The 123,704-nt window shown below is 34.9% G+C and overlaps 1 protein-coding gene and 2 long non-coding RNA genes across 4 annotated transcripts; 1 reads left to right on the top strand and 2 right to left on the bottom strand.

The window, feature by feature from the left end:
- Positions 1–4,933: 4,933 nt before the first annotated feature.
- On the bottom strand, positions 4,934–5,677 carry LOC136981431 (uncharacterized). Of its 2 annotated transcripts, none has more exons than XR_010881706.1 (3): positions 5,647–5,677; positions 5,403–5,474; positions 4,934–5,092 (listed from the first exon to the last, which is right to left on the bottom strand). It is a non-coding gene; the product is annotated as an uncharacterized lncRNA (long non-coding RNA). The 2 variants fall into 2 exon arrangements; XR_010881705.1 differs by lacking the exon at positions 5,647–5,677 and adding an exon at positions 5,583–5,645.
- Positions 5,678–6,025: 348 nt separating this feature from the next.
- LOC136981372 (uncharacterized) lies at positions 6,026–6,424 on the top strand. The gene is made up of 2 exons (XR_010881695.1): positions 6,026–6,130; positions 6,270–6,424. It is a non-coding gene; the product is annotated as an uncharacterized lncRNA (long non-coding RNA).
- An 11,392-nt stretch (positions 6,425–17,816) lies between these two features.
- On the bottom strand, positions 17,817–119,787 carry LOC136981413 (uncharacterized). Its single transcript, XM_067277731.1, has 9 exons — positions 119,612–119,787; positions 99,593–100,744; positions 78,414–78,593; positions 58,745–58,886; positions 56,508–56,712; positions 53,363–53,469; positions 35,300–35,374; positions 26,584–26,802; positions 17,817–17,942 (listed from the first exon to the last, which is right to left on the bottom strand). Exons 2-9 carry the CDS (start codon positions 100,708–100,710, stop codon positions 17,886–17,888), a joined length of 2,103 nt encoding a protein of 700 aa, XP_067133832.1. The 5' UTR covers positions 100,711–100,744; positions 119,612–119,787; the 3' UTR covers positions 17,817–17,885.
- Between the last annotated feature and the right edge of the window lie 3,917 nt (positions 119,788–123,704).

A 123,704-nucleotide genomic window follows, 5' to 3' on the forward strand; every position in this document is an offset into this window, starting at 1 on the left:
GTTTAGAATTATTATTCAAGTATTTTAATGGTTAAAATAAAATTAAAAGGCAATCAATTAGATGAACAATATTTATTCAAACATAGTGTACTTAATTATAAAAAACGGTATTGGTTAGAAGTGACAAACACTTGTACAAAACTATAAAATAAAAATAAGCTAATCAGTACTTATCAGTTTGTTTTTTTTTTTTTATTAAGTTATGCACTTTTAAAATTCGGTTAATAATTTGGTTGGTAATAATTATGGTAATTTATTAGAATAGGTTAGGTTAGGTTAGAACACACGTCCCCACTGTTCCCTGCCTTCTGATTGCTGGAATCGGAGACGAGCTGCCACCTTCGATATCTAGGGTAACATTAACCCCGTTTTTTATAATTAAGTAGACTATGTTTGAATAAATATTGTCCATCTAATTGATTGCCTTTTAATTTTATTTTAACCATTAATATACTTGAATAATAATTCTAAACTAGTTTGGCCTGACACGCTTACGCCAAACTAGTTTGGCGTAAAATCGTGTTTTGACGGTAACATATATATATATTAGAGAAACAATTTTATATATATACTAGCTTGTTACAACTCGGCATTATTAATCGTAAATTTAATAAAAACGAGCAATTATTTATTGTGACATGGTCACAATGCCCGGCTACAATTTTTAATGTATTTAATTTAAAATGTGTTCTCCACCTCAAATTAGTAGTGGCTTGCCTCTGTATGTCATACTTTTCCTTTAATTAACAATCAAGTCGTAACAGTCATCTAACACTTTTTGGAGAAAATTTTAAAATTAAAATAATGACTTCTGGTTTGCATCGGAAGTTGTTAAATAGTTAATCGGGGACTCCTGTCCCTATGATTTCCATACCTAATTTCGCTTTTCATCTATCTAACTTTGTTCTCGAGATTAAGGAAAGACGGACGGACGGACAGAAGACAGTGAGAATTTATAAATCTACGATGTTTTCAAATTGCAGGCCAAAAAACGTACGTGGTAAAAGCTATTTTAAGAACATTATCAGAAGTCCTGTGAATTACAGAGTACGTGAGAACATTGTCCTGGTAAATAGCGAGTTTTTTAAAAAAATTATTAGAATTAAGAAAATATTATTCAGAAATGAAAATACCCTAGTTGTTGGATGTAGAAAATCAAATACATGTATAGTTTCACAGTGTAACACTTTCGACTGGGATACACTTGAGTGCTATGTGCTACTCATCCCAATAACGATGTTGCTGGCCTATTTGACACTATATCATTGTCGCAGTAATTAAGTCAATAAAATATTTGTTTTCTTTTTAATTATAAATTTCTTATATGGGTTACATACAACGAGCTAGAATATACAATATAGAGTGGCTGAAGCGACGCCATGTTTGAAGAAAATTGAATACATACCCCCCATTTTCCTTTTGGTCTAGCGGAGCGTGGCATTTGTGTTGTGTGAAGACAACGAGCTAGAATATTCCAACTCGTCAAATAGTACCCCTAGTTGCCACCAAGAACGATGTAACCATAGTCACAGCCACTCTATGTAGTATAGAGTCCGAGCGCAAGTTACTCGCGCGCCGCCCTGGTGGCAAATATTTACATAACATATAGGAGTTCGCTAAAGAATGCATATGCGTTATATCTGAGACATTTCGAAAACCGTACCTAGTTCAGTAAATCGCTTATTGTTTTTTAATTTGTATTTGAGTTATAATATTAAAAATGGGTAAATCAAATGTAAATTGTTGTGTTTGGACGTTCTAATACACTAGCGAACACGCAACATGTAACGCCGAAAGTTTCATTTTATTGTTTTCTGGCAGGTCTACACTTTAAACAGAAGCGCCAAATTTGGATAAATTTTGCTAAAAGACAAAAGGAAGAAATACAAAATTTATTGTTAATTTTTAAAAAATTGACACGAATAATTTTATAAAATTATCCTTGTAAATTTAGAAAAAACGGATCACAGTGGCTACCCTCTAAATCAGCACAGATATGCAGTATGCATTTTATAGGTGGGGAAAAAAGTGAAGATCCAAGATGTCCAAATTATAATCCAACAATCTATCCTGGAAAAAGAAGCAATGAAGAAAATTGTCGACACGAACAGTCAATGAAGAGATATAAACACCTAATGAACAGAAGGAATATTTTATTTGAAGAAGCAGGAAGACACCTTTGATGTAGCAATTGAAAACAATTTTTTAGACCCTAAACAAAAACAAAAACGTGATTTTGGAACTCAAACAGAGGTTACAAACGAACGGTTTGGAGACTTAAAATTTTTTATTTGCATGACTAGTAACAATGTTTCTGAAACTCAAGTTTCCCATATTAAGATGATTTCAAAAGAATGTGGAGAAAATCATAGGTCATGTCATTTTAGTGGTGTAGCAAATTTTCATGATGATCAATCTTTAAAAGATCTAATATCAGTAGGATTCGATGTTTTCAATTTACTTTTAGACATGCTTCCAAACAGTCCTGTTAGAATTTATGAATTGTCTTGGGAAAATAAATTAATAATTTTTCTAATGAAGTTAAAGTTGGGTTTGTGCTATTCAGCATTAGGTGCATTGTTTGGAATTCATAGAACCACCATTAAAACATAGTTTTTACAAATTTTAGAAATTATTTTTGTTGCAACAGAAGATTGGATTATTTGGCCAACAAAATTATCTATTAAGGCTACATTACCTCAATCATTTAAAGAAAATTATCCTGAAACAAGAGTAATCATCGATTGTACAGAAATTAAAACTGAGAAGCCATCATCAGTTCAACATCAAATTCAGTTTTATTCCTACTATAAATCTGCTTATACTGTAAAATATTTAATTGGAATTGCCCCATCAGGACATAACTTTTCTTTCTAGTGGGTATGGAGGAAGAAGTACAGATTCGTTTATAACAAATGATTGTGATATTCTACAAAAACTGGAGGAGGGAGATATTGTTATAGCTGATAGAGGGTTTCCTCAAATTAAATTGGGTGTTGAAAATAAAAATTTTATTTTAATTATGCCTTCTTTTTCAAAACCAAATCAAAATCAGTTTAGTGTTAATGAAATGGACGAAACATACAAAATTGCTCGTGTAAGAATTCACGTTGAGAGAACCATTGGTAGAATTAAAATTTTTGAAATATTGAACTGTAGATTACCCATTTCACTTCTTCCATATGTAGATAAAATAATGTTTGTTTGTGCAGTATTAGTAAATCTGCAGCCACCAATTATAAATGAGTGAAATTTTTTTATTGTGAAAACACTGAAACTTAATACTATTTACAATTGCAGGTAAATAATAATTAAAGTAGAACATTTGCATCTTCTCTAATAGTGAATAAATGAACGTCTCATTTTTTCCACTTTAAGTATTACATTTTGTACAGTACATCATTATGGATAAATAAATAAGAAAATTGAATATTTGTTACATATAAAGCTAATTGGATTTGTGTATAATATATGCTATTTTCTTTTAAATAAAGTTTAGAACTTTTAAACTCTAAATATTTTACAAATATCTCATTTGTCTCGAAATCAACAATTTTTTTAAAAATCTTTACACGTGTAAGGGCGTTTAATTTCGAGTAAGCTAAACTAAAACTAAAAGCTAAATTAAAAAACAATAAGCGATTTACTGAACTAGGTACGGTTTTCGAAATGTCTCAGATATAACGCATATGCACTCTTTAGCGAACTCCTATGTGTTATGTAAATATTTGCCACCAGGGCGGCGCGCGAGTAACTTGCGCACGGACTCTATATTCTAGCTCTTTGGAATTATATTTAGTTTATTTTTTTAATTTTTATTCAATAGATGGCGCTACATGTAAAGGTAGCGCGTCTGACGTAAACAGAAATTAATTGACATAGAAATTCATTCACTAATTTGGGATGGTATTACGATATTATCTGTTAGAAGTATGTTGATCTAACTGCCGAGTTTGTTAACAATTGATCGAACGGCTTAGGAGTGCATAGCCAACAAATACTCTCATTTATAAATGTATATAAAACTTCATTCATATAAAGATATAACATCGTCATTTATATACTTAAATAAATGAAGATATTTTTATTTTTCATCCATAAAAAAATATCGTAAAAATGAAGACGCTGCTGATATTTTTGATCAACAAAATAGCTCAGATGACAATATTTCATTTTAAAAAACGTCTTCGTTTAACTGATATTAATATTAACACATAATACAGTACTTTTAATTGTGATCGTTAGTTAATTATTGATTGCTTTAATAAACATATGTCTTAGTAACGAAAAAGAATAGTATACTTTTATCAACTTTTAAAATTTAATCCTATGGTTTGCATTGTCCTTTCTTCCGTATAGTATGAATTCGCATAACACGGTACTTTTTCGGATGTGTATATATTATTGAGGGGGTGTGTATATATTATTGCACTAATAGAACTTTTCAGCTAAGCATGTTTACAGGGTTCACATGGTATACTTCCACAACAGTGTAATACCGTGGTTCTCAATCTTTTTGAAGTCGGGGAACACTAAACTTTGACATTTTCTTACGCGGAACACTTAAAATACATAAGCTTTAAAGCAGAGGTGGCAGACCTTTTTGAAATCAAGAGCGCACTCGGTCTAGTATATGACGTCATTGACATTTGCTGATTACTTTCCCATACAAAAATTATTTTACATTGTATTGATTTTTCTTTTGCAACAATTTTTAATTGTACATTTGATTTATTCACGGAACACTTGAAGTGCCTGCACGGAGCACCCGTGTTCTGCTGATCACGGATTGAGAACCACGTGTGTATTATTTTGAGGTGTGCTTCCCTAGCCTTTGCAGAGGTCCACAGCCTAGTCAGCCTCTTGAAAATGCAACCCTCATCGAAAGGGAAGTTATTGCAAACAATAAACAATAACAATGACACAATGATAATTATATAATAATACTATATTTATTTTGTTTTATCATTTTCATTAGATACATTCGCAGATATCCTGATTGCAGTGTCCAAAATATTTTCCTTTTTCAAGACATTCTCTATCACACTCCCGAGAATCGCAGTAGCTTCCACTGTCATTTCGGAAACGAAAGCTTTAAAAAATTAGAATATAGTAATTTAACGATTTTGAATGATAAATAATTCATTATTTTGATAGGTTAAATTATTTAATGCAGAAATCGACGTGAATAAGATCGCCCCGTTTTACGATTAATCCGACGTAAAACAAGTCGATCTATATCATACATTTCCTAAAATAAGGCTTTATTATATAATACTACACAGAAATAAAAGGGCATTTAAATACACGTTTTAGTTTTAATTCTAATTCTTTCCATTAACCTATACATAAATCACCTATACATAAATACATCAATCATTTAAATAATTGAATCATCTTACTATTAATCACAGTCGTTGCAAGAAGATTAGAACAATTCTAGCGGAGATTATGGCAATTCGATTTCTAGTTAACTATAATAAAATAATTATATAAAAATGTAAATATATGTAAAAATAAACAACACATACAGAAACGCATAGAGAAACACAAACAAATCTACACAAAACAATGTAGCCTACTTTGAAAAATTATTTCATTATATAAATCTTAAGGTATAATACAAATGCAAGATACAGTACTTACCGTTACCGATTGATGTAAGAGTCGTTGTGATCAGTTTAACGCTTCTATATAAATGATTCAAAGCAATAAAATTGTCAAATCAGCGTATTAAATAAATATAAAATGAGTATCTGGATAGCAAATGTCTGGTTTACATCTGATTACAAATTATTAGACTTGTAGGAAAATTATTGGTGGAAGAATCATAAATGTATATGTTTTGTAATTGTTCCCATTATTTTAATATACAATAATGGGGGTATGAATTTAAAATGCATAAAATGCCTTCAACGTTAAATGATTATTTTAAACTAGTATTTTAAATGTATAATTTACTTAATTCTTTTTTATTCTTTCCGCCCTTGAGAACTATAAGAGGACCATTTTTTACTATACGCATCATATTACTGTATAGATCAGGGGTGACCAAACTACGGCCCGCGGGCCGGATCTGGCCCATAAAGTCAGTTCATCCGGCCCTTCACCGCACTGTGCCACAAATGAGGTAAAATGTAATTATTTATATGGAAATATCATAGAGTGTAGATAAACTCACTATGTAGAAAAAATTAAAATAAGTGTAAGTAAAAATGCCAGAAGTGGTCCAGTCTGATTTTTGCATCTGACAGTAATATAATTTTTAGGGAAAATCAGTGAAATGAATATTCAATTCGGCGACTTTGGATATGCTTTGGAGCGCTTTTTGTATACCTGCACTGAAGTTTCTAAGAAAAGATATTGCGACCTTGCTGTAGCGATCGTGTTTGTGTATTGGTAAATAAAAATGTTGTTGTCTTTATTTTTTGTGTAATCACTGTACTGTATTGAACAAAATGATTATGCGGCTCGCGCTCGTCATTTTTTCAGTTATCTGGCCCGCTGTGAAAAAAAAGTTTAGTGACCCCTGACATAAATAGAAAGAAAGACTCTCCCCAGTTTAAGTTTTACTCTCCCGGCTGTTATATGTAATAGAGAAAGTATAACGAACGGTCAAGAAATGACTCTCAACACTTTTATATTTTTGGACTCAGAGGACCTTAAAACCTTCGAGAAATTTAACAAATTTGGGTTTTTTTTCGTATATTGTATGTGTGAGAGGGAACGATTTTGTTCTCACAATTTTGAAGCTTAATAACTTCTGTGCCTTTTGTCGAAAATTTCTGAAATTGTACAGGGAGGTTTGCGTATTGGGGATTGATGATATTAAATTTTGGTGGTTAAAAGTTGAGGGAGTGGGGAGATAGAGAGGCCACGTGTTATATCTTAAATGGAGTCGAACTTAATGGAGATTTCACTCGTTATTAGAATTTACAAATTTTTACATACTTCATCTCTACCCTCAAAATTAAGCTGTTTGCCATTTTAAAATAATTTATAATATAAAAAGATTTTTAATAAAATATAATAACGGATGACGCCGTACACAATATTAAACTTTGTTTTTCAGAAACAATGTAGTGACAGTTTTCAAACAATAGGCAGATTATTCATCCTTTATTCAGTTGGATAACCAGTTGGACCAACTGAATAAAGGATGAATAATCTGTCTAGTGTTTGAAAACTGTCACTACATTGTGTCTGTGAAAAACAAAGAAATATAAAACATGGTTTCATTGGAATAAAAACAATATTAAACTCTTTTGCCGGGACAGTTACCCAATAAGCAAGAGCAAAGTAATGAAGAAGCAAGAGTATTATTTTCACGGTATATATATATATATATATATATATATATATATATGTATGTTAAGCTCAAAGACCGAAATCGCTTATTGAGCGAAAAAACGACCACAAAGCGAAATTCGCGTCGTGGCCGTTTTTTCGCTCAATGAGCGATTTCGGTCTTTGAGCCTAACACACACACACACACACATATATATATATATATATATATATATATGTGTGTGTGTGTGTGTGTAACAGAAGGAAAACATAGCAATGGGTCAGAAAATAAGCCGCCAAAATTGTTTTTTGGACTCGGGACCTTGAAACGTCGAGAAATGCAAAAAATTCCTGTATGTATTCCTGGCTGTGTATTTGGGAGAGGTTTAGTTCGATTTTGTTCATCCACTTTGAAGCTTGATAACTCTTGCAGTTTGTCGAAAGTTTTTGAAATTTTGCGGGGTGATTTGAATAATAGGAGAACTAATTCAATCAATTTTGTTAGTTGAAGATAGAGGGGGTGGAACTTATTGAAAATTTTACTCGTATAATTTTTTATAAAACACATCTGTACCCTAAAAATTAAATTTTTTTGTCATTTTATAATAATTAATAATATAAAATGGTTTTAAATAAAATATAGTAACAGATGGCGCCACACAATTTTGAAATATTTTGTCGGGAATGTTACGCAACTCGTTGCTGAATAATTTTAAATTTTCTTATTACTAAATATAGTCAATCATTCATAATATAATAATAATATTAATGTAATACACTTTCAATAACACATTTAAAAATGTATTTGTAACATTTTATGACAAGGAAAATTGTACGTGAATAAAGGAATTTTGGGGCACTACCAAGGGAATTATGGTATGCTCTGGTTGGCAACATTCCAAGACATATTTGGGGACCGGAGGAAGAAGACAGGAGGTAAAACAAAGGAGAGAGACGAAAGAAGGAAGAGTGACAATTTGTTGCCCAGTTGTGAGAAAAATAAAAAGAAAAGGTCAGTTTTTTCATATTTAATCTTGTTAATGTGTGTGATTGATTTCGAATACGAACGAGAGAATAACACAATACAATGACAGTGCAACACATATAGCACGTGCTATATGTGCTGCACGTGGTCTTCGAGTTCCAGTTGAATTTTCTCCCTTTTCTTCTTTCTTTATTTACTTATTTTTAAGAGGATACTAAAGGAAAAGAAAAACAAAACCTGGTGATATGCTTCCAACCATTCTTTTCTTACTTGTTTTTGTAATTTCAAAAATTGGTAATGTAGTTTACGTTTGTAAAATAAAAATACGTGTTTTTAGTAATATTTAGGTAGTCTATCAATTATTGGTTCTTTTAAAATCGTTCCTTTCTTTTTTAATCTATATTCTATATTTTTACTATTTCATAAATGTCTTGAACGATACGATCTTCGAAAATTGGTGTTCTTTCTTTGCGCTCATGTATACAGTAACGCTATTTCTTTCTTTTGCGCGAGCCGAATAGACCCCGAGCGAGCTTTAGTTCTAAATTATGCCGCTGCGGCAAACAGCGCGAATAGTCGGCATTCGATTTGTGGTATATTCTGGTCATAATTGCGTTTTTCGATCGAATTATAAAAAAAAACATTTCCGGTATTCTACGAGTATCTTACCTTTAGAAAGAAGACAAAATGAAGAAGTTAAACTTATAATTTTAGTTTTTCATTTAATGCTGACAGTTTCACCGTTTTAGAATAAAAACGTGTTCATTTTTTATGTGCTCTCTAGAGAGGGGTGTATAACCTAAGTTAAACGGGCATGACGGTTTTTACCACACGAAAATATTTGATTTTATGGTGTCCCTGGATAGACGAACATCCCGGACAAATTTCGAAAATACAGTAGCACTTTAGTGTCATACCCAGTACAATAAAGAAAGAACACGAATTTTCATATATGGAATACTAAAAATATAGATAAGGACGCTTTTAAAAAGGACCTAATAATTGATAGACCGCCTAAATATTATTAAAAACGCATTTTTATTTTACGAACGTAAACTAGGACATTGGTAAGTATAAAATTTTTGAGTAATCTATAAGTTTGTTTTTAGGGCCCTAATGTAGGGCTGACCATAACATTTACAATCCAACCAGGGGCATATTTCAGAATCCGTTAAAATGGGATGTAAAACTGACTGAATTTCGGTTATTGTTTTAAAATTTATTTATTTATTCGTTGATCTATAAATTGATGCTGTTATATTGGCGTGTTAAGGAAGTTGCTCTATTCAAAAGTTGATTTACAAATAAATATTAAAAACAGACAAAACCGCAGAAGTTTGGCCGTTCTATCTAATAGGAATAGGGTAAAATTATAGTTATTTACCATTACAGATTTTCTTATTTTTGTTTTAACAGACTCATACTCGATGTAAATTTCCAAAACACGTAGAATTATTGGGGATACTATAGATTACCACCTATGGAATTTCGGGTCTTTGAGTATATATCTGAACTCAAAAGACCGAGACGAGTTCAATAATAACCTACTTTTCGACCGGAGACGAAAAATAAAGTTATCATACTTTTTTCCAGCGATCACGCGATGATAGGGAGTCGCGTCGCTTTCTCCGCTAAGTCGGCCTCGCTATCGCGATCGGGAGTCGCGTCGCTTGCCTTTAAAATTGCCTTTAGTAGACGTTTTCCCCTTTTTTTACTTTGTTCAAGAACTACCGTGAATCAATAACTAGTGACGTTTAGCACGTGGCGGCTCCCCTCCGGGGGTCAGTCGGGAGCACGAACAGTGGGAACGGCCGCCATGTTCGCTGCCATAACTTACATTAACCGAAATGACGATCGCGCGATGATCGGAAGTCACGTCGCTCTCTCCGCTCTCGTATCGCGTGTTTAACCCTACTGGAAATGACCGTAGTCCGACGTCATGGTTTACAGACTTTACCGCAAGATGGCAGTACTAGCAAGTATGGTGCCGTCTTCATGAGAGCATTAAAAAAAGTATGGTAACTTTTTTATTTTTCGTCTCCGGTCCAAAAATAGGGTACCGTTGAACTCGTCTCGGTCCCCTGAGTTCAAATATGTAATCAAAGTCCTGAAATTCCATAGGTGGTAATCTATAGTACACCCGAATTATTTGGTGCCGACTCATATAAAAAGCTCTACAAAAACCGATAGGACGGGCGCGTTTTTTAATGCAGCGCTCGAGAAGTGCTTTACAGCTAATTCTCTGAAACCCGTTTCTAAATGGCCAACACTGCTCGTGACGTCATTTCGCTACACTTTCGCTGCATAAAGAAACGCGCTCGACTACTTACCGACTCTGCACCGTTCAGGCCACCATTGCTTAAGCGCGTTTTCGTCGTGGAGCAGCACGGCGGACGCGTACAAAGCGTATCACGTGACCCGAATTCGCACGTAACTACCTTAAGTTTAATTGTGTAGTAACTCAAAAATTATAATAATGTACAAATAATTTTGGTACTTTTATAATATGAAAGCTCCAAATAACATCATACAGAAAATTCACTTAGTAAGATAAAGCATGAAAAATGAAGTTCAGAATGAATAAAACGAACCTACACGTATACGACGGAGTTACGTTACGAGCCTTTTCCCGTGTTGTGTCAGTTGTGTACTGATTCAAAACATTTTAATTTAAGAAAATTACAATAATATATGCTTTACCGTCGGAAATGTTACGTGACGATGTTTCTAGGTAGTCACGTGACCAAATGACGTCGAGTCGGTCACGTGATACGCTTTGTACGTGTCTTCCGTGCTGCTCCACGACGAAAACAAGCTTAAGCGATGGCGGTGCACAGTCGGTAAGTAGTCCTATGTTTTTTTGTTTATAGCGTTTTTTAAATGAGTTTGCCATCATATATTCGATGTGTATCTTATTTCAAATAAAGTTAATATTACAACACTACCCTCAAACAAATTACAGCTAATTCCCTTTTACTGAAAAAAAAAGAAAACTATTCCATCGTGTCATATAAGGTCTCCATCTTTGAAAACTGTACAGGACTACCAGGTGAGAGGGAAGGTAATGAGAAGATGAACTTTAACCCATAAAGGCCGGTTCATAGTAAAATGTTACGCTCATCTCAAGCAATACGTGTGCTCACGCTTATTACTCGTATTACTATTATTAAAAAATTATTATATTACACTGTATGTACAGTATTTTATAAATATATTAAGACAGAAAACAGTAAAATTTTTAAATTGCAATGTATTATGAATTGCATGCAATTTATTTTTAAAATGCATATCCTCTGTTTTCTTAACACTCAACACTGTAACATATCCTTGTTTTCTTCTGTTTACGAATAAATGGTTACATGATAAAATATCTACATTAATATTTATTTTCGAGTAATAATTGCTTCGTAAAATAATTTTCATAACCATAATAAATTTTTCACTATATAATTAATCATAATTTATTTTATGCAGAATTTCGAGTGTTGGCGAAAGAATCGAAGATAAAAATTCCAATTTTGTTCCGTTAATAAATCACACAAGCGAATCATGTTCTTCACTCGAATCTTCTTGTGTTTAATTCTTCAAATCGTCCTCTTCGAGGTAACGGCCAGAAGAGCGAAAACACCCGAAAACTCGGAAGCCATTCCACTTAACCGCCTGAACGCCATGGTCAAACAATACAACGCAAAAGTACACAAAGAAGGTTCTTGCTCGAAACCCGTGGCCAAATTGATTCCGGTGGGTACTTCTCCGGAAAAAGTGTTCGTTCCTCACTGTGCCATACTGCACAGATGCTCAGAGGACACGGGGTGTTGTCACGGCAGCAGAAAGGTGTGCCAAGCCAAGAAAACGGAGAAGGTCAAGCTTCCGTTCAGAGTGTTCGAGTTACTTACTAATGGCACGTTCGATGGAGGTAAACCCATCCTCCTAAATTTTCTGAATCATACTAAATGCGCATGTAGAAAGAAGCGAGCGTTTGGATAGATTATGAATTAATTACGGAGCCGAGCAATCTTGAAGGTGCAACGTATTGATTTTGTCTAATGCTAACGTGTAAAACGTTTGTTTTCCTTTGTACAAACTGAAATTACGCCTAATATATTTTAGAAAATATATTTTTTGTATTTTTTAGTTGTTTTAAATAATACTTTGTAGTAGGTAAACAAAATTCTACATGTTATAGAGAATTATTTTATATTTATTTAAAGTGTCAATGTGGTAATCTCGTTTATGAATGTAAGATTTTCCTATTTTTAAATAAATAAAACCAAAATTTTCTATTTGTAAATTTCTCTTACTTGTAGGAAAAGCAGCAGTGGGCTTAAATAATTTTTTTTTTTCATTTATTGTAATATGTATTCAAATATTGCATATTCATTTTCGTTAAACTATAAAACTAACGTTTTAGTAATGATTTCTTCTGATAAAAATTAAACACTACGTATTACAATTTTCTACAGAAATAGCAACGATGTTAATTGCATATCACCTATAGTAGAATTTAAGAATTAAACGAGTAATATCAAATGTCTATGAAACATTTCAAGTCGCATAACGTTACTAAGAAAATGTGGATATAGGAAACATGCAAATTGCTTGGTACAACAATTTATAGCTTGTGTTAACTATTAACAAGTAGTGAAATTACCCAACTACGTCTTGGACGTCCTTCTTTCAATAAACTGCACAACAACAATTTCGACTAACGAAAAAAATTTGTTTAAAATTATAAAAATTTCTTATGAAGTTCTGATTCTCAAATTAAACTAAATAAAATCTAAGTTTTGTTTCATAACTTAACAGTTTACTCAATTTCTATCTGCTAAATTCATTTGGGATGTAGTGAAAATTCCGTAAGGTCGTGGAATTTCTCCTTACACATAGTACTAATCAGTCTCGTACATAATTTTATTTTTTGTCTATCTAGTTTTGTCATCGATCCAGTATTATGTACACGTGATACTATGTACAGCTGCAGTTATTTTCTGTTTTAGCAATGATTCATTAATACCAGGGCCGGATTTACATAAAGGCATTTGGGGCCTGTGCCCAGGGCCCCCACAAAACTAAAAAAAAATTATGTTTAAACATAAATTTTTTTTCTATTACCGCGACAGCCTAGTGTGGCCTAATCATGAGGGCAACAGGCAGAAAAAACCAAACCCGGGAAAAAACCTATGAAACATCGGAAAATTTCGGGAAAAAATTTCACATAGGTATTTTTCGGTTAAATTAAAATAATTCGTTTTACACAATAAAATATATGTATGTTTACAATAACCTCATTTTTAAATGAAATTTACAACTTCCTAGTTCAAATCTAATTGAAAGTACAGTATTTTGTGTAAATTTTCTAAATCATCAAATTTGCCCTCTTAAAGGGGGGACTCCCACCGAATTTGTGCCCAGGGCCCCTGGATTGGTAAACCCGGCCCTGATTAATACCTATTTGTTACTCATATATAAAATACTCGTTATGAAAATTTTTGACAATTCTACTTGTAAGTTGAACCGTAATCACAGCAACTTAAATGAGAAAAAAAAAAGAGTAAAATTAAGAAGAGTTGCGAAATATTTATTAAACCGGCTTAACGTTAAGTCAGTTCCGTTCATATTTCATACTAAGCGGGCTTAAAATATACAGTGTGAATAGGGTATAAAGTCCCCTTGTGAGTTTAGTTTTAGCATCGATTTTGGATCGATTCATCGACATGTTTCTTATTTTAGTTTTTGTTAAGAATTAATGAGTTTTCATGGTTTAATTGTGAAGTTTGAATGTTATTTAAATAGATAATGAAATAATAAAAAGTTATATAATAAATGTAAATCACAAAATAATAAAGCAATAATAAAAAAACATTTTACTCGTTATTAGCATTCATAATCTTATAATAAAATCGAGATGGGTTAATAATAATAATAATGCTATAATAATAATGATAAGCTCAGAGTTCAAAACCATTAAGAGTTGAAATTTGGTACACAGTTAGGATACATCATAAGAATGTACTGTACATACACTAAGAAGGAATTTTTTGAAATTCTTCTCGTGGGGGGAAGAGGGAGAGGGTTAAGGATTACCTCAAAAAACTCCGTTTCTACCATGCTATTTTACATGCGGTATTTTGCGTTTTTGTGGAAAATCGAACATACTTTTAGACCCATCTAAAAATTCTCTAATTAGTCTCGGAAGAGAGAGAACCTAATTCTTGTACCCAGTGAAAACAGGTAAAATCGGCTATAATCTAAATATCTTAATCTTCGTTATTGTTACTTTTTGCGTGAGCAACATCTGGCTCATCTGTTAGTTTTTTAAAATTTTTTAAATAAAACTCGTCTCTACCTTCAAAATTAAGCTTGAGTTCTAATATGAGAACAGATAGAAAAGGAAATCTTACAAAATTTGAAAATGATATTTATTATGCACTAGAAAAAATACATCACATTGACCACTCTTCAAGTTTAGATGTTAAAATGGCAATACTGCACTACCCAGACATTATCCAAAATACAACATTGTCACAGCATTGCACCAACCAAGTTTTGGTAGAGCATTTATTTTCCGCTCTTAAAATTATTAAATATAATTTAAGAACTTCAGTGAATGCTGAATTAATAGAAATTATTTTTTTTGTAAGGAGTAATTCAGTTTATAACAGAGACGAAAAATAATAAATTAATCAACATGACAAAATGAGAAACCTGTTTTTTACCAGTCTAAATGTTATATTTCTCATTCTTGACTTAGTTTAATGTATCTATATACTTATATATTATCCAATATACTCTTATATTATGTACTGTACAACATTTTTATTAAACTAATTTGTTTGTATAAGAATGTATTTACTATTTTTATTCATACATGCTTACCAAATACCAATGCCATCATCAAACAAGTCAATAAATGTAAACTTATATATTCAGTAGATGTGTCAAATTTTAATGTTTAATTAATTTTTTAAAATCATTTTATTTTGTATTTTTTAAAAATAATCAGAATTGTTGTCATTATTACTTTCCCGGCTGTTACACAGTGAGGCCTATAACAAAGGAAAAGAATGACAATCAATCAAAAAATGATTTTCTCAGATTTTTACGCTTTTGGACTCGGGAAGCCTTGAAACGTAGAGAAGTGCAAAAGCATTCGGCGTTTTTTCCGTATGCACAGATGTTAGAATGTGTACCAACTGATTTAGTTCAACCATTTTCAAGCTTAATGACTCCTGTGTTAAAACCATCCGACTCCGATTCAAAATCGTGCCTCCCATACAGCCTAACATTCGTACATACAGGAAAAAAAACGAATCTTTTGCAAATCTCGACATTTCGAGGTGCCCTGAGTCCAAAAATGCGAAAATTTGGGTAGGATCATTTTTTGAACTATCGCTACACTTTTCCTCTGTTATATATAGGCTTAACAGCACAGTAAAAATTATCATATTGACTCATTACTTAGAGGCATATTTTAGCTTTGGAATAAAAAAGTTTCTACGTTCTATCTTTATTAGAACTGTATTTATTAATGCTAATATTCTGAGGTCATGCGATGACGTCAGAATTTTCGGGCCTACTTTGTTAACAAGTCCGCCCTTGGTCAGAGTCGGAGTCGAATCGTAAGAAAAAGTCGGAATCAGAGTCGTGTAAAAATCTACCGACTCCACGGCCCTGGTTTTGATAAGCTTTAAAAATTATAATTTTCTATGACAAAGAATTATTAAAGAACTAGCTGACCCGGCCACACGTTGTTGTGGCTCAAAATGTATCTATTATAAATGTATAACACTTCCCCCGTGGGGGGAATTTCAAAAAATCCCTTCTTACAAGTTAGTGTACATTCTCTTGACGTACCCTATTAAAACGCAATCAAAAACGCATCTAAAATAGTATAATAAAAGCCGAGTTCTTCACAGTAAGCCTTAATCCCGTCACTTTTCCCGCTGGGGAATATCAAAAAATCCCTTTTTAGTGTATATTCTGTTGACGTAACCTATTAAAACGCAATTAAAAACGCAAAAAACCGCATGTAAAATAGTATAATAGAAGCCGAGTTCTTCACGGTAAGCCTTAATCCCGTCCATCTCCCCCACTGGGGGGAATTTCGACATGTATATTATATAAAAACACGTGCGTATTCGAATGCAACGTTGTGTCAAAATTTCAAAGGAATCGGTAGGAACAAACGAACGTTATATTTTATTTATATAGATAGATAGAAAATGATCCGCTTCAGTCCATTCTCACAGAAAAGCATAATGCCTCACAGAAAAGCAAACTTAGGTCGTCGGAAATTAGCGCCATCCGTTGGACATAAAAGCCTTAATCCATATATAAATATATTTTTGAAAGGGGGAAATGGTGTAGGGGTATGAAAAATAGATAGTAGCCGATTCTCAGACCTACTGAATATGCATATAAAATTTGGTAAAAATCGGTAAAGCCGTTTCGGAGGAGTACGGTAACAAAAATTGTGACACGAGAATTTTATATATAAGATATATTAAATTATGGAATTATTTCTAATTTAAATAATCAAAATATATACTGAATTTTAATAAAGCTTAAATAAAAGAACAAAATTAGTTTTTGTATTTTTGCTGGTAAAACGTTTCAAATTAAAAGTATAGGAAATTGAAATTTTATATTCTATTCCAAAACATTATTTTATAATGTAAATATTTCCACAACTAACTATTTGATTAATATATTTATTTAATAAACAGATATAAAATAATTTTATTGTTTTAGAAGAGTATTAATACAAAGATTGTATAAAATATTTTAATATATTTCATGTGCTATATTAGCAAATAGTATGCTAGAAAAATTTAAAATTTGTAAGAATTAACAATAATCACATCATTATTAAAAAACAAAAAAAAAAAAAAACAAGTACAGTAGTAAATTTGCACTTTCCCAAATTAGAATCATTTTGGACATCTGTTTTACCTGGTATACCTGGTACTTTGTTTCAAATTTAAATTCTTATCATAATTTTGTTATTTGGTTTACTCTGTTTTTATACTAATAACAGAAAAGTCCACTAACGAGCCATTGTCATGTATGGGAGATAGAAATTATTCACATAACACTAGCTTGCTTATTTCCAATTAAGTAATAAGCACTGAATAAGGTAGACTGAATAAAAATTGACAATTTTTGTACTCAGTAACTAAATCAATCATAATTTCCACACAATAATTTTTATATGTATCATAACAATAAATTAAACTTTCAGATTTAACAAAACTTTTACAAATTATAACTATTACGTAAAACTATATTGGTTTTTACACATCAGTTAATGAAATTTATAATTCAAAATGACATATTTCATTTGAATACATTAATTTAAATGATATACTATATTTTACGGACTATAAGACGCACCTTAATTTTTAAGCAATTTTTTTTAAAAAAATACCTATAAGACGCTACGGACTATAAGATGCACCTGAATTTTGGAGACAATTTTTCGAAGAAAAAAGTGCGTCTTATAGTTCGTAAAATACGGTACTTCATTTATATTTATTTATCAAATCAAAATATTTTCTTTCAAAGAAAGGGAAAAAATTAATCATATATAGAATGCATAATTGTTTAAAATTCTTTATATTTTGATGTAACCGCAGTTGTTATCCCACTTATACTGAAGTTCATTTTTTACCTGGGAAAAAAATTATCAATAGTATCAATTTTCATTTATATTTCATAATTATTATAAAAAATTTAAAACTTAGAACTAGAACTATGTACTAAATTTATATAATTCAAATTCTTATTATCAAATTCTTTTTAAAATACAAATCAGAAAGACAGATATTTTAATGACATAACAACTAAAATATTACTTGCATAGGATATAGTAAATCAAGATATTTAATTTTATTCAAATTTATAACAATTATTTTTATATTCAAAATATAAATACTTTGCAGTGGCATGTGGTGACATTTGATGATATCATGATTCTATGATACAATGATTCTATCTAGAGCCAGCTGTGCTGGCCCCAGATAGAATCATTGGAAGCATTATATGATATTTTGGTGTGTAACATCTACAAGCTAAACTGTGAGAGGTTGGTGCTCTGTAAATCGCATGCGCAAATGCATATAATCTGGTTGCTTTACACAATTCAAACATTTTTGCCGTGGAAGCTATCCTCTATTCAACAATAGAGCACTTTCATTGGGATTATGCATATATAAACTTATATTGGTAAGTTTGTATATGCATATTCCCCTGAAGTTGGTTCACCCTGTAAGACTGATAAGTGGCAGGCATTTGACCCATAGAACAATTACCTATTCACAGGTTTGCAGGAAATGACATTGAATATTTAACTACCATATACCCTCCACTGTTTTTATTATCCTAACTTGTTTTAATGAAGTAAGATTGAACTTTTCAATAAATACTTGAAATTAATATAGATTAATACAGTTAATTCATTAATACAAAATATAAGAAACAAAAATACAAAATTAAATTATTAAAACAAATGAAACTCATGAAGAAATCCTGTTTAAAAGGTTACAACATTTTGAACAAAATTAAACAGAAAATAATTTTAATATCAATGATAAAATTATTTTCTAAATTAAAACATCTAGGATAAAATATATTTAAAAATATTACAAATTGAAGACTAAATACAAATAAAAATTTGATATCTTCACACATTTTCACAATCACAGGAATACAATTAACATGAGAAGCTTTTTTAAAGAAATATTTTTACAAGAATCTGGTGCATAGGGATTTTTAATCAATTTACATATTCACAAGCAGAGAAGAGCCTCAAAGAAAAGGTCAACTCTGCTCATATTGTGTTCCTGTGGTTGTGAAGAATGTGTGAACACATCAAATGTTTATTTGTATTTAGTCTTCAATTTGTAATATTTTATATATATTTTCTGTTTAATTACTTTATTGTTACAATGTGAATCCGTCTCTGTAAACCAAATAATCTGGTAGACGTATCTCACAGCAAAATCTGGTTAGCAAATTGTTTTTATTTACGATAGACCTACATATGCATTTTGGGTTGGTATAATGTGATCGCAACCCCTCTTCAGTGAATTCACCTCTATGTAAACCACAAATATTATGTTTAAATTAGTGGCTGGGAGGGCAAACCTTCCTCATCCAAACCAGTATCTTTAATACCTTTTAACACATTAACCAGCAGATAATAATATTTACACACATTTAACACTTTTTTTTTTTTTGATGAGATGTACAGAGAACATAGACACAATGTGAGAGGTCGAAGTGAAGTGATGTGACTTCACTTCGACCTCTCACATTGTGTCGAAGGACATATCACCAATGCTAACTAGGTGATATGCCCTTCTTCATACTAGTAGACTCAAATGACTCTTAATTGTACAAAGTAGCTGAATTCTGAACATTGATAAAACAAGCATTCACATATTGTACTAATAAGAATTGAAAAACATAATAGATATAATCCAGCATCACTCAAACAATATCTAATTCAAAGATACATCGATAATGGTGAGCAACCCAACCTAATACCAATGTACAACAAAACATTCTAGCTAAATCTAGATGGGTGGTAGTGGACTTTGGCACAAGGTTTAAATCAGTATATGAAGAAATAGCAAAATAGGAGTCAAACTTGCATATCAACATAATAGCATGACTTACCAATCAACTTTTACACAATAGCAAGGACACACAATATTATCTAAAGCACCAGGCATATATCAAGTCCCAATTAAGGACAATAGATTTGATTGTGACCTGATTTACATTGGGGGTACAAATAGATAAATTTCTAGTAGAATAAATGAACACAGATATGATATTTAAAAAAAAAACAATCCACCACACTAGCCATATATGCCTCGTGGGTGAAGTTCAACTGGGGTGTATCTCACTGGGCTGATTTTGAGAAGCTAAAGAGAACATTGACCACTGCACCCATTTTGTCCCACCCCAACTATGATAAGGAATTTTACTTATTTACTGATGCAAGTGACAAATGTATAGGTGCTGTACTTAAGCAAAGGAATGACCATGATAATCTCTTACCAGTAGGATATTATAGCAAATGCCTGAGAGGGGCCCCTGTGAACTGTAGAAGCAACTGTAGAGAAAGAATGTATGGCTTTGGTGCTTCCACTAAGACACTTTCGCTATATGATACTAGGAAGACCTATTAGAATCTTCACAGATCACAAGCCATTAATGTTCTTAAAAAATATGGAGAATTGTAACCGTAGACTCATGAGGTGGGCAATAAAAGTGGCCGAATATAATTGCATTGTGGAACACATAAAAGGCAAAGATAATGTTATAGCTGACTTTCTATCACGAAATGGTAGCTCAAACCAGATGAACAATCATGTAGTGGATGGGAATATCAGGGATTGCATCATCAAATCACAGAAGGATGATCCAATATTTGGCCCGATAAAACGGGCAATCCAGAATAATACTCGTGACGGAGATAAAGTAACTCTACCAATAACTAACTTTGATATTATTGACAATTCGCTCTTTATAAAAGGAAAGGAGGACAACAGGAGAGATAATAAAAAGGAATGCATTGGTGATGCTGCAACTAGGACAATCATTAATTTGTTTCACGATAGTGATATGGCGGGCCACATGGAACTTGAAAAGACTGTAAATAACATCTCTAGGAAATACTACTTTCGCATGATGTGGAAGAAGGTAAGGGATTATATCCAGTCATGCAAAATGTGCCAAAAATATAACAGACACACGGGGAAAGCCCCCATTCAAGAGTTCAGTCATGCAAAGTATCCAATTCAGATGGTGTCTGTTGACCTAATAGGGCCTCTCCCCACTTCCAAACAAGGTAACAGATACATCCTTGTGTTTGTCGATCTCTTTACAAAGTATGCAGAGGCAGTACCAATCAAGAGGCAAACTTCTGAGATAATAGCAGATGCACTGTTTAATCATATTGTCTGCAGATTTGGGTGCCCAAAGGAGTTGATCTCAGATAGGGGACCTAATCTCACTTCTAATATTATGGAGGACACATGTAAAGTTTTGAATATTAAGCATAAGCTGACTACATCATATAGGCCGACATCAAACAGCTCAGTGGAACGGGTAAATCAATGTATCATCAATATAGTTAGTAAAATATCAGAAGGAGACAAGGAGAACTGGGACCAATATATATTTCCAGCAATGTTCGCATATCGAAATACTGTCAACTCCTCTACCCACGAATCCCCAAACTTTTTAATGTATGGTTTTGACCCAGTACTACCTGGTGAAATTGCCATTGAAGATGCAAGTGACATGGGATGCACCAATGAATATCGGTCTGAACTGATAAAAAGACTAAGGTTTGCCAGAGATGCGGCCCTGGAGATAAGTCAGATTGAACGTAGGAAATCCATTCAATATTAGAATAAGAACCGGAGAATGAGGAGCCTGGGCATTGGGCAGCGTGTCTGGCTCTTAAGACCACCTAATGACCCGAAAAAGAAAAAATTTTCCCCTCATTACAAAGGTCCATTCCAAATCATTGAGATTATTAATGAAGTAAATTATAAAATTTGCGGAATGCGAGACGGCTACATCCAAACTGTCCACGTTGATAGGCTAAAACCTTTCTTGGGCTCAGTACAGCCAAGAAGGATGTGTGTATATCAGAGGGTGGAGCAAAACCCTCCAAGTGAATTTAATCCTTGGGATTCCAAAGATGACTGTGATCAAGATCTGAGGTCAACTTTACGAACTGACCCTGGCAGGCATCGATGATGGTGTACTGTTAAAACACGCATGTGGTGATTTGTGATCTAACAAAGAGATGACAAGAAATACAATAAAAACGTTCTTTATTTCACCCGTGGTCTTTACAATAAGCAGGATTCTTATGGATTCCGATGCTCCTCGTGGTCCGTTCGTGCTCTTGTACAAACAATTAACACTAGACCCAGGCAGAATGGTTGACGTGATTCCCGCGACAATAAAATAAAAAAAAAAAAATGATCAATATAAATCTACCACGGTACAAAAAGGTCTTATATCTAAAGAACTAAAAACTACTTATGCTAACAAAAAAAGGGAAGAAGGAAAAGGATAGAGAATAGGACGAGTATATCGATAGAATAAGACAAGAAGGGTACCCAAAATTGGTGAACACTCTTGTGGTGGTGGTGGCCGAAATATTTCTTTCGTGAGGGTTGAGGAAAAACGACGTAAATATCTTCAATCAAAAACTTTCCTATAACTTTCCAGAATTCCTGAGATCAAAATATTCAGTCTTAGCTTGACTAGCATTCTCTCCAACTGAGGCTAAAACAGTCTGGAGAACTCTACACTGCGTCTTCTTCCTTCGACGTCCCAGCTAAAAGTGGCTTATCCTTTCTTACTTTTGCCCTCAGGGTTACCACCTTTCTTTTGTGTTCGAAGTAGGTGACTCACCACCCATACTAAGAAGTTTCTAGAAATTGAAAGACAAAAGAACCGAGAACAAAGAAGGAAGAAAGTATAGAAATATATACATATATATTAGATATATACAAATGAAAATATTGGTGTACTACCACAGTACCTAGCAACATGCAAACCCCAAAACATTGCCCACACAACTTACGTGGAAGAAGAATTGACTACCGAGCCATGGTTCAGGGAGGCAGGGAGTAATACATTATCACCTGCTATTATGTTATGTCTTAGAGGGGGAGATATGTGGCAGTAACCACCATGATGTATTTATTTTGTGAATGTCTATATGTGATGTTTCTCTTATGAATAATAATAATTTTAGTATGTTTATTATTAATGTGCTTGTCCGTGTAAATAATTGTGGTTGTTATAATTTTTCTCTATATTTTTGTTTTTCTAAATTGTGCATTTAAATGTAACACAAGGGGGCGCTACAGGTGATGTATATATAGGGGATGTAAAGGAGCATGGGATATCTTTTTCCTGTGTGAGAGGTGAAGAAAGGACCTGCTTGAGGAGGAGAGACCAAGTAAGAAAGGAAAGGATAGACCAGGTTTGAAATTCCTAAAACATTATCTCTACAAAGGCAAGAAGTTGGACTGGACACCACTAGTTATATGTATTGTGAATATCACCAATGCTCCCTTGCTGGCTGTATACCTAAGTTTTGTATAATTAAATGTTTTCTTTGTTCTTAGTGTTGACTGTTTCATTGTGCTCAAAACTCAACACTCCGCAATATTTTTCTGTAAATGATCAAAGTGAACTTTAAAAGGGACAATACAAGAATTTTAGAGATATTTGAAATTTATAAAACAACACTGAACAAGATCTGTTTAAATCATAAGGATTATGACTTATTATCAACCACATGGAAGTCATATTACAACTCCCAAACAAAATTAAAACCAAAACTAAACATAACAGAACAGCACTCATAACGTCTTCTCCCCATTTTTGTTTATATATAATAAATAATTATTTTAATGTGCATTTATTTGTGATTAAACATTAAAAAGAACAAAATTTAAATTCTTATGTTAATTCCAAAATTTAAAAATTATTCTAGACATATTTTGAATATTTTAATGTTCCAGAAATAGAACAAAAATACATTAATATATAGGTAGCCTGAAGTTGATCTGTAAAGCAGTTTGAAAAATTTGTCCAATCACTATATAATTGTGCTGGAAAGTGAAAAGGTTGTGTGCACACTATTTTTATAATTAAGTAGTAAATATAAAAACGACTGAAGTAGTAACGAAACTAAAATGAAATATCTTAACCAAATTATTATTGCATGAAATGTATTGTAAACATTTCATGCAAATAATAATTGCTGCAGAGTTACATCAAAACAAGTATATATATGACCAACCATTATTTATGTTCATGTTTTTTACTTTTTTATGACATTACAGTAAGACCCCGCTTAATGCGGAGGATGTGTTCCTAGACGACAAAGTGCTAAGCGAAACAGCGTTAAGCGAGACCATTTTAACTTAACATAGAGTAAATAGGGATAGGGGAACATGCAACCAAAAAACATAAGCAATTTTATTATCATTTTAAGTTATTTTTATATAAATTTTTGCATAATAATATATCTTAAATAACAAACATATGCACACAGAAATGTAAAGTTAATTTTTTGTGAAGAAGGTCCTGGCTCTTCTGAAATTCTTGTTTTTTGCGATGAAGTTGTGTAGTTTCATTGGTCACTTTCTTTTTCTTTCCTTAAGCAAATGTTGGTAGCAGAAGATTGATAGGATGCCAAAGCAAATGTTGGTAGCAGAGTTTTGATAGGATGCCAAAGCAAAATGAAGCATCCAAAATGCTTCATTTTGCTTTGGCATCCTATCAAAATCTGCATCATTCACTACAATTTGATCAACGATTTCTGTTGTAGTTGTACGCTATATATTTTTGTTGTAAATATAAATTTAAGTTTAGTTTAGTATCCTTTTTTTTCTATTCTTTGTCTCATCTCCTTCTAGAACTTTCTTGCTTTGTCTTTCTGGTTCATTATCCCTTGAGTGGGATTACCAATTCCAAGAAAGGTGTACGTAAACAAAAGGCGAGGCAAGGCCCTGGGGCCGAGGAACAAAGGAAAGAGACACTTTTGGTGGAAACTCTCAACGAGGACGGACGGAGAGAAGGAAGGCACCAGAAAGCTAGCACGACAATCGGAGACCACTAGGTTTCGAGAAAGAGACTTGGACTCGAATTCTGAAGAATAAGGGCGGAATTAGGGTAGCCACTCGATCGAATTTTTCACAATTGACGGCTACTTTCACCCCAAGGAAGCTAGTGAAAGAAATTGAAAGGAGTGTCGACAGATAACACTAGGAGCAACATTCACCCCAAGAAAAAGCATCAAACTAGTATCTCACCCAAGTCTTTGAAAAATACAGGAAAGTCCCAGGTATTTCTACTTTTTTTCTTCTTCTATTTTCCATCTTCTCTTCTTTCCTTAGTTATAATTAGCATAAGAATTAGTTTGTAAGTTTCGGCCCGCGTATAGTTGTCGCGCTCGTTGATCTTTTGTTTGTTAGGATAGATTGTAACACGTGTGTGTATAGAAATCACTTGTAGTTGTTGGGATCCAAAGAACCTGTTTAGAGCAAAAATAAATTACTTTGTTACGAGAATAAAATCTAGTTATTTATTGTACTTGTCGCCCTAAACTTCACACTGTTATCATTACCGAACGTTTACTAAGGAAAACTGTTGAGAAATTTTTTGGGTTCATCTTCAGAATCTCTATTTTCCAGTTCTACATGAATTCCTTGTTCTACCAGTTCTTGAAGTCATCGTTGGTAAGGCTCTTACCAGAAATCTGCAGTAACTCCCAAATATCCTGCTCGTCTACATCTCCTGTATCGAGTAAGTTGACAATTTTGTCAACCTAACAATACAGCAATAGGCTCTTCTCGATGAGAATTCTTGGATACCTCCAGCCATAACTTTTTCCACACTCCGTTCATGCATTTATCAGTTAATTCTTGCCAAGTGAAGTCGATATTTCCTAAGGCATCCATGATGTTATATTTTTTCCAAAATTGCACAAAACAAACATAGATTTAAGGGAAGTATAGCACTATGACAAATTGCCACCTTTTGCTGATTGGTTCGTGTTTGGGAATAATTGTATTATATATGAATCAATGAAATAATGCATTAATTTGAATCAGTGTAAATTTTGAGTGTTTTTTAGGCGTCAAGCAGACCGTGTTATATTGAATCAGCGTTAAGCGAGGCAGCATTAAGCGGGGTCTTACTGTACTTTGTATGAGTGCAGTAGTCTGATTTACAAATGAGGAACATAGTGAAATAGTTTTTATGTATGGAGAACGTCACTGCAATGCTTATGTGGCTACAAGATTGTATGCCCAAATTTCCAAATTGTAAAATCATATTAATGTTGAGAGACATCTGCATGAAACTAATAGTCATCTTATTTTCAGGCAATCTGATGTACTATCTGCTGTCCATGCAATCCTTGTGGTGTACATGTTTACATATCTGCTTAAACAGTACCCAATGACTGTCTCCAGAACCTACATGCATGCTAAGTAGAAGTTGCAGGTTTGGGTCTTGTTCCAAACTGATCTTTTCATCCAGAATACTCTAAATTTATTTATTTAATTCTAATGATTAAATTTAATACAAGACAGTAACTTAACCATCTACCTTTAGTCCAAATTACATAGCTTTTGTATATTTAATTAGCCAAAATGTAGCCTGATAATAAATCTGGCTTAATTATTTGATGGGCATAGATATATATTTGCATTCATATTTAATTAAAATACAAAAAATTTTTTAATGAAAGTTCTTACCAATACTCTGTCAGATGTTACTAGTTGATAAGGTAATTTTCCATCTTTAGTTTTCACTTCTAGCAATTCAGAACAATGAACAATCAAAAAAGTAATCAATTCCTTTTGACGTTCAATAGGCATATGGTTTTGTAATGCAGCTTCATGAAGTATAGTTTTCCCTCTATTGTCTTGTATTAATTTTGCAGTGCTGCTATCACATCCTTCAGTTAATAAAATCTAAAAAATGAACTTATTGTAAATACTTTATTTACTTTCAAATATCATTTATTTAATCTTCATTAAATAAAATAAAAAAAGAGATTTATATAAAACCTGTGCTTAAAAAAAACTCAAAGTAATACACAAGCAAGACACTATAAACTTCTTTTTATTTCTTTTGTTTAAAATTTTTTGAAGTATTGAATTATTTTATCTTTATTAAAACTTTACATTAATTTTAATATTAAATGAACATTTTTATAGCATAATTTTTTTTGTTGTTTCATTTACAGCAAAAATTTAGTTTCAGTTCAAATACATAATACCTTAAGAAAATATACCATGGCAACATTCTGGACACTTGTTAGAAGAGCATATTTGTATTGCAATAGTGTACTGTATATAAGACTGAAGGAATGTAGTAGAATTAAAGAAATGGCCAAAACCCTGGTATACAAAAGTAGCATGATAAAAGGACTGATTAGAAGCTATGAAAGAAGCAGACCAAACACCCAAAACAGTAGACTCAATACAGTTCAGTTATTTTATTTGTAACATACTAGAAGTACATACATAGCTGGTGCCGAAAAACATAACCAGGTTGTTACACAGACAGAGGAATAAAATACAGAACAATACAGATTACAATGATAGTTACATGGTATAATTTAGTCACAGTTTACATTTAACAAGAATGAACATTATGAAAGAAATGGCAAATCATAAAGGCTCTAAACTAATTTTCAAAAGAGTGCCAAATATTTACAGTATATTGAGGAATGAAAAAGATACATTAAAGAAAGAGAAGAAAGCAGGTGTGTGCAAAATACCTTATGAAAACATGCAGTTAGGAATACAGAAGAATTATATTGGTGTCACCAAAAGAAAATTAGGAGTTAGACTTAAAGAGCATAAATATAGTGTAAAAAAAGGGCCTTTACAATATAGTACTATCCCAGATGTCACAAACTGAAGGCAGAGATAGTTAAGGTAAGAGTATGGTAAAACGGGATGAGACAGAGGTAGTTAAGACCCCCCCCAAACATTGGCACTGAATGCTTAAAAAATTGAAATATATAGAATTAGGTTAGAAGATAAATGTATTAATACAAGAGATGCAGTTTATCATCAGCGAGAAAGTTTATTGTAAAAATGGAAGCTTCTTTAAAGAAACTCCTATTTACCACATTTGCTGTGATACACAGTCAAACTTCTATATAACAAAGTTGCTAAATCCTGAAAAAAATTTTGCTATAGGGAAAATTTGTTATACAGAAATCACACTTTTTGGTAAATAAAGTATTATAAAATGTGCTCTTTGTAATATGCTTCACACTTACTAAGAACATTAAAATGCTCATTTGCATTTTTATGCATATTTTCCTGTAGGTCTGCATCATTGGTTAATTTCATAATTGGTTTGTGATTTGTTATTATGGTTGATAAACTATTTTCAGGAATTCCACACTTTGCTCTTTTTTTGTGCCTTTATCAACTTCCTGCAACACATTAATTGTTTTAGTAATGCTTAAACACTATATTAACAATTCTTCAAATTCCAACTGGAAGACTTATTAAATAAAATAAAATTTCACTAACCTCAAAAATTAGTCCAGCAGTTGTCAGAATTATCACTTTTCTAACAATTTTGACATTAATTACTGTAAATTGTTTCTGTCAACAAGGACATTCAGACCTAATCTCCTTCCCTTCTTTACAACTGGTAGCCACATGGAGGCAGATTACATGATGATTTTAAAAGCTACAACCATTATTTCTCACATCTGGGCTGCAGTTTTATAAAGGGTTTACACATTGATATTTGAAATCGAACCTAAATTCAAACTCACCCAGATGGAATAATCAACTTTTAACAATCAATGGTTGTTATAAATTTTAAAAAATTTGATGTATAGAAATTTAACTTCATTATTTACAAGCAATTTTACATGTATTTTTGGCTTAAAGAGCAATGTATAAAACAAAACTTTGTTATACAGAGTTATTTGGTATATAGAAGTTTGTAATTGGTATGTATGGTCGTCGGAATTAGATTAAGAAGGATGGAAACGGATTCTTGTGAACAAGTAACAAGCACGTCTTTATTGAACAAGAAGCGGTACAGAACTGATTGTGGTGAGCAGGCGCGCTACCAACATAACATATAAGAATTGCCAGAGATGGCACTGCAATACATAGCATCATTCCCTCCTAAAGAGAATTACAAACAAACATAGTCTTGTAAGTAAGTAAGGGTTTTACGATGTCTACGACTTGATTCTTGAGTATTAGAAGAGTCTGAAGCTAAGGCAGAATCTGAAGAGGAATTTTTCATGTTATCTTTCTGAGGAATGTTATTGGATTATTTTCTTCTTTTTCTTCCCACCACAGCTGAAGAGGAACGAGTGAAGCACCTTGAGATTTGAGGGATGCGGATGATCGAGATCTCAGTTGATCAATATGTCGTTTCCATATTGAACTGTTAGGAAGCTCAATGTTATATGTAACAGGTGAAAGTTTCTGAATAACTTTACCTGCAACCAAATATTCTTTAGAACAAAAGTCATGAGCAAAAATTGTGTCTCCTATCATAAATGAACGCTGTGGACGAACTACATTGTTATTCGATAAGGTTAAAGGACGCAACAAATCTAGTCTTGAGCGAAGTTTTCTGTTGAATAGCATCTCACTTGGTGTTTTACCAGTAGAACAGTGAGGAGTAGAACGATATGAAGTAAGAAATTGAAGGAGGGATGTCATTAAATCCTTTTCACGAATTAATTTTTTTAAAGAAGACTTAAACGTTTTGATAAATCCTTCAACTGCTCCATTAGTTGCAGGATGGTACGGCAGAGAGAATGTCTGACAAATTCCGTTCTGAGCTAAAAACATTCTGAATTCACGAGATGTGAATTGAAGGCCATTATCAGAATGAACATGTAATGGAAGGCCATGACGACTAAACCAAGATCTAAGTGCCAGAATAGTAGCGGAAGAATCTGTGGATTGCATTATTTGAATTTCAGGATATTTAGTTTTTGCATCAATACCTATTAGAAACATTTTTCCAAGGAATGGACCAGCAAAGTCAATGTGCAATCTACTCCAAGGCTCTTCAGGAATTGGCCATCTTAAAGTATTATTAGAGGGAGGATTTCGATGGTATGACTGACATAAAATACATTCTTTCACTGTTCGTTCTAGATCACTATCAATGCCTGGCCACCAAACAATTGATCTTGCTAACATTTTCGATTTAACGATACCTTGATGTCCAGAATGTAATTCAATGAGAACATTTCTGCAAAATTTTTCAGGAACAAATATTCTATAAATATTAAGTTGCCTTCTAGTGAAAGGGAATCCTCAAATTTAAGAAATGGCTTAACAGTTGTATTTATCTGATGCCAATTATTCTTGATACACTTACGCAAAACATTGAAAAGTTTATCTGTACAACATGCTTCTATAAAGGCACTATTGGTAAAAGGAAGGGAGTCAAACTGCAAATTAAATAATGAACTTGGAACTGAGTTACTAAAATCTTCTATGAATAAATCATTAGTAGTATTTCTGGAAAGGCCGTCAGCTATGATATTAGTTGCAGAGGAGATGTACTTGATTGTATAATTATAGTCATTCAGTATGATGCTCCATCTTTGTAGTCTAGCAGCTACAATCTCATTCTGTCCTCTTTTATCACCGAAAATTGCAAGTAAGGGCTTATGATCTGTTTCTAAGATGAAATGGCGACCAAGAAGATATTGTCGAAATTTCTTGATACCAAAAATAATGGATAATGCCTCTTTCTCTGTCTGAGAATATCGACATTGAGCAGGTGAAAGTAAAGCATTAGCAAACGTAATAGGACGTTTTACATTGTCGATAATATGGAAAAGAACAGCGCCGACACCAAATTGAGAAGCATCTGTAGCCAAGTATAATTCTTTGTTAGGATCATAGTGTATAAGAAGTGTAGCTTGTTTTAATGAGTTTTTTGCACTTTGAAAAGCAGATTCATGTTCTTTTGTCCAGGTCCAAGAACATCCTTTACATAAGAGTTTGTAGAGAGGGTGTAGATAAGTAGACAGTTTAGGTACAAATTTAGAATAATAGTTCAACATGCCTAGGAACGAACGTAGAGAATGGACATTACGAGGCTTATGAGCTTTTAATATAGGATCCAGTTTTGAGGGTAAAGGAGCAATTCCTTGTTTTGAAATCTCAAATCCTAAGAATTTTACAGAATCTTGTAAGAATTTGCACTTTCGTTTATTTAGTTTGATTCCTTCTGCTTCACAAATGGATAGGATTCCTTTCAATATTACTGAAATGGTCTGACTGATTTGTACCAGAAGTAACCAAGTCATCAAAATATGGTTGCGTTTTCGGAATTGTGGAGAATAATTTCTCCATAGCTCTTTGAAATAAAGCAGGGGCAGATGCAATACCATATAAGAGACGATTGCACTTATACAATCCAAGATGAGTATTGATAACCACTAAATTTTTACTTTCGTCATCCAATTGGAATTGGTTATAGGCATCACTTAAGTCAAAGGTAGAGAACTTCTCACCTCCAAGTAATTTCATGGAAATCTCTTCCAAACGAGGTATTGGATGGACATCTATTTGTAACATCTTATTCAGGGTTAGATTAAAAAGTCCAGCTATCTTAACACTACCATCATTTTTAACTACTGGAATTATAGGTGTAGCCCAAGCACTGTTGGATATCTTAGAAATTACTCCAGCCTTTTCTAACCTAGATAACTCTGCTTCAACTTTATCCCTGAGGGAAAAAGGAACTGTCCTTGGTTTCAGAAAAATAGGATGTGCATCTGGTTTTAAGGTTAAATGAAGGGATATTGATTTAGAACATCCAATACCATCAGAAAATACAGTAGAGTATTTGTCTAGTAGAGTAAGCAGATTAGAGTTTGTATGTGAAATCCTAGGAGTAATACTGTTGATTTTACATGAAAGCTTTAACTCTCGAATCCAATCTCTTCCAATGAGATTAGCATTACCATGACGAACCACATAAAGGCGAAGTTTATGGCGAGAACGATTGTAAAGAACTGGTACTGTGATAAATCCTAATACATTCAACTTGAAATTTCCATATGTGCAAAGAAAATGTTTAGACTCATGTAAAGAAAAGGATGATAAGTCTCTGTTGAAAGTGGATTCAGAAATGATGGAAAGTGGGGAGCCAGTATCAACTTCAAAACTAATGTTCTTCTTGTTAATGGATAGAGTGAGAATAATAGGTGGAACTGGTGTGGAGACATCTTGAATATTGAAAAGATTAAAATAAGTTGAATTATCTCTCTCTGAATAACCATTCGAATCTTTGTTGGTACGAGATAGTTGGTGTATGTTCACATGAGGATGCTTAGTTTTTCTACAAACCCTTGCAATATGACCAGGTATGCCACATTTATTACAGGTAAATGTTCTAAATCTACAATTCTCACGGGAGTGATCTTTGCTTCCACAAGATCTACAAATGTAAGTACTGGTTTTCTTTGTTTCGAACTTAGTTTTATCTCTAGAACTATTCTCACCAAACTCCTTCTTTCTGTTAGGGAACTTTGTGGAACGAATTTTAAAACAATCGTTTTCGAGTGGCAATTTATTGAAACGACCTGCATCAATCAGAGCTTGTTCCATAGCAATAGCATAATTGATCGCTTTCTGAAGGTCTAATTCCGATTCATTTTTAGCAAAAAGATTTGAATGAATTCTAGGGTCGTACAAGCCTGACACAAATTGATCTCTTAAACGTGTTGCAAGGGAGTCTCCAAAATCACACTTTTCGCTTAAAGATTTTAACCCAACTATGAAATCATTAATCGATTCTCCTTCTTTCTGTACCCGGCGAGTAAAGTTCGCTCTCTCGGAAATTATACTAACTGATTTATTTTTATGAGATCTCATTATACTTTTTAAGTCAGAAAATGTCTTCGAAGAGGGTTTATCAGGTTGACAAAGGTTTCTTAACAATTTATAAGCCACCGGTCCCATCTGACTAAGAAGAGTAGCCACCATTTTTCTATCGTCAGTGATATTAGACGCTATAAAGAATTCTTCCAATTGTTCCACATATTCATCCCAATCACTATTCACGTTATACGGATTAACGTTAATCGTTGCCATTTCCGAATAAAGGAAAGAAAATAATGATAATAAGCAATTCGGTAACTTACGGGTCGAAGGTTCAAAGTCTAGCTTGAAGGTAGCCACGTGTTGACTTCGTCGAGGAAAAAAAAATAAACATTAGTATTCTTGCTGAAACTTGAATAAAATTGAAGAAATAGACTATCTTTAATCCACCTCGTCGCCAGAATTGGTATGTATGGTTGTCGGAATTAGATTAAGAAGGATGGAGACGAATTCTTATGAACAAGTAACAAGCACATCTTTATTGAACAAGAAGCGGTATAGAACTGATTGTGGTGCGCAGGCGCCACCACAATCAGTAACATATAACATATAAGAACATAACATATAAGAATTGCCAGAGATGGCGCTGCAATACATAGCAGTAATATCGAAGTTTGACTATTTTTATATTTAAAATTTATAATTTTACTTCATTTTAATTATAACAACAACACACCTGAATTTTATTTGCCGAGTTTTTTCTCTTTATTCCAAATGTTTTCCGCCTATTTTTGATAGGCCTTCGTCAGCCTATCATTCATCGTTCCAAAATGGAACGTTTTGTTCGAATTCATCTCATTTGAATTTTTAAAAAAATATAGTCAACAAAATTTTTTGTATATTACATAAACAAATAAATAAAAATTACTAAACATGCTATTAACTTACATAATTAAATAACAAATTACATGAGTTTAATAATACAGTAGAGCATCAATTATCCGACCCCCGATTAACTGACTTATCGATTAACCGACCGCGTTCTAGTCGGCAAATTCAAATGTCTGCTAGTGATGTGGCACTACAATATTTGGTTATGTCTTGCTACTTTAATATTATTTTTGTTAAATTTTTGCATGTTTTAGCTGGCAGCACTGGCTCGACCATGAAAGAGAGGCTAGTATTTAAACCAGGCCTAATACACTATACTAATAATGTGTTTTTTCATACTTTTCAGTTATCCGACCAACCCAAGTCCCCAATTAAGTCGGATAATTGATGCTCTACTGTACTAATAAATTATATTATAACATATAAGTTTCAGTTCATTCCTTATGGATTAACTAAAACCCATACTTTTTTCAATCTTGTATTTCCATGCTGTTGGTAAAGCATTCACATCCTTTGCATTCAGACAGTGGTTCCACATTTTACTATTGTATATCTCTATTTTTTCATTTCCATCGCAATGAATGGCGAGTGTAACATTCTAATGATCTTCGCTTCATTCCATTTAACCACTGCTTCGTCTGACTGTGCCATGCTTGCCAGGATCGTGTTATTGAATCCTTTATTAACACTGTATTTGTGCTCCTTTACACATACTGCTAGGTATTTAATTTTACCAGAGTCAGAGTCGGAGTCAGCCTACTAAAATTATCAGGAGTCAGAGTCGAGTGTTTTTTTACCGACTCTGCAGCCCTGACAAAAACACATTAAACAGCAAAAGAAGCAGGTAATTCTGACAGAACAGACACACAAAGAACACTATCAAAGACAAAGTGTGGAAGTTCATTATGAAAAGTTTTTCATTTTGGATGACAAATCTTACTTTATCTTCTGGCACTCAACAATCAATAGTAATGGTGAATTTTATACTAGTGATATCTCCTCTATATCTGTCAATGTAAGATTTTCCACAAAAAAGAAATTTGAGAACAAAATATTGGTTTGGAATATTATAGGACTAAAAGGATTGAGTCTAGTCCTAATGAGAAAATCAAGTTTTGCTATCAATGTCAAGCAGTATTTAAATGAATGTGCATAATGTCACCTGTTTCCTTACATTAAAAAGAATTATTTTTGAGCAGAATATGTCTTCTGGCCAGACCAAACAAGTTCCCACTATGCCAAAACTGTACTGATTGCCTATGATAAGAAAACAGAGTATTCATTGAAAAGGAGGACAACCCTGCAAATGTGCCAGAAGTTAGGCCAATTGAGGATTTTTGAGAAATTTCCAAGGCAGCAGTTTAGAAGAAAGAATGGAAGGTAAAAAACATGGATTAGCTGATCAATCACATAATGTCTGAAAATTGTGAACCAAAGTTGTGTACTGAAACCTGCACTGCACAAAGTTGAATTAACTGCACTCAACAATAGGAACTTGTAAAATTACAAAAATAAATAAGATAATGTACAATTTTTTATCATTTTTTAAATGACTATTTAATTCATAGAGTTTTCTTTTTTCCAAGGCAAATCTATATTACACAAACTTGTGAAGATTTTTTATGGACATCCATTATAATAGAACATTAATCATTTTAGCAATTAAAATGGATTTTTCTACATCTTAGTTAATAATCTAAAATACTTTACATATTAATAATAAATTACAAAATACCTCCAGTATGTCAAATTTATCTGTTTTGGCACAATATTTAACAGCATAATGCAATACAGTCTTTCCTAATTTATCCTGGAAAAAAATTATTAAAGTTAATGTCAAATCTTATAAAGTAAATCAAATAAAGTAAAAAATATAGACAGAATTCAGATATTATATGTTAAATATTTATACTTGTATTCCAAATTCTGAATGTCATTTCAAAAATAACGTGACAATGGTAGGCTAAAATAACCAAACTCTTTACATGGTTTTTGTTTAGAATCTCACCTAAATGCAAAATTTCCAGCAACAAAACATCCAAATTCAATATTCGAACATTTTCAGCCACTCCTTTATCAGCCTTCCTCAGGAAATTTTGCATTTAGGTGAGATTCTATATATATCATTCTAATTTGCTTGTGCTGTTGTGGTTTTTATGGTTTTTGTTTTAATATTTGTTATATTATAATATTTGATTTATATAACTACAAAGATTATCTTACATGTGAGGCCCAGGATTAGTTCAAACAAAAAAGGATGTAAAACAAAAACTCAATTGTAAAAGAATTACTTAATGTGGAAAAACAGTTATTATGAGGTGTTGGATTTTCAGACAGCAAGACATTGATGCTTCCAAATGGAGCAGCCCTGGGACACGGCGAGTCAAAGTTTGTGGAAGAGGTGACACGTAATAACAGTCTGGACACTTCTTAGGGATGATGTACAAAGTTGGAACTCGGAGGAGGAAGCCAGAGGTGGAAGCTCTCTGTGTCCTCAATGACGGAGGTAATCTTTTTTCCTCCCCAATTCTTTTCTTATTGGTTGGCTTTCCCTTTTTTGCTCCCCTATTGGTCTCTCATCTCTTTTGAGGTGAAAATTGAGACCAGTTCGGGTCATGAGAAAGGTCTGCCCCATTTGGAAGTATGAAAATAAAAGAGACTCCAAGAAACTACTTGATGGGACATCGGAATTTTGGTCCTCGAAACCCAAATTAAGTAAGCATAATCAACGATAAATAAATGATTTTGTGAAACACTTGTCTTTTCCTGCATCTGCAAACTGCCACCCACATATGCAAGAGCCCTAGACTATCCTGATGGAAAAGGAATAAAATTCTCCCTCCCCTCTAATTGGTGTGCTTACATACATAAGGGTTTATCATACAAAGTGACCAATCCAACACATATAAAAAATTTTTTATTCCTATACTGTACACAATTTAAAGAATTTTTAAAATGTGTTAAATTGGGCACTTTGTGTGATAAACTCTTATGTAATATAACCTTTGTAAACATAAATCAAATACTATAATATAATATAATGTATCCAATTACTTTGAATTTTTTGTTCTATTCAAATTTATGTTCCATCTTCAAAACTTGATGATGGTCTTTGAACAAGGTTGAAAATGCTACTTCAACATTAAAATTTTTGTTCTCTACTGGATTAAGGTGAAGTTTGGTATTTTTATTCATAAATAATATTTTTGACAAGACTACGGTCTTGTTTATAAAATCGTACTGCGGCCTATGTTACCAGCTTAAAGATATGAAGGAGTACGTGTGAAGAGTTGATATTTAGCACAGAGTATTAGGTGCCCAAATCATTTGTGCATAAAAAAATCCAGACTTGTAGGTAGTCAGGGGACCAAGACCAAGTCAAAATACAATACAAAATGGCAACCCTCTTCTACAAACAGGCAAAACAGGCACCTCACCCCACCGAAGTCAGGTGGGAAGAGTACCACCCACAGTCATTCTAAGAAGTGAACTCTGACTTTAGGACTGAACACATAGTATCTTCTTTGTTAAATAAAATTTGTAATCTAATTTTGTAAATTTGGGAGTGCTTCAAATATGACGTTTAAACAGTTTTATGTTGTTATAAGTGGGTTTTTTAACATTATCTAGTATAGTAAAAATCGTGGGACTGATAAAAATTTGATGTGTAGGGCAGAGGGTGCCACCGTGTGACTTTTGCCCTCTGACCTCACTTTGTTCCCGAACTCTAACGAGGAGAGACGTCTTTTTACTTCGTGTTAGTTAACCTTTCAAGTCAACAGTGTGCCAATCTTGGATTTGTATTATATTGCGATACTATTGTAAATATTGCATAGCCGATCCAAATTAAGTAAATTATCAGTTTCTCGGTTAATTTTTACCGGCAGAACAAAAGACACAGAACATGTGGTTGACGTCAACAAACAAGGTAAGACACAACCCAGTATTGTTTGTGCAAAATAAAAAAATAATATCAGACAATACAATAGCCATGATTATTTTTTCAAAAACGGGAAATTTTCGTTAGGCATTGACAAAAATTTAACCCAGGCCAACATGCAACAGAAAGAAATATCTGCGTTGGATAGGTTAATTTCACCGAAAATGCATTGTGGACAACCTAGTGGTCATGGCCGGCGAAGTTTGAATGATCATGCTCAAAATGAGCGATACCAAAGAAGATTGGAGAATGAGAACAAAACCCACTTGAACATCATTCCGCTTAGTAGTGAGTCTCTGAGACATAGTGTTGTCCCAAATATGGCTTTGCTGTTTTACTTGTTATATATACAGTAGGGTTGGGACCTAGGCTTCGAGGTGTCAAGACCTATGCTACTCTGCTCTGCAAACTGTAAGTGTGTATTTTTTAGTCTATTTTTGGTGCTAGGCCTGATTTTAGGTTAAGCTTGTGGTGCCCTGTGCTTCAGTATTGAAAATTAGGGCTTTTTTAGTCCTAACGACTGTTTAGGCTTTGCGTTAGGCTTAGCAACGCAAAGCCTAACTTCTTGTGCTTTTTATTTCCCAAGTCTTGGGTTTTGGGTGCCAGCCATCTTGGCCTCCCCAGCTTGTTGTTGTCCTTCTTTTCTCTGGTAGCCATCTTTATCAGCTGTAGGGTTTCCTTTCTTCTTCTTCTTCTTTCTTCTTTTTTGTTAATATGGAGACTCTAGCCTGTTGGCTTTTTCTCCAAGGCGCACCGCTTACTTATTAGGTGAAGTGGTTAGATTGGTACACAAAACATTCCAAGGCCTCCATGTGTTGACGGGAAGGAAGGTCGGCTCGTGGCGAGTATATGGGAGTTAAGTTGCAAACGATGGACAGGTGCAAGGTCAAGGAACGACCCAATTCTTGGCAGGCTCCCTCGTACTGTGGGCAAACTAGCCAATAGTGAGAAGTTTCAGACAAGCCACAGTGCGGACAATCAGGCGAGACACGCAAACATTGAGAGTAAAGAAACCCATTCAATGGGGCTGTATCAGTGCGAAGATGGGCCAATAGAGTTTCAGTGTGACGTGACAATGCGTGATGATAGATCCAAGGGGAGAAAGGATGGAGATGGTCACCACCTTTACTCTGGAGAATAGTGGACCAGGTGTCAGTGTAAGTACGAATTATCGATTCCCACAAATTACGGATGAGGTCACGTGCCATGAGAGGCCTCCACCAGGAGCCGGTGGGAGTGTTATTGCTCGCTGCTTGGTCAGTGGCTTTGTTACTATGGATACTGACGTGACCCAGAGTCCATCCGATTTCAAGGGGTGTGGGATGTGTACTGATTGTGGCAGCAAGGTCAATAATGACCGCCGGCGAAAAAACTGACATTGGCGACAGCCTGGAGAATGGATTTACCGTCCGAAAGGATGGCCATCGGACTGTTAAGACGGGTGCTGATGTGGACAGCCCGTTGAATACCAAGAGCTTCCACGCCAAAGACGCTGCAGTTGGAGTGGAGTGACCATGTTTCCTTGATGGTGTGGGCTGAAACAACCACGCCGAATGCCGTCCGTAAGTGGAATTTTGAGGCATTAGCTCCAATGAGAGACCAACCCTGCCAGGTGGTTGCTTGTAATTCGGCGAACCGAGCACTCAAGGCTGCCAGAGGTTCGCTGGAAGAGTTCGGAAAGTCGTCTAGACATATGTGAGTAGCGACACTTACAGAGCTCGGGGGCACATGCCTCTGACAGTTGAGGTGAAAGATAGGAAGGCCCTCCTGATGGATCTGGGAGAGAACTCTGGAAGCATAAGGGCTCTGGAAAGGGCGCCAGTAGTAATAGTCTAGACTAGAGGCAGTGGAAGATCATGTGTAGAGGGCTGTAATGGCGTGATGGCGTGCGATATGGCCCTCTGGTACAGTCTGGACTGGAGTGGAATATAGCCAGACTCAGCGTATAATGAAAGAAGCAGTGTAGACTTGGGCACCCCCAAGGCAGTGCAAAGAGCTTTGTGAATGGGTTTTTTGATACGGCGGATAGTAGTTGGGGGAGTCCTGTCCAGAAGAGGAGCTCCGAATTCCACCATTGGACTCAAGACAGTATAGACTAAGCGGAGAAGGTCGGCCCCCCTGGCGCCGTTATGGCGAGAGGCAAAGAATTTAAGGAGGGAACCAGCACGTGTCACTTTCGTTCTCAAGAAAGTTTCGTGAGCGTGCCAAGTGAAAGAATGTGAAAAGTGAACACCGAGGATACGGAGAGAAGAACACTAAGAAATGTTTCCTGAGCGAAGGGACAAAGTTAGTGGTGGATGATGATGTTTAGAAGAAAAATCGACAGTGGCACTTTTAGCGGCTGAAAAAGATAAACTCCATGAGTCTGCCCAGTGTTTGAGGTGGTCAAGGGCTATTTGAGCATTGTGGGCAGCTTGAGAGGGCCTAGTGCTAGAAGTCAGAATGTAAAAGTCATCCGCATACAGAATGGCGGTGACGTTGAGGGGAGGACTGTCCAGAGGTCCGCCATATAGAATGTGAACAAGATGGGGGCGAGAACATTTCCCTGCGGGACACCTTGGATAGTGGCGTGGGGAGAGGACAGCATGCCACGCCAGCGGACTCGAAAGGAACGATGTAAAAGGAACAAATTAAGCCAGAACAAGAGTCTCCCTCCCATACCTAAATTCTCCAATTTCACTAAGAACCCCTCTTGATACACGGAGTCGTATGCGCCTTCTAAATCGAGTGCAACCAGATAAATCCAGTGCCTTCTAGCCCGAGCCACGGCAATATGATGATGTAACGTGATTAGGGCCTCTTCTACCACCCGATAGGGGAGAAAGCCAAAATGATGGTGGTGAAAGATGTTAGAGTGAGAGGCCAAATTATGAATGCGGTACAGGATCATACGTTCGAATAATTTAGCAACGTGTGATGTAAGAGAGATAGGCCTATACGAGGCACATATCGTCACTGGACGACCCGGTTTAATGATTGGGACAATTGTGGAGATTAACCAGTCGGGGCAGGACCCTGTGGGCCAGAGGTTGTTCAGGAGATCAAGGAGGACTGAGATGCCCACATTAGGGAGGGTCTGTAGAGCTAGAGCATTCACGCCGTCAGGGCCCAGAGTTGTGTTTCAAAGCCAGCACAAAGTGCAGCGGAGTTTGAGAAAGTGGAAGGGGGAATCGTTGCACATAGGAAACCCTGACCAGAGTTTGTTCAGAGGGGCAAAAGTGCCTCTTGGACGAGCACGCCCAAAGAAGGATGTAAAGGCTTCTGCCTGCTGTATAGGACTGAGGAGAGTGTCTGTCGTTTGGATTATATGTCTGTGATCGTCGAAGGTGACCTAAGCCGGCGGAAGATGCAGTAGAGCGTAGACTGAGAGGGGGAGAGGCATACAGATGACCCCACCATTCCCGGCAAGCCTGGTGGGTCTTCTGACGGAGTTTCATCTGTAATTGTTTATATTTGTCCCACCAGGAGTATGATGCACGCCTACAAGCAAGACGGAACGCACGACGTTTTTGCGCTCTTATGCGGCTGCATTCGAGAGTCCACCACGGCGGTGTACTCAAGGAAGGAATAGAGCGAATTGTCGTGTTAGCGTTAATAGTTTCATGGATGTTATCAACAAAGGAGTAGTAAGAGGTGGGATGTGAATCCATGAAGATCCAAAGCTGATCAAGATTATGGGAGTATTGACTCCAATTTGTGGTACGATGAAGACGTGGGGCAGTCGTCGGGCTAGGGGTGCCTGGGAGAGATAGAGTGATAGAGATCGGGGCGTGGTCACTAGTTAATGTATCAGCGCAAGGGCGCCACAAGGCGGAGCCCAATAAGTCCGGGGAGCAGAAGGTCAGATCAATGGCCGATGAGCTGTTAGGATGGAAGTAAGTCTGCTCCCCCGAATTCCAGCAGCATAAGTTTACTGATGGGAACCAATCGAATAGGATGCGGCCAGCACCGTCTAGGCGGTTGCACTCATTATCCCAATAGGGATAATGAGCGATCCAGTCCCCACACACAATATGAGGGGAGTGGTCATCCCGCAAGAGGGAGTCCAGAGGGGTAGTCAGCTGGAAGCCGTGTAGGGAATAAACGTTAACAAGAGATAGGGGGCCCGTGAAACGTAAATCAAGGGCTCTTGGGATTCGATACTTATGAGCTTTGCACCAGGAGGCAAAAGGTAGGGGGGCCACCGGGGAGCTACTGCTGTTAAGAGACCCTCACCCTGGGCAGTGGTATGGTCTTGGCAAAACAGAGTAAAGCCGAAAATGGTAAATACTACGTCCGGTGTTAACCACGTCTCCTGTATCAGGAGGACGTCTACATTATGGAGCCACGACGCCGCTAGAAGGGGGTTGCGTTTGGAGCAAAAACCTCTCACATTCCAGTGCATCAAACAGAAGTAGTGCAAGTTGCTAGAGAAATTAGACATTTTGGTTGGAGGTTGTGGACGGGCGGTGGCAAAGTTTAGCCTGCTCTGCTGGTGAGGCTGTGCAGGGGTCATCTAGTGAATTCATTCTTGTGGAGCACGTGAGATCCATATCCGAGGGCGGGCCGTCGGAGTCAGATGCCGCCGATGGTTCTTTCTTTTTTTTTTTTTAACTCTTTCCGCCCTGTGGGCACTAAGAGGGCCTCTTTTAGTAGGCTCATTATGGGTTCGGCCAGGCCCACGAGACGGCCGGGTGGTGAGGGACGGGAATCGACATATTCGAACGGACCACCCCCCGAAAAATTCCTGGGATTATTCGACCCGTTCGGATTCGATCCCGGGTCCCCCAGTGCGGTAGGCTGCCACCTTGACCGCTCGGCCATCCGGCCTACCCATCTGCCGATGGTTCGGCAGGGCGAAATTTAAGGCTTTTCTTTTTCTTTGGAAGTTGGGCTGAAGTCAGAGGACCGTTGAGTGGGAGGGACGTTTAGTTGTTGTGGGTGTGGCAGATTCCTTGTCTGGATTTAATTCACGTGTAGGCCGGTGGAAATCCTGGGATGAGTTAAGCGAGATTGACTGGGTAATCATGCAAAGCTGGCTTAGTTCCGAGCGTAATGCCTCAACCACAGATTCCAACTGGGAAATGCGTTTTGACAAGGTCGAAATATCAGCTGTTTGTCCAAGTGTGAAGGGAATGGATCACTTATCCCGCCGAGAGGGGTGGCTAGGGGTCATCTCTGGTGGGAGAGAACAAGGAATTGACATGACCTTAGCGTATGTCGTTGGGGTTTCGCGTCCCTGTGAACATTTCGCGTCTAGATATGAACAGCATTGGGTGATGCTAAGTTTCAGCAAGCATGCCCCTCGTTGATAGGTTGGGCAGCAGGGAGAATTTGCTGTGTGATCCCCTCCGCAATTCACACAGCCAGCTGCTGTAGCAGTGCATTCAGCCAGGTTGTGATCGGCCCCGCAAGTTATACATTTACGACTGCCACGGCACATCTTTGACGCGTGACCAAAGTTTAAACAGTGGTCACACTGACGCGGGCGAGGAATGAACCGCTCACAGCGGTAACGCTGGTAATAAATGGTGACAGACTCCAGTGGAGAGGCACTGGCCACCGAGAAATAAATGGTTGGACTAGGCACAACAATGTCTCCATCCCGTCGTGTAAATCGGTGTACCTCTGTGACCAGGAGAGAGGCGGCCGAGAGGTTATCGTAGATTTCCTGAACTGTAATAGAAGGGCCCACCCCACGTAGGAGATAAGCCGTAATGGCGTGGTCCGGGGCCAAACCATGAACTGGAATCCCGGCTATAGCGGGAATGTTGAAGGCTGCCTCTGCGGCCTGATGGTCCCGGGTTTTGATAATGAGAAAGCCACTTCGGGAGTAATGAACGTCTTGCACCCTGTCTGATTGGGGAAAATGCGGTTTCAGAGCCGCATGAAGATCGGCAGGCCAAAGGCAATGGAGTGGTTCTTGTCCTTCCAAGAAAACCGTGTAGAGCTGGTCTGAGGGGAGGGACGGACAAATGGAGTGATATTTCTCCAATTCAGACAAGGAAGAAATAAATTGTAATTCTTCGGTAGGCAAGCTCACCGCCAATGGCTGCCGCGCAAGGGCGATGCCATCTTAGGGCCCGGAGGAGAAACCACTCCAGGAGAAAAATCCAAAAAGTAAAACTACCTGGGCAAAGAAAGGACAGCAAAAAAGGCCGAAGACTATAAGGATAAAGGACTGTAGCACAGCCGACAGAAAAGCTGGAAAACAAGTGGAAAATCGCTGGAAATCAAGGAGCGAGGAAAAACACACCAATATGGCAGTCAAATTTCGCGCCCTCTCCAAGCTGTGGGGTTTCCAGCGGTCACCTCTGACCCCTTTCAGTGCAGGGTTACGTGTCACTGGTGTTTGTCTTTTCACCTACTTGGTGAGTCTAGTGCATAGGACAACATACATCTCCACTTGGGTTTCGCTTGTGCCTCACGGGTGGTACTTGTGCATCGGCATCTGGGTGTCTTGTGGGGACTTTTAGCTCCTTTTCTGGTTAGCCCCTCTCTGTCCACGTCCTTGCTTCTATGGGCTGGTGGGCGTGTCCCATTTGTTTTTTGTATCTTTATCTCTTTCGTCTGTTGTGTACCTAGTTTAATGGATCCTGTCGTTCAATTGTCACATATTGACGCTGTTCCTGAAGAACGGTGTGTCTCTCCTGTTGTTCCTGGTTCCTCCAGGTCTCTAGAGAAAACCATCTTTGAGGAGGCCACCTCTCAGCTGAGCAAGATTTTAAACCTTATTACGAAAACATACAGAACCAACCTCCAGACTCATGAAAGGAAAGAGATCAGAAGAAGAGCAACACAGTTACACTCGTGTGTTGCCTAGTTGTTCAGGATTCTTCGAAAACTCCATTTGTCACGTGAGCTGTCTATGCCCACTAGCTCTTCTGGGGAGAATAAACTATCCTATGCAGCAGCAGTTCAGAGCAACAACAGTATTTGCCCAAGCTACACTACTAAGGTTATAAACCAAACTCTTGGAAGGAAATTAAACCAAGAAAGGACAAGCAGCAGCCATGCTGTCCTAGTCTTCACTAAAAAGGAAAACGATTCCGAACAAGGCCCGGATATTAAAAAAATTAAATCGACACTTATGAAAACAATTAAGCCACAGCAGATTCAAGTTGGCATAAAGGTGGTTAGAGACATAAAAAATAAAGGTTTTTGTGTCCACATGGACACACAGGAAGAAGGCCAAAGCCTTATGAATGCTATAAACAGTATTGACAGTATAAAGGAAAAGATTAAATGCATGATATCATCAGGAAAGCAGCCAAGAGTCATACTCCTAAATGTCCCAAACTCAATCGAGGACAAGGAGCTCATTGCGCTGGCCTACGACCAGAATGGCCTACGACCATTATTTTTACAAGAAATAAATAAGGAGGATCTTTTGAAAAACAGTAGAATCAGCACAAGCCTGAGAAAAGGGAGAGTCAGAGAAAACTGCTGACACATTGTTATCTTAGTGCCGCCTTCCGTTAGAAACTTAATAGTGGCAAAGAAACACCTTTCCTTGGCCTGGGCAAACGTTAAAGCGGATGACTACATCCTTGTTGTTTGCTGCTATAACTGCTGCAGGTATAATCATCACGCCAGTGACTGCCCCAACGATCAAAGGTGCAGCCATTGTGCCAAGCAACACCAATATGCTGAGTGCCACCGTCTCGAAAAGGCCCCATGTTGCACGAACTGCAAGAAGGCTAACACTGATCAACCTACAGATCAGAAACTCAGAACTGACCATAATGCCTTCGATTCTATCTGTCCAATTACAATCAGAATGAAACACAACATGGTGAGCCGCACCAATTATGGCCAGTAACCTTCATTCTTTTAATACACAGTCCATCAACCACCTAAAGATCCTCCAAATCAACTTGCAAAGGGGAAAGGCTGCATCATTTCTTTTGATTAAAACAGCTGAAAATCACAACTCAGACATTATTGTCATCCAAGAACTGTATCTCTTCAAAGACAACCTCTCCCACTTCGGTGGTTGGACTGTCATCCCTCCTAAAAGTTTCAATGCAATGACCAAGACTGCAATCCTGATCAGGAACAACAACCTGATTGTTCAATTTTTGCCTCAGCTGTCCACCAATTACATCACTACTGGTTCTATCTATATCCAAAATACCGTCATCTTTATATCTTCAATCTACTTCTCTCCATTTGACCGCATCGAGCCAATGCTCGAAGACCTAGATAGGATTAACAACATCGTAGCAGACTGGCCATGGGCCATATGCGGGGATACTAAAGCTAAGTCCTTCCTCTGGCACAGCCCGATAGAAGATCCTCATGGCTATTTAATGCACGAACTGGTCACTGCTCTTCACCTCACTTCTTGTAACACTAGTCCCCTCCCAACCTACTTCTCACCAAGGGGCGAGAGTTGGGTGGATGTCACTCTGGCCAACGTCTCCATGGCCCCAATGATCAGTCACTGTTCAACCATCACCACTCCCAGTGCAAGTGACCACAGATACATTGAGATTCACATTGACATCAACGTGGATAACAGCAGGCCTCTCACTTCTGGCTGCCATACTCAGTGGCCTCTTTTCCAAGAATTGCTTAAGACAAACTGGACAATCGAGGCTCCTATCACAAACATGACTACAACTGACCTTGACAACCGTATCTCCAAACTCAGCAGAGCTATACTTCAAAGTCATCAAATGGCAAGCAAATGCACCAGTAATAAGAAGTCCATGGCTCCCTGGTGAGACAGCAAATTGGCCAGCCATTGCTTGGAAGTCCAAAGGCTTCGGAAACTCTATCAATGACAGACTGACCTCCATTTTAAGGAGGCCCACAAGGCATGCTATACCAAAAAATTTAATGCATACAAAACTCTGATTAACCAAAAGCGTCATCAGGCTTGGAGGAAATACTGTAGCCGCTTCAACACTCTCTAGTGTGAGCCCTATTACATAGCTTTTAAGAATAGGGGCAAGGCAAACACCCCTGCGGTGGTTGTGGCTGCTGATGGCACCTTCACAAATACTCTCCCAGACACCATGAGAGAGCTCTTTGCCTATCACTTCCCAGAAGACACTGAGGACATAGACAGTGATTTTCATTGTCTCATTCGCTCGGGCTCCAGGGAGCCTCCTGACAATCAGGATGATGTCCCTTTCATCTTTAACGAAGTCTCTCATGCTATTAAGCTTGTAAAAATCAAAAAGGCACTGGGAGTCAATCAAATTTCTGAGAAAATAATCAAGGAAGCCTTCATAGCAATTCCAACAACTTTTGTCACCATCTATAACCACTGCCTTTCACTGGGCCACTTCCCAAAAGATTGGAAAAATGCTTCCATTAAATTCATAAGCAAACGTCCCGATGACATGCCTACCCATCCGAAAGACTACAGGCCAATTAGCCTTCTTCCCGTAATGGGGAAGTCCTCAACAGACTGATGAGCAACAGGATTCTTCACCACCTACGGACAAACAACTATCTTAGCCCTCACCAACACAGTTTCATCCCAGGCAAATCAACCATCACTGCCTTATCTAATATTGTCGATCATATTCAGAAGGCAAAAGAAGAAGGAAAGCACACAATGCTCATCTCAATCGATTTCTAGGGTGCTTTCGATAATCTTTGGTGGCCCACTATTCTCAGGCAACTCTGGGCTTATCACTGTCCCCGGAATCTCTTTTCTGTCTGTAGCAGCTTCCTAAGGGACCAGCAAGCAGGCATGTACACTGCCACATACAGTTACACTCATCGTATCACTAAGGGTTGCCCTCAGCTCTCCATTGCGGGCCTGGTCTGTGGACAATAGTACATAACGATCTACTCACCTCCCTTAACAACCCGAGCGGTGCCCTTGTACAGGGCTACGCCGATGACACAGTCATCTTAATTTCTAACCAAAACAGCAACAATGTTCTTAGCAAAGTGGCAAACTGGAGCAAACAAGTTAAGCTCCCTATTAATTACAACAAATGCTCATACATTATCTTTTCTAAGAATACTCCTCTTCAGAAGAGTCCAAGAATCCTTATTGACGGGAATTACCACATTCAAAGGAAGACAGAATTTACCTATCTTAGAGTAGTCTTCAAGCATCAACTACAATGGACGAGGCACATCAATACGGTCAGCGCGAAAGTGGCCCGTGTCGCAAATGCACTCTTCAGTATTGCAAAGAACACCTGGGGAGTTGGCTTCAAGGCAGCTCGCCATATTTACACTGGTGCCATTGAACCAATCCTACTTTACGCCGCCCCTATCTGGGCTGCTTTCACCAAAAAGGTTTACATCAACGAAAGCTCCTCAAGGCCCAACATATCGCTGCCCTTCGTATCTGTAGGGCCTACCGCACAGTGCCTACCTCAGCCCTGCTGGTGATCGCTGGCCTCCTGTCTGCCCACATAAAGGCCAGGATGGTCATGTGGCTTTGGCATGTTACCAACCATTCAAAGGACTCGTGTAACAGTTGCAATGACTTTCTATCAATTCTCGATCCTCAGCTAAAGGAAGACCTCAACTGCTTCAAAGTAAAAAGTAAATCCTCCGATTTAAATAACTATCGTGAGTACCCATGGCTTGAGTACCGCATCTCCCAAAACCAGAAGACTGGCATATCCATCTATACCAACAGGTCTCTTCACAGTGACGGGGTTGGTGCAGCTTTTGTGCTCTTCAACCACAGAAACAACACCACGCGTAAGTCTGCTTTTAAGCTGGGACCCCACTGCTCGGTTCTTCAGGCCAAGATCCTCGCAATCGCTAAGGCCTTGGAACATGTGAATAAGGAGTGGTTCTCCCATCAACTTGATATCTGCATCTATACGGACTCCCAGACTGCGTTACACTCCATCCAAAGCCCTTTCAACATTCCCCTTTCATTATTTCCAAAATTCATCACCTCCTTTCCACAAATCTGCATCACCATACAATCTGCTTCAAGCGGATCCATGGTCACTCCGGCATCCCTGAAAATGAGGCTGCGGATTAGCTGGCAAAACTGGTTGCCAGCTCCAACCTCAACTACGCCTATTGCAAGATTCTCAGGTTGAAAATTAAACTCTGGGCCTTCAATAAAGCCATGACTCAGTGGCAGACTGAGTGGGACAACTGTACAACAGGAAGAACCACCTATGACTTTATTCCAAACATCAGTGACTGAATAAAGTGGACTCATCTCACCCCTAATTATCGGCTGACACAATTAATCACCGGACACGGCAGCTTTAATGCCTATTTGAAGAGATTTCAAATCAAGACCAACGACACCTGCCCATGTGATAATACTTCAACACAGGACACTAAACATTTACTGTGGGACTGCAAACTGTATGACCAACAAAAGGACAGACTGATGGGGAAGTCCTCAAGACAAACTTCAGCTGGCCTTGCCCTCTCAACAAGTTTCTTCAAGACCACAATGTTTACCATGCCTTAAACACCTTCTTAAAATCAACTGCAGCCCTCGACCCTCCTGGTGTTCAGCAAGCAAACGCCAACTGAAGTTCTCGCTCAAGGGTCTCTCAGGTAAGTTACCATTCTACTCCGGAAGCCTACTGTGTCTTTTTTGTGTAACCAGGTTCTACTGTTGTAATTCACTGTATGTGACCTCTCGCCATGCTCACATCGCACCAACATGTATATCCTGTAACTATTTTTATCTATGTATATCCCTTCTCTCATTCATTTATGCACCCATTACAATGTATTGTCTATGTACTGTACCTGTGGTTTTGTTTTGGCCATTATCTTTGTCACAGCATTGTGTTGTAATGTCTTTATCCTATTGTCCATCTCCGCTCATTCTAATGTTGTTCAACTAATATTCGGGCACTTACTTGTTCCATGGCACCATCGCCATGACCTTTGTTTCTCTTCTTGGCTTCGCCATTCACTCATGTAAAAATATGTATATTTTTTATTATGTAACCATCAATTCTGTATCTATTTGCCATTTTGTAGCCCCTCATTGTTACCTCAACATGTACAATCTGTAAATAGTGTATTGTATTGTTACTCACTCATGTAATTGCTTGTTAAATAAATTCACCGATGCAGCTCATGACTTCCCCCTTCCTCTTCTAACTTCTCTTTCCTACTTTCATCCCCTTTGGCCCCTGCCACAAACAAGTTTACCTCCACTCTATAGCCTTCTCACTTCATTTCATCCCCTAGAGGAAATACCTTTGAGTAATGCCTCCTAAACTCCTTCCATATAAAATGTTCCATATATATATACAGTAGAACAATGATCCATATAGGAAAATTTCTTTTTTTTCTGATGATTGTTGCAGCAATGCAAAAACATTTTTTTTATGATAAACTTATCTTTAATTGCCTTAAAAAAGCAATATTGTGTCACATTTTTACCTGATAATACTACTACAAATCAAGACAAAACCAGTGGAGATAGACTATTAACATTTAAGAAAACAGATATAAATCTTTGCATAAATCTTTGGAAATAAATAAAATCATTGCCAATTTCATAAAGCCAACTTTTTATTAAATAAAAGAAATGTTTTTATTCAAGATCTGACCATCCTCAGCTTAATATCTTAAATTTAACAATTTAGAATAATGTAGCAAAGAATATATAAATTAAAACAAATGCAATAAAATATGTAAAATTAAACAAAATAAAATAAATAAATATAGATTGCAGTAAATAAATAAGATGAATAAAATAAAATAAAAATTTTGTACAAATTTAAGGACAAACAAATATAATTACGCAAATTTTTCTATTAATCTCTCACAGAAAGAAGAGAAATTGATGGAATCCATCAACATCATCTAATGAGTAGATGGTATGACATTGAGGTCACTAATTTTGATTACTCTGTAAAATATAGTGCATCCCCAACAAGTGATATGTGCCAAGCAATAAGGTGCAACACTCAAAATTAAAGTTGAAAATTGCACAATTACTTAAAATCCTTAGAATACCTATTATTTATAGAGTGGTAGGTGGCTCAGTGGGGGGTGTGCCAGTTTCATAATCATGAGGTTGCTATTTTGAATCCTTTTGATATTAGTGTAATTTTTTTTCTTTTTATAAAACTATAATTTTTACTTTATTTTTGGTACTTTTAAATTTATTATATTTATTTAAAAATTATTTTCAAATATTCATGTATCATACATATGGGATTCATAAATAATATTTACTGTATTTATGATTCATTTGGGAAGATGATAAGATATAAACAAAATTATAGTTATTGAAGGCTAATTTCGTTAATAAAAAAAAACATTTTTATTAACATTATTCAATCTGTTTGCTCTTTGGGAGCAAACAGATTTGTGGATGATAATTGTTGCAGAATCATTGAAACAAACATTTCTTCAGTGTGTACAGTACATTGAATAAATGTAGCATTGCAAGGAATCAACTCTGACTTCTACTTTTGGAGCTTTTCTTTAGTTCTCATTATTATTTATTTTGTTACAGGACAAAACCTTCCACACCCAACTGAAAAAGAAAAATCTAAATTTGAAAAATAATAGTCTTATCATGACTGATACGTTACCGCCTATGTCACCAAGCTACTTTGGCATCTGAGTAATTTCCAAATAGGAATTAAAGAATGGTCTCTTAACCCCATCTGTGACCGATTCTAAAAATTAGAATTAAGTTTTTCTTGAAAAGATTGGTAAAGATAAATGTTTGAAAGATTCAAAGAAAAAAAGTACTTGTTAATGTATGTATGTAAATGAGTTTGAGTGGCACAGCTGTTTGTTACATCATACCAAAGATTATAAAAGACTAAAAGACCCAACAAGACTGAAGAAAGACAAAGTGAAGCTCTTGTAAGCAAGTTAGGTGAAGTTCATGAGCGAGTGCAATTGGCAGGCAAAGATTTTGAGATTAATTTTTCTTTTCGGCGTGATGGTTAGGCAAAGAGATCATAAGACTCTTTTGTGAATTTTGTAAATAGTCCATTTTTCATATTTGTCAGTTTTTGTAGAGATAAACTTAACTTATAATTAGCTTAGAATTAAGTTCCCAAGTGTCAGGAAAGTTTTTATACATACTTGTTTTTTTGTTTTGATTTAAGATATTATTGAATTTTATAACTTGTACAGTTCATTTCTTCTAACTTATTTTGTATTTGTTACTATTAACTATTGTGCATAGTCGGTCATAGAATAATAAATTTAATTCCTTTTTGAAGTATAGTCAAGTGTTTATTTTGACAAATTTTTGCTAACATTAATTGAGTTACATTTGAACAAATTCATTCATGTTTTTGCCTGTTTAGAAGTCTAGGCCTGGCACCAACTGACCCTTGATTTCTTTTTTCACTTATGTAATACTACATGTTAATGATTTTTGGGCTTTGAAAAAATTACGTTACAGCATTTTTTCAATAAGAAGATTTACATATGACACTGGAAATGCAAACTTGATTAATGTTTAAAAACACTTCTCTGTTATCAACTAACTTGGAAGAGAATCACACATACCATACCATATTTAAAAATATCGGAGTGCTTAAAATTCCGTTATTAATCCACAACCATAAATCTACAAGGCTTTAAAACAAGACAAAAAAACAATTACTTTTAATTATTCATTAACGAATTCTATATAATCCATGTACAAAAGTATATATTTATTAAATTTATCTCATAATAAATTTCCTGAAACTTTATAAAATATTAATAACTAAAAAAAAATCAGAAACTGTTTTCTTACACAATCAATATTATTAAATTGAAAAATGATAAATAATACCATTTAAATTATTTATCATTTTGTGTACTTTGTACATTTTTGGGAAAATTTTGGTTCCTGAAAATATTCTGCACCCTTTTTCATAAGTTGTACTGCACCACATTACTTCTTGCTGCCCTGCAGATGGCTACACTTAGTCAAGCATACTGTCGACAAAAAATCGACAAGGCAGTCAAGGAAGCAAATTCCGTGACTTTTTCTGAACACTAATGAAAATCCCTGATTTTCTATGACTTTCCAGGCATGTAGGAACCCTCTATATGATATACATTCACTTTTTATATCTTTTAATGTTCTTATATATAAACAATATCACCTGAAGATGGCCTATAAATTAAACTGAAAATGTTTGTGTGTCTTTAAATTAATATTTCTCAACAATCATAACACAGTTAGTGATAAATTTATATAAGAACTAGTTAATTAAAGTGCTAAATTTTTAAATGATATTTTAAATGTGACATATTGCATAAAAAAGTATGTATGATAATAATTAATGATAAATGTGAAACATGATGTCAGGATCATCTCCTCCCTTAAGATTTTACACATTATTAGCATTTACAATTTTTTCTTTTATAAAACTCATATCTACTCTCAACATTAAGCTTTCTATCATTTTATAATAATACTATAAAAAGTTTTTAAATGAAATATCATTACGATGGCAGTAGATATAATTTTAAATTTTTCTGCCAGGAAAGTTATTTTCCTGGCAGAAAAATTTGCAAAAAAATGCAACTTGCTGCAGGATTTTTTAAGAATTGTCTTCTGAGCAATCACACTTGCATTAAAATCAGTCTGATGAAAATCATACTCTTATGTGCTTTTTCTTATATAAGATTAATTTAATCATTACAATTAAATAAAAATAAATAATTATTATAATTTTATTTTTTAGCTTTATTCATTAATTTTATGTTTTTAAAAGGGTTATACTTCAAATTAATCTTTTGTATATAATCTTTGAGAATGAAAATCTGTTAAAACAAAACTCAATTTCTCTCTTAATAGTTTAGTTACTTAACCAATTCAAAATTTAGAATTCAAACAAATTTATTTGAATAACAGTTATTTATTGAATTTGTTCTTAAAATAGATCTAATTATATTAAAAATTTCAAAATTCAAAATAATATAAATAAATATTCTTACCTGACTGCTAACTTTATGTTTTTTCTTCAATAAAAACCTGATAAGTTCATTTCTTTCTGGATTGTCTACTTGTTTTTCATGCAATGCTGCATGCAGCACGGTTTGGCCTAATAAAACATTGAAATTTATGGTAAGCTTCTACATTCATGGAACACCAGGGATGTAAACCACACATACAGGAACCACTTACCGGTGTTGGAAACGAAAAACAAAAAAACGTCGTTAATGTTTTTGAACTTTGGAAGTTCTTCTTCAGATGATAAAAAAAAAAAAATGATGAATGCAGATCCAAAAAGAGAACAATTATTTTTAAACGAAATCGAATACTTCGTGTTACAGCCGGTTGATCAAACATGCGCATTCGGTGCGGGTAGATGACGATTAAAGATCCGTGTCGATGAGGGCCTGCCAGGCGACGAACAAATTGAGCCCTTCTTTATAGTTTATGCAGGTGGTGGCGCGGCTAGATTTGTAAATGGAGATAGCCTCCAACCACCTCAGGTGTTCAGGGTGAGGCGAGGTGATGATGAGCCTCGCTTGGTTGAGGGCTGCCTCGATGTCAGGATCGGCGACGTAAGTTGAGAGAGCCATAGAGTTCCTCCCATGTAGAATATCTACATTGTGCTCACGTATTCTGATTCCCAATGATCATTTGGTTGAACCGATACAAACAAGGTTTCTGTCACACCTGTGATCCTTAAGAGGTATAGAGTAAATGCCCGGAAGTCTGTTGGGATCGGGGGAATCCTTCCCATTACGGAGGATGTCCAAGATGGTGGGACATCTTCCGTACGTGATCTTAATACAGCATTTGTTGGCAACAGACTTCCGGGCGTGTACTCTATACCTCTTAAGGATCACAGGTGTGACAGAAACCTTGTTTGTATCGGTTCAACCAAATGATCATTGGGAATCAGAATACGTGAGCACAATGTAGATATTCTACATGGGAGGAACTCTATGGCTCTCTCAACTTACGTCGCCGATCCTGACATCGAGGCAGCCCTCAACCAAGCGAGGCTCATCATCACCTCGCCTCACCCTGAACACCTGAGGTGGTTGGAGGCTATCTCCATTTACAAATCTAGCCGCGCCACCACCTGCATAAACTATAAAGAAGGGCTCAATTTGTTCGTCGCCTGGCAGGCCCTCATCGACACGGATCTTTAATCGTCATCTACCCGCACCGAATGCGCATGTTTGATCAACCGGCTGTAACACGAAGTATTCGATTTCGTTTAAAAATAATTGTTCTCTTTTTGGATCTGCATTCATCATTTTTTTTTTTTTATCATCTGAAGAAGAACTTCCAAAGTTCAAAAACATTAACGACGTTTTTTTGTTTTTCGTTTCCAACACCGGTAAGTGGTTCCTGTACGTGTGATTGAATTTATTTTGATAATTTATCATCACCAAGTAAGGTTAAATGTACAGTTGTCCCTTGATAGTCTGTTTTGTAATCCGACATGCTCAAGTAGTCCGATGCACCTCCATCAAGGTCGCCATAGTCCCTGTCTTCAAAGTGTGAGCACAGTATGTACATATTTACATATGTACAGTACATAATTAATCTACCTATGTTGTGGCATTTAGTTATAATGTTTATAAATTACTGTACATACTGTATTATTTATGCCTACACATACTGTATGTACATTTATTGGCTTCCATATTTCTTTTAATAAACATGTTTTAGTTAACCGAAATGGGTGTTTCATTTCCATATTAACCTAGGCAGACATTTTACTCATAAAATGTAGGAATATTGTAGGTTACTGCTAGCAAAACAATGCCAAATATGTAATCACTTTCAGTAATCTGGACACTTTTGGTGATCCGACACCCCTTTGGTCCCATACCTGTCAGATTATCAAGGGACAACTGTATTAAAAAACAACAACTTTCAAATTGTTAAGAAATCAAATTTTTTAATTGAAACATTTTCAAAACTAACATCCCACTGTCAGTAACAAACATTCTAAATTCCAATCATTCTATTTCCATAAAAACCAAGCATTTAATATTAATATTTAAAACTTAACAACTTAAAAGTATATATAACTACTATTAATTTTACAAAAATAATCACTTTACATTGACACTTTTACATGCTTGAAATCCATAGAAATTCTTAAGTCACAGGCTGAACCCACAACTGACTTTGAATGTGTAAACATGGTAAAACATGCCTTTTTATTTCAGAAAAATAACTAATTAACTGTACTAATATTTATAACCATCATTTAATAGTCATCTTCAGGTCACATATCAAAAATATAGAATAAAAAAAAATTTTCAAAACATTAAAACAACCTTTTTTTTGGAACATGATTTTGCAGGGGGAACTGAATCATAATTTAAATTCTAGAATCTTATTCTACTTAGAACCATTATAATTTTTAAACAATATTCCAAATGCAAACAAACAAAACCAAAACTATAATACATCAATATTGTAACAAAATAAAAAATAATAATAAATAATACTACTAACAAATATGGTAAAACCATACTTATACACATGTAGATATTAAAGTCATTTTTCTGGAATAAAATGGTGTGTATATTATTTATAGAATTTATTTGTTCCAGTTTGTGGTTTATATACACCTGAATATGTTAATACAGTAGAGCTTCGATTATCTGACCCCCGATCAACTGTCACATCGGTTAACCGACCGCATCCTAGTCGGCAAATTCAAATGTCCACTGGTGATGTGACGCTACAATACATGGCTATGTCTTGGCTACTTTAATATTATTTTTGTTAAATTTTTGCGTGTTTTAGCTGAAAACACTGACTCGACCATGAAAGGGAGGCCAGTATTTCAACTAGGCTTAATTTTCTATTTTTTATTTATTTCTGTATTTATTTTGTGCAAAATAAAGAAATAATTTAATGATAATTATTATTTAAAAAAAAAATTTTTGTTAGGCTTAACATCGATGAAAATTCAACGTGAAGTAGGTTAATAGTGATATACTAATATGCTTATTACATGGGATATACTAATATACTAATACACTATACTAATGTATTTTTTCATACTTCTCGGTTATCCATTTTTTCAGTTATCCAACCAACCCCAGTCCCCAATTGAGTCGGATAATCGATGCTCTACTGTAATAGTAATAAAATACATACCATGTGCATTAGTTATATCAACATCATCATATGTTGGATGGCATAATAATCCCATTACAGTCAAAGCTTTATTGCCGTGCAAAGTAGCAATATGAAATGGTGTATTTTTCTGATTGTAGTCAGCAAGATATGAATCACCACCACACTCTCGAAGATATGCTGTCAAAATTTTATAATTATTTCTGACAGCATAAAATAATGGAGTCTAAAACAAATAAAATGAATTATAAAAATTAAAGTTATTCAAATGATCAAAGATAATCAGAAAAAATATTTTATCTGGATACTAATTCTGTACTTATTGCAGGTCATTTACAAATCTTGACCAAGAACTGCACAAATATGTGCAGTTCTTGGTCAAGATTTGTAAATAATAACTGTTTTCAAATATTTTAGAGCACCATTCAGGTGCTCTAAAATATATAAGTTATAAGTTCAGGTATCTATTAAATTCATATAACTATCTATCTATTAAATTCTATATCGATCTATTAAATCTATTAAATATCTATTAAATTCTATAACTTATCTATTAAATATCTATTAAGGATATCTATTATCTATTAAATTATCTATATCTAATATATCTATTAAATTCATATAACTTATATCTTCCATATATTAACATTGATACCTCCTTATCGTTATGCATCACAGCAGCTTGAGATTTATGAAATGTGTTGTACAGTATTCATTATATTGTTCAGTTGTTCAGTCACAGTTCTTCAACCATCATTACCATACCTCTTTCTATATGCATTTGCCTCATATTTAGACAACATAACCTTCAGCTGCCCCTTTCTCCGCTACCAAACTTGTGCAGACTCATCTGCAACGATCAGGATAAGTTCTCCCCTTTGAGAAATTGGGAGTTTATGCGGTACCATTGGAAAATCCTGTAACGGGGAGCAATACGAGATACATTGGGGCCACAGCAAGAATGCTTGCTACCCGTCTAGCCGAACACCAGGATGATGTGGCCAAAGAAAGGTGTACAACACAGCTCACAAGAAAGGTGCACAATCTGAATTACAATCCGTTGTGGACCCAATCTACAATACTCAGAGCCTGCAGCGACCAAAAATCTCCTCTTTATATGGGAATCTCTATACATAACAACCTCGGAAACACACAATGCACCCAGTCTGAACTGCCCAACATATGGATCGCCCTATATAAATGGTTGAACAGCAATTTACATCGTCTGTCACACAACTGACCTGGACCAGCACCATGCATGCGCCATATTACATCACACAAATAACATCGTACATATTTGAGATTTATAGCCGATTCACATTGAGTGTATTCCAAAAATCATTTTATTTAAAATTATATGCATTCCTTTTCTGTTTCAAACATTTATGTTTGATTTAAAAGTTTTTATTTCACCTGATGAAAATATATTCATTGAAAACACTCAAAAAGAAAACTATTAATAATGCCGTACACAGTGAACTCTACTTCCTACTCATTATAATTAAAATACAATAAATTTGGTGCAAATTAAAACTTGATTACAAAAATAAATAAACCAATTTTTCAATTGAAAATTAATAACTAATCATGGAATTGTCATTTGAGAATGAAGAAAATTTTGTATGAATTGAATATTTATGTAAAATTTTGATAAATAATTACATTTAGATATTCTGTTATTAATTAAACTGATTATCACAACATAATTTAATTAATTATAATTGTAATTTAGACTTATTTACAGCTAAAATTAATATACAATATAATGTGTATATCGCACCCCGGCAAGAAAGGTAACACAACTCAAAAATGCAGTATTTGAGAAAAATCTACTTAAAGAATACTATAAAACTTATAGTATAAGCTGCTTTTAAATTTCAGGTAAGTATTTATGGCAGTAAATTCTATTATATTCTATAGTATAGTAATTATGGATCTGTAGCTTGTACTTGCATTGAATGTGAGGTGTTATCAGTTAAATATATATGAGGTCTTTGAGTTATGTCACTTTTCTTGCTTTTCTAATAACTTTGTTATTTTGCGAGATAGAGATGTGATGCTTGTTGTGAATGTTGGGGCACTTCACACATATTTTTCAATGCCATAATCTCAAAATTGCCATTTTTTGAGTTGTGTCACTTTTCTTGCCAGGGTGTGATATATGTAATTTAATATTAATGAAAAATAATTTCTATTTCAATATTAAACAAATGCTTCAAACAAATTAAAGAGATACTTAAATATTATTATAAACTTACATATCCATCATTGTCTCTAATATTTATATAATCTTTTAACTTTCTGCCACATGATTTGTGTGATTTTATATTTGACTTTATTTGTTCAACAAGTAAATATGTTCTGTTAATGTCTTGATTCAAAACAAATCTGTGCAATATCCTAAAAAAACAAAAAATTATATATATAGGCACATTAATATATATTAGTAAAATAATAAAATTGATAAACACAAAAATAATTACATAAATATTAGTAATAACAACACTAGAATTTTGATGGGGCAGAGCATTGCTTTAGTGGAGCAAGTGTTATCTACTGATTTTATCATCTTGTTTGATAATAAGACTAATTTTCAAAAGCAATCAATTTTTAGCAATCAATTGTGAAGTTTAGGGCGACAGGTACAAATAAATGACTAGTTTTCTTAACGCGTTCAGCCCTTAGCCCGAGATATCTCGGGCAAGTTGTATAGCGTTACAAAAAATGGGGTCCTTTAGGACCCCTAAAAAAATTTTTTTTTTTTTGATTTTTCGGATGTTTTCTAAGTCTCCAAATTTTTTGAAAAATTTTTACCCGCGCGAAAAAATTTTATTGCGAGTTTAATTAACCTTTAATGACACGCAATTAACGCTTAATGGTTTTTTTATGGGATTTTTTTATAAAACTTTATTCATCTTTCTAAAGTTCTAGTGCGTCGATTTTACTTCGGTAAAGTTATTTAAAGCTATTTTCTGATGTCAAAAACAGCATCCAATAGTTTTTTAATTTTTTTAATTAATAGATTTTATTATATATACGTTTAATTAAGTCGGGGGGGTCGGAAATTTCAATTAAAATCGTAATTTTAAAAAAATATTTAGAAATATACCGCCATCTAGTATTCACCCTACTTTTTACCCTTCTCCTCCCGAGAGTTTCATGAGAATGTCCCGCGAAAGACGACACCAGCTGTTCTCAAGGTCATCCAGCTGTGTAAACAATGACACATCGGTGTCAAGTTTCGCGCTAAGGCGAGACAAAGGAAATTATACTTTGAAGCTTTTTCTTCAAAATTAACACATTTCTATAATTTTTTTTTCGTTTTTATGTTTAACTACATTAAAATTAAAAAGTATTTAATTCACCGGAGTCCCAAGGAGTTAATGTGACAAAGTAATTTATTATCGCTCTAAACAAGTTCGTTGGATCCCAACAACTACAAGTAATTGACTATACACACATACGCTACAATATATTCTAACGAACAAAAGATCAACGCACGCGACAACTATACGCGGGCCGAAACTTACAAACTAATACTTATACTAACTACAACTAAGGAAAGACGAGAAAATGGAAGATAGAAGACTGAGAAAAAAATAGAAACACCCGGGATTTTCCTGGTTTTAAAGACTTGGGTGAGACAAATCTGATTCTTTTCTTGGGGTTAATATTACACCTCGATGTTATGCGTCGGAGCTCTTCAATTCCTTTACTAGTTCCTTGGGGGTGAACGTAACTTTCGATCTTCTAAAAATTTGATCGGCTGGCTACCCAAATTCCGCCCTTACTCTTCAGGACTCGAGTACAAGTTTCCCTTTCGCAACTCAGTGGTCTCGGATTAGTGTGCTAGCTATATCGAGCCTTCCTTCTGTCCGTCTGTACTCGTTGAGTGTCCCGACCAAAGTGTCTCTACTCTTTGTTAATCGGCTCCAGGGCCTTGCCTCACCCTTTGTTTATGTACTCCTTTTCTCAGAATTGGCAATCCCACCCAAGGGGTAATGAACCAGAAAGACAAAGCAAGAAAGTTCTAGAAGGGGATGAGACAAAGGATAGGAAAAAGAAAGATATTAAACTAAACTTAAATCTATATTTACAATAAAAAGGTATAGCGTACAGCTACACAATTTTCAATAAGACATTTCAGGGTGGATTGGCAAGGAGATTTTAGTTCTATTCTAATGTCATCTATGATAACTATGTGTATAATATCAAGTATAGTATAGTAGAATGAACTATGGTAAAAAATGAGTGCAGGAGAAACAAATGGAAAATGTCAAAAGAAATCATATAAAAAAATTTTATAATAGTATGACTAAGAAGGGATTGAAAAATCCAGAATTCATATTGGAAAAATCAATGTAAGGAATATTACGAAGTTAATAAAAGAATTCATGTTCTAAGCCTGAGGTTGTGATTGGTTACATTTTAACAAGAAAAGTTCTAGTTGTCTGTACTACAGTGTGAAGACAAGTGTTGTCATGGAGAACAACTCCCAATGACAACATTTCTCTTCTCTTGTTTTGTATTGCTTATCATATTTGTCAAAGAGTCTTACAGTCCATGGCTGCAGTGATGATCACATACTATGATGGAACCCCCTCCACATGTTAAAATGAGAAATGTTTGATCATCTGTCATACAGCCCAGACTTAGCATCAAGTGATTTCCATCTGATCACTCACACAAAGTGGTTAGGGGTGCAGCAGTTCCAAACCAACAAGGAGTTGAAGGGAGAGTAAAAGTTTGGCTAAACAATCAGGTGGCAATCTTCTTTGATAAGGGTATTGAAAAGCTCATGCACATGATAAACACCTAAATTAAAATTATAGAAAAACAACTGCTATAAAACACCTGCTAAATTCCTCCTCTGTGTTCTCCCATATTATTAAGATATCATCGACATAGCGCAGATATAGTGACGAATAACTGATGGCAAGAGGGGAGTAGAAAACTCTACACTCGATTTCTCTCATACCAAGTTCAGCCAAGACTACAGATAGCGGGGAGCCCATAGGAACTCCTCGCTTCTGCAGGTAGACGTTCACCATTGTTTCCAGCATAAGTAGAGTGCATGAATGCTCCTATACTTTCTACAAATCGAATGTGGTGTTCTTATACCCATCTGTGCCTGTTTTCAAAGCTGTAATGCTTCCTTGATCATCAGAAAAGGTTTTAATATACAACAGGTGCTAGACATACGTGATGCCCTAACTTTCATCACTGAGCACAACTATTTCCTTTTCAACAAGAATGTCTACTACTACGGAACTGTTCCACAGCTACTACAGAAGCATGCAATGTTCCCACCCTCGATCTACCCGGGGTGAGGGTAGCATTGTATCGACGTTTAAACAACAAAATGCACCTAACATCATATCGCCATCACAGTGTTAATTCCCTGCATGTGCCGCTCGCATCGTAGATTTAAGAATTTGAGCATGTCAAAAACTATTTGCACGTTCTTAACAGAATTACCGAACGTCTGTTTTGAATTTTAAAATTTTGTTCTCCTTGGAACATTCTGCACATTCGTTTCATTAAAACTGTTCTTTTCACCTGAGGATGATGATTATAAACTCATTGAAAGTGCTTGTGGTAATACTAAAGGAACTATTTTAATGCCAAACTCAGCAAATTTTCTTCCAGAAGCTATTGGATTAAATAATATTACATGCTAACAATCTTATTCAATTTTTTTATAAAGTTGCTAAATATAACCATAGAGGCAGTCATATTGCTTCATCAGAGTTCACCATATCCACAACCTGATGAGTGCGATGTGCATTGGTTGCTGCACCAGTGAATACCGAAACACATTTTTGTACATTGCAATTCACTGTTTGATGCATACTGGAATGTACCCATTGTTTCTCTTGTCAACAATATGATGGATATGTCTCTGAAATATGTTGAACTAGCCAAGAAAAACACAGGCTTGTGAAAAAATTAAATAGTTACATTTTATTTCATGCTACTTTGTTGAAATGAAGGAAAAAAACTCTCCTCTAAAATCTAATGAAAATAAAGTTACAGTATTTACAAAGACATTTATTTCATTAAGTATAAAAACTGGCACCTTGTGACATCTGACAGTATGCAAGGCAAGTCATAAATTCTTCTTCAGCTTCATAAGATCTTTCCTGTATCTGTGCAGAATCATTGATCATGCACTCTAGTAATGCTGCAATATTTACAACTTCTGTTTAGAAAATGCTTTCTTTCATGTGACTTCCTTTAAAAAAAATTTATCATTATCCAAATCAGAGGAGTGGGTAAGCTGTGGAAAAGGATTTAAACGCTTGGAAATGTTGCATTCAACCATTTTCTAACTTAAATATTCTAATGAGCAAATGTTCCATTGAGTTGGTAGATTTAGCTTTTCAAGCAGTGGTCCCACATGCTCTACTAAAAGATCTAAATACTTTTGGGAGTTGAAAGTACTGTAAATAAAAAACAGGCGAAATACTTTTTGGTCAAGTAATCCAGCTCAAACTTTAACACTTTGGATCAGAGCCGTAACTAGGGTATGGCCAATGTGGCCCCCGCCATAGGCGCCGATTTAACAAAGGTGCCAACGAGAAGGCTTTCGGAAATATGTATTCGAGATTAATAACACACAAAAAACTTTTATATTTATATTTATATAGTATTTATGATCTGTAATTTCTACGAACATGTATTTGAAAAATTTTGCAGTCTATCAATACATTGTTTACAAACTGATTGACATGTAGAACAGCTTTACTTTATACCAGGTTTACTCGCATCTAAAGTTCGAAACAAAATTATAAATAATATAAAGACAGAAAAATATTTTAGCATAATAATTGATAGTACTCCCGATGTATCTCATAAAGAATAAGTATTCCAGATTATCAGATACGTAAAAATTGAAAATGAAATGGTAACTATCGAAGAGAGATTTGTTGATTTTGTACTGTCAAAATGTAAAACAAGACAAGACTCGCAATTGAAGTTTTGGATAAGATAAAAAATGATGGTTTAAATTTTTAAAATATAAGAGGACAAGGGTATGATAACGGAGCAAACATGGCCGGAATATATATATATAATGGCATGCAAGTGCAAATAGCACGATTAAACGATCTTGCCAAATTTGTTCCTGTGCCACACATTAGCTTAATTTAATTGGAGTGCACGCATCATGTATTACCTCGGAGATGGTTTCATTTTTTGGAATAATCCAGAAATTGTTTAAGTTTTTTGCTTCTTCTACCAGAAGATGGGAAAAAAATTACATTACTAAAGACAACACTAAAAGGACACAGCATCACGATATGGTGCTCTAAATCACGTTCAGTAAGTCATTTAAATACCAAATTAATGAAGTTATAGATGTCCTTAAAGAAATATCGAAAGATTTTTCATTTAGAGATTGTGTCGTTACAGCTAAAATTATTATTGGGCATATTAAATCATACAATTTTATTTTTATGTTAATTATGTGGGAAAATATTTTAGCCAAAATAAATGTAAATAACCAGTTACGGGATAAATCACAAGACATTTTTCACCTTTCTGAATTACTAAATGGACTAGTAACTTTTTTCAACATTTTAGAAATAATCGGTATGATATTATCCTGTTGAAATGCAAACAAAAATCTGAAGAGTTGGGAATTGATTCAATAGCCAAGATGAAGCGAAAACGCAGAAGAAAACTGTTACCTGGAGAAACAGAAGAAGGAGCTTTCAAGGCAGGATGAATTAAAACATTTCTTTTACGATGTTGTTGACAATATTATATCCCAACTAGGGGATCAATTTAAAAATATGTGTTCAATATCATCGATTTTTGATTTTTTAAATGGAAAAAATTTGGTTACCATGCCATTAGTACATTTAAAAAAAGCTGCAGCCCACTGTTGCATTGTATATAGTGAATTGGATGCAACGCAATTAGTAAACAAAGTAGAGTGTTTTCAAAGTCGAGCAAAAATAATATTTGAAAATTTGATTTCTTTACATCATTTACAAATATTAGTGGGAATGGTTGAGTGGGATCTCTGTGAGTTTTATCCCAACATCGGTATTGCATTAAGGATAGATAATGCTTACACTACCCGTGACTGTTGTTTCAGGTGAGAGACGTGTCGGTAAATTAAAAACCATTAAGAGGTATTTACGTTCTACAATGTCCCAAGACAGATCGAGTAGTTTAAGTTTATTATCTGTAGAAAATGATATTTTTAAGAAACCGATTTTGAGGACATTATAGATGAATTTGCAAATATGAAGACGAGAAAAGTTCATCTTGTTTAAGTTTATTTTCTGATTGTTATTCAAAAGGTAGTTAATATTGTGAACGTTCATCAATCTGATATGTTAAATATAAACTTTTATTTTTTATGTTATTACTAAGTAATTATTATTTTTGTTTTGTTACCAGTAACGTATCAATAAAGGGTTAAATATTTATTTAATTTTGACATTTAAAAGTGATATTATTGACTCCATAAGAATCTTTATAAGCAGCAGTATGTATGTTGGAGTCATTTGCCTGTGTAACAAACTGAAATCGGTGATAGTTGAAATTTAGTAAACGATTAGTGGAATTAATCGATGCGCAATTTCGAAATTAAAATGAATAATATTGTAGTTGTATAAAAGCACCGATTGAATTTGGGCAACCGTGGGACACTTTGTAGCATTGCTATACCTGTTTGTAAATTCACTAGTACATTAATAGTGTATTATTGTATATATTTGTTTCTTAACGTTGTTATAATGATACTCTTTACATCAAGTAACACTTTCAAATGCCAGAATTGATCGATTGTGAAATTGTTCAAATTTTATTAAATTTAAATTCATAGAAATAATGTGTTATATTTTGTTTAAAAAAACATAATAAAAGGTTATTTATAAAGATATATTTTATATTATTTATCGTTGAAAAATATATTAAATGTCATTAAATAATTTTTTTCTTAGAATAGCAATTTTTTAGAATAACGTTTTTTTTAATAAGAAAAATTAAAAAGGCGCCATTTTTGTTCTTGGCCATAGGCGTCCAAATTCCTAGTTACGGCTCTGCTTTGGATAATAAATTGAGTGTGCTTCACTTGTAGGTGATATGAATTCTTGTGTGTCCAACTGCACATCAGTGGAATTTGTCACAATAAAAGAACCCTTCACCCATGAAGCAGATTTCCTGGAAATGATAAAGTCAGTGTTTCCAAAATCCATAAAAACATCTGCAAAAGTTATCCTTGCATTGTGATCTTGAGGATAAAGCTCTTGATTACATTGTTACTTGTATGGATGATAAAAAAACTTGTGAGAATCATATATACAGAAATAAACCCAATTCCTGCTTCCAGAGCCACAAATCAAACAGAAGTAATTGGGTTTGCTGTGAATGTGGCTATGATGTCCATTACTATGTGATCTATCATCCAAGTTGTGGATCTCCCAGGTCTTTGTACATTATCAAAATCACATGGTATCCACACTGGAAGGGAGGGGGAGGGAAGGAGGGAGTTACAACAAGTTGGACAAAGTCAGACAAGGAGAGAGGAGGGTTGAGCATCAGTGGACATCTGTTTATTTCATTAAATTTTATACAGTTTATGCATTTTATTATATTTATTTCAAAATTTCTTGTATGTTTTGTTTCTACCTATGATATATATCATTCATAAAGTAATAAAGATTTTAAGGGGATTGCGTTTTGTTGGACATCTGAAGTGGGGAGGGGTTATGGAAAATTGGACAAACTGGGATAAGAGGAAGAGTAAAGATTTCAAGAGAAATGCAGACATAATTTATGCACAGCCCTTAGAGCAGTTGTTTGTTCATCTACAACAAATATTGCTCTAAGGGCTGTGCATAAATTATGTCTGCATTTTTACTAATCATGATGCAATGCATGGAATTGTGCCACAACATCCCTCGTGGTGTGACCCTGAAGATAAAGCTTATACCATCTCCAATTCTCTCTTTGTTAATCTTGTTTTGTCATACAATGACTGTACTGTACTCTGCTAGACCAACTTGAATACCTGTCTAGAATAACAATACTACTGCCTCAGAAAAAATTTAATTAATAAAAATCTATTTGCATAATTAATGTAAACTACAGATGTTTGTGATGTATGTCTTAATTAGTATTTATTTAAAACTGATATTATGGATTAAATCAACAATTTTTTAACCACTTTGCAACCATAAAATCTGAAAAACTGTCACAGAAGGGAGTTACATATGATAAAAGGTATGATCTGTGCTACATAATCAAATTACATTAAGAATAATTCAGTGATTACTAAAATTCAGCAAAGTAGTTTTGAATGAGCAATTATTTATTGTGACTAGGGATTGCAATTGCTGGATCCCTCATCCAGCAATCCAGCTGGATCCAACGCATTCTTCGGCCTGCTGGATCCGCAATACTCAATTAACTTTCTAAATAATGGCGCAAAAGTCTACGTTGTCGGCGTTTCCGCTTTGCTACATGCGCTATCGCTCGGCGGCGAGAGTGACATTGCTGTTCAATGCGGCACGTGCTACACCCCTCTCTACACCGCACTGTCCGCCCTTTTGCCTCTGCTGATCTAATTGCCAGTTGACTTTCCGCTCTCGCTAAATAAAGTGTCTTCTGACTAAATAAAATAAGTAACTCCTCTCCTAGTCCTGGTGCATAATTCTAATTTACGGTCAGTTGTGACGTCAATGAATCACGTGACGGAACGATTTATGATTATTTGATGACCCTGAAACCAACTAATGTAGAGGCAGAAAGGGCCTTCTCCGCAGCGGGATATATATACAGTTCATTAAGAAGTAGGTTGGGAGACAACACCATCAATACCATTTGTTTCTTGAAGATCCTACTTCCAGAAAAGTCAAAAAAATAACAGAAGTGATTGATTTAATTTTATTTAATCCTTTAAAATGCTTTATTCAAGACAAGACTAATATTTTATAACTTCTACTCTAATTCTATTAAGTTAGAGTTTTTAACTTTTATTCTATAAGTGGTTAGTGGGCTAGGTTAGGCAATTTTATTGTGAAAATTAGTGAGAAACTGAGACTACCTAATTAGTTAAATAGTTAATTAAATTAATGAGTATCAGTATCTTAGATATATAATGATATGAATGTATGTGATTCATGATTGTGATAATATTAACTAACTACTAGACTACTACTAATTACTTACTCACTACTTTACTAACACAAATAATTAAATTAGTTATAAATAACAACAAACTGATATGTAGAGCCTATATAAGAAAACTGGTAAGACTGATAGCCACTTAGCCACTAATTATCCGTCCTTACATTATTATAATATATTAATATAAATTAATTAGTAGAATTACCTTTGCTATTATTTAACTTAAAGATTACATTATAATTATAATCTAAGTAAACATTTAAAGTTAATTATCTCTATCTCAAGTGTTAAACCGAACCAAAGTTAAGTTTACTACCTAAATGTGTAAGAAGTTTTACTGATTTATAGTGACCAGTCTAAATAATAAAAGTTTCTTAAGTATTTTAAAAAATGTTTTATTTCTCTCTAAAAAAACCATAAATTACTGGATAGATAGATAGATAGATAGATAGATAGATAGATAACACTTTATTGCACCAAAAATACATCTGCACTGGATCCGCGCTGGATCCAGCTGGAATGATGTTGGTCCAGCAAAAATCCAGCTGGATTGAAAACACTGCTGGAATGCAATCCCTAATTGTGACATTGTCACAATGCTGGGCTGCAATTTTTAATCATATTTTAAATTTATTTAATTTAAAATATATGCTCTCCACCTCAAATTAGTACTGTAGTAAACCTCTGTACATCATACTTTTCCTGTTAGCAGTAGAGTCATGCTTGTCATCTATTAACTGCTTTCAGGAGAAAATTTTGAACTGAAATAACATGACTTCTGGTTTTCACTGGAAGTTCATATATAGTTAATTGGGGACTCCTACACCTAAGGTTTCCATATCTGGTCTTAAATTTCATCTATCTAATCCCATTCTTGAGATTAAGGAAAGACAGATGGATGAATGGATGACAGGGAAATTTATAGGTCTACAATTTTTTCAAATTGCAGCCAAACAAGAGACATTAAGATTACATAAAGTTATAACTCTGGCTGACCATAATCACCCACCTTTAAACGTATATAACAACATTCTGAAGCCCAATGTTGTTATATATATTGCCCAATTACTAACAGTGATCATTTCGCTTAAATTTACATTCTGAGCACCCAGACATAGCTCTACACATAAATATCATAGACACCACTAAGCAGTCATAGGCCCAAAAGTCACTTCATGACAGAAATGCCTATGACCTAGCTCAGGACTATGTTGATAAAACTGCATCAAATTACTCGCAGACTAAGGACTGTCTATTTGGAGAGACGGAGGTAAATGGTCACTATTCTAGATCAGGTTATAAACACTAAAAACTACAGAAAACACATTCTGAAGGATACACCATTCACAAATGATTCTTGCAGAAAATGCCACATTCTGCCAGAAAAAACACAACATATCACCTGTGGTTTAAAGGTCTTAGCACAGACTATTTATAATATGCATAATCAAATAGCAAATATAATATACCAAGAGTTTGCACACAAACACAGATTATTAAATGCCCAGGTACCATACTACAAATATACTCCAAAGGCAGTATTAGAAAATGACACACAAAATATACTATGATATACTATGACAGAGCAATAATCACAGACAAAACAATTCATCACAATAGACCTGACATCACTTTCACTGACAAATGCAGTAAGATCTGTTAAATAACAGATATCTCCATTCCAAACACTCATAACATGAAAAATGTTCACTCTAAAAATATCAACAAGTATACTCCACTCAAGTAATAAGACAGCTGTGGAGAATGGATAAGGTATTTATTGTACTGTACCTGTTGTTCAATTGTCTACTTGTATATTGTATAAGTTTCTAGATGATGACACATATACCAGTAACACAGAAACTTGATGTAACACTTGTTTGGGTAGCTATGTCTTGACTTTAGTTCAGTATAGCACTTGGCACCAGTATCAGCTGAGCACAACAATTGCAAATAATAATAATAATAATAAAACTGGAAGACACCTGGTATAGACAACATTCACAATTTCTGGTACAAAAAGTTTACATCACTGTACTAGAAACTAGCTAAACACCTAGCACACATCATCATCAATCCACAAGACATGCCAAAATTTCTTACCCAAGGCATCACCAACATGAAACCTAAAAATAATAATACCACAGATCCCATACAATACAGACCAATTACATGTTTTCCAACATACTGTAATACAGGATGTCAATAATTTGTAAACAAAATATACGAACATGTTTGTCATGGTGATATCATGTAAGGATCATGATTGATCGATTTGAACTGGTAACAAATGCCGCCAAGGAGAGTTTGTTGAAGAACACATTGGTTAGATTTTGAATTTTAGTGCATGCATCTCAAAGGAAAGATGGCTGGCGAAGGATCACGCCATGTAGTGAATCTAGAATAGATAGCTGCTGATTGATCAGCCAGCAGCTGTCGACGAATATATAAGATCAATGTCAAAGTGGACATCGACCTTGAGTTTCGATCAGAAGTTTGGATCTTCAAGTTGGATCATGAGTTTGGATCTGTCTCGCAGACTGTGTTTAACAGTAGCCAAAGAAAGTATTACTACTAGCCAACAGCTTGTCAGTGTCTTCTCTTGACAGACAAGTTCAGGAGATAAGAACTTTTTGAACTTTGCATAGTGTTATTGGCATACCAAAAAGTTGCCAATGTGAAACTGTTGTAAATTTTTCACTAGGTTGACGAACAGAACATTCTTATGGAGCAACAAAAAGTTTGCTGTAGAAATCACAGTTGGATTTAAAGAGCAGTTACTCATAAATTCAGTCATTCTACAGCAAGCACACAAACAACACAAAAACATACACATGGCATATATAGACTACAAAAAAGCATTTGACAGTGTTCCACACAGTTGGCTACTACATATCCTATACATATACAAAATACATCCATCACTCATTACATTCTTCCAAACACTATGCACACTGGAGAACAACACTACATCTCAAGGTTCATAACACTTCCATACAAACAAACTAAATATTAATTAGACACAGAATTTTTCAGGAGATTCATTGAGTCCTCTCTGGTTCTGCTTAGCCCTGAACCATTATCTAACATGTTAAACAACATGCAACATGATTACAATATCAGACATGAAAAAACAGCACAGTTTACATTGTTACATCTCATGTACATGGATGACATAAAACTTTATGCATCCACACAAAAACAACTTCAACAACTCCTACAAATCACACATTCATACTCCAAAGACATACAAATGGAGTTTGGCCTAGACAAATGCAAAAACACTTCACATAGAAAAAGGAGTCCCAAAAAACGAGATTTTACAGTTGGAAATGGAGATGTTATTGAATCCATAGAAGAGGGCAAGTTCTACAAGTATTTAGGATTCCAAGGCAAAGATTAATTAAAGAATACCAAAGTAGGTTAAATGCTATTCTCAGAACACTGTTAAATGCAAACATGCAGTTAAAGTAATAAACACACATGTCATCCCAGTACTCACTTATTCTTTTGGAGTTATACATTGGACTCACACAGATCTTGAGCAACTCCAAACAAAAACAAGAACAACACTTACTAATTATAAACAACTGTGGTGGGTAAAGCCCCCCCATGTAATTATGTATATATTATCATATTTTATAAGTTAACGGTTAGCATTGTTTCCACTAACCCTATCATTTATAATTTTTTACTCATTTTCTAAAATATTTTTCTCATGGCAAGTTTTGGGCGAGTGCGAGGTCACCCACCTCGTGTCAAAGGTGAGAAAGAGAATTTTTGGCATTCGAGGGAGGACTACGAGAGGAGGAACACGTGCAGAGAGGGAGAAAGTCACCGATAAAGAAAAGAACAAGAGAGAGATCCAGAGTTGTGTTCGAGGACTGGAGTGATCAAGAGATAAAGTAGTTTTTTTTTTTTTATTGGATGTTTCGTCCCACCGAAGGAGTTCCACGTGGTCAGGTTATGTCCTTTGTTAATCGTAATAGACTTTCTAACTCGCCAAACAAAGAAGAGGGGTTTTCTTATAACACAACTATCCTATACTTCCTTTTTTTTTTAATCTAACTAACATTAGTTTTAGTCTAATTTAAGTAGGTTTAATTAGTACTGTAACGCGATTAAAACTGATTGTGAGCCAACCGCTTTCGGGGCTTGAATGTTCAATCCGTACTACACACATTGTGGACAAAAGAAAAAATAATCAGCTTAGCCTTTGTAATTTACGTCGACAAATGAATAAAATTGTTATTACTATCGCTTATTTGTAATACGTGTGTATCCATAATATTATTCATATAACATGGTTTTCTTTAACCCGTCACACCACATAATTGGCGTCCGCGACAGGATACGAGTATCCTCGCACATATCAAATTTAAAAGTGTAATATAATTGATATTATTATTATAACTATTGTGTGTATTCGGACAATATGGAAGAACAAAGAACAATGGATGAACGACCCTCCAGCAGTCAGCAAGAAGCCCCGATTGTCTCTGGGTTTTTGGGAATGATTCCCTTCTTCTCTGCCGAGAGGGAGTCAATCAGCGTCGCCCAATTCTTCAACTGTTTTGAACAAGTCGCCAGTTTGGCAAAGTGGGACCAGATCACAAAACTTGTGACATTGAGAGCCAGACTGAAGGGTAGACCACTCGCATACCTTTTTGAAAGTGAGTCCTTCCATGGATCGGACTTTGAAAAAATAAAGGAGGACATAATTGAGCGCTTTTCCCCACAAATAAATATTACAAATGCCGCACTAGAAAGCTTCATTTGGATCGAACAGAGGAAAGGGGAACCGATCCGAAGTTACACTTTTAGACTGAAGACCGCAATGGAGACACTTGAAAAGAGTTCCCCCCTCTACAAAGACATAAAGGGGAACATGTTGAAAGACCAGTTTTTGCAAGGGCTAGCCCCCCACATTCAGAAGGATGTCATCCAAACTGATCCACAAACGTTGGGGGATGCCGTGGAGTTGGCTGAAAGGATAGCGAAGCAAAGAGAGAGATATTCGAAATGAAGCAAGGTTAACTCTTCGGGCATTGAGGAAGAGCCTGAAGAATGCAAAGTTAATAGTGTCAGTGGAGATAGAGGTGACCCTCATCAAGCAGAAATGAAACAAATGAGAGCAGACATCGAAAAACTGACAGCTACAATCGATGCTCTAAAAACTCAGATTGAGGCTAGTAACAGAGAGAGAAAGGCAGGACCTAGGTGTTATAGGTGTAACTCACTAGGCCATATAGCTAGAAACTGTAAATGGCAAAGAGATTTAAACTAGGAAACCCCAATGACGATGGCCAGGGTCAATGGGGTAAATACCAAGTAAAAATGGCTAACAGTTTAACACAAAGTCGTGGTGCACAGTGCACAGCGGAAATCAACAATCAAACCATGAATTTCCTCATCGACACAGGAGCTGAGCGGTCAGTAATAGATGAAGGATTGGTAAGCAGAATGAATGACACTGATGCACGAACCTACCACATTAACATCTTATTAAAGGGAATAAACAGTACGCCGACACTCTGCTCGACGGGAATTGAATTGACTATGGTTAACTCAGAAGGGAGGGAAGTGAACCATGATTTTATCGTTTACAGCATTGAACCCACGAGGGAATACCGTGGGGTATTGGGGATAGATTATTTTTCCAAAGATAGATCAATCATAAAGAAATTAGATGGAGTTGTACAAAACCACATGAGACATGCTCCCACCGTACAGACTATCGCCCTATCATGCAATGAAGTGGCAGATGACGGATTATTAGACAAAGTGGATCTCTCTGGTGTGCCTAGCCCATGGAAGGATGAAATAAGGAGCATAATTATAAAATACAGAGCATGCTTCTCGCTACACGTGAGTGACTTGAATGGGACTTCGAAATTCACTCACCGGTTTAAGATCACGGACAATAGACCTATACACACCCGTCAATATAGAATCCCTCACATCCTGCTACCAAAACTGAGACAAAAAATTGATGATTACAAGAAGGCTGACATAATTGAAAACAGCACCTCCCTCTGGAACTCCCCAATCCACCTGGTGCAGAAGGACGAGGAAGACATCCGATTAACTCTCGACCTACGGAAGGTCAACGAAGTCATAGTTGGCCAAGACTTCCCAATGGCCAGAGTGGATGATATTCTAACCCAGTTCCAAGGTAGTGTCATATTCTCTGTGTTAGATCTCAGCTCAGGATATTACCAAATTCCGATTGATGAGGAGTTGAGAGAGATATTCGCATTCACGACCCCCTCAGGCAAATACCAACTCTGCCATATGCCGCAAGGGGACAAGAACAGCGGGCGCTACTTCCAAAAGGTAATGAACACAATCTTGTTTGACATAATCGGAAATGGATGTTACGTCTTTCAGGACGACATCGTACTCTACTCGAAAGCGGAACAGGAACACCTCGAACTCTTAGACGACGTCATTCGCCGAATAAAAAAACACGAGCTAAAACTAAAACCCGAAAAGTGTCACCTGTTCATGAGGGAGATAAAATACCTCGGCCATCTAATTAATGCAGAAGGTATCTCACTGGACCCGAAGAATGTGGAAGCTATAAGGCAGATAAAGCCACCAACCAATGTGAGAGAAGTGAGGAGATTTATAGGGATGATAAACTATTATCGCCTGTTTATGAAGGGTCTGTCTGGGATAGTAAATAGAATAACAAACCTGACTAGGAAAGGTGTTAAGTTTATTTGGACCGATGAACATGAATCTGACTTTGAGAAAATAAAGGCCATAATTTCTGAGGCACCAACACTAGGTCATCCTGACTTTGATGCTGAGTTTCAGCTATATACAGATGCAAGTGACAACTGCATTGGTGCAACCTTACAACAAGAAGGTACCTTCGGACTTTCTTGTTGTAAGGAGGTAAGGCCAATTGGGTTCTACAGTCGGAGATTAAATGGAAGTGAGTTGAACTATTCAACAATAGAAAAAGAGTGTATGGCACTCGTCTTTGCACTGAGACACTTCCGCTACCTCATCCTCGGCAGGCCAATAAGGATCTTCTCTGACCACCGCCCATTAATGTTCTTGAAGAACATGCAAAACAACAATCGGCGCCTAATGAGGTGGGCCTTGGAGGTCTCAGAGTATGATTGCACAATCAGGACACGTTCGAGGAGCTGATAACGTCGTTGCTGACTACTTGTCAAGACCCGAGAGCAGAAGTGCAGACGTGGCAAGCAACGAGTGTGAGAACATACATAACATTATAGTGCTTTCTCAGGAAACGGACCTGCTCTTTGGGCCCATAAAACGCACAATACAAGGAAACAGGAAAGACTGCGACAACCCGCCTCTCTCTATTACCGACTTTGACATAATCGACGGCTCTCTCTTTTTCGTGGGAGGCAATGACAGTGACAGGTCCCGCTTTAGGGAGTGCGTAGGGGAGGATGCAATTGAAAAGGTCATTGGCCTTCACTACGATAGCCAGCTAGCAGGACATGGTGGAGTGTATAAAACTCACCAGCATGTGCAAAGGAGATACTATTTCAGGAAAATGTGGGACAGAGTTAAGGAGTATGTCAAGTCCTGTACTGTTTGCCAGAAATATAACAGGCATAAGGGGAAGGCGCCAGTGCAGGAATTTAATAAAATCTGTCGCCCAATGCAGGTGCTAGGGATGGATCTTATTGGCCCCTGCCTAAATCAGATCTTGGAAATAGGTACATCCTTGTGGTAATCGACCTCTTCTCGAGGTACGCAGAAGCCATCCCCATCCCACAACAAACATCCAAAATAATCGCAGAGGCCTTGTTCGACCATGTCATTTGCCGATTCGGTTGCCCGCAGACACTGATATCGAACAGAAGAGCAAATTTAACAAGCCAAGTTATGGAAGAACTATGCACCAACTTGAGAATAAGGAGGAAAGTCACAACATCGTATAGGCCCACATCAAATGGTGCAGTGGAGAGGGCCAATAAAACGATAGTAAGCATCATATCGAAGATATCAGATGGCGACAATCGAAACTGGGACAAGTACATACCCGCTGCAATGTTCGCCTATAGGAATAGTGTAAACTCCACGACACATGATACACCAAACTTCATCATGTATGGATTTGACCCAGCCTTTCTGCACGAAGTTAACATTGAAACACAATCGAGGGAAGGTGAGAGTATAGAATCATACCGCGAACAACTTGTGAAGAGAATGCGTATAGTATACGAATCTGCTAGGAGGGTTAGCAAGGAAAGAAAGCAAAAAGTGTGCGAATATTGGAATAAAAATAGGAACTTAAGGAAATTCGTAGTCAGTCAAAGAGTCTGGTTATTGAGGCCCCATAGCGACCCGAAGAGAAGAAAGTTCTCCCCAAAGTACATGGGCCCTTACCGCATACCGAAGTAGTTAATGATGTTAACGTCAGAATCAATGCAGGAAATAATAACAACGAACAAACCATCCACATAGACAGAATTAAACCTTACTTCAAACCACACCTTGATAGAAACCATAAAAGCCAGAGGAGAGCGAGCGGTATGCAAATGGACCACAGATTAACTACTATGGATGAGGAGGAGGGCGACGAATTTGATCCCCGCATCATCTCAACTACCAGAGGCAGTCGGGAATGCGATCAGAATTCGACAGGGTTGCAACACGAAGTAGGCAGAAGGCAACCGGAAAAGGATCAGCCGGGAGTGGTTCCTAAGCCGTATAACTTGAGAGGTCGGCGCATCAATTATCACCTGTTACACCATGGATACTAGTGGCTCGTCATTATATGTAATGTAACCAAAATACCTGTCGGTGGGGGATGATGTGGTGGGTAAAGCCCCCCATGTAATTATGTATATATTATCATATTTTATAAGTTAACGGTTAGCATTGTTTCCACTAACCCTATCGTTTATAATTTTTTACTCATTTTCTAAAATATTCTTCTCATGGCAAGTTTTGGGCGAGTGCGAGGTCACCCACCTCGTGTCAAAGGTGAGAAAGAGGATTTTCGGCATTCGAGGGAGGACTACGAGAGGAGGAACACGTGCAGAGAGGGAGAAAGTCACCGATAAAGAAAAGAACAAGAGAGGGAGATCCAGAGTTGTGTTCGAGGACTGGAGTGATCAAGAGATAAAGTAGTTTTTTTTTTTTATTGGATGTTTCGTCCCACCGAAGGAGTTCCACTTGGTCAGGTTATGTCCTTTGTTAATCATAATAGACTTTCTAACTCGCCAAACAAAGAAGAGGGGTTTTCTTATAACACAACTATCCTATACTTCCTTTTTTTTTTAATCTAACTAACATTAGTTTTAGTCTAATTTAAGTAGGTTTAATTAGTACTGTAACGCGATTAAAACAGATTGTGAGCCAACCGCTTTCGGGGCTTGAATGTTCAATCCGTACTACACACATTGTGGACAAAAGAAAAAATAATCGGCTTAGCCTTTGTAATTTACGTCGACAAATGAATAAAATTGTTATTACTATCGCTTATTTGTAATACGTGTGTATCCGTAATATTATTCATATAACATGGTTTTCTTTAACTCATCACACCACACAACATCATCCTAAATCTGCCATAGAAAGGTTAACCCTTCCATGTAAAGATGGCAGACGTGGCCTGATTGAAATAGTTAACCTTCACTACAAACAAATACAGTCACTGTGAGAGTTTTTCTACAAAAAGCAAGAAATATCACAGTTACATAAAGCAGTAATTCTAGCAGACTCAAATAACACACCACTAAATTTACACTCATAACATATGGACACGACACAACATATAAAAAGCATAGATACCGTTAAGCATTTGTGGGCTCAAAAAGCACTCCATAGCAGGCATTTCTATGACCTGGCCCAGGATTTTGTTGACAAAACTGCATCAAACAACTGGTTAGCTCAGGGATGCCTCTTTGGGGAGACAGAAGGATTCATGATTGCCATACAGGATCAGGTCATAAATACTAAAAACTACAGAAAACACATACTCAAAGACACAACAGTCACAAATGACATGCAGAAAATGTCACATCATGCCAGAAACTATACAACTCATTACTTCCGGTTGCAAGCTCCTGGCACAGACAGATTATTTACATAGACATAATCAAGTAGCAAATATAATACATCAAGAGCTTGCAAAGAAACACAAATTAGTAGACATCCACGAACCATACTACAAATACATTCCACAGACAGTATTGGAAAACAACATGCACAAAATGTACTATGACAGAGCCATAATCATAGATAAAATAATTTATCACAACAGACCAGACATCACACTCATTGACAAACACAATAAAATCACATACATTATACACAAATCTATTCCAAACACACACAATATACAAAACACATGCACTGAAAAAATCAGCAAGTACACAGAACTAACCCAGGAAATAAGGCATCTGTAGAAAATGGATAGGGTGCTTATTGTACCTGCCATCCTCTCCTCTATAGGTGTCATACCACACACACTACACAAAAGCCTGGGCACATTACAATTAAATAGAAACACATACATCACACACTACAGAAGGCCACTATATTGAATGTGTCATTTTGTTAGGAAATTCCTGAATACAGACACACACTGACACTATTTAATTTTTGTTTTTATTTTGGTTGCTATGCCTTGTCTCCATTCCAGCATAGTACACAACAACCAGTGACAACCAAGTATAACCCACTATACTCAACATAATAATTTTAACAATATCAATGGTTTCTGTAATTTTCAAATTATTTTAAGTTTTAGTTAATTTATAAAATTAGATTTCAATTTCTTACGTTTTTCCATCACTTTCAATTGGTTTTATTATTTCTTCAATGTCTCTTATGTTATTCATAAAGGTTTTCATAAAATCCTTTTTTTCACTTGATGGAATCTTAGAGCCTAAATATTCTTGAACTGTCCTATTATCAGAGGGCATCCTTGATTGTTTCTTTTTAGTATTCGTAATGATTGAGCTGCAATTAAAAATTGCAATTATTATTGTCTGTAAGTTGATAAAAGTAAATTTTTACAAATTAATTTTAAAAAGTACACAAACTAGTAATGTATTTCTCAATTAACTTTTAATAAATTTTTATTAATGTATTTATGTTCAAAATGCTCTCTTCAAACCAATTACAAATAGTAGTACATCTATCATAAATCTTATGACAATACTATAACAAGTCTATATTAAACAGTGCAACTATCTGATTTCTTCCTAGTTAAGAAAGAAGTCAGATAGGCTAAATGGGCTAAGTTAATAATTAGATACAAAGTAATTTGTCTAGATGTAGGTAGTTAAGCTTGTAATAATTTTAACAATTATAATAAATAATTTTTAATTTAGAATTCCTAGAAAAAACACAAAACAGCAATTAGTATCAATTAATTTCATACACCAAGCAATTTTATATCAAATCCAACAGTTATCCTTCTTCAAGGAGAGGCTTTCTGAAAGAAAGCCTCTCCTTGAAGAGGCTTTCTTTCAGAAAGGTAAATCAAAAAGGTAAATCAAGGAGAGGCTTTCTTTCAGAAAGCCTCTCCTTGATTTACCTTTTTGCAATTGTCTCTTTACACCTACTAGTATAACAATGTTACATGTACAGTATTTCTTTTATATATATGTTTTAGTAGTCCTGTGTTTTACATATTTCCTACTGTGAGAAATTCTAGTTCTGATAATTATGTAATCATAAGAAAATAAAGGATTTCCACTTTCTTTTTGACTTGTCCCAATGTTACTTTTAAAAATAAAAATATTCCTTTACTTCCAGAAGTGGATGTCATTTGATTTATGGCATCCTAAACAAAAAATTGTAAATGGTAAGCTAAACCTAAGTTTTCGTTTTTTCTGACTTGGAACATGAAGTAGTCAGCCTTAACTGAAGAAAATCTCCAAATAAACATAACTAAACAAAAATAAATTAAAACAAAATGAAGTGGGTTTTCTAACACACACTATTATCTTTTATTTTTTTTTAAAGAGATTAGATTTCTGGAGTAATCTCTCATTAAACTTTTTAGGTTTAAGTTCTTTTGGCTTTACTCCCTACTAGTACAAACTACAATTTATCTATTTATGAAAACATGTAGTCAAATGCGTAAATATATTTAGTCATAATTATTAGTTGTAGATACTTCTAGAACTTTCCTTGTCTTTCTCTTTTGCTCAATGGTTTAGTGCCTAAAAGGCAGTGGCGTGCTGTGACATTTGAGGTTAGGAAGCTGTGTTTCTGTAAGAAGCCGACTTCCAGGGCAATCAGTTAATTGCGTGTCAGTGATGATCTAGGGTTCATTTGTGTTCGTTTGTTTGATAAGCCTGTAAAAATCGTAGACTTCTCTAAATGTATTTTTAATAGATTATCTGACGTACTTAATAAATAAACAAGTTCAATATAATTACCTCTGTTATTAGATTCAATAGATTCCCTATGCCCTCTAAATGCCAATTCTTGCTTTGATAAAAAACATATATTGTATCTAAATTAATAGATGTTATATCTATTAGCCATAACTATCTCGTTATAATTTTCAATATTTATTTTATAACTAAGCAGACCCAGCCACACATTGCTGTTGGCTCAAAATGTATCTATTATAAATGTATAACACTTTCCCTACAGGGGAATTTCGAAAAATCCCTTCTTAGTGTACATTCTCTTGACATACCCTATTAAAATGCAATCAAAAATGCAAAAAACCACATTTAAAATAGTATAATAGAAGCCAAGTTCTTCACAGTAAGCCTTAATCCTATCCTCTCCACCAGTGGAAGGAATTTCGACATGTATATTATATAAAAACACGTGTGTATTCGAATGCAACGTTGTGTCAAAATTCAAAGAAATCGGTAGGAACAAATGAATATTACATTTTTACTTATATAGATAGATAGATGATGATCTGCTTTAGTTCATCCAAATAGTGCCTCATAGAAAAGCAAACTTAGGTTGTCATACTCGCAGAGTTAGTGCCATCTGTTGGACATAAAAGCCTTAATCCTGTCCATCTTCTCCCCGGGGGAATTTCGACATCTATATTATATAAAAACACACCCGTATTCGAATGCAACGTTGTGTGAAAATTTCAAAGAATCAGTGAAGAACTTTTGGAGATTAACTATTAGGAACAAACAAACATTACATTTTTATTTATATAGATTATTTACTAATGTTAAATTCTATTCTGCTTTAATTTCCAAATTAATTCAATTTTACGAAAGAATCAATGTGACATTTACGATTTTCATGTCTTTTGCCAGCTTTACTCAAATTATTTAAATCGTCAAAGCCATTCTTATTCCACACATTAATTTCATTTGAAAATAGTAGGCAAGGCCAACAAAACAATTTTTGCATTTTTATGCATCCACAAAGTCGTTTTGTCTTCATAAATTTTATCGTGAAAATGTTGAACAAATTTTTTTGTTGAAGTATTTATATTTAATTTAGGCATTAGTTAGGCTTTCTCTTTTAATAATGTTTTATTTTTCATTATATGGTCTTGAGCCAAAACTTTTTTTTAAATAAATTTTCAATATCACAATTACATTCTGAATCACTAGCCATGATATAAGGGCTAAAATTAAAAATAAAATTATAAAAACTTACTTGTATGGTGGATATACAAACCTGGTACAAAATATTCTTCAATTGTATGAATATACTTTTAAAGAAAATTATAATTAAATATAGCTTTGTAAAGAAACATACATAAAAATAACATAAAATCTTTACTTTTTAAACCTTAAAACAATCCACTTAGTCAAATAGCTCCGTACGAGTGGCTAATGGATAGAATCGGAGATGATCCTGGTAGGTATGGGTGCGTGCATGCACGCGAACGGCCAAATCCCAAGGCCGATACTGATCAATGTCAAATGCCTCTTTTGTCGCATCACTAGTATACCTCAAAGGACACAACAGGGTGGTTGTAAATTTTAAATGTTTCTCATCAATAGATTGTCCATCATTTGTTTTCTAACTAATTCATTTTAGGACCAAGTGTCCACAGAAATTTCCAAAATTTAGTCACTCTCATTGAACTGTAAAAATTTCTGTCTTTATTACATCTAATATTACAAAGAAATCAGTCCCCACCGTACTTGGAAGTACGGTGGGCTAGAGATTGTGTGGCTAAATGCCATTTGTGTAATATATAGTTATATTTTATTTTAACTTAGAATATATTTTTCCTTCTCTTTCCTATTCATATTATCTTTACTTCCTGGAACCCTTCCCTGACCAGTGCTTAACGGCTTAACAATAGGTGACCCCATTATGGACAATAGGACTGTACGCAGCCCTCAGGGGTAGAACTAAGACAAAGGAGTCACTTTTGAGTCAGAGCTGAAGGAGGAAAGACGAGAAAGAGAGAGCTCCCGAATACGTCTTCGAGACCACGTGGGTGAAGACAAAGAGAACTTTATGTGTAGTGAAAGTGTTGACTGTTTTTTTTCGTCATTAAGAAGAGATTCGTCATATACACCGTTATATGTACCGTTATGTGCACCTCATCGCATTAGCGCCAAAATAGTTGGGTACCTATTCCTTTTTTTTTTCTTTCCCTATCCGTTATTTTATTGTCCTAAATTCTTCTATCATTCTTCATTAGTTGTAATTAATTATAAGTTTAGAATTAAGTCTATATATGTTTGTAATCGCCCTTTGTAAAATAATTATCTATGTATCGGAATAGTCGTCACGAGACCTGAAGCTTATGTCATTATATTTTTGTCGGGTTCCGTACTAATATTACCTGTGTTGGAGATAGAGATATTATAGCTGGCATCCCACAACCCTTCCTGTATCTATATACGCGAATAAAAGATCCTGTTGTAAATATTTATTCCAGTTTCTTTGTGTACCACATTCGCGATCATCACAATGGCGTCCGCGACAGGATGCCAGTATTAATGGTCCAATTCGACTGTGAACTTATCTCTATCCTGACGGTGTTTATTCGGTCAGTAGCCCGATCCGTGACTTTGTATTATTTTTGCTATTGTAAAAAGGTCTGTGGTATTATGGCGACCAACTGTCCTGTTGAGACAACTACGTCAAACGATATGACTACATCCAATCCTCCTCTTGTGGTTACTGGATTTCTGGGGATGATCCCCACGTTCTTGAACTCCCAGAATGACTCCGTTAACATCCAACAATTCTTTCAGACAGTGGAAAACATATCACGTCTGGCCGAGTGGAACGACGACGTTAAGATAGCTGTCCTCCAGGCAAAACTGAAAGGGGAACCCCTAAATACATTTTTTTGCCTCCTCGAACAATACCCAGGTTCATTTAACGATATTAAACGCGATCTTGTAAAATGTTTCGAAAGGAAGGCCCCTAAAGAAAGGAATGTAATCGATCAAATTATGAGCATTAGACAAGGTGTTAACGAGTCAGTTACGAACTATGTAATTCACATTAAAACGTTGTTCTCCAGGACAATTAAAGTAAATAACAATATGACGACTTTGAGGGACAATGTTATCTTGGAAAGATTCGTGAAAGGACTGAGTAATCAAATCAAACCCAATGTTTTGAGGCGCAATCCTAAAACATTAGAGGAAGCGTTTGACTTCGCAGAAAACGAGGAGCAGATCGAGGCTGAGTGTAGTAATTCAGTTGACAAGAAAAACATCAACATCGCTTCCCAACATCCTCCTAACAATCAAGGTAGTGAAGAAGATATACCGGGAGAGGAAAAAGGGCACGAAATAGATCGTATAAGGAACCTGGAAGAGGAAGTTAAGTTGTTAGCTGATTCTGTAAACCGATTAATTCAAATGCAAAAAGGGAATACTAATCGTAGCGATAATTGACTACCCATAGTAGGGAATACTACCCATAATTGAGGGCTCCAGTCTCGGAAGGAAGATAAGGTTCCTAGTCGATACTGGTGCCGAAAATTCTTTATGCAATCTGACTATAGTTGAGGCCATTCCTAGAAGAATATTAGAGGGCCTGAGCATTGAGAGCGCTAATTTCGGGGTTAGGGGTATTAGCGGTGCGGTGAATAGTTGCGAATACCTCCTTCATACTAAAATAAAATTCTTGTGTAATACTTGCCCTATAGATATCGCTTATATAAGGTTCCTGAGAACTTGGAGTATGAAGGCATATTGGGGGTTGACATTATATCTAAACTCCCTGAATTACTGGAAAGGGTTAATGATGCTTTTAGGAAGGAGTCCTCCCAACGATTAAACACCTCTAGTAACTCACTGAACTGTTCCAACTCTGTATCTGTTAAATTACCAAATTTAGAAGGGCTTACCGAAGATGTTAGAACCAAAATTATTGACATATTTAAGAAATATCCCCAGTGCTTCGCTTCCAATATATCTGAGTTAAAAGGCACGAAAGATTTTGAACATCTACCCATTATCGAGACCCCAGTCCCCATAAACGTCCGTCAATATAGGATCCCAGAATGCTATTTAAAGGAGCTCAAAAGGTTAATATCCTCTTATGTCGAAGCAGGGATCATTGAGGAAAGCACTTCAGAATGGAACTCCCCAATCCATGTCGTGGAGAAAGATAACGGGGAATTGCGTATGACTCTAGATTTGAGACGTATCAATGAAGTAACTCACCCCCAGGAATTTCCCCTGTCCAGAGTGGATGAAATTCTTAGCAAGCTTCATGGCAACCAATACTTCTCTGTCCTCGACCTAAAATCTGGTTACTTTCAGATCCCCCTTCACCCCTCTGCGAGGCCTATATTTGCTTTTTCCACTCCCTGGGGAAAGTATCAAATGTGCCGTTTACCCCAGGGAGCAAAAAACAGCGGCCGGTATTTTCAGTATGTTATGTCTAAGCTCCTCGGCCAATTTATTGGAATAAACTGCTTTGTCTTTCAAGATGAAGTCGTCCTTTTTTCAAAAACTACTGAAGAACACCTTACCCTTATCGATAAGATATTAAGCATCTTGGACTGCGCTAATTTGAAATTACACCCCAGTAAAAGCAAATTCATATTGGAAGAGGTCTCTTACTTAGGTCACATAATTAGACGTGACGGCATCCTCCCTGACAAAAAAAAAAATGTAAGTGCCATTCTTAATGTCAACCCACCTGTAAATGTAAAGGGAGTTAGGAGTTTCCTGGGGATGGTTGGGTTTTTCCGCGCCTTCATTCCAAATTTCGCAGAGATCGCAACACCCCTTACCAATTTAACTAAGAAGGGTATAAAGTTCAAATGGGATGATCATTGTGACAATAGCTTTCAAAAATTCAAACTTTTATTAACTCAACCCCCTGTTCTTGTTCACCCTGATTTCTCTGAACCCTTCCATATATATACCGACGCCTCGGAGCTATGTGCTGGTGCTGTTCTGGGACAGATGAGAATAAAAAAATTTGCCCCGATCGGTTACTTCGGCAAAAAGTTTCATGGGGCAGAGCTCAGATATTCGACAATTGAAAAGGAGTGTCTGTCCATTATACTAGCCCTATGGCATTTTAAACCAATCATCCTAGGCCATGAAGTAAATATTTATTCCGACCACAAGCCGTTAACTTATATCAAAACGATGCAAAATCACAACAAGAGATTGATGTGTTGGTCAATCAAACTATCTGATTATAGTTATAATATATGTCATATCAAGGGAAAATTAAACCCCATTGCTGACTGGCTTTCGCGCCCTGAGATTCCCATTGGAGAGTTTGGATATACACAAAATTGTAATATGAGCGCTAAGGATCGTAGTTTCTGGGAGAGGGTCGTCGAGTCTCAGGATCAGGATAAGTTTTTCTCTAAAATGAAGGAGAACCTAAAAAAAATTTGTACACTCGAACCCGTGGATTCTTTTGATGGCATCCAACATGAATTTCAGTTAGAAGGCAACGTATTGGTTCATGTTAAGCCTGATCAATACAGGTTACGTCATTGGAGGCGACCTTGTGTCGGCCCTAATATGGTTAGCGAAGTTATTAAGGCTTTTCATAACTCGGATGTCGCAGGTCATTTTGGTGTAGAGCGAACTGCCAACCTAATTGATCGCCATTATTATATCCGTAATGTTCGCACTTTAGTCCGCCATTATATTCAAAAGTGTATAACATGTCAAAAATTTAATTTGCATCGGCATCGTGCCCCTTTTCAACAGACTGAAACGGCAGAGTTTCCCTTCCAAAAAGTAGCCATTGATATCGTTGGCCCACTTCGTGTGACTCCACAGGGGAATAGGTACCTCTTCACTATCATCGACATATTTACTAGGTACGCAGAGGTGGTCCCTATAAAGGATCAATCGGCCCAATCTGTTAGTGACGCTATATTCAATCACATTGTGTGCCGTTACGGTTGCCCAGAGGTCATCATATCCAATAGGGGCAGTAATTTCACTTCTAGGATTTTCCGTGAGACTTGTGAGCTTTTGCACACCAAGCATAACATGACGACTGCTTATCGTCCATGCTCAAATTCGGTGTGTGAGAGGTTCAACAAGTCCATTTGTAGCGTCATCTCCCGCATATCGGGCGGCAACAATAAGGATTGGGACTTATTCGTTAACCCTGCGACCTTTGCCTATAATAATACAACTCACGCTTCCACTAGAGAGGCTCTGTCCTTCCTCTTATATGGCTAAAACCCCCGGTTACCTTGGACCTTCCCTAGTAATGATACTATGATCAATGGGAATGAAAACCAGAAAAACAAATGGATTGACCGTTTGAATATTATACGTGACAACGCTTTCGCGTATGGCAAGCAAAAGAATTCCCTTAATAGAGAACGCATAAATTATAGCCGTAGTTATAGCACCTGGGCAGCAGGACAGAGGGTATGGTTGTTAAGAAAAAGCACTACAAAGAAACATGGAAAGTTCTCTCCCAAATACTTGGGACCTTTTAGAATTTCTCGTATTTTAGGACCCGTCACAGTTGAACTAGAGGGTAACGTGCGCCGTGAAAAGTTTGCTGTCCATTCGGACAGGTTGAAACCATGCTTTTTTCCTGTAAAGTCACATAATTTGAAAAGAAATGACAAGACAACCCCTCTTGTTAGTGACGTAGAGGATAGTGAGACAGAGGACTACGATGTTCCTTTGGCCTACCTCCGGTATACTCCAACCGCTCCAGTTCAAGATCACCAGCAAAAACAACAATCTGAAGATACAACTTTGGACGATTATCAACACCTTTGTAAGGGAGGTAGTGACAAGCCTGGCCCCACCCACAGTTACCATCTTCGTAACAAAAAAGTCGATTACCGGAGGTTACACTACGGTAACTGACTGTTTTGTGGGGGGCATATGTGGCTAAATGCCATTTGTGTAATATATAGTTATATTTTATTTTAACTTAGAATATATTTTTTCTTCTCTTTCCTATTCATATTATCTTTACTTCCTGGAACCCTTCCCTGACCAGTGCTTAACGGCTTAACAATAGGTGACCCCATTATGGACAATAGGACTGTACGCAGCCCTCAGGGGTAGAACTAAGACAAAGGAGTCACTTTTGAGTCAGAGCTGAAGGAGGAAAGACGAGAAAGAGAGAGCTCCCGAATACGTCTTCGAGACCACGTGGGTGAAGACAAAGAGAACTTTATGTGTAGTGAAAGTGTTGACTGTTTTTTTTCGTCATTAAGAAGAGATTCGTCATATACACCGTTATATGTACCGTTATGTGCACCTCATCGCATTAGCGCCAAAATAGTTGGGTACCTATTCCTTTTTTTTTTCTTCTCCTATCCGTTATTTTATTGTCCTAAATTCTATCATTCTTCATTAGTTGTAATTAATTATAAGTTTAGAATTAACCCTTTCCCGGCCAGGGTACCGATCTATCGTTACCCTATTCGTTTAGCAAAACGGCCAGGGTACCGATTGATCGTTACCCTGTTAACAATCGATTTTTATAAAATTTATCGACAACAGATGTCAGCACTTGACGGCATCGTCTTGTTTATCGTTCATTCTACATATTTTTGTCCAGGTGGTGTTTTGTCGACTTACAAAATTTTAATTATCGGTTATTTTTTCTTAATTTTTCATTTTCTGATAATTTTTTATTTTATTTTTAGCATATTCATGCAATAATATTACTATAATAAGTTGATTTATGCTATAATAAGTTTATTCAGCTATAATATGTTAATATATCGTAAATATTTAAGTTATGACCTTCAGTTCTGATATTTTATATATTTTTTTTAATTTTTAATTTTTAATTTTTTTTTAAATCTAAAATATTAGCAAATGTTACATCTATTGCTATTGGTAATCATATGTTTATTACAAAAATATATAGTCTTGTTTGATATGAAATGAATAAAGTATATTAGTTAATTATATTAGATGAAAGCAGAATAAAGTTCAGATTTCAAACAAATGTTTGATATAATGTGCTATAATTTCACAACGAATAAACGTACGTGCATAAATGTAATATCAAATTGTACAGAACAATATTCTACGTCATTCTGGCTCAGTGACAATAAGAATAAAGTAACCAGACAATGTTAATTTTGACAAAAAGTAACAAATTTTCAAGTTTGAATGTCAATTATCATATATTATTTTTTTTTCTCATAAATTTTTCAAACAAACTTTATTGAAAAATGTCGTATTTAAAACTAACTATATTGATAAATATATGTGATTTTTTTCATATGAATCAAATAATAATTTAATTTTTGGTGAATTTTTAAAATAATATTGCCTGATTTACCTATTTTGACCTTGGCTGTTTTACAAAATAAGGGGGCGTGGCAAACGGCAGGGAAAGGGTTAAGGTCTATATATGTTTGTAATCGCCCTTTGTAAAATAATTATCTATGTATCGGAATAGTCGTCACGAGACCTGAAGCTTATGTCATTATATTTTTGTCGGGTTCCGTACTAATATTACCTGTGTTGGGGATAGAGATATTATAGCTGGCATCCCACAACCCTTCCTGTATCTATATACGTGAATAAAAGATTCTGTTGTAAATATTTATTCCAGTTTCTTTGTGTACCACATTCGCGATCTTCACAATTGGTTCCATTAAGCTTTTAAGTAAAATTCTGGCTCTTTCAGCAGGGTTTTATTTATGTCCCTAATTCCCTAATCTCTTAATTATTTAACTACTTTTTAAGTAGAAATAAGTTGAAACTGGTTACTTTGTACTTTAATATTTGTAGTCTTGGGAAAGAAGTGGAAAGACAATTTTTTATGACAATGGATACATAAATTGTAAATTTAAGGAATATAAATTCTAGAGCTTTTTTTGTACCTCATGCATCTCATTCATTAAATTTAGTTGTAAATGATGCTGTCAAAGTAACATTTAATTTTTTAACATCGTACAAGAATTGTACATGTTTTTTTCTACATCTCCTTATAGATGGAACATACTAAATTGTAATATCACCAGTTTAACATTGAAATCTGTAAGTAATACAAGATGGGAGAGCAGAATGAAAGCAGAATAAATATATCAAATATTTTAATGGATATTTTTTAAACTCCTGTCAACTATACAGAACTGTCATAAAAACATACCAGTAAATTCCTATCAGTTGGGATGAGTTATAAATCTACTCATGATTCACATAATGGGGTGAGGGCAGCCAAATATCTAGCATGCAGGCGGCTAATAACCCAGAGCCAGTCCTGGATAGAATCAGTGGAAGCATTATATGATATTTTGGTGTGTAGCCACCAAAATATCATATAATGCTTCCAACAGCTAAACCACACTCTGTAAAGTGAATGCGCCAATGCCTATAATCTGGCTGCTTTACACCAGTGTTCCGCAACCTTTTTCTACTTGCGGCACACCCATGACTCAACATAACACAGCAAAATGTTATTCCCTCAAAAACATATGATATGATACTAATAACAGAATTATGTAATGCCACCAACCTATTATTATTATTATTACCATCATCATTATTCTTCTTATTATTATTAAACAGACATCAACACCTGTGAGAAAATTTATTTTACATTTAATTTCTTAGAATATGTAAAAATGCGTGGCTTGTAATAAAGAATAAACATCATCATCATCTTATTTATCAGTGCTGCGACAGAGAATGAAATACAAGCATAAGAAACACAGCAACTGTGATAAAAATATATAAATAAAACTTGACAATTAATAGATGTAAAAGTTTGCGTCACACCTTTCACATTGTGACGGCACACCAGTGTGCCACGGAACACTGCCTTACACCATTCAAATATTTTCGCTGTGGAAGCTGTCCCGTATTTGACAATAAGGTGCTTCCATTGGGAATATCCATATATGAATTTATATTCAAATATACAATAGCAATCCTTTCATTATTTTTCACATGTAGTATAGAAATTTGAATAAGATACGTTCAAATATAAATACATATTGTGCAATTATTTTCATATTTTAGAAAATACAAGGGAAGCAGCAATTTAAGGGAACGTTTAAGCAATTTGACATGGAGTGACCTGATCCATTAGGCACTGAACTACACAATCTCTTCAGCAATGACACTATAAAATGGCCTGAAATTACTCTGTTTGATTTGCATGACTACTTTGTGGACAAAACCTTCTATTATACAAAGCAATTATTTAAAAATTACAAATTGTTGGACTGTTATAATCATTTAGTAAGTAGAAAAGTGCACAAAATATTGTAGTGCCAAGGCACTATACGTTTATTATAATTGTTATTATTTTCGTGCTTTTAGCATTACACATGTCGTGTCAGGTTTTTTTGTTTTTTTGTGAAATTCCGTTTTGTGTGTTGGTATCAGTTTTTGGATGGGTGTTACCTGTCGTGGACATTGATTGGTCAGTGGCCTAGAGCACGTGTATTGTACGTCATGCCTAATGGCAGGTGTTATAAAAAGCAAGAGACTTTCGTAGATAGCACCTTTTTTTTGTCTGATTCCGTCTCCGGGGTGTTCGACTGCCAATCCAATCTAGGAATTCCGGACAACGAGGAAAGGACTATACGTGGGAGCTACTAAGGGATCATTAGAATCCGAATGCATCAAGTTCAAGAATTCATATTACGAAGTAAGCATTGACGAAAGTTAAAGAAGCAATAAGGAACTGATGTAAGACTTTATTACAAATGCCATACGTGTTAATCATTATGTCTCGAACACACATGTATAGTATGTATATTATTCGTCTGTAAGGTATTCGGGTTGTGTCCTCCAATGATTCTTTTTGTATTAAAAAATTAGTGTAATTGTCTATCATTAAATGTTTATTTTTTGAATATTGAAAAGTTTGTAAAGTCCTTATTCATTGTTGTGCATATCTTTACCCTCCAAGATCTCCTAGCAGACTCAGGTCTACTTTAGGTGTTACAATATAGTGTTATATAGTAAAACATGTGGCTTGCAAACTAAAAGGAAAAGTAAAGTCTGGACAAAATTTAAAACCATTTCATCATCATATAGATACAAGTGAACAAAGTTTCAGGCAATAGATATTAGGAGAGAGCAAATGGCGATGGCATTTCTTACTTTGCAGTTGCTAACATTGTCATTCAGTGACACAAAATTTTCATTTTCATTCGTGTGCAGAAAGAAAAGGATCAACAATAAAGTCTATTTCTATTTCAGTAATTTTTTAATCACTGACTAAATTAATTTCTCTGTAAGGAAAGTTTGATCATTGTCTTCTTGTCCATATATGCTGAAAAAAGTATACTTGAATTGTACACATATCAAAAACAAGCTAACAAGCTGATGTACAAATGTAGTGTAAAGTAATAAAAATCAATGTCAGATAGCTGAAAAGACAAGATTTTCTCTTCTGCAAATGAGAGATTCTGTTTCTCATTTGTGCATGGTTTCACTTTGTGAGAATGAAATCACTACAAACTTATCGCTCACTGCTATTAATACTACACATTTTTGAAATACCACTGTGCATACTGCACCTACTGCCACACAGCAACTGCCAGGTTATAAGTGATATTTTAAAAATATATCATGAATTATGTTTTTTGTTTTCAAACAAGTACTACTTCTGTCACATTCAACTATACATCTCTCAAAACAAGAAGTTCAAAAATGTTTCTTTATATTTACATGACATATAGTATCCTCTTGTTCAGTTTTACATCAAACTAGGTGAATACAGGTATAAAAATAAGGTTAAGTACTCACGCCAAGGTTTAACTAGCTTCTGGTAAAAGATTTCACTGAGTACGGCATTAAAATAGTTCCTTTAGCATTAACACAAGCACTTTCGATGAGTTTATAATCGTCATCTTCAGGTGAAAAGAACAATTTTAATAAAACAAATGTGCAGAATGTTCCAAGGAGAACAAAATTTTTGAATTTAAAACAGGCATCCAGTAATTCCATTAAGAATGTACAAAAAGATTTTGACATGTTCAAATTCTTAAATCTACAGTGCGAGCAGCGCATGCGTGGAATTGACACCACAATGGCGATACGACATTAGGCGCGTTTCATTGTTTAAACGCTGATACAATGCTACTCACACCCCGGGTAGATCTAGGGTGGGAACACTGCATGCTTCCGTAGTAGCTGTGAGTAGCGCTTCCCAGATGAACACAAGCCTTCGATTGTTGTAGCATTTTAGTATTTTCGTTCTGGACCACAGGGGGTTGTAGCCTTGCTCGAGAACTTTTTTAGCGAGCTCTATAGTATATTTTCCCTTGGCTACATCGTCCTGATGCTCTGCGAGGCGGGAGGCGAGCATTCTTGTTGTTGCTCCTATATATCTTGTGCTAGCTCCCGTTGTCGGATTTTCTAGGTGTATTGCGTAAACTCCTGATTTTTCTAAAGTGGTTAGCTTGTCATGATCATTACAGATGCATCTACGTAGATTTGGTAGAGGGGTTATAGGTAGAGTGAAGTTGTACCGCCGAAAGATGCGGCTGATGCATATAGAGGGTGGTCCGAGATACAGCAACGAAGTCTGGATCACGGATGTTTTTTCTTTTCGGTGCAGCGTGGTACGTGGGAATAGGGACTCCTTTATCCTGCGGAGTACATGTTCATATTTATCACGCATGAATCCAGCACGAGATACCGCCACTCTGATGATATCTAATTCAATTTTTGCTGCTAGCTATAGGGGCAACAGCAAGAATGATCGCTTGCCGTATCGCGGAACACCAGGATGATATAAATAAAGGAAGGCAAACAACAGAGCTGACCAGAAAAGTTCTACAACAAGGTTACACTCCGCTTTGGTCAGAAACAAGCGCTCCTAAAAAGCTCTCAACAATAGAAAAATAATATTCATCTGGGAAGCGATCCTCACAATAACAGCAGAAGCATGCAACGTCCCACCCTGGACTTGCCCGAAATTTGGGTCACTCTTTACAAGCGCATAAACACTCAAACACGCCGACAAGCGCATATGTAGCGTGTGTGCTTTTCAGCGCATGCACCGTCAATCGTGCCGTTTTAAAATCTCTTTCGAACCGGCGAAGTTACCGAACGCTAAAAGAATACATTATTTTTTAAAAATTCGCCAACGAAAATCTTCCGTTATCGGTTTGGAACGTTCGGCACGTGCCTCTTTCAAATTTGTTCTTTCCACATTCGCCTGAAGACGACGATCGTAATTTTTCGTCGAAAGTACTTGCAATAAAAAGAAGAATCTATGTTAACGCTGAACTCAGTGCTACTTATCAGAAGTATATGCAACTTTGGCGTGAGTTAACTTTTATTATTTCTGCTGCTAGCTGTGTCGACGAAAGCAATAGTGTCCTTCTAACAAGTGCAGCAATGGCAGCATTGATATACCACGACAGTTGGAAAGCATCTGCTGGGATAATATACAGTAACACGTTAGATTTGTGATAAACTGCAAATTGCGGCCTCTCAACCGACTTTCATATGCACAAATCCAAGAACGTTATTGATTCATCCTGCTCTTTCTCCCAAGTGAAACTGATCGTAGGGTATGCGCCTGATAGTTGCTGCACAAATTTGAAAAATTCCTCCTCTGTGTTCTCCCATATTATTAAGATATCGTCGATATAGCGCAGATATAGTGACTGATAACTGATGGCAAGAGGGGAGTGGAAAACTCTACACTAGATTTCTCTTATAACGAGCTCAGCTAAGACTGCAGATAGCAGGGAGCCCATAGGAACTCCTCGCTTTTGCAAGTAGACGTTCTTGTTGAAAAAAAAATAAAATCGTTCTTTTCACCTGAAGACGACGATTATAAACTCATTGAAAGTGCTTGTGTTAATGCTAAAGGAACTATTTTAATGCCGAACTCAGTGAAATCTTTTACCAGAAGTGAATACAGGTATCCCTTGCTTAATGCAGTTTTGTTTAACATATGAAATTAATTGCAGCAATCCCTTTATACATGTGACAGCAGTTTTAATTAACGCAGCTTTAACAGATGTCTTTACTTAAAATATATATATTTTTCTCAGCAAATATGGTATTGTTGAATTTGCTATTTTCATGCTGAGGGTAATTTCCAATATAGATAAGTAGATTAATTATGATAGTTGTGAAATTTATCACATTACTGATAATATGATATTGTATTCTTTCTTTAGAAGTTTATTTTAAAACTTTAATTCACATTTTCTTTGCATAAAATCAAATCAAAATGTTTGCATATAAAATGTATATCAGGCATATTTTTAAATTTCATAAAAAGGTATTGGGTTGTTCAGAAAGTTCATAGCGATTTTTGATAGATGACAGTTGAGACACTGATTGATGCAAAAATGATTATAATTGTATAAACCAATGAATATTACGATAAATGACCTTGAGACGCGTCCGTTACAAAAAAACCGTTAAAATTATTCAAATAGCGTTTAATTTGTCTCATTGCAAAAATGGATGTGAACAACATGCATTATCGACACTTGTTTCTTTTCTTTTTTCGTAAAGGCAAAAATGCTGTACAAACAGCAAAAAAGATATGTGATGTTTATGATGGGAGTGCTGTATCAGAATCAACTGTTCGAAAGTGGTTTGCAAAATTTAAAACGGGTAATTTCAGCCTTGAAGATGCTCCTCGCTCAGGATACCTCCTGTTATTGAAGAGGATCAGATCAAAGCATTATTGGATGAAAACCCTCATTACACAACTCGAGAGATTGCAGACATAGTGAAGTCATCAAACAGTACTGTATTTCAACATCTAAAGAAGCTTGGATATGTGAATCGTTATGACATTTGGATACCTCATGACTTAACGAAAAAAACTTACTGGATTGCATCTCCATTTGTGACTCTCTTGAAAGACGAAATGAAAATGACCCTTTTCTGAAGCGTTTAGTGACAGGTGATGAAAAGTGGATCATTTATAACAACATCAGCCAAAAACGATCATCGGGTAAGAAAAATGAATCACCATTAAAAACTCCAAAGGCCGATCTTCATCCAAAGAAGGTCATGCTCACTGTCTGGTGGGATTGGAAAGAAATCCTGTACTATGAGCTGCTTCCACAGAATCAAACAATTGATTCTGATAAGTATTGTTCCCAATTGGATAAGCTGAACATGGCAATTAAAGAAAAACGTCCTGAACTGGCCAATAGAAAAGGCATTGTGTTTCACCAAGATAATGCCAGACCTCACACGTCTTTATGAACACGCCAAAAATTATTGGAACTAGGCTGGGATGTTTTACCCCACCCCCCTTACTCACCCGACCTTGCCCCGTCGGACTACCATTTGTTCCGTTCTCTACAAAATTCCTTTCATGATAAAAACTTTGATACTTTGGAAGCTTGCAAAAACCACGTGGATCAGTTTTTCGCGGGAAAAACTGGAAATTCCAACTCACATCAATCAAACGTACTGGATGAATGTACTTCTAATATAGCCTTAATCCTTCCAGTTATTTCTTGTATATGACCTACTCCACAATGGAAAGGACCCAATAGACTTAAATCACGCTCCAGGAGTGTATGAGATCCCTATGTGGGACAGCAGATTTAATAATAACATGGTCTATGTAGGCTCTACCAAACGCTCCCTGCAACAACGGTTGAAGGAACACCGGTACGACATAGAGAAACGCAAATATACCACCGCCCTTGCGCGGGCAACTACGGAACCGGGTATCACTGCGGATCTAGGAAATGCTCGTATCATAAGACTCACCCACTGCACAGACCAGCTTAGAATAATGGAAACACTAGAAATTTACAAGGCTGGATTGAAAAACACATGTGTTAACTATAAAGATGTGGCTAGCATTTCACAAACGTGGAAATACTGCTATGAAGGAAAATCACAAGATATTTGAGTCGTAAAGCATTCATTTTAACGATTATGTAGTAAATTTTCACCGAGATTTTCTCACGTGCCTTATCGTCATAGCACGAGAGAATGTTCCTTCAACAAATTTAAACCGTTTCACAGTAATTTGAATCAAAGGCATTCGATGTATACGTTCTAATTCTACACGTTCATTCATTATATTCCTGAAGATGGCCCAGGGTAGGCCGAAAACGTTAGAACAAACGTGAAAGAAATTAACTGGAAGGATTAAGGCTATATTAGAAGAAAAACTGGAAAGTTCTACGAAGAGGGTATCATGAAGCTGCCCCATAGATGGCAACACGTCATTAAAAACAATGGCGCATACATAATGGAATAAAAGTATATTTTTAGTTTTAAAACAATTTCTTTTATTTCTCTTAAAAATCACTACGAACTTTCCAAACAACCCAATATAATGCAATAAAAACAGTAAAAAATACTCAGTGTATGGGAAAGATGCTTTTAAACATCAAACATGTCAAAGTATGGTTTTGAAAATTTTGAACTAAAGGACACAAAATGTATGGGTCGTCCAAAACTTGTTGACAAAGAGAAATTTCAGGAAAAAATTGGTAAAAATCAACAAATAACAACTCGTAAACTTAGAACAAATCTTAGTGTCTCACCGACGTGGTAATTGTGTTCTGCATGCATTAAATAAAAAAAACAAACTGGATTGAGTATAATTTTGTCTGACGAAGGTAGGAAGCTCTAAGATTTCATTTTATTTTTAAATGAATTACACAGTTTTATCATAGAAAATTGTTCTTACAGGTGACAAAATTAAAATATTTGTTATTAATCAAAAATTTGTTCTAGCAAATGATGTTTGTTTAATCGACTACCAGGGTCCACTGTATTTGATTAACACAATTGTGATATATGTGGTAGGATTGGGAGATTAATTACTTGCATTAATCAAGGGATACAAGTATAACTGGTGGACAGAATAAAACAGGAACAATCAAGAAAGCTACTTTCAACAATTGAAAGGAATAGGTAGATCTTCAGGTCATAGTGACCCCAAAGATTGTATGAAGCTTTATCAACAAGATCATCCAACATCATACTATCCTTGTTCTGCAATATCAAAGAACACATCATCATCACAATCCAACATTTTAAGCTTTGAGGTACTGGTACCTCTCTTACATAATACTTGTCATTTCTCCTCTCTCCCTCTTATTCCAGTCTTTTGTAGTTTTAATACAGATTAAAGAATTAGCAGTTTATTCATTAAATGTTTGTTGTGATTATTTACAACTGTAATGGGGATCATGAATTAAAAACAATCCATAAACAAAGCATTAATTATAAACAAAACGTACCAGCCTTATTGCACTTTGCACATAGTTTTGAAAGTTATCACATTACTAATGTCTTCAGTCCACGTCTATGATCTTCCTCAGGCAGATCTTTTGAAAAACAATTCTTTCTGGTGCTGGCGGTGTTCTATTTTTCATTTGGCTCTGATGCATTCAAATTTCAAACATTTCCTTTTTTTATGAATTTTTAAAACATGTGTGCATGTGTAATTTGTTATAGTGCTGCATAATACATAGCTTGCCATGCCTTTGAGATTTGTTTTTTGTCAGAAATTACATCTATTACACGCCTTTAAAGTATCCAGCATACTGTTAAATTATCATAAGAACGTTTTCGATCACTTTTAGAGATCTTCTTCAGTTACCCATTAAAAGAACGAACAAAATTCGAATTTAAAAGATCGCAAGTTTCGTTCATAATGACGTCATCACTAACGTAAAACATTAAGAAATTAAAAAATTAAACAAATCAAATAATTCTAGTTCCCGTGTGTAAATAACTTAACGGTAAAAACAAAATAAGATGAGAAAGGAGAGAAGCGGCTAGTGCGTAGAAGTGAAATTACGTCATATCCGTTATATGGAAAGACTTCCAGGCGGTTGCTAAGCTGTCCGAGTCTCTATGATTAATGCAGTGTTTGCTGAGGTGCGCCTTGTGTATCTCCATTTTTTCTATGTGTTTTATAGCTTGTGTTGATCTGGTAGGTTTAATGATCTCAGCCTTGTCCCAATAAACCGTCACGTCCTGCTCCTTGGCGAATGCCGCTAGTACCGTACTATCAACGTTTTTATTGACTGCGTATTTGTGTTCCTCGATCCTTTTTTTCAAATTTCTCATGGTAGCCCCTATGTACACAAGGTCTGAGTTGAATCTCTTATCCCTCAACGGTATCGAGTAAACTCCCGTGAGGGTGTCGTATCTATATCTTTCCTTGTCGTTTCTCAAAAGTTTATAAACCGTGGGATTACATCTATAAACTATGCGGAAATTCCTTTTTCTGGCTACTTTCTTAGTGACTTTGTTTAAAAACGGTATGTAATTAAGGACAATCCTTTCTTTCTGCTCATTTTTCTTTATACGTCGGCTGTGTGGCTGGTAGGTCTTAATAAGGGTATCTATCGTTTGTCTTCTGTACCCATGTTGTAACGATAGATACCCTTATTGACGTAATTTCACTTCTACGCACTAGCCACTTCTCTCCTTTCTCATCTTATTTTGTTTTTACCGTTAAGTTATTTACACACGGGAACTAGAATTATTTGATTTGTTTAATTTTTTAATTTCTTAATGTTTTACGTTAGTGATGACGTCATTATGAACGAAACTTGCGATTTTTTAAATTCGAATTTTGTTCGTTCTTTTAATGGGTAACTGAAGAAGATCTCTAAAAGTGATCGAAAACGTTCTTATGATAATTTAACAGTATGCTGGATACTTTAAAGGTGTGTAATAGATGTAATTTCTGATTTGTTTGTTCCAGTAAGCATTTATTATTATATATTGTTTTTTGTCTCTAAAATTGATCGAAAAACCCTGGCAATCTGCTTTAAAAATCCCCAATGCTTCCAAATTCCTAAGTTGGTGTATACAACAAGTTTTTCATATTAAGATAGTCTGTTGTAGTTCTTGTGTAATCCCATTCTCATTGGCATATATAACTAAGATGGTGGTTTCTTTCTCCTTTTCTATATCTGCTTTGTGTTCAGGAAGGTATTGTTTGAGAGATCTTTCTGTAGACCCAGTGTATATAAGGTCTCATTAAACCTGTTATCCTTGAGCAGAATTTTATATACTCCTGGTATTTAAAAATTCATAAAAAGGAAATGTTTGAAATTCGAATACATCAGAACCAAATGAAAAATAGAACATCACCAGCACCAGAAGGAATTATTTTTCAAAAGATCTGCCTGAAGTAGATCCTACGCTTGGATTGAAAACATTAGTAATGTGATAATTTTCAAAACTACATGCAAAGCACAATAAGATTGGTATGTTTTGTTTATCATGAATTAAACTTTTGTTTTATGTGGTTACCTTGGTTGGATCTTTTTGTCAATCCTAACTTAATATACTCACAAGAAAGCCATAGATAGAAAATAAATTAATAATCCAATATAATTCAACAAATCAAGATCAGAGAAACAAAATATAATATTCCACAAATTACAAAACAAAATAATTAAAAATGCTTCAACAGAGCAAAACAAAAATGAGAAGATAGCATTTGCACTTGCTGCTAGAGTTTTGAGTTATGAATCCAACTGATGACCTGAAAGCACTATCAAATGGAATTGCTATTTTGTCATTTCTGTTTAACTGCATTAAAACAAATCATAATCATTGACACCGATTTACTCAACATTTTTCATTAAATTAATTAATTTTTATTTTAGAGCAAAATTTATTATTCACCTTTGTTGTGAATCTTCTGAATAACTTTGAACTTTAGGTAAAATTTTCCTTTCTTTTGAAGTTATATTTGGTTTTTTATTTTCATCTATCATCATTGTACACAATCCAATGGATAGTGGTGTTGAAACTGGAGTAACAATAGTAAGGCACTGAGACTCAACCATTTTAGCTAATTCATAATTTATAGGCATTGTTGCATTCTGTGATATGTCAGGAACAACAGCTATTTGTGGGGGTGTTGAGGCCTGTTGAGGTGAAGATGGCATTGAAAATTGAGACTGAAATGTTACATTTCCAACAGATGATAGTTCACTATCTTTAGTAAATTCATTTTTACTAAAACCATGAGATCCTAATTCAGAAATTATACGTGTTAACTGGGGTGTTTCAGTGAAATTTTCACTTTTAAGATATTCACAAATTTCTTTTATTTTTATCTCTTTTACTTCTTTGTGATTTATTATTTCATTGTTTTTTATATTATTATGTTCAAGAAAATTGAAAGGATCAATTTCATCAGTTAAACTGATAAGATCATCTGTATTAATTTGTGACAAAAATAAATTGGCATTTGAAAAAAATTCATCTTCACAGCTTGTTAATATGTTTGAATTTTGATTTGCAATTGTCTTATTTTGTTGTAGTTCTGTGTAAGTAACTTCATGCCTTTTGGAATTTCTCTTTGATATATCATATATAGATATTCTAGAAGAAGTAGTATTTTTTACTGGTCCTCTTTCTAATATTTCCAATGAAGATGATTCTATTTCTTCATTGAAATCTCTTTCTGTTACTTCATTTTTCTCATCAGATTTTTTATTATTAAGATGAGTAGGAAGCCTTCCTTCTTCCTTAATACATACTTCTGTCTCAACTACATTTTTACTCTCAGAAGAAGTTTTAATATGCTTTCTATTTTCTTCCTTTTTGTTTATTAAGTATGAACAATTATTATTCTTTTGGGATTCATTCTTAAGATTTTTATCTCTAATAATAACTTCATCAGATATCTGTAATTTTAAAAACTGTTCAATAATATCATTCTTTTTAATTGGATTATTACATTTTAAAGTAACTTCTTCAATATTTTCATTAGTAGAATCTTCTTCTAATGTCATTTTAATATGAAATGCTGTATTGTTGAATAAATTCCTATAAAATAAAAAATATGTTCTAAATATAATTATGAAAATAAAAATTACCATCATTTTTAATTAGATTAATTAAATTTTAAAATATTCCATTAACTACAATAAATTATTGCAAGTTTCTACAGATAACCCATAACAACACATTACCCACACCAGAATATTGTATATCCCATTAAAAACTGCTAGAATGGAATTAAAAATTTCACATATCCTGCATCACTATATACCTCTGAAGTCATTTTTGAAAACAATAATTAGTTATATTGAAGCACAGTTTAAAAGTAGGTGTTAGGCACCATCTCTTGATAAATTTAATAATTATAGATTAATTAAATAATTTAAATAATTTAGAATTACTGGAAGAAAAGAATCGGCCCGAAGCGGGACTTGAATTCGCAACACCTGCTTACTGTGCAGATGCATTGCCAATTACGCTACCCGGACCTTCGGTCTGATCTCCTCTTCCGGCATATATAAGCTAACGATATAACCATCAACGATTATTACAATGTCAGCCGGGGATGCATTCAGCGCCCACGACATGCAACACCCAAGGCACTCAACTGGCCATTGCAAACCCAAGCAAGGCATATATAAATAATCAAACATCCTTACTACACCTGATACATTTAAAGCTTTACATCAACCAAAGCCAAATATTATCAGGCAAGAAATGGCTGATACTAATAATTTAATAGGCTGTCGATGGTTATTTTGTTAGCTTATATATGCCAGAAGAGGAGATCGAACTGAAGGTCTGGGTAGCGTAATTGGCAACGCATCTGCACGGTAAGCAGGTGTTGCGGATTCGAGTCCCGCTTCGGGCCGATTCTTTTCTTCCAGTAATTCTAAATTATTATTTAAATTATTTAATTAATTTATAATTATTAAATTTATCAAGAGATGGTGCCTAACACCTACCTCTAATGCCAAATTGCCTATTAAATTATTAGTATCATAGACACAGTTTAAAAGATATTGTCTCAAACATAATGTGTTTTGTATATAAAAATATTAACATATTTTGAAGAAATGCTAAACCTTCATTTCACTGTCTTCAAACCTTCAGGAACAAGCAGTCTCTACAGGTGGAGTCAACCTTTTTTATTGAGGTTTCTCGTCTGCCTTAGTATGTAAAAATGTTTAAAACATTGTCCTTGGCCTATTCTTTTAATACTTTGTATTAATTATAATATATTTTTTAAATATTTTAATGTAATTGGGTCACTACCTAGGAACTGTTTTTTAAACATTTTCACTGAGGCAGACAAGAAGCCTCAATAAAAAGCTCAATGAGACTGTTCCTGAAGGTTTGAAAAGAACAGTGAATTGAAAGTTCAATGTTACTTCAAAATATGTGAATGTTTTAAAATAAATATTGTCCTCAGCCTATTTTTTTAAAAATATCTTTTATTAATTGTAATATATTTTTTTTGTTCTATTTACATCAGCAGTTCATTGTAGTTGTAATTACAAAATAATTATAATGGAGAAACCAGAAAATTTGTAACCAAACAGCCTAAACTGCATACGTGACAAAAATTAAAAATGGTAACCAAATGACAATTTTAATAAAATAATGACAATTTTTTTATCACTTTGTTTTATATCTATTTTTCAAATAGCACTAATCAAAAATTCTCTTGCTAGTCATCACCTTGTCACTGTGAGAGTGCTCAGTAGTTCCAATGAACCATGGAAGAAACATAATATGGCAATAGAGCCATTCAAGTGAATAGGATCTATGGGAAGAAATAAAACAAATAGTACCCATAAACTGCATGTGACCCAGAGTGGATAGTTGCTAAATAGTTGTGAGTTTGCCAACTTATGGGGGGAAAATCATTAATCCCTTGTCAGGGATGACCTAGAGACTCTTGCATATGTGGGCAGTGATGAAGGAAGTCAGAGAATACAAAAGTGCCTTACAAAACCATTTATTTTAAACAGACATTGGCAAGAGGAATCCTTGAAAAAGTCAAAAGTAACTTGTTCAGGTGTCTGAACTACATGTTATGCTGGCTTCCAAATTTAAGTTCTGTCAGGCAGCCCCAGGATAATGGCAAGTCAGTGGCTAAAGAGTAGACTTGGTGTATACAAATACTCCATCAGACCTGATGTTTCAATGCCGACACAGAAGGAGAGCGGAAGTATGGAAGTTCAAAAAACTCTGTTGTCCTAGGATATTAGAGTTTTTATAGGATTTTCATTCTTAATTACTTTTTTAATTGGTTGGGCTTCCCTTTCCCTGCCCCCAAACTGGTCTCTCACATGTCTCCTGGCAGAAAATTGAGACCAGTTCGGGTCATGAGAAAGGTTTGCTTGGTCTATGGTCTATCCGAAAAGAAAGGATGGATGGTCTATCCAACACCATCCTTTCTTTTCGCCATTGTATTGTGGCCGTCAGCCATATTGTTTTCTTGTTTATTTTTTGTTTAGTTCATAAGTTGTAAATACATATATATATATATTTTTTTCTATCTTCCTTCTTCCTTCATTCTATTCTCTTATTTCCGTTCCTTTCTTCTTTGTCTCAACAATCTGACCGTTATCACTAAAGGGCAGGATTACCCCTCCTAAGTAAGAACAAAAGAAGGCGAAGACGCCCTGAAGGCTAAGTGGTGGAACAAGGGACACTTTTCTACTGGACCTCGAGAAGGACGGAAGTGTGAGCCAGCGACCGACCAGAAATGGGAAAAATTGAAAGGAGGCTACAGGACCATCGAGGCCAAAGGAATATAGACACAAAACCGAGGGAGCACCGAGGGAATCGAAAAAACGTCGAGGGCAGACAGCCGAACAAGGAAAAAGAGAGAAAAACGGCTGCTATTGTGGAAATACACTCTAGCGAAAATACCGATCAACGTAGACCCGGGTACCTTCCATCTGTTTCTATATACTTTCCATCTTTCCTAAATCCATCTGTTTCCCCTTTCCTTTTTAGTTTTTAAGGTAGATATAAGTTTAGTTTTAAGTCGGGTGTAAAAAGTTTGTGTTACGAGTGCAGGTGTGATTCTTTGTATGTGGCGACCCCCCTTCCTCAGTGAAGTTATTCCAGTTGGAATCATTTGTAATTAGAAAAGGAAAGAACCGTGTTCTGGAGGAGAAATAAAAGAACTTTTAATTGTGTATCAGTCTCTGTGTTCATATTTGTAATGTGCATTCACGGGTTTACAAGCCTCTCTCCACAAACAACCACAGTATAAGAGCAAAAATGTCAAGATCCAGCATCCCAGTCTTGATGCAGATAACTCAACACCTTGAAGAACTGGTTGTTTCTCTGTGTCACATTAATAGTTCTTTACTAAATTTGTATGCCCTTTTTAAGTCTGAACTATTTCTGGGGCCTCACACACTGTCTGTTTTCCATATCAGAGACAGCTAAATTATAAACTTGGTTTTACATGTATAAGTACACCTACAGATCATTTCACATATCTTGGCCAGGCAATGGGTAGTACAGGTATCCCTAACTTAATGCAGTATTTAATTAACACGTTGTGGCTGTTAGCCATGTAATGTATAGTTTTTGTATATATTTTTATTTTAGGCTTAGTATTTCCTTTGTTCTTTGTCTTTACTATTCTAGAACTTTCCTTCTTAATCCCTTTCCCCTTGGTTGGGGTCACCAGTTCTCGAAACAGACGTTAGAAAACAAAAGATTTAACAACTCGCTAGGGAATCAAAACAGTGGGAAAGCATAGATTTTGCAGAGATCTCGTCGTGGCAAGAGGTGCAGTTGAATCATGCTTGGGATTGTGGCCAGTGAGATCAGAGGCAACTACAGAGACTTCTTGAGAGTACGATAGGATTTTTTTTCCTTTTCGATATCGTGGGGGTTTAGCTTTAGTAGCGGCCCCAATTGATAAGAATAACAAGAGAAAGTAGATCCCCGAAACAACAGTGTTGAAGGCAAGGAGCTTCCAGAGTTAAGGAGTCCAGTGTAGAGAACCTAGTGAAGATACTCCAAGCAAGGTGAACTAGTAAATGAAACAGTTGATAAGATAAAGTGCTGAAACCAATCGAATATTGTTCACCGGTGAGCCATCCAAGGTATATAACTACAAAAATTCCCGGGTCTTTCCTTCTTCCCCCTTCTTTTTCCTTAACAATCTGTCCAATTTCCCTGTCTCCTTCTTAGTGTGTAATTAGGTTAAGTTATAGATTAAGTTCCCATGGTGGTATTGTTGCATTTTCGTTCAAACTGATTATTGTAAAGGACCATTCAATTGTATATGTGAACTGAAAGCCTGTGAATTAAGATTGTTTTTTTTCTTTAGAACATATTCAAAGAGAGAATAAAATTGATCTGTAATATCTATATTACAGTGGTGTCTCCCTTTTTGTAATTCTGTTCGCGGAACTACTCGATAATCGCTTTGTATTCACCACAACATGAAATTAATTGCAGCATTGCCTTTATATATGTGGCAGAAGTTTTAATTAATATGGCTTCAACAGCTGCCTTTACTTAACATGGATATTTTATTTGATCAATGCTATTTTGACATACATAGTAGCATCAAGGGATTAATTAACTGTTAATCAATAGATATTTATATTCAATTGGGACTTTAAAAGTTTTATAAAGTTCAAGAGATTCAAGAGCCTTTTTTTGGTAATGCATAGTGACCTTGTCACATATTCAACAAATAATCTGTTTCCTTCACTAAGTAAATAGATTAGTTCTTGCTACGGTGCACTTTAAAGCCTAGTCAGGATTTATGAAACAAGCTGTACTTATGTGAAGATAAAACATGGTTGTTATGCATTCACAGTATAATACTGTGAATACTGCGATTTGGAACAGGACCCTGATTGGAAAATTTTCCAATTAGGGTCCTGTTCCAAATCGCAAAATTTCTGAAAAATAGGCAGACACTCACATTCAAAAACCTGCCAGTCTCTGTTGACCACCAATGGAAATATACAGTGCTGGCCCTAGTAAGGCTACTGCCAATGCCAGATTTACATAAGGGCATTTGGGGCTGGTGCCCAGGGCCCCCACAAAACTATGTTTAAACATAATTTTTTTTTCTATTACCATGACAGCCTAGTGTGGCCTAGTCATGGGGATCCCTCACCACCTTTGTGTGAGGGTAGTTCCTATCCTATGTCCTAACCTCAAGTTTTTCTCTCTTTATTCTACCCTCTTATATTCTTATCTCATTTCTTACCTTATCCTCATATTATCCTCATATTAATTCTGTATTATGTTAATGTATATTGTCTATATTTTATAAAAATAAAGCATTATTTAATTAAATTTTATATAAATTTATAAGAATGTTTTAAGTTTTAACACCTTTACAATAATAAGTAAAATTTTTGAAAACATATTTTTTTAAGTAGGCCTAAAGTATTTTGTATAAATTTTCAAAATCATCAAATCTGCCTACTCTTAAAGGGGGGCTCCCACTTTATTCGTGCCCATGGACCTCTGATTGTTAAATCCAACACCGGCTACTGCATCATAAACATATTCACCACCTCACTTATACAATGGACAACACACCAGTCCACCACCGACCACCAAGACTAGAAAACCAACAGAAGTGGACTCAAGAAACAAATGAATTCAACATCTGCATCTACTACACCATTACAAAATTCAAAACAGAAATGACAGCATGCAGACTGACACTACATGACAAATTCCCTCAAAAACATCTGCATATAACAGGGTTGTTGACCAGAAAAGAACCAATACACAAACAACCTTATTCCTCAAATAATGCTTGAACACAAACAATAAATTTGTGGGACAACCCCCTTTACATACCATGACTGGTTTACTGATCACTGTAAAAAGTAAGATTTCTGACACGAGTCAGTTTTTTCTGGGAGAACTGACAAACTCAAAACAAGCATGTAAAGAATTTTAACCCTTTTTTCATTGCCAAGTGTATGGCCAATAGAGAAAGAAGAAAACAGTGTACTTGCCTTTGAATTTCTCTTCTAAGACTACTTTATTTACATAAGGAGTTATTTTCATGTGTTCTTCCCAGCACATAATATACACAAGTGCATTAACCATGTGGTGTTCGTAACAAGAGGTACACGATCCCGTGAGCGAAATGGTACGAAATAAAACTTAATACAAAGTAGTTTTATTCTCTCTGAACAGGTTCTTACAATCTCAACTTTACAACTTCTAGAATTTTATATATACAGGAATTAAAAGTTTGTTCTCAAAAAACAGTTATCTTGCACAACGCGACAATCTGACAAGGACCGTATTCACTTATACTAACTTAAAACTAAAGAAAATTGGAAGAATAGAAGAAATAAAGAAAGATAAGGAAAGTAGTAGAAATACCCGGGTTTCTTTGCGACGTGTCCTTTGGTGGGGAACAACTTCGGACCTCCGTCTCTTTGTCTTTTTCTTGTTTGTATCCCTTTTTCTTGTAGACCTTTCGTCTATATTCTTTTTCTTTCGGACTGAGTCGTCTTTCCTCGATAATCTCTCTCTTTTGTTTCGTTTGTAGCCCTTTTCCTTATAGATCTTTCGTCTATAGTCTTTTTCTTTCGGACTAAGTCGTCTTTCCTCGATGATCTCCCTCTGCACTTTATCGTCTTAGATCACCTTTCCCCCTTTCTGGAGTACTCTTTTTAGCTCCTACCTCTTCGGGATTTCAACCCAGACTGGCACTCTTTCTGTCCCTTTTGCTTCAGGGCCTCACTCCCTCTTTTGTTCTTACTATTGAGGGAAAGATCCTCCCCCAAGGGCAAAAAGAGTTATACAAAGAAGGTTCTAGGAAGAGTTAGACAAAAGAAAGTTCTAGAAAGATTTAGACAAAAGAAAGTTCTAGAAAGAGTTAGACAAAGAAACAAAGAAAATCTAAGACTAATTCAATATAAAATATACAAAATATACAATATCATGGCCGACGGCCACAACCATATATAGATATTTATTAGCCGAGGTGAAAGAGAAAGCATGAAAGCTGTGAAGGTGGATAAGAGGTCAATAAATATCTGTCTTTTGGAATGGTCTCAAAGAATCATTCAAACTGCACCTTTAGCAGAATTGAAAAATCATCAGGAAGTTGAAATGAAAAGATAATTTTTTTATCCAGTTTCCTCCAGTGATTTGAAGTAGACATTTTTTCTATTAGGATATGATTTGACAGATGCTGAGAGGACAGACTGACAAAGCAGGCTGACACAATACACTAAAAACAACAAAACAGCGAACTTAGTGAAAAAGACTAGAAAAATATTCATGAAAACTAACACACATACAGCATGAACACAATATGCATGTACAGGAATACACTGATAGTCTCAAACAAAAACTAGCAGTCGTCACAAAGACTCAAATGTTACAAAAACAAAATAAATTATTCACAAACAATGAGACATTTTTCTACAAACCAAATCCACCACACAATCACAGTACAGTGGCATGCCAACAGAAAAAAAACAACTAACGGACTATTGGTCTGCTCTTTAATCCAAACTAGTCACACACAAAAATGAAAACTGGATCAAAGAGGAACAAGAAAACATGCATGAGACATCAATCATGTCATGTGATGAAAAACATCATAAAACATACATGATATCTAACATGCAGTACAGAGAACAGTCGGAAGATGTAGTGCAGATAACATTTTATAATTTCTGATACAGCAAATTAACATTTGTGCATCAGAAACTAGCAAATATTTTATACATACAATCAACAATCCATTGTAATCTGTTGAATGGCTGAAGCTCACAGAATGGGGAGAGTAAGACCAATAAGGATTTTTCAAACAAAAAAAAAACGACAAATATGGTGATTATTAAATTTAATAACATATATATATATATATATTGAGGTTTACACATCATGATAGTACCAAACAAATTCCTCCACCGGCTGGGTGATGGGCTAACCGAGTACAATTGATAATCTAAGTCTAATACTAAGCCTAATACTAAATATTAAAATTATGACTAAATCTATTTACAAAAGTTACACTGACAGAACATACGCTGATCGATTGCTGGTAATTCTCCCAATGAATGTAGAACCTTGTTCTCAGCCACGTGGTGACAAAGGTTGTCAGTAGGAAATAAAGTTCCACCAAATAAGAAAATAACTATAGATCAGTAATAATCGTCTCTAAAGAAGTTATATAATATAACCGTCGTGAGTCCACACGATGTTTTTGTCTCGATGACGATGGATTCCTTTTTCTGTTGCTCATCACTCAGAACCTCGCTATATCAGAATTCTCGCTCCTTACCTCCTTGTTCCTTCTCGTAGTGTCCGTCGAAGTTCTTCCTATGAAGACCAATCCACCAGAAGAAAAAGATACTCTAGCATGGCGCTCCCACAATTTATATACCACGCCAATGGAAAGACACGTGAGCTATACGTCACAAACATAGTCCAATCACGATGAAACAAAAATGGTACATCCCGGCACGTGACAAACGGAACTAAGCATAATAGTACTAGTACGTGACTAAACGGTAAATTCCGATACGGAGTTTACCGAAAAAATAAAAACACTAGTGTCATAACACTACACCATAAAACACATCAAAATTTCTTACATAGAACATTACATACATGAAACCCAAAAGTGACAGCTGTACACAATACAGACAAATGCCTTCCTACAGTCTAGAAAATAGTTACTTCATGCAAAGAGCCATATTTAAATGCTAAGTATGAGTAATTTGATCTAGTGGCAAGCATTAGGTGCCATCTCTTATTAAATTTAATATAGTAATTATAATTAAATTAATATTTAATAATAAATTAATTTAGACATTTATCATTGGAACTATGGAGGCTAATTTTGCTGACTAATATCAATAGCTAATACTGATAGTTCATACAAAATACCTGTCAAAAAGGCTGGATCTCCTTCCCATCCTTTATGCTTCTGCTTTATAGCACTGTGTTTCTCTTAAATCCAAAAAAATATGTTATGTTTTCTTTTGGTGGCAGGACTTTGACAACTATTCAGTGGAACTTGCAACACTGGTGGCATAATGCCCCTTAAATCTCATACTAGCTACTCTGCTGTTCATGCATCACAAACAAAATATATAATAACATCAACACATAAAACAATAAAACATTGTCATAGAGCAACAAAAGAAGCTGTCATAGAAAGCACATGAAATACAAACAACAATTATTCATAGATTTAGTTATTTTACAATAAGCACACAAACAAACTTACACAAAACAGAAACTTACATGTAGTACACGAATATTACAGAAAAACATCTGAAAACATCCCACCCTCATAGTTAATGCATACACTACATTTATACAAAATACATCCAACATTTGTTACATTTCTAGAAAATTCAAAACAACACTAGAGAACAACAAAACATCTCAGACTTCATGACATGTATTATACACTGAAATAATCCAAATGAACATAAGGAATCTCCATGGAAAATGCCTTACCTTAAATCTACTCTGATTCTGTAATGTGTCAAATCCATTATCTGACAGGTTAAACAATACAAATTACAGATGTAACAAATATAATGTAAATCTCTATGCTCAAGCAAAGTTAAATCACCTATTAGAAGTTACACTTATTTCAATGACATAGAAATGGAGTTTGCCCTAAACAAGAAAAGTGGAATTTAGATTATCTTAATAACTGATTGAGTTATTGTATGATTTATAAAAAGAAACCAGTGTTAGCACATAACTGTGTAATTTGGGAGTAAAAATTATTACTTTTTGCTCTTTATCCTATCTTAAATTACCTGTTTTTTTATCTTACAGATAGCAGCATGACATGGGTCAATTGAAAAAAATATTAATTGCAATATTTCAAACCACAAAAGCTAACTTGATAATGATGAATCAGAAAAAAGGGTTGTCTTAAATAATTTCCTGAATTTAAGAGGTATACAGACAACTCTAACAATCTTACATTAGTATGCTGACATAACCCAACCATTTTCAAAATTTTAAGAAATGATAAGGTCCTATATGATTATAACTCTGCATCAGTCATCTACTCAATCCCAATAGATGACCAATGCTTTACAATAAAGCTTGTATACATAGGTGCCACTGGACATAATCTGCATTAAAGAAGCAAGGAGCATAAATATACAATCAACAAGAACTTCTGTAATACTTTACACTCAAGTTATAAACACACAGTATGTTGTGTGCATGCTTTGGTTTCCCTTTCCTGGTCAATCATATTCACTACTTTAACTCCATGTTATTTTACAAAAATATTTTAAGGGTATTTTAAATCCTGATTTTATATATTTTCATGTTTCAACTTTTAATTTGCACAATAAAAACTGTTCAACTTTTCCATTCACTAGACTTGGCATTATCCAGAGATTTTTCTTTTTCCATTCTCCAAACATTGTAAAACTTGTAGAAAACAAGTTGTGCCAAATTTTCAATCTAAAAAAAATTGCAAAAAAGTTTTTTCTTTGTCAAATTTAATTTAATGTATTTTAAAGTATGTTTATCATATATTTTTATTTGTGGTTTTTAATTATAGTTTTTATTAATTGTCAGTTTTTAAAAGGGTTTGTTATAATAAGGGGCAGTAATCATATGTTCTAAAAAAATGCTACTGTGTGAAAAAAATAAAAAATATGTATTAGCTACATATGAAATTAATTTTTGTAAGTTTATCTTCTTTTTAATTTAACAATTTTGATATTTTTAGTTTTACATAAAATAGCTGTTTATATATGTTTTGTATATATAACTATTTTTAATTATATATATTGATTACATATATATAAAAATTATATAAACAATCAAACCCAAACTTTATAATAATCAAATTGCTAATCACCAGATAATTTCTAAATTGTAAATGTAAGATACAGAATAGAAAAATGTGTTTTTAATTAGAGCCAAATGGTTGCTGTAATGGCTATTTTTCTACTACTATTAAAAGTTAAATTATTAACAGTAGCAGAAAAAAGCCCAATACATTACAACAGCAATCGTTTGGCTCTAATTAATAATGTCAGGTTTAAGACACTATTAATTAGAGTCACTAATGTTTATATATAGCACTAAATCTTCTTTGTAGTACCTTCTAAACAATTCTCCAGTAACTTATTATCTTGATGATAACTAACAATTTTGATCCTTCAGCTGGATCTTCTTCAGGACAAACATAAATGTTGTTTTAAAAATGTTAGTCATTATCAAGATAATAAGCTGCTGGAAAATTGTTTAGAATGTACTACAAAGAAGGTTTGGTGCTATACTTCCACTCCAGTATTAATAAGTGTGTTTATATATGTTGTGTTTTTAGATTATACAGTTTGATATTTTAAGGACATATTACATAAGAACTTATGCAGATGGACAAATCAAATTCTTCAGATAGTCATTTTGTAGTATGATTTTGGGTCTAGACCCCTCTTCAGCCACAGACTATACTATTAGGTGATGCTGGTTCTGAGTAAAGTCAAAAGAAAAAGACAAATTAATAAAATAAATTGTTTAAAATAATGTAAAATAAATAAGTTTTTTTCAATTTGTATTTTAAAATGAATAACCATTCATTTCACCAATGTCCCATGATCAATTTGCTTACAAGATAGCATTGTTCAGAGCCCTTATAAAAAGAACTTTTACTAATTGTTCTGATATACATTCCAGATGTAGAGTACCAATGTATTAAGTCATTGCCACTCCTCTAGGCTACTCAACAAATCTCATCAAGGGTCTCATCCAGCATTATCTTACAACAGTCAATTCTGCTGAGAGCAACAACCTGCCATACAAGACATTGGCTCTCTATGGTACAGTACAGTATTTATGGAGAAATAGCCTGGCTAGCCAGCATTAATATCACATTTCAGAGAAGTCCAACAGTTTTTTCCTTGCTGAGGAATGATAAAAACATGTGAACAATCTTCACTGTCTAAAGTTTACACAATTCCTATTTTTGATAGCAGGATAAATTTGCTCTATGAGTGCATTGGAGTTACTCACAGACCATTGAATATTAGACTAAAGGAACATCACTAAAAGGTTCAAAACAGTTTGTGCACAACAGCCTTTGCTTATGAAAGTAACATGAGTGGCATTTGATAATACACATATCTTACATAGCACATTTGTTCCTGCATAGTTCAAGAATCTCAAAAATCTTGAAATTTACAAAGTGACTAAGAAAGGCTTCACTGTTAATTTTAAGGATACTTCTACAGTATTGCATGGATAGACGACTATATATGAATATTTATAACCTTATTTATATTTTTAGTTATTTTTCTTTTTATATTTGTATTTTTATTTGTACTTATTCCTTATATATGTATACCTTATTTAATTATCTGTTATATTGCTTTGTATTTTATTTTGATTTCATTTTATTTTTCTTCAACATTCTTTTACATATGCAACCACCAGCATGTGCTTAATGAGTTCTATTTTAATTAGAAAATTCTTGAGAATTCCATAATCTGGAATCTGCAGATGTATGGGAATGCTACCGGTAATTCAACAATCCAAAACTACTGTGGCCGTCGGCCATAATATTATACTTGTATTTTAGTAATTTTAGTTAGTCTTAGTATTTCCTTTGTTCTTTGTCTTCTCTTTTCTTAATCTTTCAAAGACCGTTATTGCCTTGGGGTGGGATTAGTGGTTCTAAGAATTGGAACAAAGAAGAGTAGAATGTGCGGACGGGTAGATAGCGCCCAAGAAGAGGCACTTTTTGACGAGACACGGAGGAGATCGGACGTGTAAGGAAGAGCTCAAGAAGGAGAAGTCCGAGGCTGTCCAAGCAGGAATCAAGTCAGAGAACTTATCGTAAGGAAAGAATTTCGAATAACGATATAGCGAAGCGAACTTTGAAAAAACGGAAGTCAGGATAAGAGAACCGAGGCCCTCCCAAGTGCGTATCGGCTTGAAATAGAAAGTCCCGGGTGAAGCAACATTTCGATTCTTATTTCTTCTCACTTTCCTATCTCCCTTATTATTTCCTTTAGCATTAAGTTAGCTTTAAGTTGGAATTAAGCTAGGTTAGTTCCGCGATATACGAAATTTCATTGTCACGCGATTGGTAACGGCCACCCCGTACTTTGTTCGGCAAAAAGGAAGCCTTTGTGAAAACTAAGCTGGGTCTAAAACCTTTATGTAAATAGTTGGGATACCTGATTGAACCTCTTTGTACAAAGTGTAATAAAGGGACATTTGTTATTTGTATAATTGTTGTTGGGTCCTTCTGTACTTACGTTCGCGGACAGTACGTTAACACTTGTATGTACACCACACTACAATTTAATTATGTTTATTTTGGTTGATTACATACATAAATAGATGCATTTTGGACTGACTTACATTTTCTGGCCTCTCATCAGTAACTAAAATTATTAAGAGCTAGGTATAAGTATGAAATTAATTAAACATAAAAATGATAATAAAACTGAACATAATAGTAAAATTTTACTTTGTATTGAATCAACAGTCTTTTAAAAACAAAAGTACATGAACATGATATGGAAAATGTTTCACTGATACATATAGCAAATGATATGACATACAGATTATAGATTATACTATAGATTAGATTATAGATGTTTTCTGCTATCATAATAGGCATTGAGTCTTTAAAAGTGAACTTCATGTTGTGTTAATGTGTAACCATCTTGTGGCCAACAGACTTACTATTCCCTGAACTATCCACAAGAGATGAGATCATACCTCCTCTTGGTGATTTGTATTCTTTCACATGTGTTTAGCAGATTTCCTTTACATAAACTATTCTTGATTGCCATGTTCTTTAAATTTCCATTTGTAAATGTCCTTTTCATGATGTACAATTTTAATCTAGTTTTTAGCCATTGTGCAACCTGTCTGTTCTGTTTGATGGTACCATAGTGATTATTTATGTTTAAGATATCAAAAGCAATTAAAATAAACATAATTAAACTGTAGTTTTTGATCATTGAATTACTGGTAGCATTCCTATATACTTTCAGATGCAGGATTATGGAATTCCCAAGAATTTTCTAATCAGTCCATATTCTTTCCCACATAGAAAGTTATAGTTACTATCAGATATTTTACATTTGCAGTTAAAACAGTTTGTAAATATTTATAAAGCCACACCAACTGCTGTATAGGCTATCAGCCTATATTCCAGTGATAATAATTTGAATTATTGATTAAATTGTCCTTAGAGGGAGGCGTTAGGCACCATCTCGTATTAAATTTAATAATTAAAATTTAATTAAATAATTTTAGAATAATCTGGAAGAAAAGAATTGGCCCAGAGCATTTGTAAATATTTATAGTCAATATAAAAACTAACTTTTTTAACCAAAATGTAAACAATATAAACAGAATATTTAATTATTAACTAATAACCATTCAGTTCAATACATTTAGGATGAGACAGGATGGAGTGGAGTAGAAAGTTGGATTGGTAGTATTACTGACAATTGTTTTCAAGTGTCCTTTAATCCAGTCATAGAATTCTAACTCTAGGTGAATGCCATATCTATCTTATTTCACTAAAGTTTCTTCCATTCTAAATTAATGCATTTAGCAGTTTTAAATTGAAAACTGATTTTATTTATCTCTATTTTAAAATAATCAATAGTTACTTCTAAATTATAGAATTATATTATCTAGATAAGCAAAGAATATCCTAACTCTCAACCTGTAATTTTGAAGAGCTGATGTCATAGCGAAAAAAAGCTGACAACCAAAATTTTAATCAAAATATAATGGTTTTGATAATTTAGATGGAAATCTTTAGTGCAAGGTGTACAGTAATGGTAAAATAAATTGTTAATTATGATATAAGATTATTTTATCACATTCACTTTGTACTTATCATTTTGCACTCGGTATACTAACATACTGTAGTATAAAACAGCAATTCCTCTACATACAGAATAGAGACCCCAAGTGAAGTCACTAATTCTTCTTATAACACTTTTTCATATGCATTATTCTTCTGATTAAAAAATCTTCAAAAGTGTTGTGTATATTTATCTTTTGCTTTCTTTGACAGCCAAAGAAAAAATATATACAACATTCTATTGAAAAATATTGACAGGGATAACAAGAATTAGTGGATTTGTGTATACAAAAAAAAATTATCCAAAATAGCAATAACTGTATGAAACAGAAATTGGAATCATTTTTAAAAATGGACAAATGCCAAATGTAGCAGACATGCAGACAGAACCCTTAGTGAACTGTCCATGTTTTGTGCAGATAGACAAGAGCTCTGAAATACACATTAAGAGGAAGAAAACATAAGCAACTTCATTGCTTATGCTTTTGAATCATGTCATTTTAACAAAATGATAAAATAATATGTAGTTTTAATGAATAACTTCAGTTTACAAGAATAAGTAGTGTGGTGAATTAAACTAATTATTTGCTGAGCATGTATCTGCTTTTTACAAGAATAACTTATAAGACAATTTATAAGTACTGTACATACCACAAAACTCAAAGAATCTATTAATGCAGTGTGTAGCATTTAGGTCATTAATTGAAAGAGCTTCAATGTGTGGCTGTATGCCATGTATTTGTATATAATTTATATTATATTTTATTTTTTAGTTTTATTTTGCTTTACGTGCTTTTCTCCCCTTTCTTTTCTTTGTCTATTGTCTTCCCTCTTTGGAATGTCTCCGAAATTCCTTTCCTTATATGGCCATCAAATATTCCCTAAAACAAAGAAAGGGTGCGTGACCCCTGAGGGGACAAGTACAATACTAGAGGGCAGGAGGGTCGTGAACCTGAGAGGAGACAGAATTCGGACTCGAGAGAGAAAGGAAGGAGACCAGCTTCTGGTGCATTGTTGGTAGCATGCAGAAGAAAAAAAGGTAGAGCTTCAGAGACTGACTAAGGATCTCTGTGATAGATTCAAGGAGTTAACAGTAAATTATCGAATCCGAACTGTCGACGAGTGATTGAACTGAAAGAAACAAAGGAAATACTCCCGTTCTTTTGTGTAAAACCTTTGCTACAGACATTACAAAGAAAAGGGCCGTTTTTCAAAGATCTCAAGAACTAACACTGGGTACCCTCTATCTAATTTCTTACTTTTCCTTCCTGTCCCTTATTCTCCTACTATAGTTTAATATTAGTCTTAGTTTTTATCTCTATTCGTATTTTTGATAGTTTAGTATTAGCGTAAGATTAATTTTAATTATTTTTCTTTTGTCGCGTAATATATATATTTGGGATTTTGTATGTACAACCTTGTTCGTTCATATGATCATTTCCATCTGTTAGGATAGAAAATATTCTGGCATCCTAGAAAAGAACCTGTAGCTATTTTTTTGCCATAATTAAAGTTTTCACTTCGTTTTTTTTTGTTACACGTGTTTTTCTTTTGACAAAGAAAAAAGCATATTTTCACAAATGTAATCAATATTCCAAAACTTACTAAACTCAACACACAACTGCTTATATTTTCACTCTTATATAAATAAGTTTATATTTTTCACTCTTTCTGGCACTTTCAGCTATCTGTGATACATTATCAGTGACATCTGCAGTAAACACCAAAAACCACTTTCAGTTAGTTAATTAAAGTTAATGAGTGTAAACATCTTTGTGTTACATGCAAAGTTAATTTATGAAGATTTGCAGGTAAATCAACATTTTCTGATCTTTAATTTTTGACACTCATATAGAGAAAATCTATATATATATATAATTGAGATGGTTGATAATGATGATATTATTATTATTATTATTATTATTAAGTGCAGAGCCCAAACGGTTAGGAGTTGAAAGTTGAAATTTGGTACACAGTTAGGTTATGTCACGAGAACGTACACTAAGAAGGGATTTTTCAAAATTCCCCCTCCCTGCGGGGAGAGGGAAAGGATTAAGGCTTATCCTAAAGAATTCCACTTCTACTGTACTATTTTAGATGCAATTTTTTGTATTTAACTTTGTTTTAGTAGGATACCACATTTAGTAGAGTATTACATGGGGATGAAAGAAGTGTATTCCTTAACAATGGAAGTGTTAAGAATGGAAGTGCTAAGAATGGGAGTGTTAACAATGGAAGTGTTAAGAGAAAGCAACATGCAAGATTACAGGCACAGATGCATTTTTTTGAGTTTTGGCAGGAAATCAAACATATTTTTAAACCCATTTAAAAATTCTCTAATTAGTCTAGAAATAGGAAGACCTAATTCTTGCATTCTGTGAAAACGATTAAGATTGCCTATAATGTAATAATTTTAATCTTCACTATAGTTACTTTTTGGCCAAGCAACGCTGGGCTTATCTGCTAGTATATATATATTTTCTCTATATGAATGTCAAAAATTAAAGATCAGAAAATATAGTGTCCAAACTACAGCCAACAAATATACAATAATACAGTAGAGCATCGATTATCTGAATACCAATCCACCGAAACATTGGTTAACTGAAAGCATTCCAGTTGGCAAATTCAAATTTCTGCTAGTGCTGTGACACTGCAGCACTCTCCCCTCCCTGCCAACCTAAACTGTAGGTCTACTTTAATGTACTACTTTATGTAAAGTATGTATTTGTAAGATGTGTGATACAAAATATATATACAGTACAGTTTGTATTTAATATATTTTTTCATAAATGATAAGTTATCCGAAAAATCATTTATCTGAACAACCCCAGTCCTGAATTGTTTCGGATAATCGATGTTCTACTGTACCTCAGTTTTCGTGTACTTCAGTTACTGTCGGTTTCGGTTTTCATCAATTTTTTTCTGCAAAAAATTTGTCTTGGTTTTCATCGGTTGCCTCAGATTTCGTTGGCGTGCCCACACAACCTCTCTGCTAATTTTGTGAAAACAAAGGACAACCCATGCATTTTCCTGCTCGACATGGCATCATTTCTCATCGTGCGAGCATTATCCCAGACATCTAGCTAAACAATTCCATTGCTTTCCTTTCAGTTAATGTTACCTTAGGTAGCCAAGATGGCGGCTCGTCTCTAATTCCAGCAAAGAAACAGTGGGACGCACGTTCTAACCTAACCTAACCTATTCTAGTAAATTACCATAATTATTAGCAACCAAATTATTAGAATAGGTTAGGTTAGAATGTGTGTCCCACTATTTCCTTGCTGGAATTAGAGACGAGCCACCATCTTGGCTAACTAAGATAACATTAACCTTCCTTTCCTTTTAGATCCATCATGGGAAATGCCATATTAAATGTTCATTTATTCTTTACATTAGTCTTTTATATTCATTTTACATTAATTTCTTATTGTTTTTAGTAATAAACACTATATTTATTCTCTATAAAATGTGTTTTTGGTATGTATTTTGGAGTGTCTAGAACAAATTAATTGGATTTACATCGATTCATATGGAAATAATTGCCTCGATTTTCGCCGATTGTTTTTGGATGGATTATTGACAAAAACTGAGGTATTGTCGCATTCAACACACCACATAGGCTCATTTGTGATGTATGTGGAATAATATATAAAATGCCTTTGGTCCTACCTATGAATTATGCACAATTTGGCCCACCAATCGAAAAGTTTTGGGCACCACTTGTTTACTAAAAACCATATACCCCAGGATGAGTAAAAAAAAAATATAAGCAGCAGTTTAAAAATAACTTAATAAACTGTTAAAACTAGTTATAGCCTTAAACAATTATGGACTACCCGACGACATACTATAGACGTATAAAACTGAAAATGGATTTTAAACATTACACAATATAAATAATTATATAAATATATAAACTATATTTAAATACAATATCACGATACAGAAATGGTCCTAATAATACGGAATATAATTAAAAAACTGAAATTAAGCAACCAAATGGAGCGTAATAAGGAAATGATGGAGATTAAAAACTGCTTTCAATACCGACGTAATGTTAATGTACAGTACTGTACCGTACTCACCAAACGAGATTTTCCTTCACGATGTTTTGTATTTAGAAGAGTAAAACTTAACATTAGATAGCTATTTATAAAATATCTAATTAGAAAATTATCAACTTTACACAAATTGTCTATTTAAAATTCTATCCAATACGAGGAGGAACAAACGAAACCGGAAATTGCAACAGATTGCGCAAACACATATCATTCTAGAACTTTAAATAAATAAATAAATATAATAATAATAAAAGCGTATTTATATGATTAATTAATAAATGTTAAAATACGGAAAAATGTTTAAACTTTCCGTTCTGAAAAAGTTATATATATATATATAAATTAACGTTTCTGAGAATTGTAACTATGTTTTTCATTAGTCTGGACTTACATATATAAAATAATATACAAGAAATATTAATTTAGAATATGTCATTAATATTTTTATTACTTTTAAAATATAATCTCAGTTAATTGTTGAAAAAGAACGATAACCGTAGATATGAATATTGATAAATGTTGTTATTGCAATTAACTATACTAGTGCCTGTAAAGTTGGCTTTTCATTTATATTAAACGACTACTGTATTCTTTCTTATCTCTTATTTGTTAGAGGTTTTGATATTAGTCATACGAATTATATATTACTTTCACTTTTAAATTCTATACGACTACGCAAATTTAACCTTAAAAAATTAGTATAGTTCACTTTTATAAATGGCGAAAAAATAAAGAAAAACTTTTTTTAAGTATTAAAAATATAGGTGATTGAAAAATATTAAATATTTTTCGATCACCTATATTTTTCGAAAGACAATTGAGAATTATTACAACATAATTTTGCATTCTTCTTCTGTACTCTGTGATTCTTAGCTCACGATATATTATTCTTTCGCACAATATACAAATTTGTATCTATATTCAATTTTTAAATAGTTTTAATATAAAGTAGTATGTAAATAAAAGATTGGAGTTCGAATGAATTTTTCTATTTTAATTAATTTTAGACTGAATTAGTAAAAAGTACTATAATAAAATTTGGTTCTAATCTTTTTGAAAAAATGGGTCTGAGTCATTTTCAAGTAATTTCCGGGCTGATTTCAATCGGCAGTTTACCCTTGACGCTAAGTGAAATAAAAACGAAAGTACAGTAATAGGTTTTTAAAAAAACTTTTAAATACTTTTTAAAATAGTTTAAATAGTAACATCTTATTAGTCGGTCGGTCTTATTGGTCTTTAAATAAAATAATTTTTGAGATAATATCAATTCAACTGCTATAAATTAGTTCATTTATTGATAGTTAGAAAACAAAAAAAAATTATTTTTAACAATTTTTTAGAACTAAGTAATAGAAATATTACATTTTTTTCGTAATAATTCACGAAAAATTAAAATTAATTAAACATGTTTTCATCATTCGATATAAACTCAATAGCAAGCATGTTTTAAATTAAATTATATTTACAGGGAGACTATTATCAGCAATGAAGTTATTTCCTTTATTCTGGTATCAAAAATTCATTACGAATTACTGTATTTAATTTATTTTACATATTTATGTCTTGTAATTAAAACTCTTAAAATACTATATCAGTATCACGTGTTCTTTGATAAAAGTGTGTTTTTTATTTATAGAGTAATTAACCTATACAAGCTATACAAAAATAATTTTGAGTTGACGTCATCGTACTTCGAATTTTAAATTATATAAATATACATGATGTTGACAATGTAGAGGGCTGTAGACAGACATTACACTAGAGCTAGGCTTATATTTCGCTTTCGCTACGTAATAACTAAATGTAATTGTACTGCTAGTCCTATGAAAAATAACGGTATGGTTCGGTATGGTTTGAAGTTAAAATTACAGAGTTGTAGAACAGTATTAATACATAACGTTTTTATTCTGGTTAAAATATTAAAAGGGAAAGTTGCTGAATACTGTCAAAAATAAGTAGCAGAAAACGTAGTGAGGCTTCTCTGTATGGCTTCGAGCGTTTTCCGTTGACGGCCGTATTCACAAGAAATTAACCAATTATCATTCAGTTAACTTTTAGTATGTAAACATTTATTGGTTAAAATTGACACATGCAATCGTACATAATTAGAATTACATTATCGGTAATTTTTCTGATATAACTTATTGCAAATAAACACTGTTATTCAAAGAGATATCAATTTATTCATGTTTTTGAATTATATAAAAATAAAAATGATTATTCGTAAATTAATAGCATTCTATTCAGTAATAAAAAAACTTTAAAATATATACTCCAAAAACCACCACCTTATAAGTTGCTGAGGGAATTTTATGTTCAATATCTTTATGTTCAATTTAAAATATATTCTGATATTCATGTAATAAATAGACTATTTAAGTTAAAAAATATTTTTTTAGATCTAAAAAGGATAATAATTATTAATTATATATAGTTAGTATATGGAACGTTTTTTCTTAATTTTCTAAGAAACATATTTGATAGATATTTTCAAAACACATTTGGGCTACCCATATGAAAAGTGCTATTAATAACATCATGGGACTATTTAATAGATTTGAACCAAGGTCCTAGAATATACCTTGGATTTGGACCGCATTGCTTAAGCTAGTTTTCGTCGCGAAGTAGCACATTGGAGGGCGGATGCATACAAAACGTGTCACATGACTTCTCGATGCAATTTGGTCACCTGATTACAGAAAACTCTTCGACCCGGTCACGTGACATTTGACATTGTATGGCTGATTAATACAAAATCAGTGTCGTAGCAACTTTAAGGCTAGGTTTTTTCAGGATCTTTTTAATTCTATGATTTTTAAACTCTTTCCGCCCTGTGGGTATTAAGAAGGCCTCTTTTAGCAAAGAGACCAGTATATATCTATCGACTCTGGTCATACTAGACGGCCATATTACCGAGCGGTCAAGGTGGAAACCTCCGCTCTGGAGGACCCGGGATCGCATCTGGACGGGGCCCGACACACCCTCGAAAAATCCCCAGGGATTTTTCGAGGGTGTGTCGGGCCCCGTGGCCTCTCCATTGTAGGCCTAGCCGAATCCATAACGAGTTTGGTAAAATAGGCCCGTCGGATGTAGGTTTTTCGGGGCCAAGGGCTTATTGAAGTCCAATGGGGCCACGTTTTTCTGTTAATTCAAACAATACTATAAATTATTATTATTATGTTATTAATATTAATAAATATTAATATTAAATATTTTTTACTATACGATAAGTAGTGTTGTCACCTTTTCAAACTTGCTGACCCGGACGGCAGATCAACAGAAGCCCCTGACGCATGCGCAATGTTATTTTACCATACGAAGAATGACGTAAACGCCAATTCTAAAGCAGTTAGGGACTTGTGTCGAGCAACTTAAATTAAGAAACGAAATAACTTAGCTTTAAAGAGCTGAGAAGCAAAAAACCAATGAATTAAAAACCAGACCGTCCGAGTAAAAACCAGACGGGTGGCAACACTAACGATAAGTTCTCATTGATAATGAAAAAGTATCTAAAATTTAGGGGATACTATAGATTACCACCTATGGAATTTCGGGTCTATGGGTATATATCTGAACTCAGGAGACCAAAACGAGTTCAACGATACCCTACTTTTGGACCGGAGACGAAAAATAAAAAAGTTATCATACTTTTTTCCAGCGATCGCGCGATGATAGGGAGTCGCGTCGCTCTCTCCGCTAAGTCGGCCTCGCTATCGCGATCGGGAGTCGCGTCGCTTGCCGTTAAAATTGCCTTTAGTAGACGTTTCCCCCCTTTTTATTTACTTTGTTCAAGAACTACCGTGAATCAATAACTAGTGACGTTTAGCACATGGCGGCCTGCCGGCGGCTCCCCTCCGGGAGGTCAGTCGGGAGCACGAACAGTGGGAACGGCCGCCATGTTCGCTGCCATAAGTAACATTAACCGAAATGGCGATCGCGCAATGATCGGAAGTTGCGTCGCTCTCTCCGCTCTCGTATCGCGTGTTTAACCCTACTGGAGATGACCGTAGTCCGACGTCATGGTTTGCAGACTTTACCGCAAGATGGCAGTACTAGCAACTATGGTGCTGTCTTCGTGAGAGACATTAAAAAAGTATGGTAACTTAAAAAGTATGAT

Source organism: Centruroides vittatus, unplaced genomic scaffold (assembly GCF_030686945.1).
Source record: "Centruroides vittatus isolate TY-2023 unplaced genomic scaffold, ASM3068694v2 contig_754, whole genome shotgun sequence".
In the NCBI taxonomy this organism is placed as follows: domain Eukaryota; kingdom Metazoa; phylum Arthropoda; class Arachnida; order Scorpiones; family Buthidae; genus Centruroides; species Centruroides vittatus.

What these genes read in the sequence shown, in the direction of transcription:
- LOC136981413 (XM_067277731.1), bottom strand. Translation starts at nt 100,710, where the DNA reads ATGACATTAGAAGAAGATTCTACTAATGAAAATATTGAAGAAGTTACT. An exon ending in TTAGAGACAATGATGGATAT is followed by an intron (nt 56,713 to 58,744) that starts GTAAGTTTATAA and finishes TATTTGTTTTAG; the next exon opens with ACTCCATTATTTTATGCTGT. An exon ending in ATAAATTTGACATACTGGAG is followed by an intron (nt 26,803 to 35,299) that starts GTATTTTGTAAT and finishes TTCATTTTTTAG; the next exon opens with ATTTTATTAACTGAAGGATG.